The 138,358-nt window shown below is 40.2% G+C and overlaps 4 protein-coding genes across 4 annotated transcripts; 1 reads left to right on the plus strand and 3 right to left on the minus strand.

The window, feature by feature from the left end:
• The first annotated feature begins 37,327 nt into the window (after positions 1-37,327).
• adra1d (adrenoceptor alpha 1D) lies at positions 37,328-52,280 on the plus strand. The gene is made up of 2 exons (XM_061246227.1): positions 37,328-38,324; positions 50,359-52,280. Exons 1-2 carry the CDS (start codon positions 37,346-37,348, stop codon positions 50,907-50,909), a joined length of 1,530 nt encoding a protein of 509 aa, XP_061102211.1. The 5' UTR covers positions 37,328-37,345; the 3' UTR covers positions 50,910-52,280.
• A 1,540-nt stretch (positions 52,281-53,820) lies between these two features.
• On the minus strand, positions 53,821-60,420 carry LOC133131526 (5-hydroxytryptamine receptor 4). Its single transcript, XM_061246906.1, has 3 exons — positions 60,383-60,420; positions 59,471-59,729; positions 53,821-54,916 (listed from the first exon to the last, which is right to left on the minus strand). The coding sequence occupies exon 3, from the start codon at positions 54,901-54,903 to the stop codon at positions 53,821-53,823; it is 1,083 nt and encodes a 360-aa protein (XP_061102890.1). The 5' UTR covers positions 54,904-54,916; positions 59,471-59,729; positions 60,383-60,420.
• Positions 60,421-64,333: 3,913 nt separating this feature from the next.
• si:dkey-37g12.1 (atrial natriuretic peptide receptor 1) lies at positions 64,334-86,571 on the minus strand. The gene is made up of 26 exons (XM_061246907.1): positions 86,451-86,571; positions 84,899-85,020; positions 84,097-84,186; positions 82,649-82,794; positions 82,122-82,243; positions 80,069-80,215; positions 78,968-79,122; positions 78,091-78,226; positions 77,827-77,918; positions 77,441-77,579; positions 76,083-76,161; positions 75,682-75,784; positions 75,279-75,377; positions 74,420-74,497; positions 74,129-74,301; positions 73,845-73,947; positions 73,483-73,648; positions 72,829-72,981; positions 71,814-71,988; positions 70,286-70,429; positions 69,827-69,950; positions 69,058-69,126; positions 68,246-68,420; positions 67,841-67,939; positions 66,204-66,295; positions 64,334-65,659 (listed from the first exon to the last, which is right to left on the minus strand). Exons 1-26 carry the CDS (start codon positions 86,569-86,571, stop codon positions 65,612-65,614), a joined length of 3,150 nt encoding a protein of 1,049 aa, XP_061102891.1. The 3' UTR covers positions 64,334-65,611.
• A 3,908-nt stretch (positions 86,572-90,479) lies between these two features.
• Positions 90,480-107,698, minus strand: smox (spermine oxidase). The gene is given in 8 exon segments (XM_061245462.1): positions 90,480-90,853; positions 90,856-90,970; positions 91,465-91,625; positions 94,330-95,035; positions 95,994-96,167; positions 98,424-98,650; positions 99,345-99,579; positions 107,512-107,698. Coding segments are annotated over 7 exon segments (1,626 nt in total). The 5' UTR covers positions 99,553-99,579; positions 107,512-107,698; the 3' UTR covers positions 90,480-90,818.
• Between the last annotated feature and the right edge of the window lie 30,660 nt (positions 107,699-138,358).

The raw sequence follows: 138,358 nt of genomic DNA on the forward strand, positions 1-138,358 counted from the left end.
CATTTCTGGGAAGGAGGAAGGCAGCATCCTCAGGAACAAAAGCTGTTACATTCTACATTATAACTGTGAGCCGAAGGTGACTGGCTGGCAACCCATATTCATTGGTCTTTTTTACACAAATTTGAATTGCTAATTTCAAATTATTGCTGTAAATAGATACAGTATTCAACCTCATGAGGCATAACTAAGTAAAACAGCTTTTATGTAAAATGATTTGGTTTTGGGCCTAAACATTTTAAAAGAACATTTTTTTATAGATACAGAATAATTTTCTGGCGCAAAAATGTGTTACCTGTGCATTCGTAATATTTAAGTTAGCATTTAGTTACAGGCATTGCACTTCATAACAAGCCAGAACACTTCAAGGTTACTTAAATGCTCTGCTTCAGGGAAACAATGAAAATGTTAAAAGATGAAAAATGCTGTTCTGTACTACACGGGAAGAATTTTATCAGCATGTTGTCCTATTTGGAGGCAGTCATAAGCGTTGTCATTTTAAGAAATGTACGTGGGTAAAACCACCCGATGTTTGAGGAATAGAATAAGTGAACATAAAAGTACTATCAAGCGCAATGATAAAGACTACCCTGTTGCAGTGCATTTTAACAACCTCAAACATAATGCTAATAGCCTACAAGTGTATGGAATTGAACAAGTTAAAACACCAAAAAGAGGTGGTGACATAGAATTTATTTTGTTACAACGTGAGGCCTTCTGGATATACACTTTGCAAAGTTTTAAGAATGGACTCAATGAAGAACTATGTTTGAATGTGATGCTATAACTCTACTTGTAATCTGTCTAGTTCTAAAAACATGTACCAATGTGTTTTATTTTTCCATGACGGCAAATCCGTATACTTTTTTCTATTCAAACACTGAGAAAAAATAACCATGTCCATCAAGCTTAACAGCTGGAGATGTAAATTTGCGATTGATGTTAAGTCTTTTTTGAACAATGTATGTATTGCCCTTATGTCCTAATGTCTTTTCACATCAATGACTGAATCATTGGTTGGGACTCCCTATTGGGTGTTCCCTATTGTATGTCTCTATAAATGAAGCTCTCAATTTTCTGGCAAAGTTACTCTGATGAAGGCCTAGTGCCGAAACGTCAGCACGTCTGCCAATAAAGTGGTGACTCTGCAAAGTAGCAGTGTTGCGCTTTTTCCTTACTTTTTCAAAATAAATGTAATGTAAACATTTTTCACTGGATGCTGTGCATAATGTGCTTTTGTCATGTCAGGAGTAAGACTATAACAAAATCCATATTTACTCTTAACTTTTTTTCTGCAAGTGTAATTGTTTGTGGATACTGAAACATACTTTTCATCGTGAGTCATAAATATTGCAATGGATATGAAGGATGATAGTTATGTATGTGCTGCTTTTATCAAACATTTATGAATTCCATTTAGCCTCACTTCACGAGGTTACACTTGTATGTTTCCACTGCAGTGAGTGAATAGGCTTGGTGAATTGGGTCCGGTATAGTTTCCGTATAACTTCAATGCTGGGAACTATTGCTTTTTCTGTGCATGTTTTTGCAAATTCCCCTTGACAATCACACTATCTCAGGACTCTGGAGGGTACCATGTGATGGACTGAACTGATGACTGGATGTATTGAAAAGCTCCACTCATCAGTCACCTTTCCCCTTTTCTTCAATATGAGTCACAAATGTACCTCAAAAGTCACGACAAGCACTAAAAGAAATAAGTAGTACAGCAAGAACATGAATCTACTTTTTCTGACATTAAGCAGTCTGCTGGAAATCTTGTCAGAAATTAAAATAGATTTATTTTTCATTTGAATTTCTCTTGTGTTATCACACTAAGGCGCAATGAATTATACTGGAGTATTGTATGGCTGCAAACCCATTAATGCAGTAATCTGCATTTTAATGTTGCAATTACAGGTTTTTGGTTTGCATTTCAGATGAATAAATGATGTGTTTCTGCTAGAAAGCTTTTAAGGTTCAGAAAAGAGTATTCTATCCACTGAGGCAGGAAGGACCCGCTGTTTCCTGCTGGGCTTCAATAAACTCTTTATCTCTCTGCTGGATAGAACTTCTTGAAAAGCAGAAGCATACCTTCAGTTGATAACTCTTCTCATTATTAGTACAAGATCAAAGATTACAAGATCAAAGGACAAAAACAGTAGCTTTTTGCGCAGAAAGTAGCTTCATCAGCGTCACAAACATAATTTCATACACTTGGTACACTGAAAGAAATTAATTTAAATAAAGCATTGTCAAGTGACTGAAACAAGACACTGACTTTTGAATGCGCTCGTGGACATACTGACAGCTGATGCCATCCTGTCACATAGAATATCAATCAAAGGACACCACTGAATTAAAATAATGAGCAGGAAGCAGGTCTGTGAGAGAAAACATCACTCATTTCTCCAGAGATTATGCTGGAAAAATGCATGACTCATACCTCTTTCAACCTATTTCTTATTATTTCCTATTATATCTTATATCCTTATACATCCTTCTTATGTCCTTATGTTCCATAAGGCACTTCTGTGATTTGCTATCAAGGTGGCATTTCAGTCTATATGCAATCTTTTCTCTGGGTGAAGGATAGATGTAAATATAAGACCAATGGCATAGACATTCCATAGATCTGAAATGTGTTTATATTAATTCCATAATGTTGACACTATTCCAGAGCTTTCAGTGTCAGACTGATGACACACTTGGCATAGGTATATTTTAGTCCATCAACTATCACAATCAAATAGACTTTTAAGTCTTCAATGACGCTATTTATACGGACAGTGTATGATCAAGTACTGAAGTTGAAAATTCAAGATGAGATCTGGGTATCCTCCTTGTGTTAGGACTATTGATCAGGAATATATATCTTACAATTATGGGTCATTGGCAAAAGTTAGCAAACATGACATTATCTTTTCAATCTTTTAATCAAAATGGCTGGTAGTGCTAATGAAAGAAATTAGCAACACTGAGGCTGATTAGTCCCCTGCCTCAGCTGTGCATGTGAGAGCGTGCTGCTGTCCATGGTCCTGATGGCGTCCCGCACTTTCAGAGAGCATCCAGTCCTCCTGGCATCCCACACTGCACTGCCAGATGATAACACATCTTTATGTGTCATGCCTGCTATGAGACCCCAGCAAATTCAAAATTGAATTGAATTGCCATTGAAGCAAACATCTGTTGTTTTCACTAGCTTCTTTATTTTTGTTACACTAGCAGCATCCAGATTTGATTGAAGTGGTCTAAGGGGCAGTCAGACAGGACCCTTAGCAACCGTGTACCACACCATCAGCAGCTGCTGCAGGAAATGGAGATATTTCAGCAGAACTTTCTTTCGCGGCGGGAAAGGGCATATGCAGGACATTAAGGGGATCCCAGGTGAACAGGAATGACATCACCTCTGATGTCATAATACAGTTTTTAAGCCCACTGGCATCTGGTATAATGCAGGTTATTTGTGGAGAACCTTGTGTAAAACATTCACACCCCATGGGCTTAATCTTTTCATGAAATTACATTAGCTATCTGTTCATTTAAGAACTGCACTGATAAAACAGGTATGTAATTTTCATGGTATGTCCATAATTTTAAAACCAGGCAGAGATCAAGACCAGAAAATCCAAAAACAGAACAGAGCTGAACAGAGCAGAACTAAACAGACAACAGGGCACTGGTATGGGGAAGCTAGAACCGGGGTAGGGAACAGAATTACAGAAAGACAGACTAGCAAAGAGAAACCGAATAGGACAGGGCAGGGGAATGAGACAACCTAGGCTGGGCATGGGAGTGAGGGCATTCTAACAAATAAACATCCGTTGAGACACATGAAAGGGCAATCATACAAGGGAGGAACAAAGACGCAGGACTGGATTCACATAGACACACATGTAATACCAACGGCTCCGGACTACGGAGTAGACAATTGCACAGACTTAAGGAATGTAGTGGCAGTTAGAGAACAGGTGCGAACACTTAAGGCAGGCAATCAGAGATAGAATAGGGAGGTGGAGCTACAGAGCAGTGCAGAAATAGGTTATTTACGTGATTAAACTATAAATACCCAAAAACTAGTGAATGTTAGTTTGTTAGATAGACAAACATATTAGTGTGTTAATATAATTAGTACTGTACCAATTCTGTGTTAGTCAGGATTAGTAGATTAGTGCTATCTACAAACATGAATGGAGTGTGACTCGGGCTCAGAACTACACAGAGACACAGACATCACAGGGGAAGACAAGTGCAATGAACCATGAATGTAAACGGAAACCAGACATAAATATGAAAAATAATAAAGTTACAGAAACACAGAACCTGACAGTGGCTGTATTGTGGCCCTACGGTTCTGCTGGCCCTTGACATGTTGTTGTGGCCTAAAATTGTTAAAAATGAGGATGAGGTTGGGGACCTAAATGACTGCATAGAGTGCGAATGCCAGTGGTTGGCCCTGTTCCTGGGTTAGGCTCAGTTCTAGTGTATTTTAAATAAAAAATCAATTTGTTTGTGTCAAAATTATTTCAACAAATTGGGCTCAAACTGTATGGTATCCAAATAAGCACATTTTAGTTATTTATAATACATCAGATCGAACCACACTATATATTCATAAAGCCTTCATAAAACATTTATTCACCCTTAACTATACCACCTTAAACTTTGATAATTTTTTTATTTATTTGGTCAAAGTGTTGAAAACATGGTAATTATTTGTATGGCTTCAATTTCAGAATTTCCTTACTATTGAGTGAGGGACTGTCTGTAGATACAATTTGTGACATGATTTGGAAATGTATGCAAAAGCTAAATTTGTATTCTTTAACTTTGAGCTGGACATTTTTCACATGGCCACTTCACAACACTGTGGTGTGCTTAAGATGTGACACAAACTGCTAGCTACACAACTACACATCTGTACATAAAATATGTAAAAAAGCATTGAACAAATGATGACAGTTCAAAGTACATTATTGCTGGTTACCCTTTCATTTTTTTTCCAGGATCAAAATATGAGATTCAGTCACACTCTCTTACATGTCAGGAATGGTTTGCTGAGATATTAACAGAAAATAATTTGCTAGAGAGATTTTTCTGAATCTTATAATACAGTTGCTTTGAATGTGCCAAATGCCACAAATTTCATTAATGTTAACCAAAGTGACATTTTAATAGCATTTCACCATGATATTTTACTTCCTTTGTAGTCAGTTCCAAAGCAAGTGTCGACTCATTTATTTCTTTGAAGATCATACACTGAAAATACCTATTCAGCCGAACTTACACCTACATCTTAATTATGTCATAAAAGCCAAATAATGATGATAAGGACCTTACATGGCCTTTAGCTGATTAGATGACATTTAGATCTTCCCATGGAAGCTTTTGATGCCAAGTTTATAACTAGCCAGAGGAGCTATTTAACCACAAAGACTGTTTTCTAAACATAGGTAGTTTATTTACTTTCAGAGAACATATTGAACAGTGATCATGCAATGTTCTGAATATTTGAACACAATGTCTTTTAAATGTTGACTACAGACTTTAATGCCACAAAGGAATTCAGATGACTAAAGAATAGCATAAATTATGCAGTCATGTCTTTTATCAAATGGAATACACATCCCAAAAAGGGAAGAGAGTGCTGTCTGGGACCTGGCCCTGCTCTCCAGTATGCTGTTTTTGCATAATTATGTGTGAAATTGCAGGGATCCCTCCATGTTGAAATCCCCTGGGGTTCGTCTCTTTTTTGCAGTTGTGTTGTGTGACTAACACAGGGCACTGTTTAGCAGATGGACAGCTTCCGCTGTGGCCTGCTGACAGACTGTAATGTCACTGTTCAGTCAGGAAATTCATGAATACATGATGTTGAATTTAAAGTAAAGGATTAACTTTTACATTTATAAATTAAGTATAAGGCCTTTTTCATCTTTACTTAAACTGACACCTGTTCATGTAGAACAGCTTCTGTCTTTAGTTTGTATCAATGATAATTCAATATTAGTTTTTGCTACTTGTCCTGTACACATCTCTATAAGGTTCAATTCACTGACAGAATACACATTTTGCATTAAAATAATGTGCACGGTCCACAAGCCACAGTTCAGGGTTCATGTATGCAGATATTTTAGCTTTCCAAAATGGCCGCACATGTCATTGTCATATGACACTGTACAGCCATTACATAGATACAGTACATACTGCAGGTCAAAATAACATAACTATATCCTGTTTAATGCGATGTCTTTCTCCGTCATGTTCTACTCCAACACAGTGTTATGATATCTTCATCACATTAATATTAGCATGCATGCTGTGAACTTCCTAACTTCCTACTATTGATCATGCATTATTCACTGCTTTTACCTTTGCAAAATAACTCCTGATTCATGCTGTAAAACTACCACAGACAATGTCATTATATTTTTATTATTCTCATTTGCCTAAAAGGAGCACCAGACAGTAATCAACATCAGCAACTGCATCAGTGCACTGCCAGATTTAGCTACAATGGTAATTTCCCTCTGGAGTCCCTTGGCAAATGTATTTGGACGTAAACAGTGAGAGAAAATTGAGGTGACGCACGCATACATTTACAGCATACAACAACACACCGTATGGGGGTTCACTAGGGAGACGGCATCAGATGCTGTGGCAAAATACTGAGCTTCCATCAGCCATTAAGCTGAGATGTACAGCCAAAATAACTCCATAAACATAAATAGAAATGTGAACACAGTTATAAAAAATATATTCAGAAACGAGAAAGAAATGTGCAAGCAAGATTTCAAATGATTGACATTTGTTCAAATTGGAGCATCTGATGAACACATGGTACAGCTCAGAGAATGCTTCTGAGCTCTGTCGACTGCAGAACAGTGGAAAACGAAATATACAAAAAAAGGCCAAACATCGCGACACATCACTACACTAAAAAATTGCAGCCCCCAAGGTGGTGCAAAAAAGCACAAAAATCAAACCAGGAAACTTAATTCCAATCACCCATAATGCCCCTCAAAGAGACACATAACAGGATAAGAGATGCCAGGTAACTGTGCAATGCATTCTGTGCATATTTAGGTGTGTATGTCTTCCAGTGGCTGTCATGTGAGTCTATGGTGTCTAGTTGTGCTGCTGAGCTATCCAAATGAATTCCCATGAATCTGGTCAATCATGGTATCAGTGCAAAACACACACACGTGCACACAACACTTATGAGTGTGTGGACACATGCATGCACACATACACACATTCCACTGCATAGACTGATTCTCCCTGTCACACCTGTGTCTTGGAACCATACTTTGCCAGGGGGGTTCGCTTATTAGAAGTCACACAATATTATATGGAATTTGCTTTGGTAACACTATATGGTGCGCTCCAAAACAAATATCCACTTCAAAAATGTTATGGACTGCACACTGTCAAAGGACATGTATATTGCTATATTAAAAAAAATTATTTCAACAACATCACTGGAAAAAGAACGTCAGAAAGAGTTTAAGCAGAAGTATTTTGTATTAAAGGCTCGTTTCAGATCCAGATCATTATCTGCAAATTATCACGTATTGCTATTCAAGTAAGAGCAACTTCACTTCACTTAATCCATAGTTGTGTTGTGCAGACTAGCAAGCCTCACATACAAACTGCAATTATGTCATGGTCTGAATGCTAAGCAGCTGCTGATGGAAATGCCTCATGGATTTCCAGAGCCTGGGATGGGCTGCTGGCTTACTAATACTGCAGAAAGTTTGTTGGTATTGATCTCTTAGTTTCAATACATGGCTCTATAGTTTGAGATAAACTGTAAATAATGACCTGGGGTAGACTAATAATATTATGAATATTACCTCTTAGCAGGGCTGCAGATCCTGTAGAGGAGAGAACTGGGAGACTTTGTCCAGTACAGGGGGCACCTCCATCTTAGTAAATACATGGTACTGGCTTCTCACAATATGGGCTGTCAGTATACTGTATGCTGAGTTTCAGACTTCTATATGAACAGCCTGAATGATTAGTACCAGAAAACATATAATGCTACTCACGTGCTCAGACCACCCTTTTTAGTTCTGCTAAAAAAAACAACACCAGCACCTAAAGGCAGTCATTCAATCTTGAAAGTCTGGGTATCGGACCTAAATCTTTGATGATGAATGGCGAACACAACGCATGGAGTCACATTCTGTCTTTTTCTGCAGTGATTTGATTTTCATTCTTTTTTTCAGATCAAGGTTACATTAACTGACCCCTTTCCAAATTCTGCAAAACAACTTTGATGAATAAGCAGTCTTTTAGTATAAGGAGACCATGTAATTGGAATTTTTTTTTTTCATTTGTCCCTCTGGTAAAGCTGACATAACATAAAGGTGTGACGGGTTACTGCACACAATGAGAAGAAAAGCAAAAACTATTTAATTCCCCAGTCTAGTGAAAAAGAGCCTTAAAATCACACAATTCATCAGTAGACAATTCTGATGTGCTTGTACAGTCCAATTTCAGCCAGTCTAATACGCTTAGGTGTAGAAAATCAGGTGGAACCACAAAAGGCCCTTCTCAAGATGCAGTCCTGCAGGTGGAAATAGTTAATGGTTTCTCAGATTTGAGGTTATATGTTTAAAACCGTGGGCCTGAAGCTGGAAAAACTCTGCTCTGGTGATGAAGAGGGGGAAATAATTTCAGTAATATACACTGCGAGCAAAAGCTGCTGCTTTAACAAAAAGGCAGTGTTAAATTCAGTCTGTCAATGCCCTATTGCAGTTATCTTAAGGAAATCTGCTATGGGACATGGGACATCTTCCTGGTCACATTTACTAAATCGGCCACCTATTATGAACAGTATTTTTCCAATTAGATTTTAATACTCTTTTAAAAGCAAAAGGTAAAGCAATGATGCACAGCCAGGAAGTCCACTTTATAAAACATGAACTTCTTTTTCAATATTCTTGTATTAAGTGGAGTTATCAATAGAGTTCTGAGCATCAGGATGTTAAATATTGTTTGCTTTTATATAATTTAGTATAAAATTAATGTATGCATTCTAGATTTTGAATGAATCAAATGGCATATTTGATATTCTGGGCCAGCGGTTCAGTCTGTCACAGGTAAACTTGCGTGTGATCTCGGCGCCAACATGTTCGGAATACCAACAGCTGGTGCTTTCGACGTCGTTCTCCGAGATGCACTCACGGAAGAGCAGGAATTGTGAAGAGGTGGGCTGGCCTTGCGAGAGCTCCGGCCACTTTCCCAATTAGAGTCATTAAAGCTCTGCCTTTTCACCGAGCAGCTGAACAAAATGTTATGCATCTACTTTCGTGTCACGGCAGTTAAATCGTGGCAGGAAAAGAGATGAATCCATCTTCTGAATATATTCATCAAACCATATGTCAGACTTCTCCGGGCTGTTTACTAGATCCAAAATTAGATTTACCTGGCCTGGCATCCCAGTGAGATTCCCACGCGCCATGCTTGCCACATCTGTGCTACCTCTTGTTGCTCAGGCAAAACAAATACCATTAAAGCGGTCTCAGTCACAATAATATAACTAAGACGTTGAACTCTGCAACTTTGCTCCAGACTTACTTAGCTTTGTAATCTCCACATGCATCTCTAGTCCATTAAAAACAATATTTCACTGAATGTCAAAGGGAGAGGACAACCCTATCATTGTTTGACAAGACTAATACAACTCTCTTTATTAAGAGGCACAGCTTTAACCTACAGTATGTATGTCTGGTGACTTTGTCAGAGGGCAGTTGCATGTATCTCTAGTCCATTAATGGACATTTCTAGTCCATTAAAAACTATTACTCACTGAATGTCAAAGGGAGAGGACAGCCATATTACTGTTTGACAAAACTAATGCAACTCCCTTTATTATGCGGCACAGCTTTAATGTGTTTGGCTATGTCTGCTGACTTTGTCAGAGGGCAGAGTTATCAAAATATCTTACCTTTTAATGATGTTTGCAGGGAAAACATTAATGTCCTGGCTTATGAAAGAGCTTGGAACATTTTAATTGAGGGGGATCTGGACAGCTTAATGGAATTTTTTGCAACATTTATGTTTTAAAATGAAGCTGTGACATAATAATGATATGAATGCCCAAGACAGCAGCTTGGGACACTGTTATTAATGAACTGAAATAGGAGATGAATGGAATGAGGCTTGTGATTTATTTCATTTCAGGGCAGACATGAAAAGGAGAGAAGAAGAGAGGACGAGCAATCTTCACTGGAGGAGGGCTGTGTCATAGGGGGAGCTGCCAGGGAAGTCATCTGCCCCGGCAGCCCACTTCTAAAGCTGCACACTGAGACTAGAAGGGCTCACCTCCTGTCCCTCATTTCCTGTGTAATCAATACACCCATTAATTCTGCCCTCCGCTCCTCACACTGATTACCATTAAAACCAGGCGAGAAAAAAAAAGCCCTACGATAACCTTGTTTCAGCAGCTCAGACCTCCAAAACTAATGTTCTGCCTCCTTTCAGCTCTCTGAAGACCTGGCTGTTCTGAAAGGGTATTCCTCTTTTCTTCTGTGACAGTCTTCCTGCTCTGTCTGGTTTCTCACTGCTAAATCTTTTAATCTGTTTGCCACTTGGCAGTTCACCCACTTGATTCTGATGTTGCCCTCGTTAGCTTGTTAGCAGCTCTAAATATGTTTCCACTTCCCGACAACTAGTGAAGCCGTTTCCTTCACCTGGGATCAGTCCCCCCCTCTCTGATGGTACATCTATCACATGCATACAGATTCATTCTGTCTGTTTTTTTTCACCCTTGTTTACCTTTCCAACATTGAACTCTTCCCTTTCTGAAAACCTAGGATTTTCAGGGCTCTAACCTGCACCGGTCCCTTCCCCTACACGGTCTTATCCTGAAATCTCTCGCTTGCGTAGTCTCACTGTGTGCTTGTAACAAATTATGTTTGCTCGTCTGTTGGCTGTATTTGCGATGATTTTTTCAATCAATCTAAAAGAAAAAAAGCATCCCTCCTGTCTTGTATACATTTACAATAACAACTCTGCCTCCATGTATTTTCTGAGTGTACACATTTCCAATTTTCAGGTTCTTAGTGGTACTAATGAACTTGCAACCAACTGAGGAACAATGCGCTAACCCGATTCATTAATCTCATCAATGCATGTGTTTCCTAACTCTAAAGGTTACACTTTATTCATTGTCTTCGATTTACTTGGATTTTGTATTCTTGTAATGGGTTGTCTCTAATAGCCTTGCTAATTCCTGTCACAGTTATTGCTCATCACGGTCTCTTTAAAGCGAATTAATGAGGCTGAAATGGCCGAGTTCCACAGACAACATCCCTGATTGCTTTCACATCCTAACTGACCAGTGAACGACCGTCAAATCTTATCAGACAACGGCTCTCAGCGGATTCGCTGAGCACATTTGGCTTCCATCTATCACTTCTCACGCTCTGTTCGGCAAAGTTTGGTGTCAGAGTCATTCAGCTATGACAGCTGCTTGGCAGATGACTTTAACCACTTCTGAATACACCATACCTCATGGGACCAAAAACTGGCTGCAATCAAATCAGATTATTTGTTTACTTCCCTTTTAATATTCTTACATTCTACTTGACAAATATTCCCCAAAATACAAGGGGTGATCTAGTTCACATTGGTTTGCCAGTTAATCAACTTTCCAGAAGTGTATATTTGCCATATTTGAATTTTGCTAATGATGCATACTGTTGTTAAAGAGTGAAAAATACTTGCATTGCATTGGCTTGGCTAGGACTTTAACATTCCAATGCCCACATTTTTGTTAGTTTCCTGTTTACCATTGTCATTCTTTTTATGCTCTCCATACAGGAGTTGTTTACAGTAGCTGCTGAATATCCAGCTTCTGTCCTTCAGACATGGCCACTGCAGACTTACTGTGACGCAGCGGTCACATGAGGTATGCTTACATTTGTCAACATGTATGGGGTGAAGCGAGGCTATATTGCTTCAAAAGCTAAATGTAAACCAAGACTGCTATTACAACAAAAGCTGTTTGTGTTGTGAACAAATACTGAAAACTAGTACAGCAGAACATGTACACAGTAGTAGCAGCAGTAGTAGTAGTAGTAGTAGTAGTAGTAGTAGTAAATTTAGGTTTATAGGAATGAAGCGTTGCAGCTCAGAAAGCATGTAACAAACTTAAAAATAAACCATGGAAAGATATGCCCCTTCAAATAAATTCTGAACCCATCTGTTTAAGATGAAACCTGTGTAAGATCTGGCCAGTCACCTTTTTTGACAACTAGGTCATGACACAATATCACTATGCTGCAAACCATGTTTGTGCAAAGTGTACACCTGCATGAACATGTGTGGTTTAGTTGTTCTAGTACAAAGGTTGATTGTTGGTGTTTCATCTTGATTTAGTACAAACAAAGGAGTCATTCAGTCTATGAGTCATTTAAAACATAATAACTTTCTGCAACTGAAGTTAATAATGTGCAATGTTTGGACCATTTGGGTTGGGGCCAGTTTTATACGCAGACCACCATAGTAGACTAAGTGTTATGATTGTACTTTTCTTTTTTCATGATGGGGCTCCCCAAAAAAAACGTTGAAGGGATTTTCTCTCTGTTTAATCAAGCAAGTGGATGTTTAAACAAGATGAAGAAACAAGGTGATCTCAGACCAGATTTGATTTTACCAATGAAACGTTTCCGTAACCCCAATGGTGTACTGAGCCCTGGCATCATGGTGAGTTCAACATGGCAGGCAGGCATTTATATAGTGCCTTTATCCAAAGCGCTGTACAATTGATGCTTCTCCATTCACCCATTCATACACACACTCACACACCGACGGCGATTGGCTGCCATGCATGGCCCCGACCAGCTCGTCAGGAGCATTTCGGGGTTAGGTGTCTTGCTCAAGGACACTTCGACACAGCCCGGGCGGGGGATCGAACCGGCAACCCTCCGACTGCCAGAAGACTGCTCTTACTGCCTGAGCCATGTTGCCCCCATCCAGGATCTCTGCCAGCCTGCGGCCCTCCTGGATCTGTAGCCTTCAAATGTCCCATGATGCTTTTCCCCCGTACTGTGAGTGTGACGATCCAACCACCCTCATAAAGGAGCCAGCTGCAGCATCAGGTTTGTCCTGCACTTGTCTTGTATGTGTCTTGCCCTCCTAAGTACCACTTGGCTGATATGTGTTTGCACTCTGCATCTGTCAACTTGTCAGTGAGCAGCTGCATTGGAGTTTTTATAGGAAGCTGATTCGCGACAGAGCTTAAATATGTTATGAAACATTCAATGAAATCACATGGTGAAATAATTAGCATGTCTCCTGGATCTACTCAAGCTATGTTTAGGCATATGCTCCAACATTTGACCCCATGATTGTATGTAGTACCCATTGCAGTATTTAAGCACTTTTCCGGATATTTTAAAGGTATGGCCTAATTGTTGCAAACCAATCCCCCTTTGTGCCTAATTTGTGGTGTGACTGTGTATTAATAAGCTCCTTGAAATTATGTACAGCTACGCTTCCAAATTTTTGTGTTGCAATATGTGAAGCAAGGGCCGCATGATAATTCTCCCAGCCAAAATAAATCTCTACTCTGTCGACATGATAAAATGGGGGAAATTTGATTGCTGTCCTTTTTTGTGTGCTTTGTCAGCATTAGATTTACTGGAACCAGATACTTCAGTGGTCAGATTACCCTCAGACTTGTATGACTTATTTGGGGCATCCTGAAATACCAAATCTCTTGTTTGAGGAAATAACCTTCACTCAAAATTTTCGCATTATTGTCCACAGCATGATGCATTGGGAGCGCTATGCTCTGGATCAGAAGGTTGTGGGGGCAAATCCCAGTTGGAAAATAGTCATTTGTATCCTTGAGAAAGGCCATTTATTCTGGGAAGTACCGTATAAAACCCAACAGGATAAAATGAGTCATAAAAGTTTACTTTGGTATGATTACACCCGGAACCAGAATTGAATTTCCCTTTTAATTCTTTAAACGCTCAAATTAGTGGATAATACCCTACTGCCCAACATATAGCACAGTTTTTTCCTTTAATTGATTAGCCGTAGGATGTGGTGGGTCATTGGTGATAGCTGATGTACAAAAAAGCTGATCTATGAATCACCGTGTCATCTTATTTTAGAAATAGCTCCTGCCTTCCTGTTTTTTGAAGTGAAAAGGCTCCCCTGTGTCTCCCTGCACTGCTTGCCTGGAGTGCATTAATACAGTTAAATGCCTTGTTATTGAATTATGGAGCTGATACACAATCAATGAAGGACATAAACTCCAGAAGCACTACAGAATCAGGCCCACTCTCACCTTGAATGAACTTTAATTGTAGTTAAAAGGCGTAATGCCCAGTTTGGAATGCCCATAACCCATCCTCCAGTCCGTGGGGCCAATCCATACACAAGAACAACACTTTAACATGATGCTCCCAAGAGTCCCCCAAAAGTACTTTTGAGATACAATCATGAATAAAATATGTGAATTATGTATACACTCAATGAGCACTTTATTAGGTATTTATTAATATATTTTTTTGACATATTAAGACTTATTCTGCTGCTGTAGCCTCATCTGCATACCACTGTTGTAATGTGTGGTTATTTGTGTTACTGTCACCTATCTGTCAGCTTTGACTAGTCTGGGCATTCTACTTGGACCTCTCTCATTAACAAGGCATATCTGTCTGCAGAACTGCTGGTCACTGGATTTCTCTGCAAAAAGACTGTTGTGCTTGAAAATCCCACGAGATCAGCAGTTTCTGAGATACGCAAACCACCCTGTCTGGCACCAACAATCATTCCATGATCACTTAGATCACATTTTTTCCCTAGTCTGATGGTTGATGTGAACATTAACTGAAGCTCCAGACCCGTACCTGCATGATTTTATGCATTGCACTGCAGCCACAAGTTTGGCTGATTAGATAATTGCATGAATAAGTAGGTGTAGGTGTTCCTAATAAAGTGCTCAGTGAGTGTATATGAAAGCATTCACGTTGTTTTACCTTTTCTCACCACTTGGAATGCACAGTTGCTGTTATAAGCCTGTTCCATCACAACAGAATCTTCTGTCAGTTTGGGGGTATAGCATGCATGGTCAGGATTTGGATGGAGTGCAAATGATTAATGCTATGTTCGCATTTACCGCCCTGGAGGCCAACAATTGCATTTTTGAGAATGGCACTGAAGATGAGCCACTTCCTCTGTTCTCCCAAGCAAAGCAATTCCTAGCAGAGGGGAAATGATTAAAACCTCATAACAGGAGACTTTTCCATTTTGTAGGGCTTGGGGACACTGGGTGTGGGCAGGGTGGAGAGGGAGTGGCTGGGTACGCTAGTTTTCAGCTCCAGCATTGTCCTTTCAAGTCCACCACATGCAGCGTGAGAATGGCCTCCCCACAGCAACAGATCCTCCGGGAGAACAGTGTACACAGAGACGGTCCCTGGAGAGCTCTGACTTCAAACGATGTCCGTATTTTGCAATCAAGTGGGATTTAGCACAGTGTCAGCCAACGGCTAAGTGTATGTGTGTTCTTTGTGTCTGTGTGTGAATATGCGTCCTTCCCCCATGTTGATGTACTTATATGAAAATTGAATTAAAGTTTGAATGAAAAGATGTAAATACATTTTTAGTGTGTGTGTGTGTGTGTGTGTGTGTGTGTGTGTGTGTGTGTGTGTGTGCATTCGCAGAAGTTGAGTGTCTACATACACGCACAAAAGAATATATTATTTGAGAATGATACCTCCACCATGTTCTGGTCCTCAAAATAGTTAACTTTTGGCCTGTGTACATGTGTTATTCACAGTAAAGCTACTAAGGGACTGTATACTAAGCCAAGCATAATGTTTAACTACTTCCACCATAATGTTTCGCTGTGTCTGGACATTAATGTGTGCTCAAAAAGAATATCTGCGAAATTATGCATATCATTCCAATCCATCTTAAAGTTAAAACAAGCCAGCCAATTTCATTATAATTTGAGAGGGCATTATTATTTAACTGAATTTTTGTATAATTGAAATTTTACTCCTGACTTTTTTTATTGTAGTACATTCTGTTCACAATGTTCAGTCACAAAACCGCAAACTACATTGTGCAGACCAGAGAACATTCCACAAGGTCCTTCCAGACTGATTATGCATATGTATAATTTCAAGTATAACACATTGGCTTATTATAAATATCATGAATTAAAATACACATTTATTTCCATCCAGTTGGCATTATTGCATTAACCTAAATGGAAAATGTCATTCTTGAGATGATTGGCTGGGCAGGATACTATGCTACTATATTTGCATTGTAGTGTGAAATAAAAGTGACTTGAAAGTCATCCTAGTCCCATAAATATAGTATGTGGATTTTTGAAGCTATGTCAGGGCACACCTATATCAGTGCACACCTTTTGCAATAATCTTTATTATATCTGTCCTACAGAGACAATGATGGCTTCCATTCAAATGTGATGTTTCCAAGTTTATGTCTTTATGCCCATTTTCCTCCTGTATTTCCCCTTCTCTTGGTCTGATGTGAAACTGAATGATTTAAATATATATAAATACCTCTGCTTCATGTCTGATTTTAGATTTATTTTTATTCCCTGTTAGGGAATTTGCTTTGAAGCTGAGGAACACAGCTTCAAAGTTTTGTGACCCCATATATATTTGCTTTCAAACTCCAGTTTTCATACATGTCTACAGTGGGAAGTTATCACCACATCTGGCAGCCCTGCACTGAGTATCTATCCACCCATGCACTATACTGTAGCAATCACTTTACAATAAGGTTACATTGGCATGAACTACTGTAGTTGTTAATTATCTAACTACTGAAACGTTAAGCTGTGTTTATGTATTTGTACATGAATACATGCTAACAACTACATTAGTTCATGCCAATTCATATTGGAATGAGACGTGAGAAGTATCTGTTAATGCTTCACAAATTATACATTTATCCTATGGTTTGATAATATATAATCATTCATGTAACTAATAAATTAGGAGTTAAATATATGAACTAATGAGAAGTTAATTTCATGCTTAATGAATGCATTTGTAAATCATTCATTCATGTTAACAACTATATTAGTAAATGCCTATTCATGTGACCTTATTGTAACCCAATCATTGAATCAACATTGAGCTAAACAAGCAGAAAACATGGTCTTGTCTTTTTCCACTCTCACAGTAGTACTGTAGATATGAAAGCCTGCAAATCAGACCTCAACTAGCCATCAACAAACAATTTTTACTTGAAAGTAAATTACTATCAATTTACTTGCACAGCAGAGCATAATTCTCCCTTGGATTGATCAGACTTGCACTTTTCATTTCCACCCTTGTTATTCAGTCCGGTGTCTTGATTTAAACTCCTGTGGAATTGGTTTTCACCTTATACATCTACCTATCTCTCTGAAGATTTATACAGTAGGTGCCCTTAATGCAGACTGCGCTCTGTATGGCCACACAATGAAAGACCTCAGACGTATTTCACAAAGCAGCGCGAGTAATTTAGATGGACAACTGTGCTGAGTAAAACCTGGAACAGTTATTTTTACCTCAGTCTATGTTCCAGTTTCATGAGGGTTCCCAGTTTAACTTAGTGTGCACTTATCCAGCTAACTCAAACAGGCCCCTGTGCTGTTCTCCGTCAGTATCTGTCAATCCATCCCACAATGCAAAGCTAGGGATTACATTATTCGCATTTGGCAGACGCTCTTATCCAGAGCGACATACAACAAAGTGCATACCCATAACCTGGGCTAAGTGCACTGAAAGACCCTAGAGGGAAGTACAATTTCAATTGCTACCCATACAACAAAGATAAGGACCAGGGCCTTTTTTTTTCTTTTCTTTTTTAAATCAACAAATAAACAAACAACAAAGCAAAAGTGACCAAACTTAACTATCCAAATACTGCTTACCTAGCCAACTAAAAATACCAAAACTCAAAGTAAATCACAAAGACAACAATTAAGGTTCACAGGGAGGTAGGGAGGGATGGGGAGAGGTGCTGCTTGAAGAGGTGCGTCTTCAGTTTGCGCTTGAAGGTGGGGAGAGATTCTATAGTTCTGACCTCAACGGGGAGTTCGTTCCACCACCGTGGAGCCAGAACAGACAGTAGTCGTGAGCGTGAGGTGGAGGTTCGGAGAGGGGGAGGTGCCAAGCGGCCTGTGCAGGCTGAACGAAGAGGTCTGGCAGGGGTGTGGGGTCTGTAGGGATAGTGTTAAAGGGGATGAATTACACTCTATTGTTTGGAAAATTGGCTGTACAGGCAGATTTGAGGAACAAGATATGAGTTACTGTAGCAGCAACATAGTGTCTTTGTGCACCAGTGGGGAAAAGCAGCATGGTGGGGGACGTTGAATTGTGGGTGCAGCACTGCAGATACTAACAAGGCACTCAGGCTCAACAAATTTCCAACTGCATGAATTGATTATTTGCAAGTTTGAAAATACCTAATGACAGGACTGTTTACTGTACACATTGCCCTGTGACTCACTGTTTTCTCTTTGTTGCACACCCCTTAGCCGCATCTAGAATCATCCGTGCAAACAATAATGTTCCTTATTCACAACCCTCTCAGTAACTGGCAGAATCATAATATTTTACGTCAAGATGACGAGTAAAGGCCAGCAAAGAAGGCATAGCATCTAAGCACCAGCTTGGTTTGTGTCGCTGGGATATACTTGGGTGTCTCGTTTCTATTTGTTTATAGCTCTATTTGTGTTCCACTTGTTTTTTGTCATGCTCAGATTAGTTCCAGCCCTCTAGGTAATGAGGCTGTGTGGAACTAATCTCCCACTATTTATTCTGCTCAGAGTGATGCGTCCATCTCTCAGGAGAGTCTCCTGACACTGTCTGCTCTATTATTGCAGGTAGGGAAAGCATGCATCTGAATATTCAGCCATAAAAATGCCATCCTTATCCAAATGTCTATTATAGGACACGGCCCCCAATATCCTCCTAAAACTCAGCGATTCAATTTCAGCAATTTAATCTCAAGAACCATACACTATGTTTTACTATGCTGAAACCTGCACTACATTCAGTAAAAATAAAATGAATGATATTTCAGAAAATATTTTCACAGCAACATGTTTTCATTATACGAGACACTTAATATTCACAAAGTGAGAATACTTAATCATTTTTCTACCAGGTCTAAGTGGACTGTCATGCTCCTTTTGTGCATTTAAAATGAAGAAATCCAGCCACATTTTCCACCAGCTTCTTGTTATTTTCAATTTCTAGCAGAGTTTCTGTGGTCTGTGTTAGGGAGAGAGGCAGTGAGAGAAATAGAGGGAGTGACAGAGAAAGAGAGTTGACGATACACATATCTTTTCCACAAATGTGTTCTGTTCCTTATAAAATTATGTCTTCATTTATGGCCAAATATGCAGTCCAAAATATCAGGAATATATAATACAGTCCAAATCTGTCTGCACCTGTCATTGTCATTTAAATGTTTGCAGCTGTACATGGATTCTACAATGGATGCAGAAACACTGTGATAGATATTTTAAATGCGCCAAAATGATATTCATTAAACAGAAGTTGCAAAGTGTGCTCCTGGAGAGCTGCAAGATATTATTTTTTGTTTTCATCTGAAAATGATCAATCAAGTACCAAGTAACACATTGAGAGTCTCTAGGACCCACTGCTTCTCTATCACCAGCCTCGATGGACTGAGTGGGCTGTTTTTAGCTTGTAACATTATTATATTGTTTGGCAGGAGTCCTGCCAGCTGGCACCGCTCTGCCTTCACAGCCACTGATCAAGTGTGTGTCAGTAAGTGTTGTCCCATCTCTCAGCTGCCTTCGCCACTTATTCCGGGCTTTCACACGGCTCTTTAGCTCTTCCCATAGTGTGTCCTGGCTCCAGCCATTCCCTGTGCCCATTTGCACATTCTCTCTGCTGGTGGACGATTCCTTTCAGTGAATTACCTATCCGTTATGACATGGCCTGAATAGATTAAATTCCTTGCAGTTAATTGGTGTTCTAATGATGGTCTTTATTACATTGTGCGCTTTGCACCTGAAGTTCAGGAAGCTGTGAGTGAGATTGAGCTAAACGAACCTGACCGCAGTTCAGACTGAATGCCCAAACTGGAGCTCTGAAATCAGACTCAATTTAAAATCAGCTTGCAATATCATCATTCCTTACAGCTTGCTGAACATGTAGAATACAACACAGACAGGTGTTTAATTGCCCATGACTGTTTACCTGTGTACTGTCCCATTCTTCAGTTGTTTACCTCAGTTTACCTCCCAAGTTTTTAAAGTTTGCAGTTCAAATGCAGTGTGCAAATAGATTTGTACTGACAGCGTTACAAATATGAATTAGCATGAATAACAATGGGAGGTATTGAATGGTTATGGTGACCTTTATTTTGAAAGAGCTCTTTCATACAAGGGAGTACTTGAGGGGTGGGAGAGCAGAGACGCAAGTGCGGGGTGAACAGAGAGTGGGAATCTAACCAAGGTTTGGTATTTTGTAAAAAAAAATGTATTAGCACTTACCAGTAATATAGCACTACATCTTCAATCTAATTTGAACACCTTGCACTTGTGACCCAGTGTAGTCATTAAAAATTTTTTAAAAAATGTTTGAAAAGTTTCATTTCACTCCTGGTTCAGTTTGCTTATCTTGCGACAATCAAGAAGCTAGCACACCCACAGCCTCTGTTCTCCCAAGGAAACTCCTACACACAGTAGCCTACAGTCCTTTAACAAAAAGTATAAATACTGCATATTTATGTAGAAAATGTATAATAAGACTGTACTTTTTTTAGGCTTGGACTGTTTTTATGGTACCAAAAAGAAAAAGATATATATATAAATGACATCAGGTACAAAAAGATCAATTCACACTAAATACTCACAAAATGTCACCTCAAATTATTAAGCTGGACTTTGTTCACTGCCTAGGGTTTGGTTAAGAATTTTGATGAAGCATCAACATTTTAGATGCCAAGTATAAGCCGGTTAACTTTATCTAAATGGGGAGGCAGATTCTGAGTCCTACCTCAGCTTCCCTGTGGCCCGGTGGTCAGTTTTCAGGGAAAGAAAGTATTTTTTGGGGGGGTTTAGATTAAATTTGAAGTAGCCCAATTGAAGGCTGGCTGGTTGAATTGAAGCAGTAGAGCTGGGGGCATCTGAAGAGAGGGGGCCCATCTACAGTCATTCTTCCTTCCGATGGTCAGTTCCAAGTACCGCAATAATTCTGAGGGGTTGATGAAATTTGATTTGAATCGAACGTAGGTTGGTGTGGTGCACCGTGGTCTAATGTGTGAATGGTGCCAGTCATCAATAGAAGACTTGGCCCCATTTAAGGTCTGTGGCCTCAGACCACCTGCTGTTTGCTGTTCAAGTGGACCCAAGAGGCCCAAGTCAGCCAGGAATGGGGTGTGGCCTCCCAGACCCTCCAGAACTCTCAGATCCCAAGCAGACTGTTCCTTAACACTGCAAGGTATGCCAGTCGGCTTACCAAGGCCAGGGAAAATTACATTACCTCCCACACAATATTTTATCATTTTCAATATATTCATGTTTTAACACTTAATAAATAGTGGTGACTTTTGCAAGTAGGCTACATGTAGAACATAAATTACTGGTTTGATGGTTAAAAAATATGGCATTCCCGGGTCAGGAAATTTGTAATCCACTTTACAAGTATCGTATTGCATCCATTACAAACTCATCGGAATGTGCGGTTATAGAAATTTCCTATATCTATCACTTGCGAAATCCATTTGTCCATTAACTCTTCTGGCCTGTCTGTGTGCTAGGGCGACAAGTTTACTTCACTAAAGATTGACTTCAGCCATCAAGCATCACTTTATTGTTTTAATTTGTAAAAATCATGAATAGGTATATCCTATCGGCTTTCAATTGGATTGTGATGCGAAAGGTGCCACCATAATATCACCTTGGCCAACACTGAACTCAGTCCTTTAAATTCTCCTCAGTTGTGCATTCTCTTACTGAACAAGAGATTCTGGCTTGGAAAAGTGGTGCAGCCTTTGCTTAAAGAGAAACTGCACATTCATGCACATTAAAGGGTTTAGTGAATTCAACAACACAGCTAAGACAAGCCTGTTTTTTAATCAGTTTAATTTGTATTAGCAGACCAATGGCTGTATAACACCAATCAGTTAAATACAAAATAAGTTACCAAAGTTGTGTGGGCTGAGTGTGGTTGTATTAAAATATGCAAATACACTCAGTTATCAATTTATTAGGTAGACCTGCATACCAGCTCTTTAATGCAAATATTTGAACAGCCAATCATGTGGTCAATAAGTATCAATAAGTCAGTTCAATTATACCAGATTACCAGTGTGAAAATCCATTGATCTCATCACACAGGCATTGCTGAATGTTCTTCTCGTGGGAGGCTCGACATCTTCCTTCGGTGAAACGTGATCGTTGAATCCACACAATGAACTCGTCGAACTCAATCAACAAAATCACAAACTTGCGCTATTCCTAAATCAACCCGAAAAAATGTTAGTTCGTTCACTCTTCAGATTCACTGCAGAACGTTTACGTAGCTAGTTAGCTACTTTCCTAGATTTGTTTTTTATCGATTTTATCTGTTACCAACCGGTAAAACAGGTAGTTAAACTGTATATTTAGGTTATAATACGTTTCTGTTTCGTACTTATCTGCAATCTTTCTTTATCATCTTTCTTTGCAGCTTGCATGAACACATCTGGTGAGCAGCTAACTCATTCTTCTTCTGTTTTTCTTTTTCTAGCTATTGGATGTCTGTTCTATTCTACAGTTCCTTTTTTATCCACAGGGTGGAGGTCTAACATGGCATATGACTCTAATCGTCATTTTGCTTCAGCAATCTATTTAATATTTCGTTTTAAGACTGATGATGATTATGATTATTCTAAGAACGATTATCTTTATTTATATGTATTTATTTTATATCATTTTGACATATATTATTAGATATTTAGATAAAATTTAATAAGTTGGTTATCTTGGCAGTTCTACAGGTTAATGCATTTAAAACCTGGGTTACACGTGGGTGCTTATTCTGATTGTTTGTGTAGCTGCCCAAATGTACTCCAGACAAGCGATCACTGAAACTGTGTATACTATCGCTTATTATCCAAGTGAAGACTACATATCTGGTTATAACATAATACCAGTTTGTTATCGGTAGCAACAAGCAAATTAGCTATAGTTAGCTTGACGAATTTACAAATATCCACTTACGAAAAAATATAGGCAATATGAACATTGTAGCGATTGCACAAGCGTTGTGTTTCAGGTGGATATTTGTAAATTCGGAAAGCTAACTAGTAATAGCTAATTTTCTTGTTGTTAGTGATAGCGAACAGTTATTGTTTTCTAACTAGATAAGCAATAGTATACAGAGTTTCAGTGATCGCTTGTCTGGAGTGCAATAAAGTTCCTTTTTTCTCTTTACATGTTCAATCATCCGTGTTTAAATAAACCTTTATTTCTCTCAAACTGTACATTGCAGTTGCATCATTTGTAGTAGACTGTATCATATCTTAGTTATATGGCCATCTAGTTACATACCCAAATAACTTGCTTGCTCACAATATAGTTGGTTAGCTAAAGTGAAAAAATACAAAAAATTGAAATAGTGTTGTGTTGCACACCAAAGTCAAGATTTCATAAAGTCACCTGTTCCGCGAACATTTTCTTTCTAGAACACTACGAAAAGACGGCAGGCTCTGTTGCGTTTGTCACTGTCAGCTTTCCAAAACAGTGAACAAGAACACTGAACTGTATATTAAGGCTTTATATTATGCATTATGTTCATAGAATGTGGGGAGCATAAACAAACAGTGTTGCGGTTTGAGGTTGTTTGTTGTTGCAATTCCTCTATTGACCGTTAGGAGTCCGGAATTACCTATTGGACCTTCAAGCGTAAATAATACAAACCTAATAAAGTGCTCAGTGAGTGTATATTCAGATATATCCGCTTGACAAAATTTTCATTATTGCTTATGTTTGCCAGCTGTGTCAACGGCCTCCTTAAAATAGAGCTCTCGGCTTAAAATATGTAGTATATCTTATGACATACCCTGATGGAACTCCTACAGTAAGTGCTCTTGCAGTGAAAAGTGCTTATTGCTTGGGAGTTCATATGACATTTGATTGTGGGAGGAGAAAGCAGGACAGAGTGTCTGATGAGGAGAGAAGAGACAAGCGACAGATGGGGTCAAAGACAGCGAGTCTGAGGGACACAGAGAGGGAGTGAGTTTGAGATTGACAGACAAGGAGGAGGAAAGTGTCAATGTGAAATTGAGGGATGAGGAGGAGTGAATAAGTTTGATATTGAGCCATAAGGAAGGCACACACTACTGGCCTGTATGTGTTTGTAGTTGGTTTATGGGGCAGAGAGTATAGATGGGGAGAGGTCTAGGTCTGAGGCTCAGTGACAGCCTTAAATGTCTTTAGTTGGACACCACACACTATTCGGCAGCTAGCCTAAATCCTTTCCATGAGATAAACTGAAATGCATTTCCCATGGCTGCCTATAGCTGCTGTATCAGGCAGTGGCCCTCTTTGGTGTCCTTATCTTCTTCCGTGCAGCATGACGACTGTCTCACTCAGTCACACTTTCTGTTCTTTTACAATCATGGCACCAGTTCCCTGAAGTGTGGGTGACAACAGATACAACAAGTCTCCATTACCGTTCATCCTCCAAGGTGAGTCAGTTTAATGTCAGCCTATTATGATCCATTTAGACTTGTTGTTCTCTGAGCAAGGCTTAGAAACTGTCAGTATCTTATCATCACCAGCCAACTCAGAATAACCTACAGGTTTCATCTCTGAGCAAGAATCAACTCTATCATAGATTCAGTACATATTCAGCTATTTATGGGATATTTTAAAAAAGAACGATAAAAAAATCTTACATCTGTCTCCCAAGATGATAGTTAGGCTTTCAAAAGTAGTTATACCTTGCTAGCTAGCTGACTGGCTGATGTGGGATATTTCTCATTAACGTTACACAGGAGAGAACATACAGTCTCTAGGAAAGGAAAGTTGTCAGGGGAGTGGGGAATGAGAACGCAGAAGCAGACTGATGGAATCTGCAAGTTAACCCAGAGGGATAACCACAAACCAGAATTAAGCTGAACAGTAGAAAGGGAGAGGAAAAACACAAATGGAAGATTCTGACACTGAATCTTCTGTCAGTGGTCTATAAAAATAACTAAGGAAATGCCATCACGGCGTATCTAATAGAACGGAAGGAAAAACAGAAAGGGGAAATCAAGAATAACAGAATGCAAGTGACTGATAGTTCTCCTGCATTCTCGCAATGGCACACAAATGACTAGTTGCAACTGAAAAATTCTGTGCTACTGCATATACATTCAGCTAAATGCAATACAGTATGACTGGATATTGGTCCATAGTAATCGTAGATGTAGATGTATCTGGAAAGAACCTATTAACAGACAAAATCTGACACACAAACTCACAACAAATAGAGCTATGGTTCTGTGTAATCTTCAGATCCAGTTACGCTACAAAACACTGGTACATACATGGCACGTTTATTTTTGTGAAGATGTGCTGTACTGATTAATTGAATTAGATTTGTTATTATTTCCTGCTTTAACAATTCCTCTCTACATGAAGCAGGATATTAAAATCTGTAGATGTTTGAATTTAATATCAGCTTATCAATAATAATAGAGATATTCAAATGAATTCAAAATGGTTTCAGACTGTCAAACAGTGGCATGTCCGTATTGTGCCTTGTGCAATAAGAAATGAAAGTGAATGGGAAACATTAATACCTCTTTTTTTCTGAGCAATCACAAGATGAGTGATTAATCATCCATTTTGTTTTGGGAACAGAGGGTACAACTGTAATATTAATTAATTTTTCAAAGCAGGATGCATTATCCATTATGATTTTTAATCGCTTTGTTTTTTGGTGCAAGCATATTCCCACGCTTGATATTTCCACTCTTCCCCACCAATTGGGTCATAAATCTTTTTCAAGGGATGCTAACATCCATCAAGTCAATCTTGAATGAAAGAAAATGTAAATCTTTGTTCATTACAACAATTAAATCTCACCTTCAGTATTTCAAATAAAGCAAACATGCTCTGAGCGTGACATCAGTCCTCCCACTTTTTGAATTCCTTGGCAATAATAGCAAAGATGAAAGTGTTTCTGAAATGTTATGCCTTTATTATAATATTCAGAATAGGTTCATAGCAGATCTGATGAGACTGTTCCTGTATGCCAGGGATAATCAAATTACGGCCCTCCTCTCTTTACCTGGGAGTCAAGGTTGAAGACAGTCAATCAGTAGCACTAACTGTTCAGCTAATTACTTGATAGAAAAGAAAACCAGGGCCAGATTTAGATTTGAGGTCCAGATTTGATGATGGCTGCTGTATCTGATAGATACCCTACAGGTTGGAATCCTTGACCGTGAGAGTCACTCCTGTGGTCAGCATCTGATTGAATGAGTGCCTTAGAAATTGAAGGGGTCATCCCAGTTGTTGAGATTATACACATCTCATCGCTCACCAGTGACTTCTTCTGGTTAATCAGATGACTGCTGTCATCTATCAGGTGACCAGCTGTGCATGATGTGTATTTATCTGAAGACAAGCATACTATGGGGTTAAATGAAACAGCAGCTAGCTGTACATGGCCATTTTAATGATGCCATTCAGAGATTACATGTTTTTTTTTCTACATTTATTTAACAGAGACAAGTGCACACAACATTGCTTTATATATAAAATACAAAGTAGATGCCATGCATACAGGTTTCTAGCCATGGCTAATTTGTCCCAGGCCAGGCTTTTTAAAAATAAAACAGGTACTTGGTAAGTACCAAACCTGTGAGTTCCAGGATTTAAGTATTTAATTGATACATTCAGTGACCACCTTATTAAGTATACCTGTACACCAGCTTGTAAATGAAAATATTTAATCAGCCAATCACGTGGCAGCAACTAAATGCATAAACGCAATGCATATTTTCAGACCAAATGTAAGAATATGGAAGAAATGTGATCTAAGTGACATTGACCGTGGAATGAGTGTTGATGCCAGACAGGGTGTTTTGAGTATCTCAGAAATTGTTGATCTCTTGGGATTTTCACAAAGAGTTTGCAGAGAGAGGTCAGAGGAGAAGGGCCAGACTGGTCGAAGCTGACAGGAAGGTGACAGTAACACAAATAACCACGCATTACAACAGTGGTATGCAGAAGAGCTCTGAACACACAACACATCAAACCTCTAAGTGAAAAGGCTGCAGCAGCAGATGACCAATATATCTAAAAAGTCTAATAAATACCTAATAGAGTACTCACTGAGTGTATATTTACATTTATTTTGGTATATGCAAGCACTACTGTTTATAAGAGATTGCTAGCTATAGTGGTTACCATTCTGCTCTGTCTGGAAAATTACTTAATTTGAATTAATGGGACCACTGGCTTTTGTCATATTAAACATTTTGCAGTTTAATAAAGAGCTGGCCTTGGACAGAAGGATTCTTTTTCCTTTGAATAAGTGGTCTATCCCACTTGAGGGCCATTTATTGCAAGACGCAATTAAGGTTAAGGCTGTGTTGAGTGTAAGAGCCACAACTTAATGGAATGCCATCATTTTGAAGTTTAAATAGAAGCCATAAGTGGAAATATCTAGATTTGTGCATGAGTGTGTGTGTGTGTGTGTGTGTGTGTGTGTGTACATAAGTCTATCCATTTGTCTGTATGTGTGTGCCATGGGTGTGTGTTCACAAGCCTGTGTATTTGTGTATGTGTGTTCTTGTGTGTGTGCTCTGTATATATAAATGTGTGTGTATATATGGGGGGATGAATTTCTTGGTTTTACCCGGCTCTCTGGGAGGCGTCCTCATAGCAGAGGATGTCACTTGCTGGGTCTGATCTGTGAAAAGTGTGACCCCATGGACCGCAGCGTCCTGTGGACTGCCCGAGGCGCCCCCTCCGAGACACAGCTGCACATCAGAGGTTCAGAGGACATGACATCACCCGATGACATCACAGGCCATGTGACACCGGTTCGCCTGTGTCCAGTAAGTGCTCCCAACACACTCAAATGCAGATAAGCTTGGGTAAAGTATGTGTTGAGAGAGAGGGGGAAGCAGTAGGGGGGGGTCACGGTTTGGATGGTTGGATGAGTTGTGCTGTTCGTTCTGCTGCTTTTCAAAACCGTTCACTGCTCTTTCCTGTTTAGCAAAATAAAATAAAAATGATGGAGGAAACTGCACAGAAAGCCACTCCTCAGCCAGCTGCTTGGGTTGGGTCCAGCTTTTCTTTACCATGTCATATTACACCGCAATTAATACATCCATCCATCCATCCATCCATCCATCCATCCATTATCTTAACCCGCTTATCCTGAACAGGGTCGCAGGGGGGCTGGAGCCTATCCCAGCATACATTGGGCGAAAGGCAGGAATACACCCTGGACAGGTCGCCAGTCCATCGCAGGGCACACACACCATTCACTCACACACTCATACCTATGGGCAATTTAGACTCTCCAATCAGCCTAACCTGCATGTCTTTGGACTGTGGGAGGAAACCGGAGTACCCGGAGGAAACCCACGCAGACACGGGGAGAACATGCAAACTCCGCACAGAGAGGCCCCGGCCGACGGGGATTCGAACCCAGGACCTCCTTGCTGTGAGGCGGCAGTGCTACCCACTGCACCATCCGTGCCGCCCACAATTAATACATTTATTATAAAAACATTTGTGAATTTAAAACAAACCCTAAAAAAATAATCTGCCTAACCATCTGCCAATTTAGAAAATAAACACACTAATCACAAGACAAACTGAAAACAAAACTTAGCTTAAAAGTATAAAATGCAAATAAGTATACATTTTATATATATTTATTCTTATTATTGTTTGTATATTAGTTTAGTTTATAAACGAAACTAATATATAAACAATAACAATAATAATAATAATAAATGTGCATTCAAAATGCTTAAAAAAAAAATCTCTCCAACACTACAGAGGCTTCCGGCTGTATTCCAGTATTATGCTTTTGGCCAGGTGAACGCAGCTGCATATAATTGCCAATTAGGTTGATTGGCCAATTGGCTGCAACTGCAGGAGCCAGCCACAGGCACACACAGGCTCCAGCACAGGCAGACATTATACGTTTCTGATGACACGCTGGACTCTGCGGGTTTCTAGTTAAAGCAAGAAAATACAGTTCAAGTAACTCCAAAGCAGGTTCTACAGTCACGTTAAGCCTACAGAGGCAAACACATCGCACATTCTACAGCATTTATTCACAATTGTAAACATAAATGTCCTTTATGAAATCATGCCAGGACTTAATTCCTTGTGAGAGCAGGGATGTCATGTTACATGTGCCATGGAAAATAGTTCAGACTCAAAATAACATTAAACATAAATAATTATTTAATAATAATTATAATAATATACACACGTAGAACCTTTGGAGGCATAACACTGCTGTACAAACTGTTCTAGAGTATTTATTTTCTTTAAACCACACACTACATGAATGCAGCTATGCCAGCCATTGTCAAGTCAGCATGTCATCAGAAGCATATATAAATATCTAAAAAAAAAGCCCCACTGTATATATTATATTATTATATTATGAGGATAACAATTTGAGTGAAAAGTTGAATCTTTGAAAAATCTACATGAATCTCAGAATTTCTTAGTATTTGGTGTGTCCCCCTTTTGCTTTAAAGGCAACGTGCACTCAAGTTGGCATGGATTCCTGAAAACGTGATGATCTATGTTGTCCCAGCATTACCTGACAATGCCAGGTGATTGTGGATTGTGCAGCACTCCTTGCTCTTTGCCATTCAAGGCGTTCTTGCAAAGCTTTGAAGTAACTTTAATTTATTTAACATTTTCCAAAATCATAAAACTTTTTATTATTTCCAGGATTACATGAAAGAAATCCAAGAATTTCAATGTGGTCCAATCTATATATAAATGTATATAAATATAAAATAACTTTTTAAAATATTACACTATTTTACTTTAGAGTTCTCTGCTATTACATGTAATAAATAAGTGGACATACAACCCGACCGGACATCGGACATCGGAAGGCTGGTCCTAGAACAGCACTCAGATACTTTCCAAATATAGGCAGCGGTTGCCAAGCCTTCAGAGTCCACTCATGTTATGTAAACATGTTCTGTGATCCATCTAATAACAAAACATACTGAAACATTGTCAAGTATGTGCTAACATTTTTTTCTTCTATCGTGACAAGCCAGCAATCCCCAGAGCCTCGTCATGCGTATCTGTTCACATGAACATGACTGTATCATATTCTGATAGTCTGCCAGATATGTCTAACACACTCAAGACAGATTTCATACAGCAAACTGCTTACAAAATACCTTTGGATCAAGGCCATGAAGCAAGCTATCGTTAATCACAGGGAATGCATTCCAGGCAATGCTACAAGACAGCAAATCAAAGAGAAATTGCATGTTGGGAAATATTGCATAGATTTGTTATTTATTTGCATGTAAATAAACACATGAAGGTGGTTGAACTTACAAAACAAGACTTACCCGTTATAAGTAAGTCGTAAATTTCAGCTGTGTGTCTGTAATTGCTGAGAGATACTGTGCCACTGCAAGTGAAACCTGATGCAAACTATCTTTTCTGAAACACTTCTGGTAACAACAGACACATAGTAACTACATATCCCAGCTGACCTGTTTCCTCATTGGTGATTTATTGTGGTGTTTATTTACTGTGATTCCAAGTAGATGCATTTACATTTACATTTATTAAATCATGTGACTCAGCACACAGATGGCAAAAGGAACTTGTGATTTATATGGACATTCTGGGAACCGATGTTCGACTCCTGAAATGTTTACTTCTGCTTACAGGACACTGTGTTCACAGTTCAAACAGAATAGCTGTATGTGTGAGCATTTGTGTCATTCTGTCTGGAAAAGAAGCCATGCGCAACAAAACCAATTTCCCTAAAAAATGTTTTCCTTTCTTGTTAACGACCATCTTTTATAATGCTCTTAATAAAATGAATGGTTTCAATGAAGTCTTCATTGTTCACGCGCACAGATTCCTGGCTAAAATAATAAGCTGAGAATATAAAATATAAAAACAATATAAATCAAAACACAACAAATAATTTTCTGCAATGGTGTTTTGCTTCTTCCTGTCTCTCTCTCTCTCTCTCTCTCTCTCTCTCTCTCTCTCTCTCTCTCTCTCTCTTTCTCTCTCTCTCTCTCTCTCTCTCTCTCTCTCTCTGCACATAACTTCTGGTCTCAGCCACCTCCTGTGAAAGGAAGCAGGCCTTTAATGCCTGGGCTGATGATCTAACTCAGGCCCTGTGCACGTGCTCAGTGAACCAGTGAACCAGAAGGTGCCAATTTCTGCTCCTAGACCGAGCCTTGCCACAGTTCCACACTACTACGAGCTGTGAAACTGAATCATTAGAAATGTTGATGCCACCATTGTAGTCACTCATCACACATCTATAAAACAAGTGGCAGAAATGCTAACAAAAGCATTTAGAGGAGGGTTATATATTGTTCAATTAGTTTAATTTAATATGGATCTCTAGGCAGAAATTGTTACGACCACAAAACAATGCATAACAACAATGATTATTCCTCTAAACATTTAATGACATAAAGGCACTATTTCTTTGTTCCTGCCTGAGCAGTCAAACTACTCTAAAGTGCTTCACCGGAGGCTAAAATAAATGCTAAGTATGAAAACCAGACGAGGTCTATACGCAAGAGCAGTGCTTAAGAGGAGTAACAAAGTCCTTAAACACATTTTCCTGGGAGAATAACAGAGTTGAGAATGCTGTGACAGTTTGGTGGTTGAAAAATTGAAAAAGCAATAGACAAAGTGCAGGCAATCTGCCATCACAGATTGGCCTGAGTTTATGGGTTATGCTACAAGGCTCGAAAATAGGAATGTAATAAAGGGTGATTGGGCAAGGCTACCAAGAGGCCTTCATCACTCAATTTTATCCCTTGTTTTGAGCCCCATTCCAGGCTGATGCAGGGGTGGTAGGCAGGGAGGTAGGCCTACAGCACAGAATACACTAGTCAATACAGTACTATACAGAGTAACGTACCCAGCTTATACTGCTGCATACTATCTAATGGGCCTATTTAACACATAAATTGGTCATTCTTATGTTTTTAGTTTTTTTCGAGAAGTGGCGGGGGGTGGACTGCAGGCTAAGTGATAGTCGTTTCAGAAATTCAGACTATGATAACACTAGCTTATCTTTGGAAATTATATTGCAGACCCTCTCTGTAACTACCACAGAACAATGGAATCACATCTCTTTCCCTGGACAAATTATGCCAGGGATGACTGCTGAAATGACAACTGCTCTGGGTTCACACTGGAGCAGGACACTTTGTTTTCATTCAATTATACATCTTCTAGTTCTCTCCATTTCTTTCAGCCTACCACCTAATTTTACTCACGTGGTTGTGTCAACCTTTCGTATTCAGGTGGTGTTGCATCCATAGTTTACGTATGTGCATTTCAAACTACAGTTTTAATATAGGCCAATATATGATCACTATTATTTGTTTGTGTTATCTGAGTAGTAAATTTCAATCAGGTATCCTAATATTGAGCCCTTGTGGTCCAGGTATATAGCTGGACATCTGCTGATTATATTCAGGTGGACCTTCCTTTGGATAAAATGGCCTAAAATAGCAGTGGCACACCTGGGAATTAAACGTACAACCTGTGCAGTATAAGGGTATAGGATTTCCCAAACCATTACATTACAGCCCCACTCAACCTTCCCTCTGCCACAATTTATAGGTCTTTGACAAAGTTTGACAAAGTATACTGAATAGCAAGGTTCAAATTATGCACGTTTTTGAGTGTTTAACAGAAAATGTGCTATCAATGACATTCCATGTCTGATTTAAAAGTTTTTTAAATCAGTTTTTTTGGCACACTTCAAATCTGAAATAAAGAAAATGTCTGGAAAAGCTATATGCTTCAGTGATTAACAGGTTTGGATACAGGAGAGTTACTTTGCTTAAGAAGATATTGACGTACTTAACACAATTTTGAAGATGTCCTATCTTATGCTACATTTAGAATGAAAAATATACACTTACAAAATGCAACTTTTTTAAATGAAGAGATAAGTAATTACTGTGTGCATGTGCCTGTGTGATTTGTTTGTTTTTTAAAGAGGGTTGGTGGGTGGGTTATTCTTCCACATGCAGTAAGGGCCATTGGAGCACAGAGATGTGTTTGATATAAGGGGGAGGGATGGCTATGTGGAGGGAATTTGTGGAGAGCGTGTGAAAATGAATTACTTGCAGTTACCCAGTGATTCATACTTCAGGGACAACAGTTCTAATCCTACCCTGAAGCACAACAATCTGGTTGCTGTATCGCCGACCGTCATCTCCTACTATTTGCATGTGACTCCTGTCGCATGCATAAATAAATGAATAAATAAATCCTAACTTCTGTGTGAAGGGGACACTAAATGGCTGAATAAAGTTGGGTACGCCATAGCAACCTGCCCTGTCTATTTTCCCAGCACTCCTTCGCCATCATAACGTATTACTACACTCTAAAAATGAGTTACAATAGGAACCCTGTGATTCCATAAAAGGCCCTAGTTTAAGCGTGTTAAGTGGTTCTTTGTATGGGAGTTTTTACACTTCACTCCTACTGTATGACAAAGGCTTTCATAAAGAACTAAAAGGGTTCCCTGTGGAATCAAGCCAAATAACCGTTTAATAACCTTTTTTCCTGAGAGTATACAGCCTCCTCGTGACCCCTGAAAGAAGGAGCCCTTGGTCCAGCCGTGAGGGCACGAGGGCCAGCAGCTGTGTATCCTCAGAGGGGAGCCCCATCGTCTGCTTCCTTTCCCGAGGGACGCCAGTTCATCCTCTGTGCTGTTTATCTCCCAGCTCTATGTGTTGTTGTCGCTGTTTTTGCTCTCAGTTTTAAATGGCTAGCAGAACAAATGTATTAATTCAGCATCCGTCACCTCATTGTAATGTAATTGTGTGTCTGTATGGTGCACACTGATGGATTAATTAGTGAGATAAATACATGGAAGCTAAAAACAATGTTTGTAAAATAGAAATAATACGCATCATGCCAGGGGAACTAACTTGTAAGAAGTGACCCAGTTACGATTCATTCTGGTCAATATATAGATATCAGATTCATAGTACTTCATGATAAATTAGGTTTCATACAATGATATTGAAATTGTATTTTATTTAATCTCCCATTATGATCAACATTAATTATGTTAGCACATTAGTCTGGTCCAATAACACTCTCACAGCAATAAATCCAAACTGCAACTGCTAAGCCATCATTCGCAATAACAATGACCTCATGAAAAAGACCATTGGAAATCCATTACCAAGTGGAAGTTTTAAATAACAAATCCAAACTCAGATGAGAAACAGCGAAAAACACAGATCAGTGATTGCACTTATTGTATCCACAAAGCATTGGCTTATATTTTTTTCAGTGTCAGCGATTTCTCGTTTTTTACAAGAAACTCTATGGCCTATGTGGTTAAAAATATGTTATAAATCTGTGATACGTGGGATTATATGGAGTGTCTTTGGAATTGTTAAACCACTGCAGAGGTTTAGCAACTGCACTGGGGAGAATTGCATTGTAAATCACTCTGGATAATGACGTTTCTTAAATGCCCAAAAAGTAAAGGATTGTTGAAGGTTATGGAGTTATCTGACCATCAACATTTGACTAGCTGGGTGTTTGTAATACCCTCTTCACCACAGTGTTGAAATTGCTTCGACAGGTAAGATTGCTCATATATATACTCAGTGAGCATATTAAATAGACCTGTACACCAGTGTGTAAATGCAAATATTTAATCAGCCAATCATGTGGCAGCAGCTAAATGCATAAAAGCATGCCGATATGGTCAAGTGGTCCAGCTGTTTTTCAGACCAAATGTCAGAAAGTGGAATAAATGTGATCTAAGTGACTTTTTCTAAGGGTAGCCTCTGTGATTATGAAGCCCACATTTTCACCCCTTAATTAAGTGGGGTTTTTTTCACAGTGCCGTTTTCAATCACTATGGTAACAGGATATAACATTTGAAAGTGTTCAAACTTACGGTTCTATCTGTATAACCTATTTTAACATGCCCTTCCTTTAGCGACAACAGTTCCTTATTTTGTAACATGTGGGTTATAAAAACAAGCATGGGGGGACCTCACCTTCTCTGCATATTGGAAATTCACATGCTAAAGGAAATACGGTAATGTCAGTGGTCTTTTCATGACAAGTGTACAGCGAGCCAAAGGCATAATAGTTTCTCATTCTGAAAATGTGCTCGGAGAAACGTTGGTAGAATGTCCATTGTTTACTTAGAATTTCTCTGGAGGAATTATCATTGTTGTCCATTTCACCATTGTATACTTCTACAAAAGTACTTGTACATGAAATGCTATTATATACATTGTGTATCAGCTCTCTACCACACGATGAGCCCAAGTATGACCAGGATTGATAATGTAGTTGCAGAGAAAATGCGTTACTCCCATCCATGTTCAAGGAAATTCAGTATAACTTCAGCTCCTCAAAGAACCGGCTACGGGCATGTTATTGAAGTGACGACTAAAAAGCAATTTAGCCAATGATATTACCTTTCCAACGGTGTATAGTTTGTTAGGCTTGCTTAAAACAACACATAATTTTTTTCGCCTAATTAACGAAACTAGTAGACTGATGCGCTTTGGAAAAAACAGTTCTTGAGATTTTATGCCAAAAACTGTTGATGTTTTACAACAAAAATAATATTTTGCGATGTCTACGTCTAAATAGAGGACTTCCAATGAATCTCTCGTTTGAGTGCATATTTATGAGGAAGACATTGAAAACACCGTTAACAACACAATAGAGGGCATTTTAAGGACGTCACCCCATTTAAGTGTTGTTTAGTTTAGTAAGCAAAATGCAGTGTTTTACACCTCATAAGACCCACACTTAGTCTCCATGTGTCCTTTTTGAGTCTCAAAATGTTCTTTTTGGAAAACTGCCTAGACATAAATTAGAATGAAACAATGCAGAATGCTCATTTTTGGTGATTCTCTCTAGTGACTTGGCTCGATTGTGTTTCTAAATTTACCAGCCACAGCTACAGTAATCTGTGTCCAGTCAAAAACAGATAATATTTTCAGTGAGAGAAAAAAAGCTTCCACTTTCACTGTGTTTGAGCTTCTGTAACTTTGTTCTAGTGAAATGTAGAGTAATTCTGAATTTTGGAAGACAAACCCCAAAAGGGTTACCATTCAGAAGATACCAGGATTATGTCTGTAGTCAAAAGGGTTCAAGAATAGTTACCATTTTATTTTGGGTATGTCAAAAACTTGTATCAAGAAAAGGGGCGATACTTAAGGCGTTAACTTGCATTGATAGGAGGTCAGACCTATTAATGTCAACCTCGCTAGATAGAGAGTACGAAGACCGTTGGGAGGAAAGCATAATAGGTCTGGACAGGACTCTATGATCACTTTTCTTCACCAAGACGCAGCGAACCAACTTGTTCAATAACCACCAATGGGAGGCATTCAACCATCGCCTTTCATTTGGATTGTAATAATTGGTCAGGCCAGATGCAACAAATTGCATTGCTGATTTTAAAAGTGTGAGAAAAACCCGTGTCAATTTCGACACAGTTGGAGAAGCTGACTGGTGCCTACCACAAAAATATGTATTGACATTGGGACTACATTGCCCCCTTGTGAACATCAGTGGAGCAGCACTGTGAGATGCGTCATTGACAGTCCATTCTCCGAGGAGGAGGAGATCTCAGGCAGCGAGGTCCAAGGAACTGCGCTTCAGTAATTCAGTAACTGCGCTCTTACAGAGGATGCCTCCGTTTGAATATCAATAAATTTGATGGCTACGTTTGGATAGCAGACTTAACAAAGTGTATATTTTTATATGTAACATCAGAAAAAATGGTGCTACCTCAGAACTGGCTTTTTGTTTTTAAAGAAGTTGGAAATATACAAAGAACTGACAGTGAAAGTTGAAATTACCTCATATTATTGTAAAGTAACGGTGTACTGTTACTCTTTGAAGTGGGGGAGGAAATGTTATGAACCATTTTGGCTGGTAAAAAGTAAACGGACCTGGTCATGTCCCTGATTTTTTTAAACTGGAGTGATGTATCAGAATGGCATTCGCTGTGAGACACATCACATGTGCCTGCATTTCAGTTTTTCGTAATTTCTAAAACATAACCACAATGCAGCAGCTGCAAAGCAGTAACTGAAGGTTTCCCGTTGGAACCAACTTTTAATGAAGTTTTCTTTATGGAGTTTCAAAATGACCTATACTAACTTGATGAACGAGAGCTATGGTGGAATCTACTCCAGCAATGGAATCAACGTGTCTTTCTTGGACCAACTGTTTGCGAATATTAGCAACAGCACTTGTACCAACCTTACACTGGATTCTCAAGTCATTGGCGTCGGTGTCTTTTTGTCTGTGTTTATATTAGTCGCTATCGTCGGAAACATCTTGGTTATTCTTTCTGTGCTTTGCAACCGACATTTACAAACCGTTACAAATTTCTTTATAATTAACCTTGCTATAGCCGACTTGCTCCTCAGTATTATCGTGCTCCCTTTTTCGGCATCTTTAGAGGTCCTAGGATGCTGGGTTTTTGGCAGGGTATTCTGCAACATCTGGGCAGCGGTGGACGTACTATGTTGCACTGCTTCTATCATGAGCCTGTGCATAATCTCTATAGACAGATATATCGGAGTGAAATACTGCTTGAAATACCCTACAATCATGACAGAAAAGAAAGCTGGGGTGATCCTGGTAGTGGTTTGGGTGTCCTCGATGGTGATTTCAATAGGACCACTGTTAGGATGGAAGGAACCGCCACCTTTGGACGAAAGCATCTGCAGCATTACTGAAGAACCAGGCTATGCCCTCTTTTCTTCCCTGTTCTCCTTCTACCTCCCGCTCATGGTCATCTTAGTCATGTATTTCAGGGTTTATGTCGAAGCCAGAAGGACTACTAAGAGTCTGGAAGCGGGAGTTAAACGGGAGAGAAACAAGTCAATGGAAGTAGTGCTCCGAATTCACTGCAGAAGTGTTTTGGAGGACTCCGCGGCAAGTGCAAAGAGTAAGACTCATCCCTTCCGAAGTTCCCTCTCCGTGCGTTTGATGAAATTCTCTCGGGAGAAAAAAGCGGCGAAAACCCTGGCAATTGTTGTCGGGATGTTCATAGTTTGCTGGCTGCCGTTCTTCTTTGTTTTACCACTAGGTATGTGTTTTTTTTTTATTCATTAATATTTCCTGTATTTTTCATTAAACTGATTGTGCGTAACATTTGGAGAGGAAATGGGTAGCTGTCCTCTTTCGCCGATGGGATTTATAATGACATTGAAACGAGACTTATTAGTCTCACAAATCTCGTAACTTAAAATATATATATTCACAAATTTGAGTTTGGCAAAATAGCGTGTTTACCTGATAGTTAATTACATCAGAAAAGCACCTGTTGAAAGTACTTATTGTTAGGATTATAGTGAGGGGGGGGGGGGGGGGGGGGGGGGGGCTATGGAGTCAGAGCCAAGTCCACTAATTCAATTTTTGAAAATGAATGAATTAAAGATGAAACACCAAGTTCTGACCAAACCCCCACTTCATGATATTTCAATTGTAATGCAGTAAGCTGAATTTAAATTTGAATCACCCAAACCCTATAAATAAGCCTGTTCTTCCACACATTTGGAAAGTAGGCTATACTTGAAAGTATCAATTGCAATAAGCATAGGTCTACTAAGTAGTTTTACGTGATGCATTGCATTCTTCAAATGAATTTAAGGTGCAGTAATTAATCACATAGGAACGGGTTTCTCGCGCAATATATAGTGTCTTTAATCAACGATTCAAATGTATAGCCTGCCGATTTGGAAAGTAGTCTAAGTCTGTATCTTAAGTTAAACAGACGGTAAAAATTGACATTGTATTGTTATGTGCGTGACGTGTAATATTCTCTGCACGTAATGCTGAGCGTTGGTAGTCACCCGTAGGCTAATTGCATACGAATAAAAATATGTATATCTCCTTGTTGTTGGTATCGTATATTTTCCGGTAGCTGCGTGTTTACGTTGCCTAATAAAACGTAGTTCAATCAGAAATATTAAGAATTGATAACCATCGTAGCCTAGTGTGCCATCGCTGCTAAATCGTGACAAAAATCAGTATTTATTTATTTATTTATTTATTTACTTCAATCTCTGGCCCCTTGTGAAAAGCTTGGTGGCGTGTTAGAATTCTGCATGGAGGGAAATCACAGCGGGCGGTCATATTATGCAGCGTGTCAGTCTTATGTCACTCTGTTGGAGATATTCAAGTTGTCATGTGCTGCTACATGAAATGTGAAATGTGTGACTGAATAAGTAAGTTCTGCGTGCACATTTGATGAGTGGTGACTAGCAACGTCACAACAATGTTGGTACAGTACCTATTCATTCAAATCAAGGTCACGCACTAGTGTAGTTTAGACCATAAACATATTATCTGTAATATGAAACGTTATAGGTGAAAGCTGTCTTCAGTAAACTTAAAGGTATTTACAGCATGCCGTAAATCACTCTCGAGATTGAAGCAGTCAAGGGAGAACAGTGGCCATTAGGCACAGACACAGATGAGTGCTAGACTAAATTCAATTTTGAATGGAGATTCTCCATAAAAACTCAATTTAATCCCGGACCAATCTTAATCTGTGTCAGGGAAACAAGCCCATTGAGTGATATGGGAAGGTGTAGTCCAGATATTTCAAAGTGAGGGGACACTGACACTGACCCACATAACAGCTGGTGCTGTAAAAACTATTATTTGATGAAATATGTGAAATGAACTGTGAGAGATTCTTCAGTTTGACAGGACAAAGCGAAACTCTCACCCTGCACTAACAGTTCCCTGTATGGAAAACGTAGACCATATGTTAAACCATAGAAATGAAGCCAGGCTAAGAGCAGGAATATAGAAACTAATGCCCTTCCCTTTCCCGTCATTAATTACAGCTGCAAATGGGTTTCACTGAAAGCAATAGTACAAATGAAATGGTCTCTTTGGGCTGCTGTTGCTAATGACTAAAATTACACTGCTTTACTCTTTCTCTCTCTGTGACATTGTGCCGAGCACTGTATCACACAATAGCTGTAGTATATTAGCTGTGTATCACTCAGTGCAGCTGTTCACAACAAAATCACACACATCCTTTTTCATTTCACCCTATAATGCATTCAATTCAGACTCCTAATCTTAATATTGCAGAAATAAATTGTTAAAATGCATGGAACTAATCCAAGGATGACTAAGATCTTATGATGATATGTATAACTGCTTCAAAGGCAGACACAGATCAGCATCACACTGAGTTGTTTAAAATATGTCCAGTTACTCTGGAGCATGGTGGACACTCCAAACCATGCACTCCTCACAACCTGGCTGCCAGCCACTGCTTTCTTATGCTAGACTGAATGGAAAAAAAAAACACTTTTTTGGGTCCATATACTGTTGTCCAAAGGTATGTCTTTTCTATCTTATTTCTCTGGCATGAGACTGCTTTCTCCAAAACAGTTACTTCGCCCTTACCGTTCATGTTACCTGCATATTGCATCTATTCTACCATTTTTCTGAACAAATGCATGACAAAATCTTAATAATTCAATCTGAGCTGATTAATTGGCTAATTGAGATTACAAAATCATTCGACAGGTAGAATGATGAATGATACATAGAAGAAAATATTACAATTTGTACATTGCAGCAATCAGTCCAAACCAATTGCTCTTGCTCAAACAATGTTATATATAATAATTCAATATGTTATCAAATGTAAATGGGATATGTAGCTATCTATAGTCTATACACAAGTTAAAGAGTATGAAATACATGGGGTCAACAGACCATTTATATGTGAAATTTGCAAAAAAAACTGTCACACCTTTTACTTTGCATCTTTCTTTTCTCAAATACAATGGTGGTGGGGTATGGGTAGCTGTGCGTGCACGTGTGTGAAATATTTATCTAAAATGGCAGCTGTATGGTGTATCGTGAATTTGTTTTAAAAGGCCCCAGCACTGTGTTCCTGGTGTGCTGTAGGCCTGTGCTCATCCAGCCAAAATCAGCGAGTCCTGTATGCTTTCTTCCCTTACTAAACTAAGTGAGTAAGCTTTTATGGTCCAGGACCAACAGCACTTGTGTAATTAACACTCCCCACTTATTTTCCAGTTCTTCTACTTACTTATGTGCAAAGGCAAGGGTGAGCCAAGGAGAGATAACATCTTCTGGCAAAGAACAGTCTGAGCCCCAGAGCATGATGGTCCACTGCCATAATGACACTCATAATTGAGCCCAGTTTCTGGAGCTTAATGACCCACTTTACACAGCACTGGGAGATGAGCCGGGACCCCGTCCACACGTACCGTACAGCACAACATGTGCAGCACCTTGTGTTTATATTGTTGTGGCACAAAGAGGAAAACAAAATAAATATATGCACTTAATAACGTGCCCCTTGTGGGCCTGACTGTGTTGGGAACATTTGTGCAATAGCTGTATATGCTGAGATGTAATACGTACAGTAATGTGCAAAGCTTTGGGCACCTCTGGTCAAAAAGCTTTTTACAATTTATATGTAAGTGAACTGAAGCGAACCTGATCTCTAAATGGTACAAGGTTAAACCTGACAAATTTCTTCACATTTTAAAGCAAGATTACTTTTTATTCAAGTATTTTACAGTTTAAAAATAATAATAGGCCTTGTACCAAAATGTGGGAACCTTGTCAGTTAGTACTTGTAACTGTAACAGCTGGTAAACACTTTCTCTAGCCAGCTAAGAGTCTTTCAGTTCTCGATTTTGAAAATTTTCCCCGTTCTTCCTGGCAGAACACCTCTAGCTCATTAATATTCTTTGGCCTCCTTGCATGTATGGCATGTTTGAAATCTCTCCAATGATTTTCAATAATATAAGTCTGGGGATTGTGGTGGCCATTCCAAAACCTTCATCTGTCTTTCCTGGAGGTTCTGATTTTGAGGTATGCCTTGGATCATTGTCTTCCTGGAATATCCAACCTCTCCTCAACTTCAATGTCTGAACATTAGTCCCTAGATTTTTTTTAATATTTGGTGGAATCCATTCTTCCTTCCACTCACGTAACTCCGATCACAGTCAGCAAGGTGTTCTTCTCTCCAAAGGCTTCACCCTTTTTTCTCCAAACATACCTTCTTTGGTGGTGAAAGTTCAATTTTGGTTTCATCAGTTCAAAGCACATTGTTCCAAATGGCTTCAGGCTTCTCAATGTTTTCTTTTGCATACTTCACACACTTACTTTTGTGTTGAGTTTGTTCTTTCTGGAAACTCTGCCATGTATGTCTTTGTTGTTTAAATTATGTTGTTTTGTTGTTCTGTGAACAGCTGGACCTGTGTTTGCTACTCTTTTTTGCAGCTCTGTAGCAGTGATGTGTGGGTTTTTCTGAGCCTTTCTCACCTTGGGCCATTCTACCTGAAATCTTCAGATAGTCTTCCAGACTTTGCCTTGCCTTGATAGAGACATATTTATGTGCACATTTAGTATGTGGATGGGGTTGGATATAGTAGAATATGTGAGTATATTTACAAACTAATATAGTATAGTCAGTTATATTAGAGCTAAAGTAGATCTCACTAAGAATGGTTTGTTCTGTGGCAGTATTTAAGAGGAAATCAAACATGGGGATCTTTCTGTTTGAAACATTCCTGCTGTCCTCAGGGTTCTTCCCTTTGCTCTTTATTTAGCCTTTGAGTGGACTCGTGCTCGGAATGCTCCTGTTTGCCTTGGAATGTGTGTTCTGAGCTGTCTTTAGACCCACACGCTCATCCAGTGTAGTATCGTTTGTTTAGACACTGTGTCCTGCATAAGCTTCTTTAAAAAGCCACCCTCTTTAAAGTGTCCCTTCACAGTTTTCTAAAAGGGTTTAGAAAGGAATGTATTTGCACAGGGACTTTTGACACTTAAGGCTTGCAGTTTCAACTTTGTATTGATGGCACTTAGACACAGGTATCATTGGTAAAGAGTTTTATCTTGTGCAGCCCTCTGGCCCTGGGTTCATTGACTGCAGTTTTTTTCTGAACTTAATTAGCCTCTATTTTATAGAAGTATGACTTGTACACTGCTGGTGGACATCTCAGGAGATCTAGCATTATTCATTTTCATTTAATTTTCCCATGTCTGGCTTGCGAGGGCTCCTTTTCGCGTTGTTTTTATGTTTTTATTATTACAAAGGATCCATGTCAGTTAATAAGAAAATGTTGCTAATTCACCAAAGATAATTATGTTTGTTTATTATAAGGTTACAATATTTCTGTTAATCATTTGACCAAATTAGAATTTATTTTATTAGTACTTTTTTGTCCATGGTACATCTGAAATCTATACAGCCTGTTTATTTCCTGTAACCTTTCCATGTTACCTTTCCTCCTTTATGGGAAAAATACACTCAGTGAGCCCTTCATTAGGTAGACCTGTACACCAGCTTGTTAATGCAAATATTTAAGTCACTTGGACCATGGGAAGATTATTGGTGCCAGACAGGGTGGTTTGAGTATCTCAGAAACTGTCGATTTCCTAGGATTTTCACACACATAGTCTCTAGAGTTTGCACTGAACAATGCAAAAAACAAACAAAACTAAAAAATCTAGTAAGCAGCAGTTCTGCGGGCAGAAACACGTTGTTAATGAGAGAGGTCAGAGGGGAAGGCCCAGACTGGTCAAAGCTGACAGGAAGGTGACAGTAACGCAAATTACCACACATTACAACAGTGGTATGCAAAGAGCATCTCTGAACACACAACCTGTCAAATCTGTAAGTAAATAGGCTACAGCTGCAGAAGACCAATAAGTAAAAACATAAGTCTAATAAACACACAAAAAAAGTGCTCAGTGAGTGCATATATACTTTATCTTTGCTTTTAATACATTTGTTTAAAATGTTAGTTATTTCAGGTCTCCATTTATTTGGCCAACTACTGAGATGTAATCTGGTGCATGCTTTTCAAATATACCAGCCTGGTCTCACATTAATTTGACGACCAGTGACTGACTGTTTTGACCATTAAAAGCGACCTCTGTGTTCTGAAATCTGAACATCCGCCCCTAGCGTTGAAGTTAATGTTTTTGTGTTTCTATGCTCGCTCAATTCATATTGTTAATGTTACATCTTAACCCTAACCCTAACCATAATCAAAAAATATATTTTTTTGCTGTTTGCCGACAGATTATGTGTAAATCTATTTTATATCTGTTATATTTATCCTTGCAATTGCAGAATGTTGTCGTGGGTTGGCGCTTATCCAGTATTCGGTATCCGTGAACCAATTTCCAGGGCATGAAAAATATCAAAACAGCCTGCTAAAGCCAGTTCTTTTATCTCAAATTGGGCCAAATGCCTTGCATTTTTTACTACACAGTCATTGTTCTCAATATGTGCCATGAAGTGATATTCAAAAAAAAGGACAGAAACATTTTATTTTTTCTTTATTTGGAGCTTTATTTGGGAAGGTCAGGACAAAGAAGGACCACTGTACCCCTGATTTGAATGGATATTCAATTGCCAGCTTTTCAGTTGTAACAATCAACAAGGAGGCTACACGCTTGTGGTTACTGGTTGGCTTATACAGTATGTAGTTAGCTTTGTAGTTTCAGTCATGTTATTAATGTACACATTAGGTTTATTAGATTAGATAAACATTAGATTGATTAACAGATTGATTATGTGATTTGTCAGACACTATTTTCCAGTGACTTAGAATGTCCTCTAGGCAGGCGCTTTCCTGTCAAATAAGCCATTTGGTGCAATTTTCCAGTATCAGACAATAATGAAGGAAACATATATTTAACAGAAAATTAGAGAAGAGCCTCCACAACTACATATAATATCAAATGTATTAGTATTTGTCCTCTTTCTTTTGTGCCCCCCAACTGCCCCTTTACGTCTCCATGTTTCCAATTATTCCAAAAATTACCAAAAGTAAATGGCTAAAGAACATATTTCAGATTGTATATAAGATAGATTTGAACTGGAGTTCAAAAGATACCAAGAAAATGGGACTCCTAATGCTATTTGTTATTTAGCTGATGCTTTTATCCAAAGTCGTGCATTACCGTGCAGGAACTGATAGACCACCAAAGCTAACACCATTCCAAAGACAGTACTTTTATCTTTGAGACACTGAAAAAAATAAAGCTCCAATCTCACTTCAGATTTGAAGAGATCCACAGGAAGTCAATTCTTCCATCATGAGCAGACAACAATGCTCTCCCTCTGCCAAAAAATCACCACTGAGAAATGAAAAACCTGTTTTCACGGGAAAGTAAATGAAAGAAATGGCAGTCTCTGACTTAACCGTGAACCTTACAGTAAAGTTTGCTGTAGCATACGTATACAGTAAAGGAAGCATACATTGAAAAAGAAAAAGTTGCACAATATTTGCAATACTAAAACATAATTTCCACAATAGTTTGCATCAAATAAAAGTGCTGGGCTATAGAATAAGTGTAATATGTATGACTGATACAAATGTTTATGGTTTATTAGGATTAGATCCCGGTAAAATAGAATTTCAGCCTTGTAACAGAAACAAGTATTCATTTCAGTGCGCTACACGGATAGATGCCACATTCATTTTATACTGTAGTTATTAGCCTGGAAGGGTGCTATGGTCTGTGTAATTATAGTATAAGGTTCTATCTATCCTGACTCTATCTGAATGCTTGTTGTGCAATAACGTTATGCAATTATTCAGACAGTGTGTCTCACTGCACTATTATGCACAGTAAGACTCATCTGTTTAATATGTTTATACTGTAATCATTTTCCCAAGCAACTGAGAGTATTCCTCTATTCTGTGACAGGGATAGCAGGAAAGTCCTGCCAAGGAAAATAATTATAGAAACAAATGTGATGTTATCTAAAGTTGAGACCTTAGCAATGGCAAAAAATGTAACTTTCATAAAAGCTAGGAACACAATGGCATCTGGGGTTAATCTTGATTAAATCCTGTCCATTTTAAGCAGAGGTGTAGTAGGAACTATGAGATGTAACAATAATCTGTTTTAAGGCTGTTTTATCTGGAGCTATAGAGTGATAATCCGTTCTATGGTGGTCCTGAATCAGGAGCAGTGGGGGGCGACACCATGATACCACGCAGACACGAGACAATCCCAATAACTGTTCCATAGTGTCTAAACAGTTTACAGTCAAAGGTTAAAAAGGTTCATAGTTTTAATTGATATTTACATCTTAACATTGCTCAGATGGTTTTAGCCTATGCTAAATGTCCATGTAAGGACAGTGTGCATACGGTGGCTTTCAGACACATTGAAGCACTGCCACTGCCACAAATAGCCGGACCCTACTAACATTGTCATATTACGATTCTCCATTTCGTTCAAGGCTTCCTTTGTGTCGCCTGCTGTCTATAGGCTCTTAGATTCTGGATTTAAATTATATTTAAATTCACTTTTTAAGTCTCCTGTCAGCATTGTCTCTGCTGATGTGATTGGCAGCAGCATGAAGTCCATGCGTGGGCCAACCGTGGGCAGAAGGAGAGCCATCTGTATTCTAAAGGAGAGGCTGTCATTGAGCATACATGCCAGTACATTTCATTATGTGCTATATAAGAATATGTTGTTTTGGTTGAGGTGCCAGTGCTGTTTTATTACAGCTGCGCTTGTTTTTGGCAGTAGTACACATTTACATTAGTTAGCCCCTTTGAGTTACTTTTCTTTCATAGACACTGGCTCAACAGTGGCCTTAGAGATGGGTTGGGGGTGGTCAAAGAAATATTGAGTCACACATGTTGCACAGATCAATTACCAATGTAATCAAGCTTATTTGCCAATAAATGCACAGAAGTTATGACACTTTGGCAACATTTTGCATCGGTAAACCAGAGAGCTGTATTGCTGGCCTCAGCAATGTCAATACCAAGATGTGAAACTCCCCCTTCTTTGCCAAAAAGAAAAGACTCACCAGAATGCCATAGTGGCAGCATTAAATATAACAACCTGAATTCCTGAACTAGCCCAGGTAGGTATGCATAATTTCCAGGTTTTATCACAAGGAATAGAACAAAAATGTGCTACTCCTCTGCATAAGACAATTTGATTGTTCCAATTTCCCCCCATTGTGTTCAAGAGTTGGTGAAAATGATCTGATTGAAAGTGTTATGCTAATGCCACATATTATGGCTTCCATACCAATAACTGATGTCACTGTCATCCAGGAAGTGCCTGTGCACTGTGCCGAATTTGCAACTTCTCAGGTAGTGATGAAGGCCGTGTAGCAGTGCTAAATGAGAATCAGATGCTTCTGGAAAAAACGTAAGAAGGTGAAGCTTGAGTGGAGCCTGACAGATGGAGGGAAAGATGGAGATGCCTTTTCCAGGTGGAGAGAATTAAGGCAGGATTCGAACACCGGAGCTGATGGAGTCCTGGCCCGCCGGTCTGACCCGTTCAGCTTTCCAGAAGATTTATGCCAACTTATTTTTGTTTTTTTTTATGGATTTTTATTGCGGGCCAATGACAAATTTAGGATGTGAAATGTTGGCTTGGCAGCTAGGTGAATATCATCAGGCCTCACAAAAGAGCAAAACGTTTAAAACTAAAATTGGAAGGTCCATGTCTCAAATCCTTGGCTTCTGCCCTCAGACTGTGATAGTGCAGCTGAAACAGAAACGGTACAAACAGTCTGTACATATGATGGACTATTGAAATAATAAAGGGTTCTGAGTAGCTGTCAGTGTATCAGTAAAATAAATGCCCTTTTACATTGACAGTAAAATTAAGGAGGAAAATAACTTCCCCTTAAAGTTGTTATTGGTCTCAACTTGTTTTCTGTCATTTTCCTTGAGTAACTGTACAGACGTTCAGTCACAAAATACTCAAATATAGCCAGTTCTTCTCAATTAGGTTAGATGATAAATAAGATATTTTTTTATTTGCGTAGCAAAATTGTGCACATTTCTATGAACATTACTGTAGTTTCAGAATTATAGCTACATGTACTCTTCATTTCCCACAAGCACACTCAGAGAATATTCTTCCAAATCCTTCCAACAGTAGTTTCACACAGTGTGATAATGTGTGTTGAGTGGTCTGGTCAATCCATCACAGGAAGGTAGAGACATCTAATAAAAACCATATTGCACAGGACAGGGGACTAAAAACGTGGCACAATGGAGTTTGAATGTAATTACAGCCTTGGGGCGAGGGTCATGCTGTCCCACTCCAGACAATAGCAGGGTTCCACAATGATGGCAAGGAGGCAGTCGCTCTTCCAGTGCAAGGGTGTTTAATATTTACAGTGCAGGGTGATTACATGCTCAGTGCAAAATTCCCAACCCAGTCCAGTGACAATGCTACTATATACGGCTTTTTCTCCAACATATATAACTGAATGAGTTAAGTATGCATTTTTGTGCTCGGAAATAGATTCCCAGGCTGTGTCTCTCGCTTTATTAGCTTTATAATTTCATGTCAACTTCATCTGGGAGACATGGGTGGAAGTTTTCAGGTGATTCTAATTCAGGTGACTCCATGACTTTGACTGGCCCTATCTCCATTACTGTAGGTTATCAAGTAATGGATCTTATATCACTTTATAGGTTTTCACCAGCTCTATTTTACATGAATAATTCCTCACATATTTCATAATTTCATAGCTTCTCATATTTCATAACAAAATGCGGGAGAGGAAGGGATAAAATCAACGAATTTCCCACAAAAGTATGCTATCTATATTCAGAGCTTCTCAAAATGAATGTGTGTTACTGTTGGGTAGCTGGGCAATAAATGCTTTGCTAAAGCTACATAGCAAGTGAACTAGGCTAAAGGAACTTCTCTTAGAACAAATCTGACTTATGAAAATTACATGGATAAAAAGGGGCAGAAAATGCATCTAGATTACATAGCAAGCACATTTCATAGCTTTCAGCCTTGAGACAGCGTAGGGGACAGGTTGAGGATTGCAGGGCCCACTTGGAACGGAGATATTTTGAAACAGGGCATGCTCTTTGTCCACTACTGCCAAAAAGTTGGCCTGGTGAGCAGTGGTGCACTAAACAGTCAAATTATGAGCTGCTGTCACCCAGCACACTTTCATCGGGGTGGCCCATTCCACCCAATTACGCTCCCTTGCCGAAAGGTCCATTGTGTCTAAATGGCTGTGGCTGATGGCAGCTGCCCTCCTGCATTTCTATTTATAACTATGGCACTCACAGGGATCCCTGTGATTTGGAGGGTGCTGAAAATGGTTGGCTGCCACACTATGAGAAGGAGGGATGCACTGGTGTGTGGGAAACAGTGTGGTGACATGGAACCTTTGGGGGAGGGGGCCACAGGCTCTCACTTCCTTTTTTTGGGTCAGTTCAAAGGATTTGTTCACGATCATCTCTTCAGGTATTACTATTACGTCAGCAAATCAGAATTTTCATTTGTGAAAACGTATGTGTGTTCGTTTGTGCATGTGTGTGTGCGTGCATGCATGCGTGTGAGTGGCACAGGGGGAAATTAAGATTTTATGATTGGTTTTACATTGAGGTGAAATTGAGCCCAACAGTTGACATAAACAGAAAAATATTTTTAAAAATTTGACACGCCTTCCTATTATCTCCCAAATTACTAGCCTTTTATCCATAAATATGAAAAATGTGCGAGACAAATGTCCGAGGCACCTGACATTTTCTGACATTTTATACAGTTACAGAGAGTCTAAATAACACTGCACAACACATTTGTATGTGAAGTAGAAACAGGCCTTCGCATAGCATTATGTGTATTGCATTTTTGCAATTTAATTGAATCCCGCTAAATTCGAAAATTCAAAAAATCATACAGTATCAATATAAAAAAAGGGTTAACTGGTTTTTTAGAGATGTCATGAGATGAAATTGACCCCACACATAATTGGAGGGTTAGCTCCATCTGACATAACTCAATGTTTAACTGCTCACATGACCTGCCTCTTTTACCCTGTCATGTAGAGGATGGTGGAGCATAGAAAAGATGGGTTTTTACAAATATAGTCATACTGGCCTGGACCAAGATACCATAAAAAAAAACTTGCTGCATTTGAGTGTTTGTGCCAAGAATTTATTCCATTACAGGTAGTACTGTGTGTCACCTGGAATTTGAGCCATAACATCTAATTATTTCTCTAGAGTGGAAGCTATGCTGTCCACTGGCTGTTTTCCCCAAGGTGTGTTTGCAGATGTTAATCCAGCACACGCTCTGCTTCTTTCCAGGGTCATTTTTCCCAGCACTGAAGCCCTCTGGGATGGTTTTCAAAGTCATCTTCTGGCTGGGCTACTTCAATAGCTGCATCAACCCTGTCATCTACCCCTGCTCCAGCCAGGAGTTCCAGCGAGCTTTCACCCGGCTCCTCAAGTGCCAATGCCAGCGGCGGAGAAGGACTCTGCGCCGTTTCTACGACCAGCGGTGGAGGGGAGCAGTCAGGGGCCCGGGGCGGGAGGTCTGTGAGGACTATAGCCCCCATTTCTCCCTCCATGAGTCCTGCCCCAACTCCTTCATCTGCAAGGGCAAGGGACAGAGCCCGGGCCTCAAGAGGTGGAGCTTCCTCCACCCGCTGCACAAATCCTCTTTCCAGCTGAAGGAGAAGATGAACAATCTTTCCAACCGCATCAAGAACGGGCCAGGGAAGGGCACCCCACCCACTCCGGGCAAGCCCGAGATCGACACCATCTCCATGGGGATCTGCAATGACTATGTGGACCACAGCGGTTATCAGGTGTACGATCTGCCGGAATGCTATGGCCTGAAGGAGACTGACATTTAGAATGGCTGAGGTTGTCCTCTGCTTAGATCCATGAGGGAAAAAGTGATCTTTTTTTTGGATCGTAATCTGTGGAACAGACTCAACAGACATGCAGAAAACCTGTTCCATATTTTAACAAATATTTTTAGGAAAGGAGCTTGTGTAGGAAGTGAAGCTTATATTTAAGCACAGCAGGGGTGATTTGGAACAGAATTTAATACTATATGTGGTGCTTTTTGTTGCTAAATGTGTATTCTGTTTGTTTGCGATGACAACATTTGAATATCTCACAAGTATTTTCCGTTTACGGTTTACAGAAACAATACACAAAAAAACAATTCACAAATTTATAAGGATGCCAACTGAACTAGAGGTTTATAATCTAGCATCTTAACGGTGTCTTTCTTGTTGGACTTCTTTGATTTTAGTTAGTGGGAGCAACTAGAAGATCAGTAAGGTGGTGTGATGCAAATAGCCACGCTTTATATTGTGAGTAATGAGTGCAAAGGACAGGTGCATCATCAGATTTACTAGTCAGACTTGAGATGTGACCCAGTATTAATGACTTAAAAGAGCACATTTTGAAATATGAGGCAGACACAGATTATGGGAAATAATTAACCAATGATATGATTTTATATGTTTGTTTGATGCTACAATAAAGAGAGGAAGGAAGTATTAGCCATTGGTGGAGCCACTTACAGTACAGTATTTACATTGATGAGAATGTATATCATTATATTTGTTTTTGCTGTGAAATCAAACACCATCAGACATTTATCACTCATGGAATCATTGTAACAAAAAAAATCAGGAGCAGTATAATAATGAATAGATATGTTTTCATGAGAAAAACTCATGGTCATCCCCACTGGCCACTTTGCGACAGAGAACCATGATCAAAAGAGCAACAATGATCACAGCGTTGTTTGCTGTTTACCAAATGCTTCCCCAGCAGAAGTGACTGGAGGGGATAGTGCCTGAACCCCCTGTTATCCACAGCCCTCCAGCACATTCCTTCTTTACAGAACAGAAACAGAGGTACCAGACAAGATGAATCAACAGGAAGGATTAACTGCATCGACCAATGTGCATCACCACAGTCACACGGCATAGCATAATCATAGTCCCCCGCCCCTTTCCTGGGACACTGACACTGAAGGCATCTGTGACACATTGTCCTCAAGCTTTCAAATTAATTTACAAACTTATTTATGTTTACAACAGGTTGTGTATTTTAATATTTCACATTTCCTTCATAGACCATTGACCAACAGCCCTTCGGACAATAACTGGGCTTAATGGAACCTGTGTATTTGGTGTTGTACCATGTCTGTTACTTTTAAATGACTAAGTGTTTTGCATTTTGTGCTTGCAATTAAAAGGAGCAGCTGCGTGGTCATGGTACACCTGCACAACTCATTTGTGAAGATGATGTATCCAGTTTCAAAATGAATGAAATAAATGTAATGATTAAGAGCTGGAGTTATTTCTGTCTATTCAATCACATGACAGTGCGTTTATTGTTCATTATGGAATGAAAGAAGTTCCAATATGCATATAAACATGAAACTAGATTCTTTGCATTCTCACTTGGTACATGGTACATGGCATTCCATTTACTGTAAAACAATGTCCCTTGGCTTTGGGAGGAAATTGGTTTTACTGTATAATAGGGAGAATGGAAAATTCAAAGTGATTTGACGATGGCCGTATATTTCCTGCTGCTCTCAGCAATAAAAGCTGGAACATTATGGTACTGTGCACAGCAATCTTTGAAAGAGCACCTACATCAGTTCTCTGAAAAACTGTAATTGCAGCTTGCCTTACAAAAGGCACATTGATTTTATTGAAGCTTTAAATTAATCGTTTTCAGGAACATTCACTAACGAAATATTCATTTGTTCAAGGCCGATTTGGTGACATTCTCTGTAATTTTGTCTGTTTGAGTGCCGTGGTGGAACACGGTTAAAGTAACAGACCTTGACACAGGTATCAGTTTGTTACAGTTGCACACCGAGGACCAGGTTTCCTGTAGCGTAGTGATTAAGGTAAATTACTGGGACACGCAAGGTTGATGGTTCTAATCCCGGTGTAGCCACAATAAGATAACTTTTTGCACTTGTAGAAGTACCATTGCATATCTTGTTCCTTACAACATCTTTATTCTACACAGGGACTACATATTTGATCTGATATGTAATTTTATTTTTGCTAGAAAATTGTCAGCAACTGACATATAATGTCCCCGATCGACTTCCTGTCCTATTAGCACAACTGACTGATGCTGCTTGTAAACTGGTGCCAGAACAGACCCATCTGTTCTTTTTAAGATGGAAATAAACTCTTTCATCATAACAAATACCATGTCAGAATTTGCTGTGAGCCAATTACAATGGCATTTTATTACCAGTCCAGTTTGTTAATGAGTTTACACTTGCTCATACATTAAGCATAAACATAAACGTGAAGTGTACATTTTGACAGAAAAAATAACATTTATTCAGGAAAAGGAAGGACCTCTACATATAATATGTTAAAAATTTGGCACCCACACAGATAAATTAGTCAGATAATTTTAAGCAACAGAACGTATTTTCCATAAAATTCTCATGGTGAACAAGCTCCTATCAAAAGTGAGAGCACATTTCCCATCGGCTACACTACAGTAAAAAGGGTCCATTCACATATTTACCTACCCTTATTTAAAATAGAAAAATTACAAATAAATAGCAATTTATTTCAGAAAATAACAAGGTTAATTCAATAGTGTTAGCTAAATTAATGAACTGGGAAACCAAGCCAGTCAAAAACAGTTCATGGTATTGGCACAGTACTTAAGTAAGGATCAGTTGGAAATGTAACCTCTTGAGATGATTAGGGTGCATTAATCAAAGAACACTGAATGAAAAAAAACAGTTGGAGGGATGACCTATTGGTTTTCTATCTGCCCATTAGCGTCCCTCTTAGTAAGAGAAAGATCGATACTGGGCGGAGAACCGGCCAGACAAATTCTGCAGCCCATGATCATGAAGAAGGCTCGTCGGAAGGACCGGTTGAAGAAGGCATATAAAAAAGGGTTGAGGGAGGAATTCACATATCCCAGCCAGAGAAACACATCCCAGACCACCCCAGCTGTCCGGTACTCAATGAAGGGGTCGATCACATTGGTGGTGAAGAAGGGCAGCCAAAACAAAAGGAAGACGCCCATGATGATGCCCAGGGTCTTGGCCGCCTTCCTCTCCCGCCTCATGGAGTTCTGCCGCTGCTTCTGCTTCTTGCCTGTCGAGCCCAGGCCTTGCACAGTCATCTGGTGCTCCATTGCACTGATCTGCATGGCCTGCCGCTTGGCTGCCTTGTAGATCTTCCAGTAGGCCACCAGCATGATGAACATGGGCAGGTAGAAGGCCACCAAAGAGGCCATGACAGCATAGACCCGGTTGACCAGGAAGGCGCAAATGCCCTCAGGCAGCTGGATGTCGATGCCCGCCTTGTGCAGGCCCAGCATTATGGGTCCAAAGGAGATCAACAAGGGTACCACCCAGCAGACCACGATGAGGAGGCCTACTCTGGCCCGGGACATTTTGAAGGTGTACACCAGCGGGTTGCAGACGGCGTAGTAGCGGTCAAAGGCGATGCAGCTAAGATGGAAGATGGAAGCGGTGCAGAGCATGACATCCAGGCTGGAGTGGACCTCGCAAAAGATAGGCCCAAAGTACCAGCAGCCCTCCACCGTGCGGACCATGCTGTAGGGCATGACTATGAGGCCCACCAGGAAGTCAGCCACGGCCAGCGACATGACGAAGGAGTTTGTGGGCGACTGCAGCCGCTTGAAGTAGGCGATGGCAAGCACAACCAGGAAGTTTCCCACCACGGTGCAGGCTATCCCGGCCATGATGAATGCATAAAGGGCTGCACGAGAGCCCTGGCTCCTCCAGGGAATGCATGGGGTGGAGTCCCCATCAACGTCCACAGAGATGTTGGCATCAGTTGACCATACTGAGGTGTTTGCCATGGTTTCTTGGAGTCTGCCAAAAAAAACACTGTATCAAACATCATTGACCGTACAGAATAAAAGTGCTGCAGGGTTCATCTCAGCAGATATTGACATCAGCAGATATTGGCATACGCTTTATTTTCCATCATGTTTAAAGCAGTGTGCTTTATCAATGATTCAATGGAATCAAACAAAGGTTTTTTCATGGGATTTAAGTCTAGAGTCTGAGATGGCCATTGCAGAACATGATTGTTTTCACTGACAGTAACTATTTCTGTGTGGATTTCTGCCAGGATTTCCTGGTGCTTTGTTGTTGAAGAGGTTTAATACAAAATGACATAGGCTCTTTGTTCTCAATTGTGAACGGTGACCAGATGGTAAAGCCACCTCTTTTAGCATAAATCACTTAAATGTTTGTTGCTGTCTGGCATGCTATTTTCTAATAAAATGTTTTTGATCCATACATATCTGTTTAAAGAATAACCAAAAGGTAGACCTTAAAAGGACATTTTTAGAATTATAATTTCATGAGGTCATCGAAGGCATTCGCTTTCTGTGAAGGAGGAAACAGCTGTGCCACCAAATGCCATAATCTGGACATTGATTGGGTGAGTAAAACCAGGCTTCATCCTGAGTTTATGTGCCAGGCCAAGAATCACTTTAAAATATGAAATATTAGCTACTATACTTCCAGAATCAGGGGAGAATGGCATATCATCATGCCCTTGTTGAACACATGCATATTGTGGCAGTTATTTGGAAGATGGTCAAATATAACAAAATTTTACTTGGTTGGCCTTTCTCTGGCTTCAGGCCCAGTTTTCCTAAGCTACTCCCAGCTAAACCCTTTCAGGAAAATTCCAATGTGTCAACTGTCATTAGTAGTTCAAATTCTTGGGTTCTATTTGCAGCATAGTTTTGCAATATCAGCCTAGTATGTCCAAGTCCCAAAGTATTTAAAAAATATTTATATGAAAACATATTTTTGAACTCCATAATATGTCACTTTAAAACTTTTTTTCGGGAATGTAATATGTTGTATAGCAAAAAGATACACGCAAGTACATTCTCACATCCCAATATTTTTTCACAGATAGGATATCTATAATTATAATCTCTCAGATCAGGAACAATCACAATACTGTGCCAGACACTGAACTACAAGTGTGACCATAACTCCCACTGCTCACAACAGCAGGACTTTTGAGCAACTCGTATGGGGAATAAAGAGGCCAACATCCTGGCCCTCCTGGATCCCATGAGCCAGAATAGAGGTAAGTGAGCAAGATACTCATGGTCCCCTGCTGGCACTGAAATGTCCGTCAAACCGAAGTGCCTCCATCTTTTTCGACAATTCTACTTCTCGTGATGACACTCAACTCATGGAGAACATATGGCCTCTCTGAGGAATGGTGGCAATTACTGAGAGGAAAGTGGCAGTGGCTGCGTCTGGGACCGGTGAGGCTGCTGTTAGACGGAGGCAGCCCTGTGAGCGGGTGTCGACCCGGATGAGCGGTATCTGAGCTCGTCAGCCTGTGACGCAGGCAGCCGCTGGAGGAGTGTTTCAGACAAAACACAAGGAAAGCAAGTGCAAATGAGCGGGAAACGAGGTAAAAATAGATTTTAATTAACACCGTGGGGTATGTTGTTGCCGGTTTGGTGGCAGAATTTAAAGTGTGGATTTCCCCTGTTATTGCCAGTTGCAGACAGCCATGCAACTCATGCAATAGAAACTGTGGTTTCCCCAGACTCTCCCCATTTGACAGGTCCACATGAAGGAATATAAGAAGGTTCGTTACCTGAAAATGGCTATTAAATATCCTGACTACACACAATACTGCAAATCTGCATTCCAAAATGGTGGTCCCAAGCTTCAAGAAGAATATTCAGCTCCCCTTAACAACTAAGATTCTCAAAGCTGAACATGAAGTCAAAATGAAGTTTCAAAATGGACCAGTTGAATAGAGTAGTTAGTAGTTAGCGTACTGGCCAGTATGGACCCGGGGATGAATACTTGTAAGTAGTGCACATTTTTACGCCCAAAATGTATTATAGCCAAACAGATTCATTATGACTCACTGGCAGAAAATGGCCAATTCAAAATACACACAGTGAGCACTTTACTGGATATTCATTAGACTTAATGAACAGACTTATTTGGTTTTCTGCTGCTGAAGTCTGTCCACTATACACAAGGTTTGATCCGTTGTGTGTTCAGAGATACTCTTCTGCATACCACTGGGTGGTACCAGCTTTGATCAGTCTGGCCCTTCTACTCTGACCTATCTCATTAACAAGGGGTTTCTGCCTGCAGAACTGTTGCTCACTGTTTTATGGCTTTTGTACCATTCTCTGCAAACTCGAGACTGTTGTGTGTGAAAATCCCAAGAGATCAGCAGTTTCTGAGATACTGAAACCACCCTGTCTGGCACCAACAATCATTCCACAGTCACCTAGATCACACTTCCCCATTATGACATTTGATCTGAAAAACTTGATCTGAAGAACATATTGACCATGTCTGCATGCTTTTAAGCATTTAGTTGGCTGATCAAATATTAGCATTAACATGCTGGTTTACAGGTGTACTTCATAAAGTGCTCACTGAGTGTACATGGAATGGGCCGTCCTGCCAAGCTCTGGGACAATGTGTAGTTATGTTGAAGAATACAGACTGAAAACTTTAACTCTTCTGAACCAAAAAAACTCATCCTTTATTTAAACATGTGGCAGTTAAGGTTGAACCCCTAGATCACACTATGCAAGTTTTGAATCTAGATTCTCTAATCTGACAATTTGACTCTGCACTTTACAACTTTTTGGAGAGTGCAGTTATGTGCCCTTCAGTGCTGTATTGACTCATACCAGTAAGTGAAAAGTTATGCTCCAAATTTGAGGAACAAATATGACTGAGAATTCCAGTTTTGTGTAAAAGAAAAGATAATATTGGGTACCATGTTTGAAATGTTTTTCGGTAATAGTAAAAAAAGAAATGATGATTCATATTGATTCTCAGACATTCTTCTTATTTATTATTTTGTATTCTTCTGAACTTAAGCACAGGTAGGCTCACTTGCCTTTACTGTACAGTATGTGTCCAATTATTGTCATCTCCAACCAATGTAAATTTAGAGGTGTATATCCCAAAATATTTTATGTTTAAAAATAAATAAATAACACAAACTACGCCAATTCCAATTACTTAGAGAGCTACAGTACAATCTTTGCTGTTTGAGTTTATACAGCACCTATGTGGTATTTCAGCAACAAAATAGGACATAAACATTGCTTAATACATGAATAGTAATGTCTCCTGGTAACACTTAAGAGCTTTTAACACATCAATGGGACACTTGTATGTTTCTCATTCAAAGCAAGATTCAATTAAAAAAAAGTAAAAAATGAAACAAAATTCTATATTCTTCTTTAATGTCTAAAAAGAGACAGACTGTTACTTTCCTAGAATCCAGCATTCATTCGCTGGGTTGAAACGCTAAGAAATTTAGACTAATTTCAACGTAGGCATAAACAGAACAGCCCCCATTAATACCGCAATTCCAACCTCAACCGGAAATAGCTGTTCTCTTTCTAGGAATGTTCTGATGGTACTCTGGTCCTAAGGACATAAGATCAAAGGGCACATCTGTTTTGTTCAAGCATGTTCAGCAGACGTGTAAATTCTCACACTAAAATCCTGCTCTGTCACAAAACTCAAATGCTGACCACTGTAAAGTTAGATAATGTCTCACTCCACAGGTATTCATTCCGAAACTGGTTTAGAGTAATGTAATTTTGCCATTCCATCATGGAAAACACATGCAGGGTTCAGTTTTTTATGGGTTCAATTGTGTTTCACACAAGTAGTTGTAGAATTGATAATGGTCCTTTTTTGCCCTCAAGGCAAATAATGTTACTGTATGTATGAGTGAAATATATGAGTATACAGATTAGAGAGTAGTATTCTCCAATTGCACTTTTTGAGATATTTCGAAGGCTTTCTAACTAATAGATGGGTTCCTCCTCTTATTTATTTTCTCTCAAGGCAGTAATGCCTGTTTGATCTCCCAGGGATTCAAGCTTTTATCATTATTCTGTGCATACTAGTGGAAATAAGTTACTGTAATTTGTCTCATCCAATTAATCAAGTCAACCCTTCTATTTAGGTATAGATGGAAGCCTTTACCACTGCTAAGAAATGTTATACAATGAAGTATTGATAGTTTCAGTTCAGTTCAGTGACTAAAGCATAACTTCTGCATTGTAGAGTGAGAATATACAAACTACCTAATTATGGTAATGGTAATTTTTTTTTAAAAAGGTTCACTGATACAGTGTGTCACAAAAAAAAACAACAACATCAAAAACAACAACAACAATAACAACAACACTTGGTTTCAGCAATAATATTGCAGCCTTTGCCTACGGATAATGGCTAGGATATCAGTACTGCTCATTTCCCTATCACTCTATAGTCATATAACAAGTCCCTCTCTCTCTCTCTCTCTCTCTCTCTCTCTCACACACACACACACACACGCACGCACACATGAACATCATGCGGAAGGAAAGATAAAGAGGTACTCACAGGTCTGTGGGATCAGTGGCCTGCCCTCATCCCCGCATGCTAACGGCTTCTCCTCCCACTCCGCTCAACATGACACAGAATGTGACATTAGGAGATGGGCAACCACGACATTAATAACAGCAAAAAGAGCCTTCTTCATCAAACTGGGAGAGGGGAGGGCAGGAGCATCATCTGAGGCTTATCCAAGCCTCCTCATGCATCCTCCAGTGGCTCATCCCTGATGCTTGGATCATCAAAGTCTGATTTTGCGCCTGGAAATCTGAAGTGGGGTGGAGATTTATCATTTAGCCAATTAAAACGCTCCGGATTTTGCTGCTCTCTGAATGTTATCTTGTGTGGTGCAAAATACGTTCACAATACGACCATTAGGTTTATTAGGTAAACCTGTACACCAGCTTGTTAATGAAAATATTTAATCAGCCAATCATGTGGCAGCAACTAAATGCATACAAGCATGCAGACATGGTCAACAGGTTCAGCTGTTTTTCAGACCAGATGTCAAAATGGGGAAGAAATGTGATCTAAGTGACTTTGACCATGGAATGATTGTTGGTGCCAGACAAGGTGATTTGAGTAACTTGCTGATCTCCTAGGATTTTCACATATAAATGTCTCTAGAGTTTTTGGAGACTGTGGATAGGCTCCAGCAGCAGAAGTCTACCTATAAGTCAAATAATAAGTCTAATAAATACCTAATAAAGTGTATACTGTCAATGTAATGCAAGTTGTTTTTTTCTCACTGCAGAATGTGTCATGCCATTTTAACTGAGAGATACATTCATTTGAAAAAACTAACAAACTGATCACTGCTGAACCACCCATATGGTAGGCTAACAAGTGAGGATGCAAATTCTATATATACTGATGAGACATAGCAATATCTGCTATTATAATAATGATCACATACAGTACCTTTAACTGGCCAGCTTCATCAGTCCCTGAAGTCCTGGTCTGCTTCAACATGAGTGTAATTGCCCTTGTGTCAGATGCAATGACCAAATCTTTCTCAGTGGGTGCACCCTATAAGAATAAAATGACTGTGAATTTCCCTATGCGCAGTATAGCTGTGTCCTTCAGCCTCCGTTCTTGGTTATCTCCATAAGGTCATCACCGCAGAGCCACGCGCAGGCTGTTTGAAATACCTGGGGCTTTAGTCTGAGGGCTGCCCCTCATGTGTGGCGAATGCTTTTTAATTAAACACAGGGGGTGGGGGAATTTTAATTAGAGATGGATAAAAGGTGCATCCACTCCGCTTTTCGAATGCTTTTCTAAACCAGTCATTCATATGTGTAATGTGAGTGTCAGTGTGGAGAAAGAGCGGTACATCTGTGCTATTGAATGGGGGGAGGGGTGGGGGTGTTGAGGAGGTAGGTCTGATGGTGATGGGTACAATGATTAAATTTACACAAGACAATAATGGCCCTGCTTAATTAAGCGTATGATCAAACATATCATTATCAGCGAAGAGGTGGTGGTGCCAGCAGTAAGCAGAAACCTTTTAGAGGGAAAACAAAAAGGCAGCATCATAACATTATTTTACCAAGACCTCCATACTGTATATTTACATACCTTCACTGATAAGACAGGGATGATATGATGACAATGTACAGAATCCCTCCCTCTCCCCCATGTTCATTTTTTTATGCTTTCAGTAAACTAATATAAATCATCAGTTCAATCATTCAAACAATATCAATTTATTTCATGAAATTACTGCTTAGAGCACTTATTTGAATGGACTGACTGGGGGAGCTACGGAATGGCGAGCGGGTATTATGAAAATGAACATTTCAGTGAGTGAATGAGTTTGGAAATATTTGGAGCACGAACAAGAGAAGTGTTTCACTCACTGCACCTGTACTAATCAATGTTCACTTACTTCCTTGCCTGTCTGGGCCCCATTCATGTACTAAAGTGGAGTCTCCATTCACATTGTATGCAAAGATACTAAATTATATTGGCATGGAAAATATCTGTACTGGGAGCTCATAAGCGATCCAAATATTGTAACTCTTAAATAGAGCATGTTTTCCACGGCGACTGAACATTAGTGTAGCCCTCCTGCAGTTGGGAATTGTTTAGTATTTTTAGCAGCCAGAGAATGTAAACAACCGAAACCCATGCACTTTGAGCGGATATTATGGCAAAGGTATTAATAAAAAATATTTTTCTATGACAAATTAGAGTGGACTCTTGGACCCAATCTTTGGCCCAGTGCCCACGGTAACGGCTGCTACTTGTCATTTAAAGTGAGGGCTACAATGATGGGATCCAAATGCCAAGCTCCATAATCAATTAAAAATAACTACGCAAAGCCAAATACAATAACAGTGCATGAACAAAACCTGCATAAAAAAGCACCACAAAAAGATCATGAGGCTATTTAAATGCTGAGGGCTGTGATGTCATTGTACTCCTGTTTTAAGTGATGCATTTACACAGGATCAACTAATGCACTGCCCATGCATCAACAGGGGAAGTGCATTCTGTATCCAGCTTGTTATTTATAATGAAACAGCGCCCCGGCGAAGCTTCTACATCTACTTCTCTGTTATCAGAAAGGTCAGGTCTGCTTCCAGCCGACTGAATGGCTGAGTCTAGACAGCATGACTGAACGGGACACAATGACCCATGTCTGACTCCCAGCAGCTAATGGCATGTACCTCCAAGGTTGTAGGTTAGTGAGGTACTGCTGTTATACCCTCAAGCAAGATAATTTGAATTTTTTCAGTCAATTGGGTCATCTGCATCTGAAAAAATTAGCAGTGCGAGGCATTTTGGATAAGTCTGTTGCATGCATAAAATGTCATTTCAAAGTTTTTGAAATGGAGCACCTTCCACAAAATGTCAATCATTTGTGAATGAGCTGTTTATGTTTACATATTTTAAAATATCCCTCTTCCATTTTTGTCATTTTAAATGTGTTCCCATTTTACTGGGGCTTTCTGGGCCAGACTATAATCCTGTCAAAATGCCTAATAGGTGCTTTTTTTCAGATGAAAGGCATTAATGAGGGTACTTAGATGCCCCGAGCTCCCTTCTATCTCAGCAGTTTTAATAGTCAATTGAACTAATTCCAAAACCCCAGAACATGGCTGAATTACAATTAGAAAGGTCACTTTAGTTGACCGACCTGACCTCTTTTGGCCCAATGCCTACTCTAAATCCTGCTGCTTGTCATTAAAAGTGAGAGTTACTGGGATGGCATCCAAATGGCAAATTTCCTCCCTAGTTTTCTCAGCTTCCTTTTGTTGTAGAGAGTTCGGGTCCTCCATTGGATGACCAGATCATGGCAATATTTTGCTTGGGCTCCTTTGAGTCATTAATACACCCCGCACTTTCTCAAATCCTGTTGAAACAGGCCTTTTGGTTTTCGTCACCTGGTCCCTGTGGAAACCATACATTTTAGAGCTTGTCTGGTTGAGAGGATCAGGAGTGATTGATGGCCACCTCTAAATGAGGGTCACAGCGGTAATGAGCTCAAAGATTTTACGATACGCCATAAATATTTTCAGTATTCCCAAGCATGACTGTCTTAGAGTGTATTGTCACCCTGTTGAATTGGAGAGAGTGAATTTGACATTGTATTTTGTGATTTGTAGATTCAAAGCAGTATAAATCAAATTCCAGGCCTTGATGAAAAATTGCTTGAGGCCTAGTGTCATTCAAAGTATTAATCAAAAAGATTGACTTTTGACTTGTCTGTCCTCATTATCCCAAAAGGCATTGGGGTCATCCAGGTGCTTTTTTTGCAATTGTGAGAGGGCATTGTTGTTTCTCAAGGCTAGCAGTAGTTTCCACCTGGCTACTCTCATGAATCCCTTCTTTTTTTATAGTCATGAACCCTGATATTAGCTGCGAGAGGCCTGCAGGTCTTTGGATGTTCTTCTAGGATCATTTGTGACCTCCTGGATGAGTTATCACTGTGCCCTTGGCAGACTGGCCACTCCTGAGAAGACTCACCACTGTTCCAAGAGTTCTCAATTTGGAAATAATGGCAGTTCAGTGGAGTCCTAGAGCTTTAGAAATGGCTTTGTAACCATTTACAGACTGATATTCCTTTTTTTTTTTAAACTCTTCTTGAATTTCCTTGGTGCACCAAACCCATGAATTTGTCTGAATTAAAGCAGTTCTTCAAGGAAAAGTGGGGTAAAATTATATGGTAAGATTTATAAAAAATTTAAAGAAGTTTGATTGCAGCTATTACTGCTAAAGGTTATACAACCAGTTATTAAGATTAAGGGGGCAATTACTTTTTCACAGCAGTAATATGGGTGTTTGTTAACTTTTTTCATTAAATGAATTGTTAAGAGCGAGGTCGGAGGAGAATGGCCAGACTGGTTCAAGCTGTCAACAAGGCGAGAGTAACTCAAATAACCACGTGACAACAGTGGAATACAGAAGAGCATCTTTGAACACTCAACACACTGAACCTTGAAATGGATGGGCTATAGCGGAAGACCAATAAGTCGAGTAAATATCTAATAAAGTGGTCACTGAATGCACAATGCCTCTATTTACCAATGTGAATGAGTTTCCCAGAGCATGATCCTCTCAGCATATATCACCTGTTTTGAACTGCTCTATAATGTGCCTCTCCTGAATATCAATGGTTCCAATGTACTGTAGCAGTGTATATCACCCAGTGTGTGGACCAAAAGATTCTGACATTATAACTTACCAAGGGCATGGTGGAATAATTGGCTTAATCATAAATCACACTGAGAATTAAAAAAATCAGTTCCAATGGAAATACACAATGGGTCCATTATCATATGTCAGGATGTTTGTATTTTAATAAAGAAATTCAAATAATTACAAAAACAAGAAGAAATGGGGTTCACCCACTTGTGATTGGTCAAAAATACGATAATGTGTTGCAAACAACAAACAATAATTCACTTTATAACTGCCCACTAAAAGGAAATTACAAAAACCTGACACTTTCTTAAGTTTTCTTCTCTCCATTGCATTATGCTGTCTATCTTCCCACCTTTTCCCATCTGTTCTCTATTATTATTTCTTAATTAAACCTGGAATAATGTGTTGCTCAGACATAGGTTCTTTCTTTGGGTAAGACTCTGGATATGCCATTGTTCATTCACCCCTCAAATCCATGATCATAGTGAGATGATGGACCTTGAGTATATAAAAAACTATGAAATACAAACTGCAGGATGGCTGCCCTTTTTCAATGTACTGTAAAGAAAGTTGAACAGAAGGGCAATATGATAGAGGGCAAAATATCATTTCAGCAGCTGCAATTTAACAACATTAAGATGATATCTATGAAGTGGGTCTTTGAATCGTGAAATTATGAGGGTGGAGTCACAACAGCTTTTAACATTTGTTTTCGTGCCACTAAAGTGGGTCCCGTTGGTTTTGATTTACAAAAATAATCAAACAAGTTGGCAAAAGCCAAAGAGACGATTTACATAACTGTTTTCGTGATGGGGTAGAGGACAAGAGGGCAGGCACATAACTTTCTAGATTTTTGGTCTGGCTGAAAGATTAATATTCGTACTTGCTATATTTAAGCTGTTCACTAAATGGCTAACATTTCCTGTTTGTTTCATGTGTCGGGTGAGATAAGACTTTGCCCCCAAAACATTTTGAAAAAAGTAAGACACAAACTATTTTCTTCATGCTTTAACTACCTCATATGCTTGACAAGCAGGATGTTGAGCCAGAGAAGCACTTGAGAGAACTGGCCTTGCTTTGATGTGGAACCAAGAACTGAAAAGGCTCTTTGATTCCAGTAGGGACGATACTTTGCAAAACAACCTTCTAATCTGTCGTTTAAATACGGTATTCAACACATGTCCAATAAAGCACAGCGACACCACAGTATACAGGAACTGGAAATGTGAATTACTTCATCAAGCTGAAGAATTTTTGTGAGAGCACACAATGGCTTGCAAGTGGAATTAGCATCATCAGATGACAAATGATCACATAATTACAAAAGGCGACACGAGATGACCAAGGGACGTGTAATTGTGAAATGGTAAGCTCTCTAAGTGCTATTCTCTATCCTTGACACAGAATGTGTATGAAGTAGTAATAGAAATAAGTTACAGGTTCAAGGTGGATTTTCTTAGAACTGCGTAATCCGTAAAAATATCGATACGCATACAATTTTTATGGCTCTTCGCCCAGAAGCCAGAATGTCCTCACTAGGCCCTTTCCCTGTGGAGAAAAGAAAATGTCTTAGTTCTAACAGTGATATGAATGACAAATCATCAAAGCCATAACTCTCTCTCTCTCTCTTTCTCTCTCGCTCTCTCTCTCAAGTGTGCATGCAGTTTAATTCAGGTAAAATTTGTTATCAGTCACCAAGTAACTATTTTAGTCTTGCACTATACTTGAAATAGAAACAAGCCCCATTCTTCTTTAAAAATGATGAAGTTCTGACTCAGATCATATATTTAATGGTGAACTATGTTTTATTAAATAGCTTCCTTGTGTGGCATAGAGTAGCCTTCTATTATCCAAATTACACAACTGTACTTTCCTCGAGGGTCCTGAATGTCCCTGGGTTTGATTTGCACTTCATTATATGTCGCTCTGGATTAAATAACTAAAAAACTGTAAAATAAAACAGTAAAATGCCTTTAATGTAAAGTAATGTAACAACATCTGAATCTTTTGGTGAGACACTGGTTGTGGCATTGTAAAAAGACACTGCCATTCTAAAAATAAAAAATAAAACAACAGTATGAAAACATCTTACCTTCATAGGAATGTCTCCTCTCAGCTCCAAGTGAAATGTTCCAAATTTATCAAGGAGGGCCTTGGTTGCACTGCTTACATGGATCTTGAGGGCTAAGCAACAGTATAATACCATAAAAATGTTAACGTAAAGCAAAGCTGCTGGAAGCATGGGGGTACAGTATATTTCTGGGGTAGGTGTGCACGTATGTAAATATATACAGAGACATACTATGAATTTAAGCAATAACTAGCACGTCCTGGAGTGAGTTATTGCTTTTAGAAAAATGTTTACTAAACATTTTAATAATATAGATCTTATAGACACAATCCAATTAAAACAGTTTTTATGAACAATTTCATTACAATTATAATTTACAAGAAAATAGTTCCTGCTGGTGCCAGATAGTGCCAGGTGGTTGCTATGCAACATTCGTAAAGTCTAACGTTGGTCTGCCAAACTCGCTAGCTAGTTCGGTTGCAAACACTTCTTGATGTTTATTTGTATCTTCCCATTATGCAAGCACCGAAAAACGGTCCACAAGTTTCCAAGTTTCAGTCACCCTAAAGCTGCCTGCATATGGACAAAATCAAGACCGCATCAGATAGTTTCTGAATCACGTGAAAGTGGAGGCAGTGTATTTCTCTGCATCTCTGCTTGCTTGCAAATTCTGGGCAACATTGTTGCAAGGTGATTGACGTGCATGGCCAGCGTGTAACGGGTTTTCCACTTTGACTTGAATGGCTGCATTTGAACTCACAGCAGTAGTATATTGAAATCTTATCACTGCTATGGACCAATCAGATGGTGAGTTTTATAAAGCCATAAACACTCACCGAGCACTTTATTAGGGACTTTATTACTTACTGTATTACACCCACTTATTCATGCGATTATCTGATTGTGTGGCAGCAGTGCACTGAATAAAATCATGCAGATACATGTCAGGAGCTTCAGTTAATGTTCACATCAACCATCAGAATGGGGAAAAACTGTGATCTAAGTGACTTTGACTGTGGAATGATTGTTGGTGGCAGACAGGGCGGTTGAGTATCTCAGAAACTGCTGATCTCCTGGGATTTTCACACACAACAGTCTCTAGAGTTTGCAGAGAATGGTGCAAAAAAGAATCCAGTGAGCAGCAGTTCTGCAGACAGAAATGACTTATTAATGAGAGACATCAGAGGAGAATGGCCAGACTGATCAAAGCTGGCAGGAAGGTGGCAGTAAACGCAAATAACCACACATTACAACAGTGGTATGCAGAAGAGCATCTCTGAACATGCAACGCATCAGAACTCTAAGTGGACAGGCTACATCAGCAGAAGTCTAAAAATAAGTCTAATAAATACCTAATAAAGTGCTCACTGAGTGTATACCTACTGTATATTGAGCAATTTCCATTTCCATGTATTATTCATACATCAATATGATATTGTTCTGATATACTGTAGATGGATTTCTGGCTACATTTTAATGATGGATGGAGCACAAAAAAATCTATTCCCTCATTAAGTGTGTCCTGAGCTCAGAGAGAATGGGCCCACTGCCCATTGTGCCAAGGCTCCTGTTCGTAGTGTGTTGATGTGAATACACACAGGCAGACTGATGATATGCATATAAACAGACAGCTATGGTGACAGGCAGAGCAGACCTACGGGACCCATGGGACTCCATCCGCGAGGCAGTGTTTACAGTGTCTCCAAATAAACAATAGCGTGGCATTTTCAGTCCAACCACTCCCGCCACACAGGGACCTAAAGCAATTATAAAACAGGTTATCCATTTGGCATGCAACCATCAGATTTTAAGACTGTTAATTATGCTCCTTAGTTATATTGTTACTCTCCTTTGAAAGCAATAATGTTTTTTTTTTGTGTTTTTTTTCAGTTGCTGTGGGTAAAAGTATCTGCTAATTCCATGTAATGTAATAGCGGATAATTTGTATTTCTCAGATATTTAAACAGCTAGTATATAATACATATTTTTCATTTATAAACAGAACAGTGCAACTGATACTGTTCAGATATATCCAGTTAATGGTTACCAGCCTTAATGGTTACCTGAATGGAGTCCAATGCGAACCTTTAGCTGTTGGTTTGGCACATGCTCACTTTGAAACTGCTTCATGGCATGTACAATTGCTAAGGACATCCTGGCTATTTCTTTAGCGTGGTCATCGCCATTTCTAATAGGCAGGCCAGACACGACCATGTAGGCATCACCAATAGTTTCTACCTGAATACATTAATGATATAAAGGAGTGGAAATCAGTGAAACAGTTTCTTAAAGGCTCTTAATTGCAAAGTGTGAATATTTAATACAGTGCCAAAGGATCACAGGGTTCAAAGTCACTCTCGTCAGATGCATTAAACAGAATACAAGATGTTTCACTACCTACACTAATAATCAGGGTCAAGTAATACATTTCAATGACTTTTAATGCACCCGTGTGTTTGATTTTTATTCCAATCAATCGGCTCACAACTTCAGTTACTAAAGGTCCATAGGTCTGCTTCCATGTTGAAGCAGATTTTACCACAGTGGTTTTGCAAATTACCGTTTGCTTTATCTGAACTCTCAGAACACATTCCAATGGATTAGTCTCAGTGGCCTGCCGGCTATACTTACACATTAAGAACTTCAGCAGTAGCCCGATCAGTAAAAAAGTACTGTATTTCAAAAGGATTCATTTAGCACAGTATCTGAGAGCTGATCCAATGAATTAAAGGCCTTCAAAGGAACATGGAATAGTCTTTTTTCTAACATGATCTGTTTCTGACAGAGAGGAAATCATGTGTTGAGTGAAAGTCTAGTCTTATTAATGAATAGTTGTACTTATATGAATAAATGGGTATAAATGCTGTAACGTTACCTTGTAAACATCATGGCTGTCGATGATATTGTCAAAGAACGTGTACAAGTCATTCAGCACATTAACCACCTGAAAGAAAATATCAATATTTAGTATTTTCACATTTTTAATATGAATAAGGCTATGATTTCTGACTTCTTTTATCAACCTATTCTTCATCATCCCACAAGAGGTACTGTAGATAACCAATTCCACTTTTAAGCAAATGACATTGTGAAGACCTTACCCATCCCTGTCATCTAAATACACGACTGGTATTACACCTGGGACCTTGTGTAGCCCAGGTGTACTGTACAGCTGGATTTGACTGGAGGTAAAAATACCTTGATCCACAGCCAACGCCCAGCCTGGGATTTAAACTCCTGACCTCAGTCTATAGTGCTGTGCTGTAAGGTCAGGGAGGATGACCTCTGAGTTCACTGAAGCCTGGGGGCACTGACCCAGGGTTCAAACAGGATCTCATATTCTAAACCTGCTGGGAATCCTGGACACAGCATCAGTACCTGTCATTTGCACAGTGCACTTTTTGTTTTGTCTCTCACCTGAAACCCCACAGTTCCCTTCTGTGGAGACACTTACGTACTGCTGTTCCATACCGAGACTGACGTTTTGCCTGGAACACCTTGGCTAAAAGCTTTTATGATCACGGGCAAGCTCATGACTCACTAAAATGTGAGCATCTGAAAGGTTGGCAGCTTTACTTTGAGTCAGGTCTGGCTTTTGCAGATTTCCCCACAATTTAGAGACGCGGTTATAAACAGTGCCTAACCTCCATGGGGGAGATCCTGGCAGACATGGCTGTGAATCCTTCAATATCGCTGAAATAGATGGTGACGCAGTCGTAGGTCTCAGCTCGCGCTGCCTTCCCAGCTATCAGCTGGATGGCAACCGGTCTGAAGTTAAAAGGGAGAGACACTTCTGAGAGACAGACAGATGGGCTGAAAGTTCTCGGTTTAAAAACAGCTGCGCTTTTGATATGCGTGTTTGTCTCTCGGTTGTCACAGCGCCTGTCTCAGGTGGTGTAGGTTGTTTGTGAGGGGAGGGGGCTGGTGGGAGGGGAAGGTAGGGAGTTGCTGTGATCAGACTGCAAGCTGTTTTTGAGACGACTGACATTTGACATGACAATGCAGTCAGACCGGGGAACAGTGTACCCTTCGTTAGGTGAACTGCGGAGAGCTCGGGTGAAGAAATGCTAGGATAATGCATTGGGGGGGGGGGCTGTCGTTACCTTGGCAACATCTGGGTGAGGAGGCTCTCAGCTTTCCTCTTCTCCTCTAGGAACTGCGCCGTGCGCTCATTCACAATCTCCTCCAGATTATTGGCGTACTGCTCCATACGAGACAGTAGGTCATCCAAAATGTTGTCGCTCCCTCTAATGTGTTTTTTTTATAACAAAAACAGAGCCTGGGTTTTTTCCAACAGACAACATAGTGTAGACTGAAGTGAAGAACCAAATATCTCAAATAAATAGTAATAATAATAACAATAGTTTTTTACAATCAGTTGGCACTAAATTCTGAACCTTGAGGTCATTTTTCAAAACGTTCCAACACTTTTTTCAATTGCTTGGATGCAATATACATCAAAATAATTTGTTCACTCAGTCAAATCATTGCGTCTAACTATCAATGAATCCAACCGCTCAAAATTATAATTAACTGTAACATTATTCTTCATGCATAGTTTTATGGAAACTGATTAGAGTAACACCATTCCATGTTTAGATTACAAATATTTTAGGATAAAGAAATCTATTGACACAAATTACTTTGGAACATGAACCAATTACCACTAACCAATAACCAATTATCATTGGATGTAATATTTAATCACCATCCTTTATCACAGGGGTTTCAAACTTTTTAGACACATTTGAGCTTGCCTCCCAGGATGTTCACTTATGTCCTATCTTACTATACAGTAAGAGAGGACATTTCTTTGGCGGTTGAGCCTGCCTGAGAAATTAATTCAAGATTTTTGAAAATGAATGCATTTTCTTGTCAAAGAAATTAACAAATTATGCACAGTTTGGTCCACATAGAGTGCTGTTTTGTGAAGAGTTCTAAAGATGTAAACTTGGTATTAAATTCATTATTAAAATTAAATGCTTATTAGCAATTGCAAAAAATTGTAATAACACAATAGATAACATCTTGCTTGAAACCACTGCACATTAAGAAAGCAGTTAGCATTTTTGTCATTTCCAAATGTCAGTATTAGTTTTTCATTTGATGTTAGGACATGTTTGCTACGCATCGTGTGTATATTTTTGTGGCCTTGTTATTCTGTGAACGCCAGGTTCAAATCGCCATGCTCACAAATACAAAGTAGTATTCACTTCTTCCATTTCATTGTTTAAGTTGATTTCCACATGCCTCATTTTAATCGATTGCCTAAATGTTTGCCGAAGCATATAGTGCGAACCATAGTGCGGGGCATGCTCCTGACAGCAGCAATCGCTCAGCATGGGATCTGTGCTCACTGTAATGGGGCCTGACAGCCATATTCTTGTGGGAGAAACTGGATGTCACCTGGTTCTCTGGAGCAAAGCTGTCATGTGCAGCATTTGTTTACCTTGATAAAGAGCTGTCAGGGCTAACAGCTATTAATGGCACTCTGTCTCACACTCCTTCAGTGAGTACTGATGGAAGCTGTTCCATCCTCTGTCTCACACTCCTTCAGTGAGTACTGAGGGGACTGCTTGGTCAGGTGGATATAGACAGGAAGGCTAACAGTGATGTGGATGTGGAGCTCACCCACTGGGACACAGCCTCTTCACCACCACCTTCAGGGCTGAGAAGTCTGGCCTGTCCGCAGGGTTTTCCCTCCAGCAGCTCCTCATGAGCGCCTCCGCACTCTCCGGGCACTCTGCTGCGTCTGCGTGGGGTCTAAACGGGCTGCACCCCCCCGCCCTCACTCTCTCCACGATCTCTGAAACACACACCAGTGGCGGCCGGCTCTTACTGGCTGCAGAGCCGCCCTGGCAAGCAAGCACTTTCTGGGCACTAAAGCGGCCAACTTGCACCACTCATCACTCATCAAAATGTCAAATATCATTTAAAAAACTGCATTTATATAGCGGCAGCGCTTTTATCCAATTTACAAGGAATACACATTCACCCATTCACACACACACACACACACACACACCAACTGGCTGCCATGCAAGCAACCCTCCAACTGCCAGACGTCCTCCTGTGCTAATGTCATCTCATCTCAACTGCCAGGTGTCAGTTATACACTAGGGCCCAGCCATAATAATGTTTCACAATGTTGGCAGATGAAAACCTAGGACAACCCATGGCCAGTAATGGGCAGTTAGGGTTGTTTTTCTCATCTCATGTACAGGCAACTCATATACAGACAAGCAACTGAAAAATAATGTTACCACACTGTGTGTGCTTAGCCTGAAAGTTGTATGTTTACTATCATCTGTTGAATGCTCTGTCCATGTTAGTGTTATTTAGGACTATGTATGTGAGAAATTGGTTTAATTTCAGTCCTAATTTATTTTGGCTCATGGCTGGCTCTCATCTGTGCGGTCCTGTGAAATATGGTCACACTTTGTCGGATGAAATTAATCAGTGACTGACAGCAATGGATATTGGATATGCTACAAAGGCAGGTTCACTCATCCATTACATACATACCCCTTGACTCCCCCGCCTATAAGCAATAGAAGACGTGAAATACAACATGCGTGACAGAGTGTCAGAGATGGGCTGAGTCATATCTGGTCTCTGTGAGGAATGGTCGCACAAATCTGCGTGCCTCTGGCCTTCAGGACGCAGCTGGGGATGAAGAAGGGGCCACACCGGTACACAATCTCCTGGACGATGATGCCGAAGCTGTAAACGTCGCCCTTCTGGGTGCCCTTGGGGGACCCCCGGTGCCTCAGGAGCTCTGGTGCTGTCCACAGTAAGCCTGTGGGGTTTACAACAGCTGCTGCGGATCAAAATGACCCCACAAAACATTACTTCTAATCACAGTAATCAGGATCTTAATAATGATAATCACTGCTTAGATGTCTGACTAAAGTAGCTTCCATGTTAATATATGCATTTGGATTTTCGCAGATACTAACTAGCTAATCACAGTGGCTTATCACCGTGATTAATCTGGCCTGCAGGCTGAGCAGAAGTAATGAATTGGGCAGGACTGTGGGCATGCACTCATAGGCCATCAAAGGAGGTGGCTGTGGGTCTGAATCACAAGCACAAAACATTTGTCAAGTGCAAAACAAAATTTGTTGTTGATGTTTCATACCAGGTACTCAAGAGCGCCGTGTATATCCCCAGTAAAAAAACAGAGTTAATGGCGTGTGAGTGGCATGTAAAATGTCAGCTGTATATCAGCCGGTAAATGAAAACCTTCTTGCTTCCTGCCGCTGCTGAGTGGAGGATACTGTATTTGCGAGGCACTCACTCTGCCAGTCACAGCAACCTCTCTCCGTCTCTCCCCCGGCCCTGCACCTCAGGTGGCCGAGCGCGTAGTCGGTGACCTTCAGCACAAACCTGCTGTCCACCACGCAGTTGGAGGAGGACAGGTGGCCATGGGAACGCAGGGGACTGCGGTGCAGGTAGTCCATTCCCTGTGAACGAACACAAACACAGTCACACTGTCCCTGGCTGTTTTTATTGGACAGTGTAGTGTAGAGAGATAGGAAAATGGGGAGCGGGAGAGAGGGAGAAACGTGAGAAAAGATCGCACGGCTGGAGTCGGGTCTCCGACGTCACAGCTTGCAACATGTGGGTGGTGCTCTACAGGGTAAGGCTTTAAAAGCCTACCTTTGCGATGTCCAGCATCAGGGAATACTTAAAAGTCCAGTCAAGTTTGATGGAATTATTTCTCAAGATGTCCTGAAATGGAAATCGCACCATGGGATTAAGCCTCCATCTTCAAAGATTAAAACCAGCTGAGTGACAGACAGATAAAGTAACTTAAAGGGCACATAGTATGCCCACTCAGCACCTTAGTAGAAAATAAACATTTGGAAGGACACTCCTGGGAAAGTGCTTAGTGTGTGCTGGCCCTTTAAGGGGTGATGAATAAATGTTTGGCACAGACAAACAAACATATTCCCTGGGGCTTATTTACAGAACAGAAACCAAGTATCTGTAAAAACATGAAATTAATTACCTGCAGGCTTCCTTTGGGACAGAACTCAGTCAAAAGTAAAAAATGAGGAGGATCTAAACAGGCTCCGATGAAGCTGGAGATGTTTGGGTGGATTAAATCTTTGCACTGTTGAGAAAAGACACATATCAAAACACAAAAAATGTGCAATAGCACTTTATTTGAAATCCCACGTCTATAAATATTTGTCTATGCCATTCACACTGAATCATTAAAAGCCGCATACCTGTTTCAACTCTGTGATTATCTCTTTGTTCAGGTTGGCACTTTTCACATTCAAGAAGCGAATCGAACACACATTCTCCTTAAAGGGTAAAAAATAAGAGTAGTCACTGACAATTAGCAACAAGTGCATTGTTATTTCTTTATTTAGTTCTTGTGAGACTGCACTGTCTCATGCATAGCAACGCTTGAACTGTGCTGGAAGAGGAAATCAGCATGAGACTGACCTCATACGCTTTGCACCTCATGTTTAGCCTCCCAGACCACAAATTCAATACAATAATCTACTAATATTTGTGCTTGTCATCCTTAAAATGTAATGAGACGATCAATACAACTGATCAGTGGAGCAGGTGCAGATTAGAACCTAATCACAAGTAACGAGCAATGCTAATTACAACCCTGTAGAATTCATTCTCTCTTTCTCTCTCTCTCTCCCTCCCTCTGGACTCTTTCCATTCACTTATCTTTCACCTCCTTCTTCCTTTCCTTGCTCCTTTTTTTGTAGCTCCACCCATCAGAGGAGGCAAAAAAAGTGAGAAAATGTGAATTAGGTGAATGGAATGTCCTTGCTCCTTCAAATCTCAGTTTGAAGCCAGGTCAGTTACAGACATGGTATATGCATGGCAGATGGGGAGAGGTGGATCATTTATATGTCACGCATTCTAAAAAAATACTTATGGCAAGGAAACGCTAATGTTTTCTTGCTCAAGAAAACTTTGGGAGCCTCCTAACTTTCGCTTCTAGCTCTTATAGATGGCAGACCTCAATCGATTTCCGGGTCAGGCAATGAACACACACTCACACAGCACAATCCCTGGCACTGCTCTGAAGGACAATAGGACAGTGGTCAGGCTACTCACTTTATACACCGCAGTCCTGTGGCATGGGAGCTGGCCCTCTGTGTTACCATCCACTGCTTCCCAAGACGAGGGTATTGATTTGCTTTTGAAGTAAGTCACCTTGTGCAAAAGATCATCTGTATGTATAAAAACTGACGGCTGGTCTACAACAATGTGAAGGTATGTGTCGTATCATTTCTCATTACAATGTAAAAAAATGTTGTTCTTGTCCATGACAGCTTTTAGGATAGTATATTTTATTATATAGATAGTATAATGTTACTATATAATTTTATAGCTGATAAATGGTATAATAGTAAAGTTTCAGTCTATAATATTTTCTCTACTACACTTAAATCTGACAAGGCAGTCTGCATGTCTCCAGTAATACTAGAGATGGTGCTAGAGAAGCCAGGCCATTCACCTGGCATGCTGAAGGGGTTGTGCATGGCTCTGTCATTATAGTGACCTCATTGCAGCTGACCTTCCATGACATCATCGAAGCCTTCTCCTGGAGCTTGTATTTCCTGAACAGAAATTGGGGTTATTCAATTCACATAAACAATTAATTACCATATATATTTATTCATTCCAACCTGGAGTTCCTTTCTTGATGTTTACCCAATTGTCACTCTTATTGCTGAAGTTTGTGTACTGACCTAAGGGACAGTTTTAAACCCTATTGGAGAATGGCCAGGGAGCAGGGGAGGGGTGGAGGAGGAGAGGGGTTTTTTATCTCTCTGCCAGAATAAAACGAGAAATGTTTTGACTCCTGGGTAATTCATAGTGGGGTAATTACGGTAATTAACAGCACATAAAAGCTACCTGTAAAGGAGACTTATGCTGATTGTCCCAGCAGCCAACAAGCTGACTATCAGCCCAACAGCAATCATCAGGATCCTTTCTGCAGAACACACAGAAATGCTTCCAGTCATTTCTAGGTGGAAAACCCAGATTCATCTAGTAAAAGTCCTCCCCACGTTTTTGATCCAAGATTTGATAAGTTGCCAGTTTATAGTCCAGTGCCTATGCACGACTGAAATCGGACAATATTCATGCAAAAAGTATAACGCACTCCAGTCACCCACAGTATAAACCAAATATCACTGTGACCAGTGAGATCCACTGCATTTTGTTGCTCACAGCGACGCTCTGTCAATGGACTATAGCCTGGGCTTAATTCTTCAGGTGGTAGAACTAATCAGTGAAATCAGCTGGCTGAAGATTCAGATGGAAACAAATGGCAGGACCTTTTTATTTTTAAAATTTTTGCCCCATGGACTTTCCACCTCAGGTCATTTCATATGGTCAACATCTTACATGCCTTTAGATTCTATTGCCTACTACGTACTGCACTGCCATTGCATTCTTCCTCTTGATATGATTTGAATTCATTCAGTGTTGTAGTTTACTTAGCCCAAAGAGGACATGCAAGAGTAAGTCAGAAGGAATAATCTCACGGTAAACACGGTGACAGTGTGACTATCTTCTTCAGTTCCAAATTTAACAAAGGCACTACAATTTGAGTACTTAGCACTACGTGCCATCACACTGATAACCACAATTACAGATGCAGTATAATGCAATATTACGTTGTCAATAACCATTTCAAAAAAGAGCCAATATCTATATTAGGACCTGTCACATAAATTTGTCCAAACTCACTTGATTTAAAATAAGGTTTGTTGGAAGAGGGAACTTTAATAACTCAATATTATTACAGAAGATGCATATTTCAACACAGAAAGAAATGGCAGTTCTGGCCTGGGAGGCAACTGTAAATAATTTACTCTGTTTCTCTCACCTTTGGCAAAGAAGGACCGAGGCCAGAGATAAAATGAGTTTTGCGACCTTATTTGAGGTCCCAGCAGACAGATGCTCACAACAGCGTCATCCAGCAGGAAAAAAAGTGTGCTAAGATATAGCAAGGACACTGAGAAAGAGCTCTAGTGACCCCTACTGGCAAGCCACCATACTACAGCCATTTAATGTCCATGGGAAAAACGAAGGAATTTGGAGCAAAGTGGGTTCTGTTATCATAATCTGTTATCATAATCATATTTAATACACTGTATTACTCCTTCACACGTTCTTATCATAATTCTAACTTCATTGACTGTGATTAAAAACAGCATGTACTCCTAAGTGGGCTTGTGCAAGTGTAAACTCCACATGTATGGTACCAGCGTGGGGGCATCGCCCTCCTCTGTATCCACACCCAGGGGTGTCCAAAGGGGGGGTCGTTCTGCCTCCTGGCCATCTGATAATGACCCCCTCCACTTGTTCAAAAGTTTTATTTGTTCCACAGTAACTTGCAACAACCTATAGAGAGGAAAGGTTACACATACATACAGCATTTAATATAACAGAATATCATTTTTAGTTTCACCTTTCTGCTTAAAGCAGCATTAAAATAATAGAATAAGCTACATTTTCAATAGTGCAGTTAATTCAAACATATAGCGATGAATTTAGAACTTCTTTCATACAGGGAATACTGTTTGACTGTTTATGATGTCATGGACTTATGGCCTCTGAAAAGAAATGTCAGATAACTGATATATGTCACCTCAAACTCCCCGCTGCTCTGCTGGAAGTGGTGCATCATGTAGGCCGACTCCCTGTCTCCATTATCATCGATTGTCACGTCACCCTGAATGCCTGTATCAAAGCAACACGTGTTTAAGGCAGGGCTGCCATGCCATCAGAGGAACTGTGGCATAATCTCTTAGCTGTGGTTATTATAATAAATAAAAAATAAATGTAAATTTCCTAGCACCGGTTCCCAGTCACCGTGTTTCTGAAGCACAGTCATCAGTCTCCAAGGCCAAACCTGTGATGGTTCTGTTCCACATCTTCTGGGTGATGGCATAGCCATCGTAGGGATCAGCATTTTCGGACAGTGTTTCGTTCAGTGCCTGGGCATACAGCCACACAGAATCATGGGAAAGGGCAGCCAGAACGGACACCTGTTTGTACAAAAAAGCAAAAAGCAAAATGTTGCCTACAGAGATCAAAGAAACTTCTCATCTTATGACCATCCTTTGCAAGCTCTATGAATGATTAGCACATTTCTCTGCATATATTATTCAGTGTAAATCTGTTTAGGGCTCATATATCTTAGATAATACTGTGCCTTATAAAGTGGCTTATACAATGTAATCTCTTCTCAGCAGAGAAAATGCATTCCTGCTTGGTTTGGTAATGGCTGAAGAATGGCTGTGAAACCTGATTAGTGGGGTTGTGCGTTCCTTCCAATCACTTGGCAATCAAGGCATCTGCAAACATCGTGTACCCACGTACACTGAAAACCCCCTTTTTTGTTCAGTAGAGACAGTTCCTCTTGATGAGATTATTGTAAGTATAATTACATATTTGGCAGAGGCTGTTACCCAGAGTGATGTACAAGATTAATAGAACACGACAGATCAAACGCTTGTCACATTTGCGACAAGAACAAAAAAACTGGTACAGAGCAGGAATAATCACAGACCACTGAAAAAATTATGTGAAAATAAACATGCAACATAACATGTACAGTAGCTTGATCCTTTACATAGCACATATCCTTTACATAGCACATTACTTAAATGATTTTATTACCCTTGATTTACAAATATGCCTGTTCTGTCATTGTTAAAATTGTGTTCCACAATGTTCCACAGAAACAGCACTGAATACAGTCAGATATTTTCCTAATGGAAGCCTACCTTCTCATCCGAAGTGTACGTGTAGCCAAAGTCATCTTTCGACCTTCGGATGACATCAGCAGAGAAGTTCTGGTAGCGCTCATCATCAGGTTTGTACAGGGACAGGCGAAAGAGACCTGTGTAAGCCTTCCTGGCCATGGAGTCATATGCATCTCCTGGGATATGTACATGTATGTATATTACTTACAATATTACTGAGAGAACCAAATAGAGATATTAAATATCAATATTTGCATTCACACAACGTACTGCCATTGTTTGATAGCATCAACAAGGTAATACATACATACTGTATAGTTGATGTTGTTGTGAATTTAGTGTTTGCCATAGAATATCAAATAAATGTACGTACTGTACCGTGAGAAATGGTGTAGCTTATGTCAAAGGCGATAAAGTAAAGTGACAACAACAGCAGTTCAGTCAGACAACTCACAATTGAATTAAGCAACATTTCTTGAGGTTAAATGTACTGTAAATGCAAATGTAAATGGAATGAAGGCTCTGCCCCTCATAACTCCCTGTTGTAAGCCAGCCAAAATAACAGGGAGTGACTACAACCCCCGTGCCCCGCAGGGGAGTTTTGAGAAACAGAGCCCACAGGTGGATGCTGGTGTGGTGGGAGTGCAAAAACTTCCAAGAGGTATGACTCGGGAGTAAGCAGGGCAATTATAGCAAATGCAGCAGGCAGCACAGCAAGCAGATCAGCAATAACATGCAAAAGAGCAGTCACAGCAGGCAGCCACTATATGTAGAATGAGCAATGGCGTGAGCAGGTATGATTGGTGGTTTAAATAGCTCATCTTATTAAGATATAAGCATCATGTGAGGGAACAGCACATCTTGAGCTGTCTGTCAGAACTAGCTAGGCAAGAAAAATTGCACCTTGGACCAATTTCTATATACGGTATTTTACAAATTGTGTTTTTGTATGCACTTCTTTTTCAGGACCATTAAAAACTGCTGTTAAAATTTTACATTAGCATTACATTACATAGCCACACCTTAGTGTCCCTCTAAATTTGGGACTAGAAGAGACAATCTGAAAGAACACTGTAAAGCTAATTACTGTGCTGTGGCATGCAATTTAGAAACTTTACAAACCTCTCTTCCAACTGAAATTCCCAAACATATCCTTTTGCTCGAAGAGTTCCAAGCAGAAGAAGACATAATCCCCATTGATCCACCCTTCTTTGTAGGCCTCCATCATAAAGGTCCTCACCATCTCGCCTCGAGCTGAGATTACAATGACTGGAGGGAAACAAAGATGTCAGCTGAGGGAAAATGTTGCCCCTTGGCCACGAGGACGAGGGCATTTTATTTCCCATGAGTACAGTAGTCACTGACGCAAACAAGTGAGCACTCCCTCCCAATCAGCTCCAGAGTCCAGTGGGCCCCAAGAGAGGGTTGTATGAGGTTAAGTGAAGTCTAAAACCAGAACCAAAAGTTATGGGTAAAGTGGGGGAGTTATGTTAACAGAAAAATCCCACATTCTCAGCTATCTCTGCCCAGACAAGTGAAGTGGAATTTCCACTTCTGTTTTATTTAAAAATATCTGCCCCTGAAACCCACACACAACTGCAACTTCCAGTACAGAGGTTATTTGTGTGATATTGTTTGACCATTCTGTATACCCGCTCTGTCACAGAGCTGCTTATTAGGAAATTCACACAACAGGTCAGTTAAGGATTTGACAGTCAGCGCAAACTAGAAATTTTGAAAATGAAGTTTTCATGTGATTGGGTTGTCAATGAAAGGAAAGCTATTTCAAGATTAAAAGCTTACAATGAATAGCTTTCTGAGATTTGTCCCATAACCAGCTATTAAAATGTGGATTATCCAGGACTCCCAGTTTTTTCCTCCATGTCTCCTTAGTGACATGTCAGCTTGACCCAGTTGTGCTCAGAGGGGAGGCTGGGATGTAATTATCCCATCATGCACTGTTGATACAGACGGCTGCTGTAGTTTCTCATATAGGAACAAAGGAAATGGAAACACTGTGAGAAACTGTGACTCTGGCCCCGAACACTACTGAATTCATAACCCATTATAAGTGGGTTCATTTTACTTCATTTTTACAAACGAAGACCAATTCCTCCTTGTGCACAATGATTTACGATTTAGAGAGGACCGAGAAAGCATAGCACGATGAGGAAAATGATGCAGTACACTAAACTATATTTGCTGAAATCAATTTAGAGTTAGAAAAAAAACAATGGACCTTTTTTCTACGGTGCATCCATCTTCCGAACATTCAAATGCACACATCTAAGTGCTTTGATGTACATTCTGTGGGAATAGAAATGTGCCTTATGTAATTAATATCAAAATGCAGACTGCTGTATTGAATGGCAGGAGAAAAGAAGATTATAATTTTTTAATGAATTAGCAGGGATGAAGGCTGGAGGATTAGGGACCACTGAACATACAGTACCTACAGAACGGTCGCAGAAAGCTCCATGAAACTGTTGTACAATAGTATACAGTAGTTTCCCACATCCACTAATCTCTGCCCCATGTGACCACGCGATTGTAGTTTGCACCAAATCACAAGCCGCTGTACCCATGTTCATGCATATTTATTCACTGACATTAACTTAATGTTAATTTAACCTTACTGGCTGTCAGGGAATATTATTCCAATCGTACAGAGAAGCCCTTTCATGCTCCAGATAAAGCACTGTGACCTCTGGATCCAGAATATGGGTGTATCTTCAGCCTATTGGTCCAAGGTTTAACCATAGACTTTCAGAATAAATGCAATAATGCACTAAGCTTGGCACATGTATGGTGATTATTCTGACTCATTCTCATTTCTTATCTCATGACCACCAGTCTGATATCACAATTAATTCACTTAAATCACACAACACAATAACAAAAACATAAATCATTTAAAAAATTAGTCAATAAACTTAGAGTTTTTTCCAGCCAAAATACAATCTATGTCTTCGCTTTAAGTTTATTTACACGTGATCCTCTTTATTCCTGGTAACACTCCCTGAACAGTTGAACATGAAATAAACATGAAAAGTAATATTCTCTAAAGTGTGATTCTCTGGGGAACTAGGACAGTGGAACATTTCAGCTATAGGCTGAATTCAGTCCCCAGCAGGTGCAACCATAATAGAGAGGCATTAATAGAAAGAGTACCCACTGCGTGCTACAGCTGTGACCTCCCTCAGGATGCTCGCAGAGAGGGAGGCGTTTTCTCGCCCATCCAGGTCAGGAAACTCCTTAAATGCGGCCACAGTAATGTTATTATCTTCCGCTGAGTACCTTCAACAGATAAACAACACTGACATGTTCTTTGGAATGTTCTGGAATTACTCTCTCGATAACTTAGCCAAGGGACGTGTACTAATTAATGCAATGAATAACAATCCTTGTTGAACTTTAAAAATATAATTATCGCTTAGTTTTCTGTATCTTGTGAAGTGCACACAATATCTCCAAATTAAAAAGCTAAATTAAGAAAAATTATTATTATTACATGTTCGGACCTAAATTTAAGGAATATTTTTCATCCATATGCGATCAAATTCATTTTGCAATATGAGCACCTAGATCTATCGTTACAGAAAGACATATATATAAAATATATTTTTTCAACAAGCTCTGAAGGTAAATAACTCCTTCCATGCATAACTGTGTGAATGGCTCGGTGATGCTGGTTGGCTGTACCTGATCCCTGCAGCAGGCATGGTCCAGGTGGGCTCGTTGCTGTGGATGATGCCGATGCGCTTCCAGCCAAAGTTCCTGCATATCTTCACAAAGAAGGAGCCCATCTTGGTAAAGGGGCCAAATACTCTGGTGAGGGTTGGGAAGTCCTGTAATCATAGAGTAGAGGGAAGGATAAGGATGTAGCCTGTAGCGTAGTGGTTAAGGTACGTGACTTGGATCCGCAAGGTCGGTGGTTCGATCCTCGGTGTAGCCACAATAAGAGCCACACAGCTGTTGGGCCCTTGAGCAAGGCCCTTAACCCTGCATTGCTCCAGGGGAGGATTGTCTCCTGCTTAGTCTAATCAACTGTAAGTCGCTTTAGATAAAAGCATCAGCCAAATGACATAACATCATTTATTTATTTTTTATAATGAATAACATTTAATAATGTAAAAAGATTAAAAAGATCCAAAAGCCCCTTCGAGTGAAGATGGAGTTCATCTCACCCATCATGTGGGTGATAAACTCTGCCAAGTCATCATCTTTTGAGGGTGATGGTGAAAGATTTATATAGACAAATACACTGGAAGATGGCCAGACTGGGCGAGCCAACTTGGTCAGATTGCATGGGAACCTGCAACTCTTTCAATAATTCCCACAGCATGCTGTGTGACCACAGTAAATCAGCATTTCAGTTTGACACAACTGAAAGACCTACATCAAACTTAGTGAGATGCACTAATGCGCAATATTACAGTGACAATGTATTTATTGATCTTTATTTATCAAGCAAGATCATTTTGTGAAAAACCTTTTGTGTCCTGGCAGGAAGGTCAGCAGGACAGTAAAACAAAGTGTACAATTAACAATTAAATACATCATGAAAACACAATTATTCAAATCCTGGTTAAAAGTAGGTACAATGAACTTTTACAACTGAATGCACTGCATATAAACAGTCACTATCGCCACAGTCACATAAGTGGATTGAGGTTTATATTATTGTTGGGGCTCTCTGAGAAACCACCTAACCGGTGGTTAGTTAGCTATGAAGTTATGAATCATTAAACACATATTTAGTGAAACATGTATAGGCAATTCTTCATGTGCCTTCTAGTGCCTTATTTTTTTTTAATTCCTATTTTTTAGTTACATCCATTGACATATCGCATGTTCCATTATCTTCAACTTGGCTTGACAAACTGATAGTGAGCACTCCTCATTACCCTCAGTGCTTGAAGCCATACTGTACATGTCTATACTCACAACAATCCTCAATAAAGGGTCCCTGTCCTACCCTTTCAAACACAGCTGTTTGGATCAATCCGTCAGACTGATAATTATTACATTTCCACCGGAATATTCCCTTCCGTGATACACCTTCAATGGATTTGTGTTCATCAGCGAATGATTTCTAGTGCCAGAGTAACTAGCAGTACTGTACTGTATGTATTATTCACAAATCATACCTTCTTCTCCAGAAACTCCTGGTCTGCACAGATGGGGCTGACCACAGCAATGTTCCAGTAGGCTGCAAGTCTGGCAATTTGGGAACACACCTCAGAGAAAACATAGTATTAGTATTGTTAGTAACAGTAGTAGTAGTGATAGTTGTATTGGTAGTAGCAGTAGTTGTAATAGCAGTAGCAGCAGCACCAGTAGCAAATGGTTGGCATTTATATAGCACCTTTATCCAAAGTGCAGTACAATTGATGCTTCTCATTCACATTCATACGGACAAATTTGGGGGTTAGGTGTCTTGCAGAGAGACACTTCGTCATAAGATGACTGGTCTTATCGCCTGATCCAATGTCGCCCCTAGTAGCAGTGGCAGTAGTAGCAGTAATAGTAGTAGTAGCAGTAGCAGTAGTGGTAGTAGTATTGGTAATAATATTAGTAGTAGCAGTAGTAGTAGCAGTAGTAGTGATAGTAGTAGTATAAGTAGCAGCAGCAGGATTAGCAGTAGTAGTAGTGGTAGTAATAGTAGTAGTAGCAGTAGAAGTTATAGTAGCACCAGTAGTAGTTGTAGTAGTAGCAGTAGTAGTAGTAGTAGTAGAAGTAGTAGTAGCAGCAGTAGTAGTTGGAGCAGTAGTAGTAGTAGTAGTAGTAGTAGTAGCAGTAGTAGTTGTAGTAGTAGTTGTAGTAGTAGCAGCAGTAGTTTTAGTAGTAGTAGTAGTAGTAGTAGCAGCAGTAGTTGTAGTAGTAGTAGTTGTAGTAGCAGCAGCAGTACTAGTATACATTAGGAGAGAAGCTCTGATATAAGGGCCATACCTTTGAGCAGCAAGGCCCTATGAACGCGCTGTAGTTGCGCTGGTGCTGCAGACTGACGACCTTTCCCGAGCCCCTGACTGCGCTGCACTCATCATCCATGTAGTCGTACTCCAGCCGGTGACCTGTGCAGCGTTTCAAACATCCAGCCTTTTTCACATGCCCTTCACACGGGCCTTTGATCAAGCCTCTGTGAAGTACACTGCCCAGCACAGCACGTCGCTGCAATGATTAGCTTCTGCATGTATGTTAAGAAAAGACTCACAGAGGAGCCTTCCTTGCAAAATAGATATATGCCCTCTCATCATCGTAAAGAATCATGACCTGCAGTTCTGCTAAACGCATGAGGACAGGAACAAACCAATTTGTGGAATTACTCTTATGAAGGAGATACCACATAACTGAAGCAGAATGACAGAAATATGTTGTGAAAGCTATTGTGTTCAAGGTAAGATAATCAAAAGGAAACGTTCGGTACAGTACCTTCACATTCTTATGAGCCAGACAAGCGTGAATGTCTAACAGCCATAACTACTGCGATATTAAGCGCTATTTACAGCCTTGACATGAGATATGTTCGTTTTACAGGATCAAGCCTCTGCAAGAAAGTCCGAATCATGGGTAAAGAAGTATGTGTTTTGGGTCCTGGAGTGTAGAATATTAATCTGTGCAATGCTATTGAGGAAATGTATGTGGATGAAATAACCGTTGTTCTTAAGGTTGCGTTGTTCAGAAATCAAGCCCCCTTTGCCAGGGTCTACCACGAGCAGGAGTGCACATGGAAGGCCAAGCTACTGTATTTCTGGTTATTGTATTGTTTTTTTGTTTTTTTTTCATCAGATTTTTTAGATAAATATTGAGAATAACAACACCATTTTAAATTAACTAAACACTCAAACTAACGAAACCAAGCGGTTTAATCAGACCGAAACAGGTATACAGACTGCAGCCAGTTGGTACTGAGAAAATACTGATAATTATGACGTTTAAAAAATGGGCATACAGAGAAGCAACATAAAAAGACTATTATGAAAAGGTTTAAAGGAATACACCAACATTTTCGGAAATACAAGTTTTTTCTGACTTACCCCCTACCCAGCTGAAGACAGAAGGATACATGTGTGTTCAGAGGTTATAGTTCCAACATTCTTAACATCTCCGAAAACGTCTTCACAATTATTTTTTCCCTTACGTGTATTTCAAATACACGTGATACCTCGTGTAAATAAGAGGACTTCAGAGTCGGTGTAAGGTGTATTTCTTCACTTTGAAGAAGGTAGGCTACTGACTTCAAGTCTTTATGCTAAGCTAACACGTTACGCTAACATGTAAACCGAGCCAGTGAATGCACAAAAATGAAAATTAAATCTAACATCTCCTGCAAGTCTGGGTAAGGTATGTTTCCCAAAATGTTGGTGCATTCCTTTAAGAACAGGTCTACAATTAGGAATGAGGAAGTGATTACAATTAATCTAATTTAATGCAGCTACTAGAGACAGTACAACTCATGCATGTGCATATAGTCAGTGCACGTAGACTTTCTTGTATTTCTGACCTTGTAGTAGGTCTGGACTTCTGTTGACCGCATCTATGGCAACCAAAGCTCCTGCTCCAATTCGTCCCACGCTGAACGATAGGGAGGTGTTGGGCATAGAGAGCAGTAAGGTGAAAGTCATGCACCTTCCCAGGGGTACGAGATGCAAGAGGACATCCAACCACAAAGCTATGCAGAGGAATTTGCTCATTTTCTCCATGTCTATGCAAAAAACATAAAGATTATCATCAATGTAGAAAGAAGGGGAGGTGGGAAAATAATATTTGACATGTGGTGATCTGGAACATAATCTGTACTTAATGCTGGTTCTTCCTGCCACATTTGTTCATTTGGAAAGAAACAGACTGTCACAGGGGTGATACTGGGGTTTGATATTTTTTTCCAGTAATGGTTAATAGCTATGATCTGATGCAAAAATAAATCAGTCAGCCCTATGCGTGTTTAAGAGATGCCATTTGATCATTTCGACAGCCATCATTTTACACAGCTTGGTAATTATTCCCCTGCAGCCAAAATGTTGAAGAGGCAAAGTAACACCACCAGATACTGTACACCGCAACAAATTAATCAATAGGAATCATATCACACAAAAGGAAAAATAATTAACACCAGTTTTCTAAATTATCATGAAATTGCCCAATTACTCTTGCTATGAAGTTCACTACAGATAATATGGATGGTAAGGTTGTTGTTGAGGAGCAGGGCTCAGTCAGCTGCATGATTGTATTTGAGCTGTGACTAATGCCCATCACTGCGAAGCAGCTATTACAGGGAAATCCAGTCATTTCACACATACCTGTATGAAAACTAGTCTTTTAAATATGTGTGAAAGTTAGGGTCATATAAGAAATCCATTCACGTAATAAATGTTAGCTAATCATTTAAAGAGGAGTTAAATTAACGTGTTGTTATATTTTTAGATTAGAATGAGGCCAAGACATGTACGAATGAAAAACATAACAGCAACATACATACCTGAATTTCTTTAATATTCATATATATATAATATATATATATATTCTTTAATATAATATATATATAAGTAGGGTATGATTTATAGTTTCCTCAGTGTCTGCTTCAGTAGTTGAGTTTTTGGTCCATGACTATTGTTCATCTAATACTTTCTGCAGGTAGACCCATACAATGACACACATTATCAATGTAAGTTTTTACAGTTGAAACGCAATGGTACTAATATGTATTCATGCATATTTACAGATGTAAATATTCATACTACTACATACTACATGATTAATAACCATTCAAAATCACTTATTATAGCTGGCATAAACTGAACCTGACAAGTCCTTTCTTTTCTTTAAATGTCAAATGACCAATTAGGCATAGCAAGCTGATGCAAACACAAACACACCAATAAATCAAGCACACCTTCACCATCAGGAATATTAAGAAGACATCGTACCAGGTCTGGTGTCTGCCGGTAACTCCAAATCATTCTTCAGCACTTACATGCACTTCTGAATCCAGGACTCACGGTAGATTGGACTTGCTTGTGACGTGTCCATTTGGGACCTCCTACAGGATGTTGTTTAGTTGTTTTACATGAGAGTGTAAACAGTTCACATGAAGATTTATGGAAATATGCCAGACTATCAAAAGTATTATATTAAACAGTATTACCCTGTTTATATTGAAGAATTTGACTTTTCTCACAAAGGAATTAAACATTCAAATGAAATTAATTAATGCTGGTCCTTGTCCTCCAACAAAAAATGGACCATTTGTCTTTCATGAAAAACTTTTTTACATTTCAGATGAAAGTTAAACTATACTGTATATAGATGGATGAATGAATGCATACCTTCTAAGAGGGAGGGTATTTAGATTTTGTGTTGTTTTGACCAATTAATTGATGCGCAGGCTCGATGTGCAGCTTGCAATAGTAACTCGAACACTTGAATGGATATTGGTGGAATGCAGGCTATCACAAAGGAGTCAGGCAAGGTGGCAGTCACTGTTGAGAATTCATTTTTGCACAATCCAGTCCACTCACTCTTTCCACACCACCATGTGTACATAGATGTAGGACAGAACATACATTGTGTGGGAACTCTACTTTTGTTTGCCGTCCTGAAGCTACAAACTGAAGTCTGTCTAAATATACATAGAATTGGTTAACAAAAGAGACAAATTATATAAAGTTCAATAGTTCAGAAATGAGATTTCCCTTTAAGCATATCTTGTTTATATGAGTGACCTCAATAAGCCAGTGGCCTATTAGTCAACTGTCCTAGAATGGGAGAATGTGAGATTAGGTCAGCCTGTCTTTCTGCATGTACTGTATGAATGACATCCTTGTCTTATCCCTTAACTGTCATATCTCATGTTTCTCATCTAACAGATCTACTATTCTACTGTGGTTATCATGCAGGCTTAGGGGGCATTATTACGCATTATTCACAAACAACTTAAGTGGTACATATTATATACATTATGAATAGGCATGCTTGTAGCGTAGTGGTTAAGGTAAAGGACTGGGACACACAAGGTCAGTGGTTGTAATCCCGGTATAGCCACAATAAGATCCGCACAGCTGTTGGGCCCTTGAGCAAGGCCATTAACCATGCATTGCTCCAGGGGAGGATTGTCTCCTGCTTAGTCTAATCAACTGTACATTGCTCTGGATAAGAGTGTCAGCCAAATGCCAATAATGTAATGTAATGAACAATAACATAAGCTTTCTATTTATCAACAGCAGATGGTGCTAAAGGAGAATGTTAAGTATAATTCAAAATGCTTGCACTAGTGCAGCCAAAAAGGGCAATTTCAGGACATGTTTGCTTTTCCAGATTACAATAATATTTGCAATGACCAGGGAAAGTGTGTCAGAGGAAATATATGCCTCTTGAATTAGTCAGCTATATTTTCTACCCAGTTTCGTTTTCTTATCAGTGAATTTGGCCTTGTATTGTTTATTGTGCTTAGTTTTCAAACTGGAAACTGAAACTAAATGAACTGTAAAATAAACATTAAAATGAGCAAGAGTCCTCCTGAGCGAGGGTGACCTTTTTTAATAAAATGTTCTTAAGGCATTCAGTCATGTGAAAGGTTGTTTTTCTCTTCATGTGTGTGAGAGAGGGGGGGGGGGGGGGGGGCCTGTTTTTTTCCGGTTAGTTATGTACTAATATGTACAAGCTGTATATACACTCAGTGAGCACTTTATTAGGTATTTATTTTTAGGACTTATTTTTTAGACTTCAACTGCTGTAGCCTATCCACTTAAGAGTTATGATCAGTTGTGTGTTTGGAGGTCCTCTTCTGCATACCTCTGTTGTAATGTGTGGTTATTTGCATTACTGTCACCTTCCTGTTAGCTTTGACCAGCCTGTGCAAACAAATAAGTATGTGATACTTTTATTAGGTAGTTATTGTCACTGACTGATTCAGTTCATTATAACTGTTCAGGTTACAAGTGAAACCAGAAACTTGCAGTCTGGATTTGCCTGGACTTGTTTTCATGATTTCAGAGATTTACGATCTGTCTTAACCACCAGCAGATGGCAGCAAAGGGTTTTGCATGCAATGGAATTATGGGTAAGACAAAAACAAATTCCATAACACAAACATTAAGTAATGAGAAAGGATGGAAGTTTTCATCTTGACTGGAAAATTGAAAAATGTAGGGGGGGAAAAAACTTCAGTATCCAGGATCCATATGTACAATGTGGAAGATATTTTCCTTGGCAGACTGCGCTGCAGAAATGCACTACCACAAGTCCTCAAGGCCAGGCTCAGACATTGTTTTACCAGATGGAAAATTTATACCACAGTGGGGATTTTTTCATAATTTATTCCAGATACAAGATGAGGGGATGCATATCTCTGACCAAAATCAACTGTTTCAACATATGTTACCATGGAAAACAAATGTAAAGGTGAAGTCACCGTGGACAAGTGAAAAGTGATTCGTGGACAAGAGCAGACAAGCTCCTGACAGAACCTTAAGCTCCACAGGGGAATGTTTTTGAATGTTACATGGAAAAGAGAAAGACTCCCAAATGCACCGCAAACATTAATATTCAATTTAATTATTTCAAGTTATTTTTCTTTTTTCAATAACATAACATTACATACAGAAGGCACTTACAAAACAAGTTAAATTATATAAGTGTTATGAACATATTTATCAATAAAAAAACAAAATAAGGACCACATGACAGTATTCTCCTGTCACCTCATACAGTACATCCCAATCAAAGGAAAATCTACAGAGCTCTAGGTCTAAATACAGTACAAATTCAGCTTTAGTATTATTATTATTATTATATTTTAATGCCCTCTACTGTAATGTACTCAAAACAAAAAAACAAGAAACACAGAGTTGTATTCACTAGTTAGTGGTTCATTTTACATGTTAGGCTTCGTGGTATCTGCATTGTACAATCCTGGTACATGTCTATCAACCTTGTCGCCTCTCTCTGGCCTGACAGCAAAGCACCATGGGTAGTGGAATAGTATTTTCTGTGGGTGGCTTCTCCAGCAAAGAGCACCTGTAGAGGCTGTGGGGAGGGGTGAAATGAAAGCAGTTAAAGTCACACTGACCCAGCATACGGTGCATGCTGTTATTGTGCTTTTGCCACTGGCAATTTTCAGAGCAATGAGGCCGTTATGTGGCCAGCAGCAGTGTTCAGAATACGTGCCTTTTCTAAGGGCCGGGTGCTCTTTCAAGCACTATGACTGGAGAAAGGACAAGTCCACTTTGACAATAGGGAACATTTACAACATACAGTGCAAATACATACACTCGCGTTGACCTACTTAAATCCACAGTAAAATATTTCACAATCCTGTAATGATCTTTTAAAAATATAAAAACACGATTGCTCCCTTTATCATTTATTAAGTTATTTTTTTATGACAGTTTTCTTCATGTGGTTCAAAATCGTCACTTTCATATGCAATAGTATCACTTGTTTCCTAAGGGGTCTGTGGATACAGATGCCGTCTCTGGCCACAGGAGCCAGAATGGCGGTCTAGCGGAGGGGAAACTCACCGGAGCCTTGGTGCTCTCGGCGTAAGGCAGGGGCATGGCCAGCCGCTCCACGTCGCCCCCGCTGGAGCCCACGCGAGTGAAGGAGTACGAGCCCCGGATGTAGGGGTTACTGCCCCAGGACGAGCGCAGGATCCTACGGGGCTTTGGAATGTTGGGGTTCCCTGAAACAGAGTGGAGAGAGAGAGAGAGAGAGAGAGAGAGAATGAAGCAACCACTGCCATTCCCTTATTTACATGCAGATAAAGAGAAGTGCAATGCAAATATTATCTGCCGCTTCACACTCAGAGATGAAGCAGCGGTTTGTGGGGGGGGCGGGGTGGCAGAGGTTTGAGAAGCAGGTGTCTTCAGTTCACCATGCTTCCAAAAATGGCCTACTCTGAAACCTCAGCCGCACAGAGCTTACGGCTCAGCCAACGTCCAACCCTGTCAATTATCATTAATAACTGTTCCAACAAATAACTGTTCCGGCAAATTAGCTCAGAGAGAAGCCAACACGGCCGCTCTTTCATTGGCATGTCATTATTGCATTGTGATGAGTCTGACTGACAAGGCACAAGAGACCTTCAGAGGACCAGGAGCACATGAATAACCAGAAATAATGCAGGTTTGCTGCTTTCTGTGCAAGGACTGGGCGGGGGTCTGCCAGCCTAAGAACATTAAAACAGTTTGACATCCTTTCTTTTTCTGCCAGTCAAACAAAATTTAATCTGAGACACTGGGGGTGACAAACCACACTTCCACATGCACCGACTGGTCCAGAAATGATCCAAATCCAATTTCAGGATGCAAATGAACTCCGTTCGATGTCAGAAGTGAAACCGTGGGCGGAAGGAGCCATTTTGTAATGAGCCAGCCCACGGGGGAAACAGTCAGGGCTGACCTACAGCAGGTGGTGACCCAGTGGTCTTTAGTTTACAGATACTTATGTCACTGTAAACCCTGGGTGTTTCGCTATAGGAGTTCTGCACTGAAAGGCATCCCTGTCACCCCAGCTGTCTCATTAGCCTATCTGTCATCAGAATGGTTTTGGCTGAAAGCGACACATGCGGGCGTAAGATGGGTGAATGTCAGATAGCTTGCAGCGTCGAGATAACCACAGTGTCACTTCTCAAAATAGCAAGGTACTTTTTGCCTAGTTTCACAGTTACCATGTAATACCCCAAGGAATAAGCAAGGAATAAATAAATGAAAAAAACTGTTTACATAATATTGTTTTGCATATTGAATGTTTCAGCTAAGAACTGAATTATTGCGAGTCTCTTGAATGTGTGCAAGTATCTTCTTCTCCTTCGTTAAGGTATGCCGAAAATGTATGAGGTGCATAACATCACTAACAACATGATGACGTGGAATGACATCATGAAGTGGAAGCACTCCCAAGATTATCCAAGACTGACTCAGTGCAACATGACTGTAGGATGACTCATGTTCTCAAAGGTTATCAGTGAGGACAAATTACACCACGCATGTAATGATTCCATTTCCTGTAAGTAGTACCACAAGCTACACAATTTGTAACTCAACAGCCTGAAGCTGAAAAGTGTCCCTGGTAGACAAATACAGTGTGTAAAAACATATGAGGAGAGTGGAGAAAGTTGTCACATGGGATTACCTCAAAAAAGCCATATTGTGTGATGTTATGTTCTGAGGTAAACTTCCTGCTTACATGTGGTCAAAATCACACGAGGCGAGGATAGTTTTCTTATTTTTCAAAAGTAAAAAAATTGCACTTCACTTTTTATGTATTCCTATATTATTGCCCTAATTAGGACACATGTCAGTTTGGGGCAAGTTTGCTCAATGACTTTGGAGCAAGTTGTCAGGTGATAGCTTTTCTCCACTATAAACTGACACAAAGAACTTTCTTGGAATCAGTACCTACGTTTCCTACAGTAATATTAATGTTATTGTGAATTGATTGTTGGTTATTATACAATACATACATATAGTTTAGAGCAGCACACATCCCTGGACTACACAGCTTTTAGCTAAGTCTGACTATATTTGACCCAAGACCAGGCTATTTATATTTGTAAGAACGGTGAAACTGACTGTGAGTTTGATTAGTCAAATACACAGAAGACTACAAATGGCACATGCCACATCATTCTGCGGTTCATTTCCGAGATGAGAGGGGGGAGGAGGGGGGCTTGTGTTCGGCTGTTGTTCATCGCAGAGATTACTGACGAGGGATGGGGGGAAGGGGCTGTGGTTTGAGAGAGAGATTATTGGAGGTCACAGAGGTTCGCTGCTGACATTAACAGGGGAACTAGCAACTGCGTTTGGGGGCAAAGCAAATATTTGGGTTGGAAATGCTGCCCCACCCCTCCTAGATTCAACCCAGCTGGTCATTTGATGATGTTAAATTTGGTTTTGAATTTTAAATGAGAAAACGACTATATTACAATGATTTGGTTGTGTTATTTGTTGAAAAAATCCATAAAATCCATAACTTACTCCACATAGTGTAACAACTGATGGGGCAAGTTGTCACAAGTGCACACCCTGTACTTAACTGTCTATAATTCTGTACTAAAATAAGACATGAAGACCTATTCCACTGTGATGTATTGTGCCCAATAAATACATTTCTCCCCTATTTCAATCCAAAACAATGAAGTAATGTAACAAGTTAGAGAGTCCGAGGTGGGATTTGAACCCCGGCCTCTCACTCGTCCAAAGATTTCTTAAACAAATGTGTTACCAACATGCTAAAGGCGAAATTGCCCCTACCCACAATGTTATTTTGAATTTGAGGGTTACGTCATCAGGGAGCGTTGTAACGGTAACCTGCTAAGAGCCTTCGCTGCACATCTCCGTGCTCACAAGCTAACTAGCCGCGCTAACCCAGCGACACTAACACACCTGTAAACCTGCGCAGCAGCTCGGTGCAGATCTCAGCCACGGTCTCCTCATCGCAGCGTTCCATGAGCAGGGCCTCCTCCCCGCAGATCCAGCCGCACAGCATGTAGCCGTAGCGCTCGGGCGGGTACAGCACGTCGAAGCTGCAGATCTTGTGGTACCACAGCTCCTCCGGGTACGGCTGCTGCTCCAGCTGAGCCTCGTCCTCCCACACGAACTGGATGCTGTTGCACTCGGGGCTCCAGAAGGGCTCGGCGAACTCCAGGAAGATCTTGTCCGTCGTGCTGATGCCCAGCTTCTCGATAGACAGCACCTTGTCCTCGGGCAAGCCGGGCGAGAACAGGCTCTCGTGGCTCTTCTTCAGGACGCCCAGCGAGGCGGTGAAGATGACGTGGTCGGCGAGGATGAGCTCGTGGTCCTCGCACTCCACCTGGATGGGGTGGCCCAGGGGGCCGGCCCGGCAGTCGCCGTTGTGGTCGCCGGCGTGGGCGATGTGGTCCGGGTCCTGCCGGGCGTGGTTCCAGTGGATGCGCCGGACGGGCCGGTTCAGCCGCACCACGCGAGACGGCACGTCCTGCGCCAGCAGCTCCACCACCTGCACGAAGCCCCCGGGGATGACGTGGTGCGCCCCGGGGATCTCCGTCCACTCGCCAAACTCGCTGAGAGACACCTCGTCCATGTTGGGTGAGCTGCTCTCACAGCTCTCCACCTGGAGAGAGAGAGAGAAAGAGAGGGAGAGGAGAAGAGACAGAGAGGGAGAGGGAGAGAGAGAAAGAGAGGGAGGGGGGGAGGGGGAGAGAGAGGGAGAAGAGGAGAGACAGAGAGAAAGGGAGAGAGGAGGAGAGACAGAGAGAGAGTGAGTGTGTAAGTGAGAGGGGGGGGAGAGAGAGAGACAGAGAGAGAGTGAGTGTGTAAGAGAGAGTGAGAGAGAGTGAAAGAGTGAGAGAGTAAGAGAGATACAGAGAGATATGAGGGTTAGTTACACATGTACAACCAGTATATACTGTAGATGACAGGATAAATTCTACACAGACATTAGGGAGTATGTTTTCACAGAGAGATAGTTTGCCAGGAAATGTAGTGGAGGCAGAAACACTGGGGGTTTTCAAGACCAGGCTTGATACGGTGCAAGATACTATTTAGCTTTTAGGCAAACTAAGCATTGGGTACAGTCAAGAAGTTATGTTATGTTATGTTATGTTGTATCATCCTAGTGTGTAAGTGAATGGTGTGTGTGCCCTGTGATGGACTGGCGACCTGTCCAGGGTGTATTCCTGCCTTTCGCCAAATATATGATGGGATAGGCTCCAGCCCCCCTGCGACCCTGTTCAGGATAAGTGGGTTAGGATAATGAATGAATGAATGATGAATGTCATATCATAATATAAATGCACCAGTCATCTGGCTGTCTCTCTACTTTTACATAACCGAAACCAAGTTTCCCATATAAGCGATTACGCCATTTCAAAGGAAATGTTGCAATCTGTCAGTTTGGCTCATGGAATGTCAGCTGAATGCTCAGCTATATGCTCAGCTAAATGGCTTTTAATTCATTCTTACGGGATAATATCCTCCTCTAAATGATGTCTCACCTTGTCATTTCTTGGAGCGTACTATAAAGGTTATGAGTGAAAATAAATTGGGTTATGGCCTGCTGTTGTGCTCACCTTGAGGTACTGCTGCAGCATGGACAACTTGAGCCTCTTGGTGTTTTCCGAGTCGTCCAGATCCAGCATAATCTTCTTGCGGACGACATCCCGGGTGAAGATTCCCACGCTGTTCTGGCTCTCAGCTCCGACAGGCTTCCCGTTCTGGAAGAACTCCTGAGTCAGGTCGTACACCTGCAGCACACAGCCGGAGGTAGCAGTCAGTCGCCTTGTGACAGGCATTATTGTATAATGGGTAAGAAACTGGCCTTTTAACTGCATAAATGCACAATATGTAAAAGTATCTCTGGATAAGAGTGTCACCTAAATGCCAGCAAGCTCAAAATGTAATGTAAAATAACTTACATATAATTAGCCAAGCCAATAGCAAGACCAGAAACTGGCACAAAAGGGATTAATGTCCTCTATTCTGTTTGACTCATAGAGAAGGCCCAAGCAAAACTGACAGCACAGGATATTTTTGTATACTTTCATTTCTTAAAGCACTGTATCCTTTGTTCTTTCTCAGCCTTCAATCACTTCACCCACTGGTGAAACAGGAAGTAAATTCCATACAAATGTAGTAAATGGACTAGGCACACTGTGTGCTCTACTGTGTGTTCTACCCCCTCACTGGATAAGGATAAATTGATTCAATCAATCTTATCTTGTAATTTTTTTTCTTAAACTTTAACACTGATTGTTCTGGGGCAGTTAGAATTCTAGTGTAAAGCTGATAAGCAAACTGCCACATGTTCAAATGTCTGGTCTTACATTATCAGTTCTCCAGCCTCAGCACTAAAGCCATCTAACTGGGGCAAATCTTCCATGAACAAGGGATGCGCACCGTGATGTCACAGCAGATAAACCCGAAAGACATGCAGGGATGTGAAATGGAGAAATTCACAAACACAGCAAGTAGCCCTTTAAGTATTATAATGATAGGGTATTAATGAAATTACAGAGTGGGTCACAACAAGACAACCAGGCTTGACCCACAAAGGGGACAGAGGGGATTGAGAGCCTCACATAATGAGAAGCATCAAACCACACGTTCAATCACCTCATTGGCCTTCAAGGTTGAATGTAGGTCACCGGCATGGGGAATAGCAACTAGCAACACCTCTTGCAGAAAGGAGATACATTCATGAAGACGTATGCCAATAAGGACAATGGGTGTGGAACACAAATGACTGGGGAGCCAAGGTGGTACGATTATACACTTTGTCGCTGTCTTTTATAACGTCAAATAACAGTGATCTGCAAGTAAATGTCGCACACCTGAAATTAAACTCCAGTTTTCTTTGTGGGTATTATGTTTGCATTGCAGGCACAAGACACCCTTTTCCTTTTTAAGATGGCATTCTTGTGAAATGTGATAGGTATGAGAAAGCTCTCCCGTACTGGCTGGCGGACCTGGGTAAAAAAGTGTTATTTTCCACACTTTACTGAGTCCTCTTGGTGAGATTAATTGATTTACCAATAAACCAAGCGCAATGCAGAATAGATATACTTAAACTCATTGGATCTTGCTTAAACCTTTCATCAAGGGCATTCAATTAAGTTAATGCCAGGCTGCACGAAGAGCAGGGGAACTTCGCTGGGGAACTGCATTGGGGAACTACACAACGGCGATGAGCGTCATTTCCTGCCGAATGGCATCTCTTACACAGAGCCGTGTCGGAGGAGCTTTCTCTCAGAGAACAGAGAGAACCCTGTTCCTCTCAGCTGTGCCTAATTGCTCTTCATTCAAATGACAACTCTGGAAATCAACCAAGCACAAATAATTCTGTGACTACAAGTAAATAGTGTGGTGACTCACAAGCTTGGGTGGCTATTGTAAAGAGAGTGGGAGTGTACAGTATACGCTCAGTGACCACTTTATTAGGTAGATCTGTACACCAAATTGTTATATAAATGTTTAATCAGACAATCATGTGGCAGCAACTAAATGCATCAAAACATGCAGGCGTGGTCAAGATGTTCAGCTGTTTTTCAGACCAACTGTCAGAATGGGGAAGAAAAAAGTGACCTTGACGGGATTGTTGGTGCCAGACAGGGTGGTTTGAGTATCTCTGAAACTACTGATCTCCTGGGATTTTCACGCACAACAGTCTCTAGGGTTGCAGAGAATGGTGCGAAAAACAAAAAACATCCAGTGAGCAATTCTGCAATTCTGCGGGCAAAAACACCTTTTTTCTGAGGTCAGAGGAGAAGGGGCAGGTCGAAGCTGACAGGAAGATGACAGAAACGCAAATATTAAAAATAACATCTATTAATACTGCAAAAATCCTGGCAGGAAATGAGCTTGTAGCTATGTAACTACGAGGAAGGAAATAAGCAGATATGAATCTATTTTCTGGTACAATTTGCACCTTTTCTCCTAAATGTGAGATTTTTTCAGGTTACATAATGTCTTTTTTGTTAGTTTTTTTAAGGAATCTTGTTCACCTCATTGTACAGGTCGCTGAACTCCTCCACCAGGTCCTTGGGGATCCTCTTGCCATTGTTGGTCTGGTAGTGGGCCACGCCGTTCTTTGTGTAGAGGCTGATGCGGCCCACGCTGCGCTCCCCGTCTGTGGTGTGCTCCAGAAGGCCATTCTCCTCCGCCAAGTGGAAGACCGGGTTGCCATGGGCACCGTGGATCCAGTTGGCTCCGAGTTCCAAAGTCGTTAGTCCTGGACGAAGAGGGACAGTCAGGCAGTTGTGAGGTTGGTCTGTCGGCCAATGCCATAGCAATGATAGAGGGACAATACACAATGTGTGGTGCAGACACGTGTGCCTCGGGGGGCTTATAAAACAAGGGAGACTACACACAACGTGTGCCTGTAGAGACCTGTAAGTTTACCGCAATACTTACATGAGGCACGTTGGATAATTACCAGATTACGACAACTGCGTCTTGCGATATTCTGAGAAATCACCTCATCTCATCTAATGCTATTTGCAATACATGCAATATTGACACATGTGCCTCAATGCCACCCGAATCCCAGAAGAAGTGGACTCAATATAGACTTTTATAGAAATTTTGGTAATGCCTTATTTTACAGCCCTTTCATTTCATAGTACTGGATAATGTTAGGTTACTTTTTCAATTTCAGTGGTTAGTACTATGAAAGGGGCTGTAAAACGTACATACATAGTACTTACGGACTTTGTTTCATTGTACTTCCCACTGAAATCAAAGTACTTACCTAATAATTACAAGTAGCTGTGTACTTACCAATTAAGTACTATGTAATTAAGAGTGTAACCATAAATTCTTCAGTTTGACGGGAAACACTCACATTGTTTTTGCTGTTTTAGAACCAGAAGAGCGTTATTCATAAATAAAAGTGGATGTCCTATTCCCTCAGCCAGCGTCCTCACCGTGCTGAACGCTTTGAACTCTGCCTCCGATTCGTTCCGACGCCTCGAGGACAGTTACATCCGTGAAGCCGTTCTCAAGGAGGGTCTTTGCTGCTGCGAGGCCGGCCAAGCCAGCGCCGATGACTACTATTCGAGGCTGTCGAAGTCTGCCTGGGCCACTACAAAGGGGGTCATCAGTGCTGTCTGAAGATATTTCACAACTTTGCATTCCGCCAAAGCTCTATCTTTTGGGGACCTGCAGAGAGGAAGAAGGACACAAAGTTACAGTCGGACATGACGATGTATTTGATGAATGTCAACATATACAGGTATTCAGCTGGGTTCCTCCACTGAGTCAGGTTCTGCTCAAGGTTTCTTCCTATTAGTCATGGAGTTTTTCCTTGCTACTGTTGCCCTAGACGTACTCTTGGGAGCCAGTTCTCTGTAAAGCTGCTTTATGACAAAGCCCCTTTGTTAAAAGCGCTATACAAATAAAAATTGATTGATTGAAACAAACAACAACTGAAAAAGGCTGCAGTAAAAGCCTGGAAAAGCATCACAAAAGAAGAATGCAACAATTTGGTGATGTCAATTGGCCACAGGCTTGATGCAGTAATTGCAAGCAAGGGAGAAAGTGTTATTTACTTATTACTTATTACTCTCTGTTCCAATACTTTTGTTCACCTAGAAACTGGGTGGTCTGATACCAAAGATGCTATGTTTTAAGGAGTTTAACACGTCTAGGTGTAAATACCTGCAAAGAAAAGCTGAAATTCTGAACTCTTGGCTTGTATTCATTTTATCTCATCCCCAAATGTATACAGTGTAAAAACAAAGGAATTGGCCTTACTGTTCCAATACTTTTGGAGAGGACTATATCTAATGAAAACAATGGGGAAGCACCATGATGAGAAGCAGACACAGGTATCTGAAGATGAGAAGCGGCTGGGTTTCATGTGTGAACAGACTAAACAAAACCTGTCGGCCTGACCCATTTCAGAGCCTTTCCTTTGAGAGGATATGACGTGTGCTGTTCTATTTCCTAATGTCACAAATCATCACCCCTCAAGCCCCCATCCCCCCCCCCGCAGTCACCTAGCAACACAAAACACATGGCAACACATGTTTCTGTTCCCACTGCGGCAGACAATAATAAAAATTATGTACACTTTGTGAAATCAGAGTAAAAATTTAAACTTGGGTAAACACATTCACACATTTCAATGTGCTGTTGTGTGCTTAAATTGTAATGGCCGGCTTTTAACCTGTACCAAAGGCATAGTTGTCAACATAATGGACAGGAGATCCAAATGCATGGCCTCCTCACACAAACTTAAATGCAAACACAAACATACACACAAACACGCACTCTCTCTCACACACACAACATACTGTAACACATTTCACCTAATCCTCAGCCACAGATTTCTATATGGAATCACATAAAAGAGGCACACTCCATTCACTTTTGATTGCATAGCTCTGTGGATTACGGTGCATGATCCGAGTGCTAGAGGGACAAATCAGGATCAGGCAAGCGGACCCAACAAACAGCCTCTACACCATATGCTTATGGGACAAGTCTGAGCACCATAGGCACTCCACGAACTCAGAGAGGTTAGGGGCTAAATCTATTCACCACAGTGCAATATTTAATTAAAGTGCCATATTTTTATAGTTTCACCATTACCTGCAAACGGCTAAAGCACCACCACCTCAAGCACAGCCACAATGTTCTGTTCTTTTTTCCATTAATCCTGTCAGCACCTGTTCAGCTGACCTAAAAAAGCACCTCATTCTAAAACTGGAGTGCTCTTAAAATCCTATTAATGCTTGCAGATTTTGGTCTTGTAATAATGAGGGCTACAGCCTGTAATCGGGGTGAAAATAAGCCATGGCTGGAGAAAAACAAAACCGTCTGCTCAACAAGGAAAGGCGAAACAGGCTCTCTGGGAAGCAAGAGTTCCCTTCCCAGACGTGCACCCAAGCGTAGCCAGGGCGAGCTGAGGTCGGCATCACCCACCGAACCAGAAGCTCAGGGGAGGTGGAGAACAGCGCCGCAAACCACACACGCGACCCTGGGGATGCCTGCAGGATAGCCCTGCCAGGCGGTGGAAGGGAAGCAGGTGGTGAACTGACACCGACACCAACCTGCTAGAGAAAACCTTCCTGGGGCATGTGGTGAGTGGCCACGGACCCGACCAAGGTGTCTGCGGTGAGGGGCTGGCCTGTCCCTCGCGATGTAGCGGTGCTGCAAAGCTTCCTGTGCCTGTGCCTACTACAGACAGTTTGTGACTCCGTCCCCATTGAAAGCCTGCTGCACCGCCTCACAGACGGTACGAGTGGGACGACGTTCATCACTTACGCCAGCAACATGGGGATGGGTGCTATGCTGGCCCAGAAGAGAGAGGGCAAGGAAAGGGTGGTGGCCTACTTTAGCCGCAGCCTCTCTAAGCCACAGCAGAAAGATTGTGTCATCCGCCACACGCTCCTGGCTGTGGTGGAAGCCCTGCGCCATTTCAGGCCCTACCTCTACGGGAAGCGTGTCCTGTTACGGACTGACCACACCTCCCTCGCCTGGCTCCTCAACTTTAGGGAGCCAGAGGGGCAGGTGGCTCGGTGGATCGAAGCGCTACAGGCCTATGACTCTGAGATCCAGGACAACACCGATGCCCTCTCCCGACGACCCTGCAAGGCCATGGGGTGTCCCTGTTGGCAGTGACAAGAGGAGTGCAGCCAGGAGCTCCCCAGGGTGGCTTCCCCATGCCCAGCTCCCCCATACGCCCAAAACGGCAGTGCCGTTACCGTGGCACCTGAAGGACTGTGGGGACGACAGTAGCGTCCAGGGGCTGTTCCGGCCTAACTGCTCAGCATCTCCCTGCATGCTTTGCGCATGGGACACTCTACCGGGTGCGTGAGAGACTACAATTCATTAAACTAATAGTTAAATGAGTAATTGTTCATTAAACAGCTTAACTGTGGCCTATACAAACGTGTTACCGTGAATGAGGTCGGGGGGCGGTTGAGGGGCTTCCGATCTGTTCACCATTGAAATGCGGTCATCATGGAACCTCGCCATGTCACAATATTTAACAAATGAAAATATTTACTTGAAATTGTTTTTCATTGAAAAACTCATACAAAAACAGTGTGTGGACAAGAGAACACTACAGTAAGGTCAAGTTAAAAAAAGTATTTGGCTGATGTTAGTGGGCAGTATTTACACATTCCTGTACGTAAGCATTCATTGATGCTAGTTATGCCAAATTGAATTATGTTTAATCATTTTAGCTGTAAATAAGAAGATGTGGCTGATACTGGGGGTGGTCCACCACCTGCTGACTTCACCCCAGCAGAGGAGAGAGCATTAGATTTAAACAAGGGTAGGAATACAGGGGGACCTCCACAGAATCCATCCCCCATAGTTGTATGAGGAACTGCATACACGGTTGCTATAAAAGATTTGTGTATCCTCTCTAAAGAATGTTTTAATTATTACATTTTTGATTGAATGATGCCCCTGCCTAGTATATATAATATATTCCTACATGCTCTATTTAAAGAGAATATACATCTGTATGTACAGTATCTATGATAATAGGTTTCCTGTTCCTTGTTTTATGTAAAATACATATAAAATTGCATATTCATCATCCAACCAGGTTTCTTTTTTTTCTTCTTTTTTTTTTTTTTACTTAAAAACAGATTACCAAATTAGGAAACCATAACAAAGCTGTAGCAAAACTCTCACCACAAATGTGAACAGCATGAACTGTGCAGGTGTCAAAAGTACACCCACTGAGTACCAGGTGTACTTGTAATAGCTAACTCTGGGAAACTGCACCACTCAGAAGCATTTCTGTTGAAGATTACTCAATCACATAAATTTTGCTCTATTGCAGTGTTAAATGCATCTCCATACTCAAGCACACTAAAATATGCAAATGAAAACTCAGAAACAGCTGTGATGGCAGTATATATTTTCTTTTTTTTCTTCTTTTTTTTGGGGGAGGTGGGGGGGGAGGTGGGGGGGGTGAGAAGTAAGAAGGGAGTAAGACACTTCCTACTGACCCAATACAGAAAATTTATTTTGTGATGGCTTCATTCAATGAGACAATGAGGCCAAAAATAGGCAGAGATACATGTTACTAGTGAGTCATTTATTCAAAGCAATTATTGTGATTTGCAGAAAAGAACAGAATCTTTTCCTTGGTTCAAACAAGTCACTGATTGATGGTCCTTCATAGCTCCACCAATAATCATTATGCAACTAATGAAAACTCTCTCCCCCAACTGCATTCATTCAATTATTTCATATTACCCACTCCAAATCCTTGCAGCAGCAAAATGGTGGCAAGTCCCAGCTGGTCAGCATTGAGACATTGTGGCAGAATGATTAGAAAATGGAGGTTTTACCCCAAATGCCTCAGGTTCAAGTCCAGAGTGCGGCCACTGAACCACTGACTGCAATTAATCTGTACAGTGTACAAATTTCATACTGGATGAGAACATTGGGTTACACACAAATGCACGTAATGTTAGAAGCATGTCATTCTGCGGGGAACAAATCAGTAGCTTGTGCGGGGCTATCTTTCTCTGTTCCATACTATCAAACTATTGCAACAGAGCCCAGTGGAATAAATTACCATGGCCTTGTGTAATGCACAATGAAGGATATTTTACACACTTACTTAAGTATCTTATGTTATGACCAGCTACTGGTCAACATCAAACTACTCAGGTTGTCTACTAAAATACATTTTTAAGGAGTGACATACAGGAATGATCTACCATGATTTGACAGATAAAAATGGAAAAACAGATCTACTTTGGTGATCATGTATGAACAACAGAATGTTATAAACAAAATTATTAAACAGGTTAGAGATGGCAGTTCAAATTACACTTTCATATACTGTAAATGCAAATCCTTGGATCACTCTTGATAAGGATTTTAAGAAACCTAACTGTGTTTACTCCATTCCACCATGTTATCATGCCACAAGGTCTCTGCCCAAGGTAACCCCTTGCCAAATATGCACATCACATTGCATTTTCATATGCATTACATTATGCAAGCAATGCAAGTAATGCAAGATTCGGTCTTTTTTTTTTACCTTTTCACAGTTCGACGTGTTGCGTAATATTCCCATTTAAACTGAAAAGAATGCAGTCTACATAAAAAGCTTCTCACTGAAAAGTGTAGACAGTAAATGCTGAGCAGGCAATTCATGTAGATGGACACTTTTCTGGCTGACAAACAGGGACATATTACTAGACTATTGTTTAGAAATGAATTTGAGAATGGAGTTGATATCTGCCAAAGACGCAGATTTCTATGGAAACAGGCCATCCCGTCCTATCTGATCCAATCACTCTTCAACTGCTTAACACACTGGCCACATCACAATTCCTCTTCTAAAAGTGCATTAGGCATTGAGGCTATATGCCCTAGAAACTCTTTATCTCAGGTTTTTTTCTTCACTTGGTGAGCGGCAGAGACGTCTCCATAGTCTATTCACAGGGTCTGGGAAGTTCTTAACAACTGTTTTATGCCATGATTGCACTGATATGCCATGATTGCACTGAAGTAATCCATTCAAACTCTGTAGAACTACATTACCCAGGAACCATGACAAAAAACTTCTGCTTTATCCAAAACATCTCCCACTTCTTATGGTTGGCTATGGTGGTGGGAAATGTATTTTGAGGGTTCGTCTCTTGACAGTGGCCATGTAAACATGAAACCGGTAAGACAAGGGTGAAGTCAGGCGTGACCTCAAATGAATCGGAAGCAGTTAAGATTCCTGGTGCTGTATTAGCATTGACAGCCAATCACTGAAATTGCTCTGCAATTGTTGTTACAACAGTACTTCAGTTAAAACAATGTTTTTTACAAACTTAGCCTAGCCTACATGTTGCTTCATATGAGTTCATATAACTTCATGTTTGTTATCGTTTTCATGTTCACATTGAAATACAGATGGTACAGTGGAAAATAATTGCAACAAATTTATTGGTAACAAATATGGAATTTGGAAATGGTTGGTTGACATAAATTCATCCATGCATGTTTACGTAGGCTACTGAAATAATGGTAGCTGCTGTGCTTATTTAGAGCCATGCTGATTTTATGTGCAAACAAATATATAAACCTGCTTTCCTGTTTTAAATGCTGAATTTGTTCAGACATTTGAACAGACAATCCAGGCAGGATAATATGAGTGGTAACTACACAAATTTGCCTAAATATTTTGCATAATGGGGGGAATTCAAGCCATCTCCGCTTTCTGGATCCAGACAGTGTCAGATTTTGTGGGTTGGGTTTTCATAGTATGTGGGCGTGAGCATGATGAAGTCACCCAAAAACGTGAAAAGACTTCCACAGAAACATACATTGTTGGACACTCCACCGGGGGAGTGGAGGAGGGCAGAGTTGAAGCCATTTTATTCGTCTACTTCAAAAATGGGACAGTGGAGGGAGGGAGTCCACAAAGATCAGTTTCCAGGGCACGGAGTTGGAGGAGGGTGGTAGTGGAGTGAAGGAGTACGCATTTTCCGACTAATGGGTCGCACTCATTTGTAGTTCTCATCCTTTTGCTTGTCTCCTGCCCTCTACTGACACCTATAATATAAAACTACATTCAACGGGATTAACAAGGTTTGACTGTTTTGCTTATAAAACTCAATTAACTTAGATATGATCAGCACAAGCATACAGTAAGAGCACCGACATAATACATTTCACTTTCCAATAGTAAGGGTGCAAATGATCCAGTGCAAATGACTTCATCTGCACTGATGCAGGCTATAATTGAATCACACTCTGAAATGGCAGAATGTTTAAAGTTTGAATTACTTTCAAGCTAAAAATTTGGCCCTCCATCATGTTAATGTGGTAGGGTGGCATACTCAATATAGCCTACTCTTATTACTCTCACTTTACCAAACATGCCGTCGTATTTTACCTGGACATATAAAATGGGGGCCTTGGGGTTCTTAAAAGTGTTGTTTCCAGATAAAAGTTTTTTTTTTTAATAATAATAATAATAATAATAATAATAATAATAATAACTATTATGATTATACCTCGCTAGCAACGTAGGTATTAAGCGGTTGAAAAAAATACTTAGTTCCTTGACAGGGGTATTTGGCTGAATTCCATGTGGTTGTGAATTAAAATTCACATTGCATATAATCAGTAGAAATAAACACTTAGATTATTTTAGGCTATAACAATTCCTATTATTATGTAAACTGTGCGCACTGACTGGAACTTACGGAGTAAAAATGTTAAACTCCACAAAAAATGTGGGTATAAGGTGACTTCTCCCACAGCATAGAGTGTAACTTATTCCAATTAAACACGCTGCGGATTTGCCAACGGTCTTCTGGCATCCAGTTTTTTCTGTCAGTCGCATTTGTTTACTCCATTAAACATCCTAAGTCACAGTGTCGAGTTTACGAGTGTTGTAGACTATATTTCGCACAAACTAGCGCATCATCTGTCGTATTGAAGTTGACTAAAGTTACATATCCTACAGCGTTTCGTGAAGCCGGCGCGCTTTTGTTCAGAGTTCCAGTGACACACAGCTGTTTGATCACTGCCACGTACTGTAAAGAAGTGGGAATGCCAATGTGGCATTACTGACAGGGATGTGCAAAAGGCGAACTGAACCGAAGCGTCCTTATTCACGTAAAAGTCATCAGTGTTTAGCTAATATCTACGTCAGCCGTGCCTTTATTAGGCTACATTTACAGAATAGGCTATTGATTCAAGGGATGAAAAGGAATCAATAACTGTCCAGTCGTACTGTACCTATATGCCATAGCATACACTGATATCTATTAAAATAAAATATCAGGAAAACGCAGATATAATGTTGAATATGATACACTCTGTGGGCTACATTAGGCTACGGGTCCCACGATTCCGCCAAATGGCAATAAAACAGCAGATACTGGAAAATAACAATCGACACGTAGCCTATGCAATAACAGGGCAAGAAGCAAATAGCCCAGACCTGACACACTTGTTAATACAGCGCCGGTAGCCCGAAGTCGGCTGTAATGTTTACTTATTTGATGTTTACAATTTTAGCACATCGAGTCAAATTGGAAAGCCGACAAAGATAAATAAAAGACGTCATCTAAATGTAGCAAGAGCCATTAAAATGCAGCTTGTTACCTCACTCCGGTCGTCTTCAGCATAAAGCGCCTGTAGGCTACGTCTCTCCTTTCTTTGTGTTTTCCTCTTGTCTCCGACTCCGCTTTGTATTTATGTGTGCCGTGAAACCAGAAGAAGCCAGTTCTCTGTTGTCGCTGCCTACTCACTGAATAAATATGAGGAGCTATGACGTTCCTGGAACAGCCCAGTAGGCTATCTGCCGGCCGTGTCATACGGTGAATAAGTAGGCTAGTGGTCAAGTTTTTCGTACTGGGCTATTAGCACGCAACAGTCTCATTCCAAAACACAGAAATCGAGTTAGGCTACCGAAATCCGATATTTTGCTGCGCTAGTTGTGTTGCCACACTCCACCAGGAGAAAACGTGGCGTGTATACATCAATGGGCTTATCGGGAATGTAGCCAACCGATTTATATTATTTCTGTTAAAACCTTTGCTTTGTGGTCAGAAATGAGACAACATTGTCACAACCGAAACAGTCACAACCAAAACCCATGGTAGGGGAGACCGGGAAACAGCCAAACACAAACGAGTTTCCGCTTAATTAAAAAATATATACACATATTACAGCAAATATTTTTCATCGAGACAGAAGATACATGTCTTTGCTATGACTAGAGACCTTTAGTACAGTTCTAGGTCATTCCTGACGAGTTCAGTCGAAACTAGCCTGAGTGAACCTGTTCGAACATCCCCCGATTATGGGGCGAATCCAGCATTTCTTACCGTTTAGGCAATCTGATAATTGTCCTTTAGAAATTCTAGAAGTCTATATTTTGTCTATACTAACCACATTTGGCTAGATTAATATATAATGAATGTCTCCAAAGAAATATGAGAGCGAGTGCTAAATAGGACCGAATAAGTGCTTTTTACATGGAATGGAAAATTCAACGTTACATTAAAAGTTATTGTGACCGATGCATTTATAATAGGCGGGGGCACGTTGGGATATTTCAACATGCCTCAGCGGTGCTAGTTGTACTCCTGCATGGCTCTCTGCTTGCTAGTGACAGGTGCCAAAAACTACAAAAATCAACAAAAAGTGAAAACAAACCCATCATTCTTGCGTAAATGCAATTATGCAAAATCTTCATGTTTCAACATGCCTAGTGTTAGTTTGGAACTTCTGGTTGGAGACACTTATCTGTCAATTCTTATTAAATGCAATAAATGGTGAGGTAATCAATGCAGGTTTTAGCAACAGCAAGATCTCTTATTCTGTGTGTGTGTCGGCATGATCACAACATTGGACCAAAAGATTTTCCTCCTGCCTCAAATGGACCAAGATTTGGTACAGTCTGGACAGTGGGACCAAAAGAGATGTCCAAGTTATTCCAAAAATATTTTATGTAGTCAAGCTAGGCTTGTGAAGTTCATCAGACTCCACCTCACCTCTTGACCTCCTGTTTTCCTGCCTAGCACCAACTCTAGCCAGAGTTGCCTGTGCAGATGCATGTACGCACACAACCATGGACGCATACACAGCAGCCACTTGTTAAGATGGCATACCAGGTCAACGGATTCAAGTTAAACGGTATGCAGTAAGCCCCACAATGTTTGGGACAAAGACAATTTTGTTCTTGATTTCGTACTGTACTCAATTTCTGATGTGTAATCAAACAATTCACATGAAGTTAAAGGGTACACTCTCAGCTTTTATTAAATGGCATTTATACATTTAGATTTAACCAGGTAGAAATAATACTTAATTATTAAATAAATAGAACTTTTTATGTATAGCACAATTGGATTGTAAAGAAAAAACATTATGGAGCTCACTGTACTGTAAAAGTAATTTATTGCTTGTCACATGAATTTTTGTAAGTTTATTTATGATTAGAGGTATTGTTATTTAGTAGTGGTAATAAGTAGCCATCATAACCACAACACAGGTAGAACACCTGTTGTTTGGTTAACAGAGAATAATATGAATAATCCATCAAAAATCCAAGATATGCACTGCTGAGGGTTTATATCCAGGTCGGCTCCCCACTCCTCATTGGCCTCCACTGGCTTCCTATTGCTGCACACATCCGCTTCAAGGCGCTAGTGTTGGCATTTCAGGCTGCTAAGGGGACTGCCCCACTTCACATACAATCTTTAATTGCTCTCTAGATCCCAGCAAGACCACTCTGGTCTGCCATCTCTGGTTGCCTTCATATCATGGTCCTCCCTCCTGATCCCCCTCCCCCCTTCCGATATCCCTCTTGTCTAACCCTAACCCTTAATAAAAAATAAATAAAATGGCTCTTCATGTGTATTTTACTAGTTATGGATTTCTAGGAAAGGAAAGAATTTAGGGTATTACCATAAATCAAAGTTCAACACGCACTCGCGTGCACAGTATGCACACACACACAAACACTCACAGGACTCTTCTTACCAAAGGCTTACATATGTCATTTTCTTGTTCTTTCTTGCCAGAACTGGATAATTTAATCAAGTTTATGTCATCAGCTTTTGTCTAGGAATTGACCAATAATCACTTGAGTTCACGGTACATGGCACAACCCTTCCTGCATTTGTTTTGAAATGTATTCTGGGTGCACTGTAAAAAAATCTTCTGAAGCCTGTATTTGATCTTCATAACATTTGTAAACTGTAGATACTACAGCTGTCTTGAAGGTTTTAAATTACTCCACGTCACTTAAAAATAATTCACTTTTCCTTGCTGATTCAATTTCTTTTTTAAATTTGTCTTCATTATGCTACTCATGAAAATGAATCTTAATTGTCAAAAGAACAAGAAGAATCCTTTCTAAATAATAATTTTCCAGCATCAACAATCAAGGTAGTCAGCTGGCACAGACAACCCTTATAATGTTATCACTGATATTGTAGTCAGAAGCCTTCAGACAGCTCTCTCTCTCTCTCTCTCTCTCTCTCTCTCTCTCTCTCTCTCTCTCTCTCTCTCTCTCTCTCTCTCTCACATACACACACACACACACACTCTCTCTCTCTCTCTCTCTATCTCTAACAAACTGCAAGCGATGAATGGCAAGTCATTTGTAACAGTGTAATTGGTTATCTGATCAAAGTTGTATCCATTCAAAAATGGTCATTCTGTGATTTTTCTTTAATTTAATCTTCGTTTCATCTTGAAACAGCACTGTCATTTGTTTCTAGGAACTAATGTGGAAGTGGAAGAAGAAAGTCACATGTTTGTCAGCTACCAGACAAAACTAAGTGCAATGGAAACAGTAGCAGAAAAGAAATCCCCACAGCTGAACAGAGCACTACCAAGGACAGAAAAACATGATTAAGCTGTAACTTTTCACACACAAGACAAGGGGAAACAAAACTTCTCTCTTATGTCAGCACCCTTTGTGACCAAAGCAAAGTTCATGATGGGGCACTGGAAGGAAAAACAAGGGGTTTTTCATTTGCATAGCCATTCAAGAGACCAGCCGTCCACGTAAGCATAGCGAGGGATAGACCAGTGCAAGGTTGGCCTCCTTGAGCTGGACAGCTACGTGGCTCTATCATTAAGTTTCTGGCAGGGTCCTTTCACAAATGCTTAGTTTCACACAGAGATCCTGGAAGGCTCCAGTGATCATAACCTCACGCTTGTAACTAAAAAAGAAGGCAAGACTTTGCAATGAAACGTGAGGCTCACGTTAAAGATGGTGTTTTTCTCAGCTCTCAAGCCTTTTTTACATTTTTGTAGGAATGCCTTTGTCAACTCAATATGGATTGTACTGTACCTTTCTTTATCCCCTCTTTGAAATATTCTGTTGCAACTCATCCTGTCACAATAAGCCACCGTGGCAGTAAAGTTTGCATTTGTGTCGGGGTGTCAGGCCCTAGCTTCCCCCTGCTACCCCCACCACAGGCACAGGGATCCAGCTGCCACAAACAAGCAGGACACGGTAAGCAGAGTCTTTATTACAATGTCAATAAAAGCAATTCATGCACGGACAGCCGTCCTGCTCTAACCCCCCTCCCACCGCCTCATCCTCCTCCTGAGGCCACGTACAGGACCCCGGGCCTGGACCCACACCGGCTTCCAGCTCCAGGCTCACCTCTGTCGTCCTGGTTCCGATTCCTGTTCGGCTTCCTCCTCGTCTGGGGGCTCATGTATGAATGTATGAATGTATTCATTTATTAATATCTTGATGTCTTAATTAATTAATTTATTAACTAACATAGTTCATAGCTTATCTTTCTCCCTGGCTGCCATTTTATCCTTTTCCCTGCATCAGAGGAAACCAGTGGCAGCAGTGCGAGTTCATCAACCGGGCGGAGCTGAGCAGATCAATTACCCCAGTTCACATACACAACCAATTACCCAATTACCAATCAAGAGAAGTGCTCTTACCAAGCCGGTGGCTTGTCAGGCTCATCTCCTGACACAGTTTAAAGCTAAAGTCTGGTGGTGTTGTACTTTAATGGTAGAGGGAAAAACAAGTGAAAGCAGGCAGCTAATTGTTATTTTATGCTCCTGCAACATAATGCTCTCAGTGAATAGATACAAACATTTTGCCATATCACTAGGTTAATAGAGAGTTCCTGTTTTAGAGTTAGGCATATCTGCTGACTCGTCACTTACTGTGCAGTGACCGTGCAGATGCTTATGAAAGCATGATCCTTTAGAGTCAGAAAACTGATTTTTCTCATGTTCTGTTTTTTTTTAGAACATTTGCAATGTCATTCTTGGACACATGTTGAACAAAAACACATGTTGAAGCCAACCCAACCGCAATAACAATTAAAACTCAACTCAAAAAATAAAACAGCAAAACTTTATTTAGTCAATGAGGGCAGGGGTACCACTGTCAGTCAGGGCCATTGGAATTATCCATCTGGTTGTTTTGCTTATGATGCCCTTTGAGCTGGGAAACATAAGAAGTTAGGGCCAGCAGTAAATGTGTGACTACCAAAGGAGAGTTGGTGGCTTGTAACTAACAGCAGCATGTTAAGGGGTCAGAGATGCATAGCCTGGTTGATGATCTGCTGTGTACCAGTGAGTTTATAAGAACCTAAGAGAATCTTGCTGTGTATTGCATAAGTGAAACTACTGTGCTGGGATTAATATAGTGCAATATTTCAGCCATGTGTTGAACCAAGGCTGCCATGCTGCTTGAAAATCATTGGAAGTCCTGCAAAAATGCAATCAATGATTCAAAAGTTCTTTAGACAGCCAAAATGTTAAGATCATTTCATTAACGTTATTGCATTTCAAACATGTTATCTTCTTGAACATGGTCACATTCCTTCACATTCTCCATGTGATCAATTGTGCAGAATCTACTTTGTATTGAATATCGCAGGGTTCGGTTTGGAGTTTTAAGAGCTAAGGCTATAGGTGTCATTTTAAATTACTGTTGCGATGGTACTACACCCTAGTGTGTAGTATTCCAGGGAATATTGAGCAATGGGCCAAAAGACATATTGTGATACACAAGGTATGCATTACTGCATGCTGATGGATTACTGCATGTGAAAAATTCTATCTTTGGAACATCCAGGTCACTTGGATTGTTTCACTTTCTCCATAGCTCTTTATCAGTCTGATAACATAAGGTAATGTGGTTAAAAGGATTCAGTGTTCCATAGGACCCTTCATTATGTACCCAAGAGTACATTTTATTGCCCAGAATGTACAGTAAATGCAGCCATTACCTTTACCGCATCAAAGCTAAAGGTTTCTGAGGAATTACATCAGGAACCCAACTTGGACTGTGATCTGCAGTCAAGAGTACAAAGTTGAATCGATTAATGTTTAACCCCTTAAGTATCGCCCCTTTTCTTGACACAAGCGTAAAAATGACATGTTTACTTGAACTCTTTTGACTACAGGCATAAGTTACAGACGTTCAAACACAGGGAAAGCTTTTTTTCTCTCTGTGTTTGAGCGTCTGTAGTCAAAAGGGTTCCAGAATTGTAATCATTTCATTATGGGTATGTCATTTTTACGCTGTGTTGTGTGTTCAGAGATGCTCTTCTGCATACCACTGTTGTAATGTGTGGTTATTTGCGTTACTGTCACCTTTCTGTCAGCTTTGACCAGTCTGGCCCTTCTCCTCTGATGTTTCTCATTAACAAGGCATTTCTGTCTGCAGAACTGCTGCTCACTGGATTTCTTTTAATTTTTTTTCCACCATTCTTTGCAAACTCTAGAGACTAGTGTATGTGAAAATCCCAGGACATCAGCAGTTTCTGACATACTTAAACCACCCCATTGCACTGTTGCCACACAATTGGCTGATTAGATAATTGCATGATATATATATATATATTCAGTATTTGACAAAAACTTCAATCAATGGACAAAAACTTCAATCAATGGACTATATATATAGTCCATTGATTGAAGTTTTTGTCAAATACCGAACCCCCATCAACAACTCAAACACATTTCATAATTTATCATGCTATTTATTATTCGAAAGCATGCTGGCTCATGTCATGTCACTGAAAATTCCCTCTATTGTGGAGTCAACAGTCACTGTCTTCCTCAGAAATATTCACCCAGAATATTAATTGGAACTCCTCTGAAGGAATTTTTTGGCATATAATCTCAAGAACTGCTTTTGCCAAAGCGCAACAGTTTCCACGTATGTATTGAAAATGATATGGTTTTGTTACACAGGCAAAAAAATGCTCTGTTGTTTTATGCAAACCTAAGAAACTATACACCATTGGAAACGTAATGTCATTGGCTAAAATGCTTTTCACTTCAATAGTATCCACATAGTCGGTTCTTTGCTGGACAGAAATTATACTGTAGTTGATTGCGCACGGGTTGAAGCCTATGCTGTAACAGGTAGGACCTGATCGGGGTGCGTTCATGAACACACCCATTAAAGGTAAAGCATTGACCAAAGTATGTGATGTACCTATAAAGCTAGAACATATGTGAGTTGTGTTTTTCTTTGTGCTTCACCCTTTTATTTTTGCATTGCCACAGGAATGCTTGAATGCGAGGATGTTTTCTTACCCTTTGTAAAATGGTTTTATTACACAGGTTAAAAAAATGCTGTGTTGTTTTATGCGAGCCATAATTATATTCCCCCCACGCTTGTTTTACCACCCACATGTTACTGTTGTCGCCTCACAGCAAGGAGGTCCTGGGTTCGAATCCCCGTCGGCCGGGGCCTCTCTGTGCGGAGTTTGCATGTTCTCCCCGTGTCTGCGTGGGTTTCCTCCGGGTACTCCGGCTTCCTCCCACAGTCCAAAGACATGCACGTTAGGCTGATTGGAGAGTCTAAATTGCCCATAGGTATGAGTGTGTGAGTGAATGGTGTGTGTGCCCTGCGATGGACTGGCGACCCGTCCAGGGTGTATTCCTGCCTTTCGCCCAATGTATGCTGGGATAGGCTCCAGCCCCCCTGCGACCATGTTCAGGATAAGCGGGTTCAGATAATGGATGGATGGATGGATGGATGTTACTGTTGTCGATAAAGCAATGGCATGTTAAAATAGTTCATACAGATAGGTAAAAAAGTTTTTACGCATTCTAACGGTATATGAAACCAAAAACTAATGCAAAAAAATGTAATCTTAAAGGGTTAATTGGTATTTAAAGACGTTTAAGACCAAGATATTGAATAATGGAGAAACACATTCACAAGGTAACAGGAAAACAGGACAACACTATTTTGGATTTTTGTGAAGTGGCGGAAGGTAGGACTGGGCCTATCACAGCTAAGCACAAATGTCCTTTTCATGACTAGCTTGGGGGCAGAGTGGAGCTGAAAGGAATCCAGGACACGCAGAATAGAGAGAGCTTAGGCATAGGCATATACTGTATACAGGGGCTCTTCTATGCATAGGCAATATAGGCAGTCACCTGTGACATCTGTCTCGGGTGGGGGGTGCCAAACGAGCCCGCAATCACAATCGTCAGCATCACAATGAATCACAGCATGAAAACAAAATGTATAAAAAATTTTCATAAAATCTCACAATGTGTATGTAACCACATACGTCTTTGTCCTAAACAGTATGGAGTGCAAAAAGCCTAAGATTTCCTTCCAGGAACAACAGTAGATCACAAAGCTTCATGTTTTCATGTGTGCCCACACAGACTACAGTTTCTGCTGTGCTATTGGTGGATAAAGCACCAAAGTATGGAGAATAACCTGACTGGCACGTGATCATGCCTGAGCTGCTGAATAAGTGGAATGGAGTTATGCTGTTGTGGGCTGGGCCAAGCCTGGGAGAGAGCAGAATGGCTTCTCTGTTCCTTCTCTCAATGGGGCTTTTAGACCAAACATTGTGTGCCAGTTCTGGGTCCGCCCGCCACCCCCCAAGAGAAAAAAGGCAGTGCAGTATCACAAACAAAGGGGGGGAAGAGAGCATCTTTTCATTGGACAGGAACAGGCACAGGAACTGGGGAGAAACGGTCTTGTCAGCCAGCTACAACTGCCTTTTATTGGTCTAATAAACAGTTCTTCAGGTCACCCAGTATTGAGCAACGAGAAATGTGAATGTCATTGCTTTCCTGCAATCAAAGGTCCAAGCTTGATAAAAAAAAAAAAAACGAAAAAAAAACGGAGCTCTTGATAACTACTTGTTGTTACATAAGGCCTTCCATATAAATGCAGAGTTCTTTATGTTCGGCTAAAAAAAAAATGTTTCCGTTCCAACAACCTTTGCCTGGAGAAGCTCAGAATAATGATTAAAAAGGCTTTTGGGAATGGAATGGAAACTTTCAAAATAGCTTTTCACACTTCTCATAGGTCAACACTTCTTGAATTTACAGTATCACAACAGTCTCCATTTTGATGGGGGGAAAATAATTTATTTTGGTTAGATTATATTTAATGGATGCTTAGTTGAAATGCAGCCAACAAGCAAAACAAAAACTTTTTCCACAGTTGAGAAACTGTCCACTGCTCAAATATTAATTCTGTTTTTATGTATTTTACTTTATTCTGATGTTGCTTATTTTGATCTTGTGACTCTTTTACATGTAATTTGTATTATTTTCTTTGTATTATTTCTATTTAAGTGTCTTTGGGTGTTTTAAAAAGATTTTATGGTTTTGTTATACTGTAGCTGATTGCACACAGATGGGGAGAACACCTATATTGTGGGGTGGCTTGTAGTGTAGTGGTTAAGGTACATGACTGGGACCTGCAAGGTCAGTGGTTAGATCCCCTGTGTAGCCACAATAAGATCCACACAGCTGTTGGGCCCTTTGGCAAAGCCCTTAATGGGGGAGGATTGTCTCCTGCTTAGTCTAATCAACTGTAAGTCGCTTTGGATAAAAGCATCAGCCAAATGACATGTAATGTAATGTAACAGGTAGGACCTGTTACGGTAACAAGTAAAACATTGAATCACGTGACGTACACCTAATTAAGCGATGTACCTATAAAGCCATACGTTTGAACATGTGTGAGTAACATTTTCCTTTGTGCTCTGCCTTTTGTTTGCCATGCCATACGAAGAGTGCTTGAATGTGAGGTTTATTCAAATATCAGTTAACTGTTATTCTTATCCTTCCTGTTACCCTTTACCCCACTATCACTGTGGTGTTGTGTTTCATGTTAACTTTCTTCACAGATCACTGCATCATACCTGACTCCAGAGCTTCACTACTGGTGGGTGTATCTAGACCTGGTAAAATAGTCTGTTTTCACCTGCTGATAATCACTTTAATATTTCAGGGACAATTGGCCTCATTTATTACATGTGAGCAGAACAAAATTGATCATAAATCCTTCGGAAATGCATTTGCACAAATAATGTGGGATTTATCAAAGTTTTCCGATGTCAGTTTTTTCTTGCAGGCGAACAAATTTCACTAGTGGGCTCGTATTGTGCGCAAAAATGAAAGCGCACGGTTGTAAAGTGTGTTTTGTGTTTATTATTCCATTGAATAATATTTTATTCAGATTTAGAGTGGCAAAATTATTTTAATAAGCCAATTTAATATTCTAATTATTGATATCATATAGAAACGCAACAGGATTCAACATTAAAGTGACTGTTGGTTATATGGCTGGCCTAAGGCCTAAAACCAAAGGCCTCTTTAGATTACCAGTACATTTATTGCTTTAGCCTATTAGAAGATTTTGGGCATGACATAGCCAAACACAGAATTTGCATCGCTGCCAATAATAACTTTGAACCCTTGCTACATCCTGCAGTACTTACCAACTTAATCTGCTGCAATAGAAGGATTCATTGGAAAAAGTATCCACAACCAAGGAGTCCAGGAGGGCGAGGAGCAAGGAAATATCTAGATAATAAGCTGTATCAAAATCATGGTTGTGGATATGAAGTTATTATTGGCAGTGATGCAAACTCCGTCTTTAGTTGTCCGTGTTCCTCCGCTGTCTCTCTCGCTCACACTATTCTTCCTCTGTAAATTCCGCTGTTTCAGAGCGCCTATACAAAATGTAGATAATAGTATTTCTATGTACAAGTACTTTTGTAGAAGTATGCAACATCGAAATGATAATTATCAACAATGATAATTCCTCAAAAGAAATTGAATAAAACAATGAACATACTCCAAGTTTTTATAATTAGAAACTATTTTTTATTTGCTTTGCTGGACCCTTACTGTGAAGAGGACACTGACCATATTTCTTGTAGAATATGGATTTCCAAAGTGGCGAGAATAAGCTACTGTAGTTGTTAAGCAACAACATCTTAAAATAGATTACAGAGACGGAACCGTAACTTTTAACACTATATCCTGTTATCATAGAGAAAATTGCACTGTGAAAAAGGAATGAATGCAAAAGAACCCACACCAGCCCAGCCCTATTCAAGAAAGTTCTTGAATTTCAGCTTTTCAAGTTATGGAGTTGAACATGCCCACATTCTTTAATGTCCTACCTGTGATCCACCCTGGAATAGAATTCACATTGTACTTAACATTGCAGGGTTGGGTTTTAACAGCTGATTCTGGGACAACATTCATTTCAATGGATATTGATGCCATTTTATATTGCTCTATGGATTATGATATAGCTACTGTGTTGTAGTAGGGTCTGGACTGCTGGCTTTAGCAACTCTGATAGAACAGATCCAGGTCCAGATTGTTACTTCCTTTCATACTATCAACAGGTCAACACTTTAGAATTTGTCTCAACAGTTTTCATTGTGGAATAAAAGGGGGGAAAATCCATTCATTTGTGAATTTGTGTTTGAAATGCAGCCAAAACTCAGAAGAAAACAAGTCTGAACACGCTGTGGAGAGAAATTATGCGTCCTCAAAGCACCTTGCTAGATATGCAGTCTCAAATAGTGAAGTAATTGCACATTCCAGGGGCATCAACAAGGTTTGAATAAAGTCAAAGTCATTTGGATTAAGAGTTATTTGTACAACCATTTAAGCAGTAGGCATTTTGTCCATCTCAATTTTCTCCAAATTATAGTCTCAAAGTATTATGTATCCTTTTAACTCATGTCACCTATGCATACATCAAATAATAACACTTTTCTCATATTCACGAAATAATCTTCTAAATCGTGTTGTTTGTAAGAATTTAAAACATATTTCTCAGTTATAGAATGATAGCTTTGTTTTTTTTGCCAGATTAAGATTTTAAGGAGGGGAAATACTTAGGGAAGTCAGCATAATGCAATGGGTGCATACACAGCCACTTAGTGGGTGGACGAAAACCTATTAGAGATATTTTTACCACATTGTTTTTCTTAACCAAATAAACCATAAACCTTAACCATAAAATGTTTGCTATATAATTATCACGTTTCAGGTCTGTCTTGCCATGTTTTATGTTTATTCATGTTGTCTTAGTCACGTAGTGTCTTATCATGTATTATGTTAGTCTAGGTTCGTCATGTTGTTTAGTTATGTTTCATTACGATTTATTTTCTTATCATGTCTAGTTATGTTTCGTACGATTATATTACCTGGTTATGTTGAGTGGTTATCGTCTTAGTTTCGCTTTGTGTTGTGTTTTGATTTATGTTTATTGTTACGTTAACTGGTCGTTGTTTATGCATACACTTTTACATGTTTTTCCGCAAACCTTCCGTTCCGCCTTTTCTCTCTCTCTCTTTCTGTCATTCACTCCCTAATTGTTTCCATTTGTCTATTTACTAAAACTACTAACGCTAGATCAGGATTGGGTAGAAACTAACAAACTAATCATGTGTTCATGTTACCTTACGTTTCTCGTGCATGTCATTTACTAATTTACTAATGCTAGGGCAGGATAGGTTTATTACTAACGATTACTAATCACCTTGTTAAACTTGTCATCCATCGCACCTGTTTTCCATTTCCTTGCTACGCTCTAACTAATTGTTTACACCTGTCTACACCCGCATTTATAGCCCAGTCGCGCAACTGTTCTTCGCGAAATTGTCTGCCTCTGTTTACCACGCAACTCTTGAGCATTATTTACTGTTTTGATTACACGTTACGATCCAAGCCTGTTACCGACCATTGTCCATTGATTTCTGTTTTGTTGACCACTGTTTGTTTTTGACCACGTCCTCGCCTACCGTTTTGTACTTTTGCTTCGCTGATTGTTTCATGGTTTCGACTCCCGCTTCGCCCACGACTACGCCTCTGCCTGCCTTCCGCCTGTTCATCTGCCCCGCTGACAGCTCTCCTGCTACCGGACCTCCCTGCACTACGTGTATGGACTTTGCTTGTTTTGACTACGCTCCTGGGATTCGTCCCGAATAAAGCCCTGAGGGGTCTTTATATAACTATTGTTTCTGAGTCGTGCATTTTGGGTCCAACCCCCACGCACCCGTCTCAATAATCTCAAACAATTTCATGGATTGCCCATCAAACTAATTTAGACATATCTACCTAAAGTAGTAGATAAATTCATATTGCTAATTAGTGGACGCACAATCCACGGCATTGTTTCACAAGGGTTTTTATTTATTAATTTTATCTTATAGTTAAAATACATAGTTAAATTTACATTCCATAGCTAACGTTAACGTTAGTTATATGGCTAGCTAAGTAAAATGCTTTAAATTTAGCAGCTAATGTTAGCTAGCTGCAACAGACAACGCTAACGATACCCTAGATTAGCTACAGTCTGTCTTGTAAAATTATGTTAATTAACTTAGTCCACAATTGACACTTACTTTGAGTAACTGTCTTTAGAGTAACTTTGAGTAACTGTTTTTAAACACACCTTTTTGGCATCTGTTTTGATCATCACATGGTGTCAAGATCACAATATCATAGCTAATGCTGTGTTCCGGCGGCACGGATGGTGCAGTGGGTAGCACTGCCGCCTCACAGCAGGGAAGTCCTTGGTTCAAATCCCGGTCGGCCGGGTCCTCTCTGTGTGGAGTTTGCATGTTTGTGTGGGTTTCCTCCCACAGTCCAAAGACATGCAGGTTAGGCTGATTGGAGAGTCTAAATTGCCCGTAGGTATGAGTGTGTGAGTGAATGGTGTGTGTGCCCTGCGATGGACTGGCGACCTGTCCAGGGTGTATTCCTACCTCTCGCCCAATGTATGCTGGGATAGGCTCCAGCCTGCCTGTTCAGGATAAGCGGGGTTAGGATAATGAATGAATGAATGAAAAAAAGGATGCTGTGTTCCAGAGAACTCGGACCTCCTACTAGGAAAAGTGCAATAGAACGTCACTTTCAAGTGGGGGCAAATCTATCTACCCCAAGCAGAAGGCAGTTTGAACTAGCCATGTCACAGCTTGTTCAGTGTTTCCACATCCGTGTTGTGGTTGCCACAGTATATCTGTTTCTCCAGCAGAGCCAGTTGCCTCAAGAAAACAAAGACAACTCACCAATAAGTGACAGAAAGTGAAAGATTTGCTGAAATGCATTTCTTCAAAATGATCTGTCAACTGGTCTACAATTTATTCTAGATTAACTAATTTTCAATTAGAAAAAGAAGCAGTGCTTTGATACAACCATCACGTCTTACTCCTGCTTCCCCCTTCCTCCCGCTCAACTTTTTTTTTTGTTCTCCCAGTCACACCACAGGTTAGGTAACCACTTGGCCAGAAGTCACTGCACGATTGTGGCTGTGGGAATGTGACCAAAGGTCTGTTACTAAGTGTAAGGTGTAATCTGGCCAACAGATTCTTTCTTGACCTTAGGACTGTTAAGAAGAGCTTAACCCTCCTAACGTGTTACAAAGCTGCATGCACCTTTTCACCTATAGTGAAGACAAGGGGCAATTATATTAGCTGATTATTAAGGACTAATATTTGAACACCTGTTCCTAGAATTGTTTGTGTTTTTTGTTTTTTTTACTTAACATGGAGGATGTGTCTATTTCTCCTTGTGTGTGTGAGACTGTGCGTGTCTCTGTGTATGTTTGCCTATGTGTGTGCTCTCTCTCCTCCATATCATTGTCATGATCGAAGATATGCTCAATAGACAGTGAATCTGTTGCACATGTTGGAATAGACAGATGATGCTCCAGAAAGAAATTGACAAGAACTCAAAGAAGCCTTATCGAGTGATCCCAATGTTGCGAGAAATCTGTTTAATGTTATTCATGCCACACCCCCACAAGATGATAATGTGCTATAGGTGGCTAACGTGACCTGGATGGTTGGTGGTTCAAGCCCAGGTGTAGCCACAATAACATCTGTGCAGCTACTGTACATTGCTGCAGGGGGGATTGGCCCTGCTTAGTCTAATGAACTGTAAATCGGTTTGGATAAAAAGCATCAGCTAAATCATTGTAATGTGCTTGTCTGCGAGAAACAAATCAGTTCCCGTGATGCTGTATGTGAGCATTATATTATCAAGAGGAGTTGTTGTGCTGACAGGGGTATTCTTTTTGAGTGTGTGTGGGAGAGATAGACAAAGAGTGATAGATAGATAGATAGATAGATAGATAGATAGATAGATAGATAGATAGATACAGTATATTGAATAGATATATTGAAAACAGGTCAGATTTAACCCTAACGGAATAGAAGGGTTAAGGTGCAGACGGAAAAGCTGCTTGTCAGATGGAACCTGGTTTGATAATGTCTTTATAGAACATTATTTGCATTTTTTTACATATGGGTTTTATCTTGGGGGTGTTACTGATCTGTGAAGAAGTCATGAATACATTTCAAATTAATGCAAAATTCGACAGTTGCTCATAGTGCAATAACATATTCGTGAAGGCATTCGTTTTTATTATCTTTATACCGGTGGGGTGACCTGATTAATTATTCACTGCATTTAAAACCATGTTTTTATGGATTAAACAGACTATAATTAAATCAAGTCGATAATTCAATATAAGTGGGTTTCTAGTGTAGATGGCAGTTTTCAGAAGTTTAAAGAAGAATATTACTTTGCATGGGGCAGAAGCAGTGACCTGAGGCACCCTAAAGAAATAAGAAAAGTAATGAAGATGTCCAAATATATACGTAATTATATACTGACATACAGTATTCTATTCTTTCATAAATTATACTTTATCTTTACATTTTTAATGTATGTGATTCCATTTCAATGAACGGTTTGCTATGTTTAGTTGGGGCTGAACGTGACCCAGTTCTGTTCTCTCTGTCATGCCCTTTTCATGGCCCCATTGTACTATGTAATTGTCGTATTATAAATACTTCATACTTTATAATTTACTTAAATGTTAACAGTGGGGCACAGTGTCTTGATGTTTGGTTTTAAGATTCCACACACTGCTGTGAATTCCATGATGCATGTCTTTGTAATGGGCAGAGAGTTGCCATGGCTCCAAAGAGAGTGGGAGAGAGCTCTTTCCCTGAAAAAGCCTGATGGAGGACAGACGACAATTGCTCTGATTTACTCTAGCTTCCCTCAAAGAAGAATAATCGTCAATTTCTGATTCTGCAGAATGGTGATTTCGATTCTGCCCTGAGGTATATCTCTTTATATAAAGTCCCCTCCAAAAGCAAGGCAAATTATTTTATTTTTGCAATACACTGAATACATTTGGGGTTGAGATAAAAAGATAAACACGAGACAAGAATTCTGAATTTCATCTTTTATTTCCTGGTATTTACACCTACAGTTATGTTCAAATAAATAGCAGTTCAACATCAGTAACCTGATGAACCACTGTTATTAGTAGTAGTGATATTTCTGCATGCCAAATAATTTACTTGTAGATGTAATAGTGTAATAGAAAAACAACTGACCCAACTGTCATGCCATGCATGGTGCTTGTCCTGAGTTATTGACTCATTCATTGAAAGGGGTATGTCCAAAATAATAGCAGTGTGGAGTTTAATTAAAGAATACATTAATTCTGTGAAAAAAACAGGTGTCATTAATTGTCCTTTATTAAGAAAGAAGGGAAGCAAATGTTTCACACATTGTTATAAAATATATTTCCTTCTGAATTGCTAAGTAAAATGGGCCGTTCCAAACATTGTTTGGAGGAACCACGTCATTTGATTAAAAGGTTGATTGGAGAGGGGAAAATGTATGAAGAAGTGCAGCAAATTATAGGATGCTCAGCTAAAATGATGCTTTAAAATGGCAACAAAACCCAGAAACACACTGAACTACTGTTAAAACAGATTGAAGAATAGTCAGAATGGCAAAGATTCAGCCATTCATAAGCCCCAGAAAGATCAAAGATGATCTACAATTAACTGTAAGTGCTGTTACAATCAGAAGATTGAAGCTAAGCTATCACCAAGAAGCCCCCGTAAAGCACCATTGTTGAAAAAATGGCATGTGCAGAATCTGTTAAAATTTGCCAAGGAACACATGGATAGGCCCAAAGCAAAATGGAAAGACAAATCACCAATAAGTGACAGAAACTGAAAGAAAATTTTTATTTTCGGGTCTAGTGGTCGCCGACAGTACGTCAGACGACTCCCGGGTACTGAATTCAAGCCACAGTACACTGTGAAGACAGTGAAGCATACGGTGTTGGGTTCATATACCAGGGATCATGGATCAGTTTGAATACATCAATATACTTGAAGAGATTATGTTGCCATACATTAAAAATGCAGTTTCTGAAGCAAAACCCAAAAATTCACAGGAACTGTGGAATGTAGTTTGTTCATCCTGGGCTGAAATACCTGTTTCTAGGTGCCAGAAGTTGGTTGACTCAATGCAATGCAGATGTGCAGCAGTTATCAAAAACAATGGTTATGCAACTAAATATTAGTTCAGTAATTTAAAGTGAAGTTAAATCTTGAAAAATTTATTCAGTTTATACAGTAAGTTTTTGAGTTTGAAGAGAAAAATGTCGACACTGCCATTTTTTGGAACAGATTAATATTCCTTTTCTTTGCTTCCTGTAAAAGAATAACGCAGACTTGATAAAATGTGTTGATATTTGCACTTTATTCACTTTTTTTAACGCACTGCTATTTATTTGAACACAACTGTAGGTATGTTAAACTACTTATAACATAGCACTTTGGTATCAGACCACCCAATTTTTAGTTGAGCAAAAGTATTAGTACAGAGAGAATTGAAGTAAATGAAAGTATTTTTTGTAGCATACCCCTTGCTTACAATAACTGCATCAAGCATGTGACCCATTGACATCACCAAACTGTTGCATTCTGCATTTTTTTTTGTGATGCTTTTCCAGGCTTTTACTGCAGCCTCTTTCAGTTGTTTGTTTCGGATCATGAGCAGATCCCTTCTTTCTCCACAATTTGGTCTTTCCATCACTTTGGTAGAGGTTAATATTGGTCTTATCAGTCCATGAAACATTGTTCTAGAACTTTTTTGGCTCTCTCTGTACTTCTTTGCAAATTGAAATCTCACCTCCTGATTCTGTGGTTTGCATCTTGTGGTATAGCCTTTATATTGCTGCTCTCTAAGTCTTCTTTGAACTGTTGATTGAGATACCGTCACTTCTGCCCTGCGGAGACATTTGTGATGTCACTGACTGACAGCTCTCTGGTGTTCAAGTTGGTTTATCTTTTCTCATAGAGTAGACATTCAGAATTATTTATTGCTTAACAAATCAATCTAACAGGACACATCTGGGCAACAAGAAACACATGTCAGTCATGTCACATGTTCCAATACTTTTTCTCACCTAAGAATTGGGTGGTCTGATACAAAAGGTGATATCTTCTAAGTTGTTTTACAAATCTAGATAAGAATACCAGGAAATAAAAGCTGAAATGTGGATCTGTCAGCTCATCTACATCTTTTGACTTCAAACTCAATTGTTATCAGTGTATAGCAAAAACAAAAGGAATGAGATTGGATTTATTGTAACTGGTTTAATGTTTTCTTTCTGTACTATAGATCTATTATTGACATACATATAGTTCCTCATTGTTGAAGTTAAGATTTTAAAGATGAACTGTATCAGGAATAACTGGTAATGCCACATCTAAGAATAAATATGACAGTTGTTTTTATTTATTTATTTATTTTTAATTTTTTAAATTTTATTTATACTTATAAATGGGTTGGATTAGGATATGGCATTGCATGGATAGTGTTTCTAGAGTATGTGAGTATATGTTGGATAGGTTGGGTGTTAGGGGGTTATTCCACAGGCAAATTGAATGATTTTATGAAAGGACCCCAAATGTTTGCCATGTGTGAGCTTTGGCGCTGATGTGAAATTAGTTCCATGGATATGTGTTCTTTGAGTAGATTAGACCAATGTGTTATGTTTATTTTGTGTCTTGTTTTCCCGTTTAAGAGGATGGTTTTCTTGGCGATAGCTAGGGCAATGAGTATAGGGTTGGTATTTTGATTTGGTGGGTTGATTGTTGAGAGGTCTCCTAGTAGACAGAGGGATGGACAGAGTGGAATGCTACAGCTCATAATGAGAGATATTTGGTCTGTGACTTGTTTCCAGAAATGGTGAGTTGGTGGGCAGAGCCAGGTCGAGTGGAAGTAATTATCCGGGGTATTCAAAGAGCAGTGAGTGCAAGTGTCTGAGTCCACAAATCCCATTTTAAACATCTTTTGGTGAGTGATATGAGTTCTGCGAATGACCTTGTATTGTATTAGTTGCAGGTTAGTATTGGTGGTCATCGTGAAGGTGTTCCTACAGATTTCAGTCTTAATTGTAGCTGAGTGATAAGTCTTTTTCCCAGGCTTGGATGGGGAGGGATATTGTTAGGTCTTTGATATTAGTTTGTATAATTTGGAGATAATTTTTTTGGTGTTGATGTTTTTATTAATTTCATCCATTAGCGTTAAGTAGTTGTTCATTATTTTAATTTTATATTTTAAAACAGATTTTAATTGAAAGTACTGGAGGTATTGCTCTTTCCCAATATTATACTTATGGACCAAATCCTGGAAGGTGATGAAGGTGCCATCCTGAAAGATGTGTTGAAGATGTGTGATACCTTTTTGTTTCCATGAGGTGAAGGAGAGTGGTGTTTTGTTAATCAAGAAGTCAGGATTGTGCCATATTGGAGTGTATTTGCATGGGGTCATTGTGAATTTAAAGATCTTGTTAATTTTCCACCAGGCATTCAGAGTTGTTGAAATGACAGTGTTTTTGAAGCAGTTGTGGTGTTTTATAGAGGCACTGAGGAATGGTAAATCGGAGATGGAAATTTCTTTACATTCTGATTGTTCTATTTCTATCCATGGGTTGTCCTGTTGGTTGGGATGAATCCAGTTTGTGATGTAGTTTAGCTGGTTTGCCAAATAGTATTGATAAAAGTTTGGGGCTTCCAGTCCTCCTTGAGTTTTGAGTTTCTGTAAGGTAGAAAGTTTGATCCGGGGCGTTTTATTTTTCCAATAGAATTTAGTTGTGATGGTGTTTAATGAACTAAACCATTTTGTGGTGGGCTGGGATGGAATCATTCTGAAGAGGTAGTTAATTTTTGGTAGTATGGTCATTTCTACAGCTGCCATTCTGCCAATTAGAGATAGTGGTAAGTTTGTCCAAAGGTTTAAATCATCTTCAATTGTATTTATTAACGGAATTAAATTAAGGAGGAACAACTCAGACAGCTTGGTGGAAATATTTATACCCAGATATTTGATATTGCTAGTGGAGGTGAGGGGTGAGTTCTGAGATGTAGCATTCCATTTATGGGTAAAATTTTGACCAATTTATAACATAGTCAGATATTTGAGAGAAAGAATTAATGAGACTGATGACCTCATGCACGGAGTTTGATGGGTCTTGTAGGTAGAGCAATATGTCTTCTACGTAAAGGCTGATTTTGTGGTGTGTAGAGGGGGTATGGATTCCCTTTATTTTATCATTTTGACGTATTGCAGCAGCTAGTGGTTCAATAAACAAGGCGAATAAAGCTGGTGAGAGTGGGCATCCTTGCCTGGTCCCTCTGTGCAGTGTGAAACTCTGTGATGTTAGTCCGTTAGTAGAAACTGCGGCCATTGGTGAATTATATAATATTTTTATCCAGTGAATAACAGTTGTTTTTAGACCCATGTCCTGCTCTGCAACAACGAATAAACATCTCTCAAATAAATAAAGTTAAAAATAAGTTCAAATAAGTTCAAATAAGTTGGCCTGATTCATCTTCAACCCTCAAAAATGTTAACATCCAATACTCCTGCTAAAGCCCCTCGCTAAAGCTACCAAGATGGTCCCTTCCTACCTACAGGACATAATGCTCTGCTGCCACAGGCCGACTTGCTCATCCTGCCAGCCGCGGGTGAATGAGAGGTATCAATTGTAAAGCACTTTGGATAAAAATGCTATATAAATACATTTACCCAGTAACCAAACTATTTCTCTTCAGTAAATAACTATATTACTATTGCAGTTAATGAGATTCTGAATACTTGTCAGTCTTAAGACTATCTTTATTGTTGTTTCACTGGCTTAAATGGTAAATATGCAACAAATACACTTGTTCACCTCTGCCTAAAGAAGCAAATTTCACACCTTATATCTATAACAAGGCAACAGTAGATGCTTGTTAAGTGATGTCAAATCCAGAGCAGCATTCAATTGACAGCTCAGCCAAACATAGCCTCACTTACCTGCTGTCTGTCAGTCAGAGGCCAGATCAAACCCAATTAAAGGAGACCTCAGCTGGAATCACCAGCAACATGCATGTCATGCCCTCCAGGACCCAGGCTGAGAAAGCCCTGCGGTGTGTGTGTGTGGGCACGCCTGTATGCATGTGTGTGCATGTGCGTGTCCACTTGCACATGTGGATGTATGTGCATGTTTTGGACTTTTTTTCCTCATCAGAAAATCTCTCCTTCTAGGTATCTCCAACTACTCTTGCTGTATATAGTACCAGTCAAATGTTTGGACACACCTTGCCCTTTTCTGCATTTTCTGATTCTGTCACAAGAGGCCAGAACCAATAAGTATTCAGCCAGTTGAACAACTAACTTGCATGTTCATAGATGTAATGCACGTAGACATGTATGTAAACATGATATTTTATGAAGGATATAATTTTTCCCAGGCCCATCTGAATCTCCTTTATGAACCCAGGTCTGGAAACCCCTATACTAAGGTAAGGTAGTTAGTCATCCCCCATCTCAGAATTTTTGGTTCCAGTCCATTCCTGGAATTATGGAATTTTTGGTTTTAATTTTCTAAACGTACCATTGTCAGCATTAACACACACCCTCCTCTTATGACAACTAAATAGGAATCATTATGGGATTTTAACCGTGTCAGTGTGTGACATTCCTGGAACATTATTCTGTGACCTTGATACATTTTTCTTTTGGCAAAAATAGCATATGGTTTTTTTCTGGACTATTTTTGACATAACCTTATCTTATGACACAATGGAACTAAAGGTCAAATGTTGAGCATTGTTAGCAGGGGCTATCCTAAGGAAATACATTCAATTAATTGTGTACTAAGTAAAGGAGAACAGCCTTATTCTACTATATCTTGGTTTTGGGAGGAAAATGAAGATAAATAGATTACTTCCTGACCCACATCATTTGATTTAACGAAAAGAAGAAATAAATTCTTTAGATAAACATGCAGATCAACTCAGTGTTGAATGGATCTATTATGGGAATGTGCTCAGATCGGCAGATCTTATTGTATGTAAGGTGTGCAGGTGGTCCTGCAGAACAAGTGACCATCCTGGCCATAACCAAAAATAGGCTTTCAGCGACTGCTGAGGAAACTGAGGCTCCGGTTCATAACCCTAAAGGGTGTAACTGAAATAACAGTTGTGTTTCCTGGCAGTCCCGGAAGGGGAAACGTCAGGAGTTCAGGTCTAAAACAATCTGTGCTTCTTTGGGCTCTGACGACAGAGACGTGACCGGGAGAGGAGATAACTCCGGTCCTGGTGGGTCGATCACAGGGCGAGGTTAATTATAGAAGTGCCGCACGGAAAGGGATGAGCCTGGCACCTCCTGTGGTCATCCGGTTCTGTTGTCCAGACAACCGCAACCACCGCTTTTGCAGAAAAAAAAGTTATTTGACTTGTCTCCATAGAGGAACCCTTTTCAGTTCTTTATGGAACCCTCATTTTATCATACTGTCACCTACAGGGTGAAGGGTGAACACTCTCAGACAAATAACCATTTTGGCTGACAAAAATGCTTGAACTAGATAGGGTTCTTCTATGCAATCTTCTATGCATTTTGTTTCTGAGAGTGTAGAAACACTGCTTTTGATATTAGTTACAATCATTATTAATGAACAAATCCAGATACATGCATGCTTCTCTGCTGGGCACTGGGAAGAAAGCTGGATGTCTGGCCTGGGATGTTACCGAAGCTCATATTTGCAGCTGGGCTTTGGACTAACAGCTTGTGTGCCCCTGACTTCGGAAAATGATTTAAACGGGTGTTACCTTTTCAAAACCAAGAATTTATCATTCATTGATTTTTGTGACCATAAAACTCAAACCATTGGTTAAAAATAAGTTAATAATAATGCAAAGCAAAAAACTAAGTTCACGCTTCCTTTAATGCAATGTGGACAATGGGGGACATGGGGAACATGAAACTGACAGGAAGTATCAGTTGGATGACGTGACGATTCGTAAATCAACTGTACGAGCCACTTAAGTCACGACTGGTACATTTCACCAAACACATTCCACAATGCTCACATTTGATCCAAGCAAGCTCAAAATACAAAAACAACCAGATTTTAATTGCTGTTGATGGAATTCAGCAACATTGTTGATTCCCAAGGGCCAAACACTCAGTTTAGGGAACTAAGCTGGGGCCCCTCCACAAGGTCGTTTGTTTATTTCTCAGACAGGGCACTGCTGTTGTTCCGTTCAGCAAGGTACGTGACCTGAACAGCTTGCTTCAGTAAAATATTTAACTCTATACATGGGTGGCATGTAAACAGAATGCAATTGTATAATTTACACTGAAAAGGAGGGCAGCGAGGTGCTGCAGTGATTAGCCTCACAGCGAGAAGGTATTGAGTTCTAATCCCAACCAAGGCTCTTTCTGCGTGACGTTTGCATGCAGTGTCCACATGGGTTTCTGCCAGGTAATTCTGTTTCCACCTACAGTCCAAAGACATCCAGATTGTGCTAATTGGAGACTGTAAATTGCTCATAGGTACAGTATGAATGTGTGAGCGAATGGTGTGGAGTGTGGTCACTGCAATGGATTGGCAGCCTATCCAGGGTGTATTCCGACCTCTCTCCCACTGCATGCTGGGATAGGCTCCAGCCCCTACACCCTCTACCCCCTACAACCCACCCTCACCACAACTATGATTAGGAATAAGTGGTTTAGAAAAAGAATGGAAGGATGGGACTGAGAATACGAGCGTCTGCTAAATGTAAAAGTGTGAACAGTCTGTTCACCGCCTATCCTACTTCTATTTCTTGGGCTGTCACTGTATCAGCATCTCTTTCTATAAATATAAAATGGCATCTATAAATGTGAGAGCATACACCATTTTCATGTCCATACCCGTATTTGTTTGTCATCTGAGGCGTCTGAGGCAACTCAAGTATCCGGGATTGCAAACTTGAGTCGAGCCAGCCACTGCTGTGTACACCAGGCTGGGTCACGTGGGGCGGGACCTATCATGTAACAAAACATACAGCACGGTGTCTTAAAATGTCTGCAAGCGATAGTCTGCCTCAGAGCTCGGTGAGTTTGAGTGGGCAGACCCCCTAAGAACATCCAGACCTCATCCTCCCCCACCCCCCGCCCTTTAACATAGCTCTGGGGTCACTGGCTTTTCACTGGCCCCCGTTCCTTGTTTATTGGCTACTATACTCAAGATCTCATACTTATGAGTTTGGACAGTAACTATCCACAAGCAACTGACTAAAAATACAACTCCCAAAGGAAACAGCCTTCACCATTCAGAATATTCAGCCTTCTTCTCCTGCTCATTTGTGAGGAGTCTTGTTGTTTTTGTTTTGTTTTTATAAATTAATTTATTATTTTATTTGCTTCATTTGACTTGACTTATGGGTGGGGTATGAAGGTAGTTATAGATTGCATTGACTTTCCCTTGGAGCAGAAGCAGATCATGGGGGTTATGGTTATGGAGGTAGTTATGGATTTCATTGGATTTCTTTCTTGGAGAATAAAGCTGGGAGCAGAAGCAGATTATGCATTTGAGCTTGTCAGTTCCCAGGTAGTTTGAGAGTTGAAGCAAGAGCTGGGAGTTGGCCTATGTTTCCTCCTAGATGAAATCATGAATGTATGAATTCCTCAAAGATTAAGGGGTGGGCAAATTGCTATATGCTTAAACCATTTGGATTATAGATCAAAAGTGGAATATGAGACAAAAGTACAGACAACCAGCATAACCAGACAATCATGTTATGTACATGCATATACAGTACATTTGACCATTTTACAGAAACAACTGCCCCCCACCCTCCCCCATTTTCAGCTGTGCAAAAGTAAGTTTCCAGATACTTCTACTGTTACTATACTTTTGGAGGGCATTGTAGATTGACCTGGCCTTCTACGGTAAGTCAAATGTTGGCACGTGAGGAATCTTAATCAGTCTGAACTCTCATACTTAAAAATCCTCAGAGACAAGTACAGCCTGTAAACAAATACAGCAAAACTCAGCTCCCTACAGAGCAGAGTCAGATAGATCACTGAGAGTGAGCCTTTCCCAGACTGACAAACAGACTCAATAACACCCCCCCTCAAACACTACACACACACACACACACACACAAATGCACATAAGTTTGCACAAACATTCTCATACACTTCTTGCACATACATGATGCAAAGCCTGCAGAGCTTGTTCGGGCAGACGATAGAAAAGCACCGCCCCCTCACATGAGCTTATGTCAAATGGGAGGGGCAATATAATTCAATTCAATTCAATTTGTATTGTGTTTTTTACAAGGCAAGATTGTCACAAGGCAGCCACCAACCACCAACCTTGCCTGTTCAGGTCCTTGCTTATTTAGCTTGGTGCGCTGCCACACCGTGTTACCTGCTGCTGCATTGCTTGAATTGCCCTGCTCTGGAAATCATACAAAAGCTGCCCTACTGCAGCTGCCCTACTGCAGCAGACTGCATGCTAAAGTCATTGCGCTGCCTGGCTCATTCTGCACACTTAAGCCATAGCGCTGCCTGGCTCATTCTGCATGCTAAAGCCATAGTGCCGCCTAGCTCTTTCTGCACGCTAAAGCCATAACGCTGCCTGGCTCTTTCTGCTGTATTTCTTGTTTTCGTATGCCGTCACTCCTGTGCTGCCGTTCCTCATATTGCATGCCATTGCTGTATTTGCCAGCGGCATTTGCTTGAATCATCATGCTTAATTTATTTTGTGCTCCACTACCATCCCAGCATCCACCTGTGAGCTCTGCTTCTCAAGACTCCCCTGAGGGGGGTTTGTAGTCACTTCCTGTTTCGGCTGGCATCATCAGGGAGTGATGAGAGGTAGAGCCTTGATGCTAAATGTTGCATTTACATGAAACTTCAATAAATATAGCTTCATTCATTGTGAGTTGTCTGACTGAAATACTGTATTCATACATATGCAGACACATATACATGCAGTTCTTATGCAGTGGTCGATGAAGACAATATTCATCACTAAATATGTGTGCTATTAAACAAAACTTATCGTTCTTATCGTACCTATTTTATAGCTTTGGGGGCAGTGACATGCACAGTAAGTGTATGTATTTCAGATCTTACTGCATGATTTAAGTGTGACCACTGGAACGAACACTGAAGAACAGCTTTTACACAAAAATGATGTTGTCTGTTGGATGACTCCACAGTGCCCATTAATATCTCTTTCTCTCTCTCTGTCTCTCACTTTCTCCTCAGAGTATCTATACTCTACTCTGATCACTTTATTAAGTAGACCTGTATACCAGCTTGTTGCCAATTATGGGGGCGCAACGAAATGCATAAAAGCATTCAGACGTGGTCAAGAGGTTCAGCTGTTTTTCAGACCAAATGTCAGAATGGGGAAGAAATGTGATCTAAGTGATTTTGACCGTGGAATGATTGTTGGTGCCAGACAGGGTGGTTTGAGTATCTCAGAAACTGCTGATCTCCTGGAATTTTCATGCATAACTGTCTCCCTGGTCATGGAGAGCTACTGGGTATGCTGATTTTTGTTTTCACCTTAAAATCAGCACCCTGCTGAGACCCAGGTAAACAGGTGAGGTGAGTTAACCATATAATCAACGGCTCCAATTGATTCATTAAGTGCAGAGTAACAATGAAACCCAGCAGACCCTGTCGCTCTCCAGGACCAGGGTTGGAGACCACTGCTCTAGAGTTTGCAGACTGGTGCAAAACAAAAAAACATCCATTGAGCAGCGGTTCTGCAGACAAAACCCCTTGTTAATAAGAGAGGTCAGAGGAGAGGGTCAGGACCAGCCTGTTTCGAAAGTGACAGGAAGATAATAGTAATGCAAATAACCACCACTGGTATGCAATGGTATGCAGAAGAGCATCTCTGAACAAACAATGCATCAAACCACTAAGTGGATAGGTTACAGCAGAATAAATACCCAATAAAGTGTTCACTGAGTGCATTGCAGTGTAACACACAAATATGGGATTTTTAACATTTTTATTTCATACAACTTTCTGCACCAACATGCAGCTTGGCACAACAGCTAAATCATAAAATAAAATAATTATGTGAAAACACCAGCACTAGTTTTCTTCGAACATCAATACTGTCAATCATAGCACAATGACCTAAAAACACAAATAACAGGTGGCATTACAGTAGATGCACTATTTTATGTTACAAGAGAGCAAACATGTATCTTGAAAATACATTGTTGCTCTCTAGTTTATCTTGTTATTTTATGCAATAGCATTACTTTGTTCTTTTGTTAATTTTTTATTTTATTTTTAACTTTCCATTACAGAACAGAATGGCACATTCTGTATTTACTGTATAGAATGTACCACAGAAAATACAACAGGGACAAGACATATAAATGCTATGGTAAAGGCATTTATATTGCATATAGGAATTACAAATGAAGTTATTCATTAACCCGCTTATCCTGAACAGGGTCGCAGGGGGAGTTGGAGCCTATTCCAGCATACATTGGGCGAAAGGCAGGAATACACCCTGGACAGGTCGCCAGTCCATCGCAGGGCACACACACCATTCACTCACACACTCATACCTACGGGCAATTTAGACTCTCCAATCAGCCTAACCTGCATGTCTTTGGACTGTGGGAGGAAAGGAGAGTGCCCGGAGGAAACTCACGCAGACACGGGGAGAATATGCAAACTCCACAAAGAGCGGCCCCAGCCAACGGGGATTCGAAACCAGGACCTCCTTGCTGTGAGTTGGCAGTGCTACCCAATGCACCATCCGTGCCACCCAAATGAAGTTATGCGAACGATAATTATAATACTGCAATACAGTCACAAGTACAGTAGTGCTAGTTTTAGTCTACCTGTTCTACATAATTTGGCCATGACACTGAAATTCTCTCAATGCCTAGTTACTGTATGTCTCCAATTCAGATGTGAATCAATCCAATCATGAGTTTATCCCCATAACGATTATACAATTATTATGGTTTTGAATGTATTTCAATATTGTATTTGTCACAAAACCATTTTAATATTATATGTTTGGTCAACTTGGGTGTATCTGTTTTGAATTCTGCGTTTTTTTCCTTTCTGAAAAAAACGATTCACAGTTTGGTTCACATAGAACTGTACTTACTGTGTGAATACTTGAATGAATTTGGTATTGAAAAATGCTTGTTTTGCAACTGTAAAAAAACTGAAATATTAATGTTTGTGTGCACTTGGATGATTCCATGTACACTGTGAATGAAAGATTGAGTGAGTGAGTGTGTGTGTGTGCGTGTGTTTTGCGTGTCTGTGTGTGTGTGTGTGTGTGTGTGTGTGTGTGTGAATGTGTGTGTGTGTGTGTACAGATGTGCACATTGCCCATCTCACATGATCTGGTAGTAAATTAGCAGTTCAAGACTGCTCATTTAAGTAAACAGCCAAAAAAAGCACTCATTAAACAGCAGTTTGATGTAGATCAGGGGAAAACAATCCTGTTCCTGGAGTGCCAGACTTGGTCCTGGTTTTCGCTCCATCCACACATATAACTTCATAAGTGGATTCCTTTTAATTAGTAATTAATCAGCGAATTTAGATGACCATGTGCTCGAGGCACTCAAGGCTTCACCATTCAGAATATTCAGGCTCAGACTTTTAATCATCCATCCTTGTGAACAAGCTCAGAAATGTCACTGGCACTCCAGGGCAATATAGCATGGAGGAATTCCATTTTACAGAATTGCAGTATTTTTCTTTTCCACGGCAACAGTCTTAATGTAGATCCTTGTTAGCGTAGACTCTACTCTGAAGTAGGTTTCCATTTTTAGCTTTGGGGCTGTGACTCGGCAGAGACCACAGTTCCACATATTTAATCTACTAATTTACTTTCCTGCCCATTACCTTGGGTATAGTTGTTAAGAACAGGTTAGTCCAGTCTAGTTTCATTAGGCACTGCATCTTTTAGTGCATGGTGCATTATGCTCCTGTCTTTTGCAGTGTATACTGCTGTAAGTTTTTGTTATTGATAGGCATAATCTCCATGTAGCATCCTGCCATTGGATGGAGCAAAACCAGAAAATGTTTTGTGTGCAAATTCCGTATGTGACACAATATCAAAGGCCCCTGCTGAAAGTGAGATATGTAAGCTGCTTAGTGGAGTTGTGAACAGCATTCCTCACAGATTGGAAAATGAAGCATTGTTTCATGTGTTCGGTGCCAGCAGGGTTTCTCAGACTGGCTCTGTTGGCTTTGAGCAGTATGGCACAAATCACTGATCCTCTGCTCTATGAGCTGCACTTCCACTGGCAGCTGAGTTCAGTTTGGGCAGCCCCGACTGTCAACCCCAACCTTTTGGAGTAAAAGGCTGATCTGATCTAAGATCAGTTGTTATTAAAGTCAATTCTTTCAGGGAGATGACATCAGCAGAGAATGAGAGGACAACTGCTGTAGAGCAAGACATATTATTGTCTATGTAAGTAACTGTTATAAGTTTTTATACTTAATTTAAAGATCAATATCAAGTTATATTTTTGTACAGACATTCATTATTTTGCAAAGACAGGGAATCCATTTTACCTGCTACCTGTTGCAGCCGACAAATATCTCTTTTCGTAAGTATCATCTGGACATTACAGTGCCAGAACATTGAAAAGTTGTGGAAAAAAAGGTTCACAAGACTGATGGCAGGAACATTTTTTGGGAACATTTTTACTTTATTACAACTACTTATTCACTTATCTAATCAGTCAATTGTGTGGCAGCAGTGCAATGCATACAATGATGTAGATACAGGTCAGGAGCTTCAATTAATGTTCACATCAACCATTAGAATGGGGAAAAATGTGATCGAAGTGACTTTGGCCATGGAATGATTGTTGGTGGCAGACAGGGTAGTTTGAGTATCTCAGAAACTGCTGCTCTCCTGGGATATACAACAGTGGTATGTAGAAGAGCATCTCTGAACAGGCATCATAACTCTAAGAGGATAGGCTACAGCAGTAGAAGTCTAAAAAATAAGTCTAATAAATACCTTATAAGTCTAATGCCTAATTAAGTCTTCTGCTGCTGCAACCTATCCACTTAAAGGTTTGACGAGTTGTGTATTCAGAGAAACTCTTCTGCATACCACTGTTGTAATGTGTAGTTATTTGCGTTACTGTCACCTTCCTGTCAGCTTCGACCAGTCTAGCCCTTCTCCTCTGACCTACCTCATGCCCACAGAACTGCAGTTCACTGCATGTTTTTTTCCACCATTCTCTGCAAACTCTAGAAACTGCTGCGTGTGAAAATCCAAGGAGATCAGCAGTTTTTGAGATACCTAAACCACCCTGTCTGGCACCATCAATCATTCCATGGTCAAAGTCACTTAGATCACATTTGACATTTGGTCTGAAAAACAGCTGAACCTCTTGACAATGTCTGCGTGCTTATATGCATTTAGTTGCTGCCACAAGATTGGCTGAAGAAATATTTGCATTAACAAACTGGTGTACAGGTGTACCTAATAAAGTGCTCACTGAGTGCATATTTATAGGTATTGTCTCAGAGGTTTTGGTTCACTGAATTTTTTCTTTTTTTAAAGATTAACTCAATATATCAAAAATATTATATTTTTACATTGCGGAAAACATTATATCGTGAACTCGTGGATTGTATTTTGTCATCTTGTAATTTGCAAGATTTGTTGAGAATGTTTGTAGACCTGTGATTGGTCATCTTCAAGTACAGAGCATATTTGCTGCCACCTTGTGGCAATATAGATACATTGCCACTGTTATTGCATAGATTGAAAGCCTGGTTCAACAGGCCATGAATATGCATGGCATTACGCAGTTGTAGTCTGAACACATACATATTCACATCTGTATGTGTTTGTGTGGGTATATGGTATCTGTCAATAGGAAATAGGGTATGTGCGTCCTTGTGTGCGTGCATGTGTCTGTGCAACAGAGAGAGAGATCAGGTTGTGCAGTGGTGTAGTTATGTCAAAAAATGCCTACAAATCACCAGTGGCTTCAACTGGAGCTAAAAATATAATAGAAATCCACTGAACAAACAAACT

The sequence above is a fragment of the Conger conger genome, chromosome 6 (assembly GCF_963514075.1).
Source record: "Conger conger chromosome 6, fConCon1.1, whole genome shotgun sequence".
NCBI lineage: Eukaryota > Metazoa > Chordata > Actinopteri > Anguilliformes > Congridae > Conger > Conger conger.

Bases quoted from the DNA above. Each gene is read 5' to 3' on its own strand.
- adra1d (XM_061246227.1), top strand. From the start codon at position 37,346: ATGAAGTTTTCTTTATGGAGTTTCAAAATGACCTATACTAACTTGATG. The intron at 38,325-50,358 runs GTATGTGTTTTT...GCTTCTTTCCAG, and splicing joins CTTCTTTGTTTTACCACTAG to GGTCATTTTTCCCAGCACTG.
- LOC133131526 (XM_061246906.1), bottom strand. From the start codon at position 54,903: ATGGCAAACACCTCAGTATGGTCAACTGATGCCAACATCTCTGTGGAC.
- si:dkey-37g12.1 (XM_061246907.1), bottom strand. From the start codon at position 86,571: ATGACTTTCACCTTACTGCTCTCTATGCCCAACACCTCCCTATCGTTC. The intron at 74,302-74,419 runs GTATGCGGCTTT...TTTTCTCAACAG, and splicing joins TAATCACAGAGTTGAAACAG to TGCAAAGATTTAATCCACCC. The intron at 73,649-73,844 runs GTAGGCTTTTAA...GTTCGTTCACAG, and splicing joins TGATGCTGGACATCGCAAAG to GGAATGGACTACCTGCACCG.